Consider the following 144,179-nt stretch of genomic DNA (forward strand, 5'->3'; position numbering starts at 1 on the left):
TCATTTTTTCCTCCTGTGACACAATAATCAATACAAAATGCCATCTATGTAGTTGCTCCAACTACAGCTCAGGAGAAGGCTTCTGGCCTAGAGAAACAGAACTAGGAAACAACTGAAACAACTGTGGGAATTGGACATTTCAGCTTCTGTACTGCCATATTTTGAAAAGATTTAACAGTTAATTTGTCACTAATTTTGGTAAGATTTATGTTAAAAGTCCATACAATTCTTTGAAATACGTGTTCCTCTGCTAGCAGGTTCATTACTAAATAATGGGATAAATAACTTTAAATGCTCTGATAATGGAGCCTCCTACAAAATATTAATATTTAAGTTTCACCTCAGCAGAACTTTCCATAAAAGATTGGACTCATCAATTTTTAAGTTTGGTAACACTATAATCACATACTAACATCACCATCTGCACATAATATTAGCTGTAGAACTTCACACCATAAATCTTACATTTTCTTCATAAATTGCTTAATCCCACATCTGGCCTTCCATTTATTCTGTAAAGTAGATAATGATTTTTAGAATCTTGGCTAAATGTTCATATAAAAGCTCTGTCCCAACTCCAGGTGTGGCCCTAGAACCTATTTAAATTTTCTAGTTAGATATTCAAAGGAGCAAATGTATCAGACCACAGGTATGCTAAAGTGCACGCTTCAGTCTGCCAGCAACTGGGGAATCTGCTTGTCTCTTACGCAGTGCAGATCAATGTGCACTTCAAATATCCTTAAGTTCAAGGAAAGCAAGATGTGAAATAAGCTTCTAGTGATCAGAACAGGTCCAGCTTGTTTAGGGAAACACTGCAAATCCTTAGAAACGCACATTATGTTTCTTTTGTTTATCTCTTTGAATGGATTTGGAATATCCTACGTACATATGTCTCTATAGAGAGAAAATGAAAAGGGTGAAGAGGGGGGTGGTGGTGTACTGCTGTAGGTTAACACTATGGAGGTAAAAGGATCTTAGAGTTCTTTTCATGCTGCCCTGCCTTCCTACAGGTTTTAGTACTAATAGCAACTTGAAGCACTTTTTTACTTTTTAAAATTTAGTTCAAAACAACCAGGTTAGGTGACGTGTATTTCTAACAGAAAGGCAGGTGCAAGGGGACTACATGAGAACTGTCTGTGCTCTTGCTTGTGCTTCCTCAGCTTTATTTGTGTGAACACTCACCTATCTCCAGCTGTGCTAATTACTGAATTTTAACTGTTTTTGATGGATCAGTACAAAATAGCTACAGCACCATAATGTGCTGCCTTCTCACTTCTGAGTGCCAGTGCTGTGGTCTGCAGGCTGAGCAGCTCTCTGAGCCCCAGAAACTACATTTGTGACACTCAGCCTTGGAACTGGATGCTGTGCTAAAAAGGAGCATTATTATTATTTATTATTATTATCCTATTTTCCCTATTATTATCATCATCATTTCCCATAATGCAACACAACTTCTAAATGCCTTCAGTTGCCTTAAAACTGCATGACTTTTAAGAGTATGTGTTAATCCTAAAGTCATTCAGAAGTACCTCACTTCTGCATTCATTACTGGTGAGATATCTAAGAGATACTTGTACAATGTAAAATAATAAAATGGTGTCAATGATGACACAGTTTCACTCTTTAGCAAGTAAATTTGGCATAAATATAAAGAAAGCAGAATTAAGGGATATTACAAGCCTGTGGGGACAGCTAAGGGTCACATAGTTAACGCTGGAAATAAACACACGGTTCTATTTTTGTGAAAAGGAATGTCAGTCTTATCTGAATAATCTTGCCATAAAGCACTTAAAATAAAACAAACACAAAAGTAAAGTAACCTGAACCTCACAACAAAACAAACTGCTCTCAACTGCTTTCCTTCGTAGATCTAATGTAGCATGTTTATAAATAAGTTCTGTATTCTTTCGATCTTTTTCTGATTCTGTTTTGGACATATCTGCTTTATAAATGCTGAAAACCAAATCTTTTTCCTTGTTGTTACAGAGTTTATTACATGGAAAATAAAATGTTTCTCCTTTTCTTCCAACTTTTGCGTTGGCCAGAAAAAGATACTAATGATGCTGTCCCCTCAAGATGTGGGTGTGATGCCGCACTCAGGGAAGGGAGCACTTCAGGCACTCAGGTTTTTCTATACATTCCTAACAAAGCCAGGACAACTCTGTGGTGGAGCTTGCAGGGGCAGAACAGTTCAAGACAGGAGTTACACAGCCCCATCCTTTTAAAATACTTTTACGAAGAAATTACTAGAGGAGCTTTTCTAAAAGCACCGTTCCCTTTACGTTGCACGTTGAACTGGTTATTTCTGTGGGAAAAGCGGCACACCTGCGCCTGCATGGGGCTGTGCTAAAGGCTCTGCTCTGCGCCATGCGAGGTGCCCCCTTCGGCTCATTAACGCTTCACGCAGACAAGCACTCGCAGGGAAATCTTCAGGAATTGCATCTTCTCTCGCGTTCTCAACTCCCTGCCCGGCTCTACATCTTTTCTGTGGTTACAAGGGATTTTTTCGTCGCTGGGTTTCCTTGGTGTATGTTTAATAATGGTCACGCCGAGCAACCAAATAACAATCTGATGGAGGTTTACATTTTTTCAATGCACTTCAGTTTCCTAAAAGAGATTTTCAAGCATCAGGCTCTTCAGTTCAAACCCTTGAAAATGATGCAAGTCGAGAGAAATTCAGCTCGAAACCAGCAGCCCACACTCCGCCATCTCCCCCCGCTCACGAGGGCCGCCCGGCAGCCATGGGTAGCTGTGTCTGGGTGAGGGGGTGTCCCGGTTCGGCGGGGTTTTGGCAGGTTCCCGGCGGAGCCCCCGCGCTCGGTGCTCGGTGCCCGCGGCCGGGGCGCGGCCCGGCCCCGCCGCCGCCAGGGGGCGCCCGAGCGCGCCTCCCCCGGGGGGCGAGCGGGGCCGAGCGGGGCCGAGCCTCCCGCGCCGCCCCCCGCCCGCGCACGGCGGCGGCCGGACCGCACCTCTCCGCCCCGCTCCGCACCTCTCCCTCCGTCCCGCACCGCCGCCGCACCTCTCCGCCCCGCTCCGCACCTCTCCCTCCGTCCCGCACCGCCGCCGCACCTCTCCGCCCCGCTCCGCACCTCTCCCTCCGTCCCGCACCGCCGCCGCACCTCTCCGCCCCGCTCCGCACCGCACGGCCGCCGCACAACTGCGCTCCGCTCCGCTGCGCCAGCGAGAGCCGGCTGCGGAGGCGGCGAGGATGCTCCCCCTCAGCCGCGGGCGGCCCCGCCGCTGGCAGCACCCGCTGCTCCTCCTGTCAGCGCTGCTCTGGGCGCCGGCGCTGGTGGCTTTCAACCTGGACGAGGAGAAGCTGACGGTGTACAGCGGGCCCCCGGGCAGCTACTTCGGGTACTCGGTGGACTTCTACATCCCCGACCCCAGCACGTGAGTGCCGCCGCCGGGGGTGGCGGGGCCGGGCCGCCCGGGCGGGGAGCGCTGCGGGAAGGCGGCGGGCGAAGGGCGGCGGGGCGACAGCGCCCGCCTGTCCCCATCGCCCGCTGACCTCCCGCTGTGCTCCGCAGGGTCAGCGTCCTGGTGGGAGCTCCCAAAGCCAACACCACGCAGCCGGACATCGTGGAAGGAGGCGCGGTGTATTACTGCGCCTGGCCCGCCGCCCCGTGCAGGCAGATCCCCTTCGACAGCACCAGTAAGTGCGGGACGGCGAGTGTCGCGCCGCCGTGCCCGGGACCCCCGCGGCTCCTCCGCCGTCCCTGCGCTTGGGTCGCTTGGATCCCAGCATCTGCGCTCCGATAGAAATCCCGCTCCTGGGAGTCTGAATGCATGTGTTCTTGCAGGGAAGGGTTTAATGAAGAGAAATAACAGGATTGTCGCCTCCAGAATCAGTAGTTCATCTTAATAACTGCCTTTTTCTCCTTCTTTAGTGAAAGGTATTTGTGGCAGATTCCTGCTTTTGAAAATGATTTTGCATGTTCAGAAGGCAAAGCCCCAAAAGCCTTGTCTCACACTTCTCTGATCCATGGATTTCTAGTCTTTGCTGGCATTTTCAACGAGGGAATTTCTGTCTCTTCTGATGGATGAAGTGCCTCGGGTGGCATGCTTAGTTAATTCTATTCAGAAAGCAAGAATTTTGTTTCAGAATACTGAAGCTAGATGCAAACCGATTTAGGCACAATGTGGATAGATTGTATCCACTTCTAAAATCCCAAGACAGATGTTTCTTATTTAATTAGAGTGAACACACGTTTTAAACAATTCAAGCTGTTTATGTTTTCTGTTGTCTCTTCATAGGTCTTGAAAATAATTTAAACCTAGTGTTTGCAGGGACTTTAAAACCAATTCCTTTATTTAGGCAGACTTTGACAGTTTGACCATTAAGCAAAAGTTACTGTTCTTTGGGTTATATATTTCATCTTAATATTTGTGGTTTATTGAAATGAGAACAAAATACAATTCTTTTGGTTTTCTTTTTTCTGAAAGCAGAAGTTAAATTAGAAGAGTTCACTTAACTGTAGCAAATAAGCAGTGAAGTTCTTCACTGCTCCCAACTCCAGCCACCCACATCTTATTGCTGTGTTAGTGTCTGGGAATGCTGATCAGGATGACTGTCCCATCTTGCTGAGCATTCTTCAAAACTGAGTAAGTGATAGCTCATGTGTGTATATATGGCTACTGGGGCAGGTAAAATTATATACAGCATCTGGTTATAAATGGAAATATATATAGACAGTATGTACATTAATTGTAATATGTCCTGAGTGTACATATGTAAAATAAAACCAGGAAACAGAGGAAATATTCATGTATTTCCCATCTTATCATTAGTTAGTTCATGTAACAGAAGTGGAATGTATTATCTATACAAAATAATTTCAAGTTTGAATAGAAAATTTACCGACCAAAGGAAAATTCCATCACATTTTTTGAAGAGTAGTTTTGAAAAATTTATAAAAAATTAATGATGAAACCTAGAAGGACATCTGACTTTCTTGTGGGAAACTTGGGATAACTCCATAGTCTTCACAGAGATGTCCTTTTGAAGGTACTATGGAATAAAGGCATAAACAAACTGAGGAGTAAGAGTATCAATAAGGCTTTGGACTGTAAACAACTGTTCAGTTTGGAATCTCCAAGGAGCAGTTCATTCAGTCTTCCAGAGATGGTTGTGCTCTCTAGACAGCATCCTGACTTTTAGGCAGCTGCAGTTAAGCCAGAGGGCGACGGTGGTGTAGGCAGAGATGCACTGTCCTTATGGAGGGATGGCAGCACAGGCAGGTTTAGCAGTGCTGTCCCTGTCTATTTCCAGTCCCGAGGGCAGTAAAGGTGGCATTTTGCAAAACTCAGCCATGTCCTGTAGACAAGGACCCTGGGAAGGTTTGCTTGTACCACACCCTGTTCTTCACTGCCAGCAACAGAAAGGCCATCTCCAACATTCTTTAGACAACTCCTCTTGCTGATTTCTGGATGTATATTGCATGCCATTTTTTCTCTCCCAAACCCATTATTTACATAACCAAGTTTTTCTTCTTTTCCACTATTCTCCCAAGCAGAGTAGTCCACATGAGCTCTGTCCTAGGTGAAACTATTTCAAATAGTCTGTCACACAAAGTTCCTTTTGAAGCCTTTAGCTGTTGTTCCTGCTGGGACTTAGATAGTACTTGGTAAATAAGTGGGGTATTTTCAGTTCATGGCTCCTGAACAGGCATCTTGTACTCATTATGACTTTTACAACATCACTCATAAATGTTGCTATTTCAATTTTTAATATTTATTTTAATAAACAGAAACAAGTCAGTCTGGGTTGTCAAAGATCATACAAAAAGTTGTTGATGATACTGGTTACTGAACTGGGAGCTTTTTCTTCTTCTTCCAGTGCCTTTACCACAAGATTATTCTTTCTTCCAAATCAAAAATACTCAAAAGTTGTTAGAAGACTAGAATTTCAGTTGTAGCAACTTTAATATTAAAGATTAATGCTTCATGCCTTGTAGGAGATCTTTAAAAGTCTTGTGAAGCTTTGAGAATGTTTTCTGAAACAAAACAGAAGAACTACAGAGGCAGCTTCAGAGCTGAAAGTTTTCATTTTGATGCATTTTTTATACAAAGCTTCCATTTTTCAATTCTTTCTTCTTGACTCTAACTAAATAATATCTGTTTCAATTAGATTAGCAAAGCATAATAAAAGAAACAAAACTACTGAGTAATTGAGAGCGTTCTTAATAAAGTTCAGAAGTAAAAAGTGAGTGGAACTCAAAAGAACTGGAAAGAAAGGCAGTGTGAACCAACAAGTGAATACAGAATTTGCTAAATCAGCATTTTTCAGCCTCAAAAGTTCAGTGGGGAGGACTTCTAAATTCTACAGAATTTGTTAAAGTCAAGCAGACTCACATATACTATATCCAACATTCAATATGAAATTACTTCATGTCACAGAAACTAATATTTTCACTATTGTGTAAAAATTCAAGAGATTGACAAATCCAAGAGGTTGAAAGACAGTGGCTTAAATTACATATGAGGATGAGGGCTCATGTCTACTGCTTCTGAGGACTGGATGCCCAAATGAAGCTCAGGTATGTTGCATTCAAGGCAAGTTGTGTTTTGCCCTTGAGGAGGGAACATGCAGTATGTGCTCTTGGATGATGTTTGGGCTTTTACTGCCACAAAAAAGTATCTTATGTGGACATCTAACTGGTAAGACTCATATGTAACTACACAGATTACTTCTGTTTCCACAAAAACAGTACAGCTAATTTCAAGTGAGATTCCTTTGTTTGCAAATGTTTTTGTGTTATTTGTATTAATACTATTACTGTCTTGGTCCTACCAAATGAAAACAGTGAGGACACTGACTAGTATTCTGTGATGGCTTAAAGTCAAGATTCTGCACATTTTCTGATATCATAGTGTAGAGTTACTTTGTAGTAATTTATAGTTATCATGTGTTTTACAGTCATTGAGGTGTTTAATGAATGGCCTTGTTAACTAAAAAGGAACAAAATCTCTCTCCACCAACATTTAAGGCTTGTTAAGAGGTAATGATGAACATGAACAGGCTCATGAGTGAGGAGAGAGAAGCAAGAAAAAAGTAATCTATTGAATTTCTAAACTGTTTATTGCCTTAGACAGAGGGGGCATTTATTCAGGAAGTGATATGAGGGAACCAAGTAAGTGGCAGATGTCTAAGTTAACAACTTAGTCTTGCTTAGGTTAATTTTATGATGTTCAGTGTTGAGATAGGATGATTTTTGGTTCTGTAAAGGCTCTTTGGCTGAAGGGATTTGCTTGTTTATTTAGTTATGTGAGTAATATATTTTTATTTTTTAAAATAACTAAAGTATTATTTTTAAAAATGTCATTCTATATCCTGAGCCATAGAGTCCCAAAGGGAGAACATGAGTGCCAGGCCTAATTGAATCTGGCCTCCTGACACTGGAGGGACACAACTGCAGTGTTGCCCAGTAGAGCAGGAATATGACACTGCAAGGGATGCACCCAGTCACTGGCAAGGTGCAGGTAACCTCCCTCTTACCACACAGACTGTAGCACTCAGCACTACACTTTATTTTTTGGATCACATAAGCTTTAAATGACAAAAGAACAGTGTTTATAGTTTATGAAGCCCCCTTACTCTTTTTTATTTTTCCTCAGAGGCTAAGATCAGGAGAGAGAGTAGACACTGTATTCCCAGGGAAAAATACAAAAAAACTTTAAAAAATTCATGACTGCTGTTGAGTGCCCCGTTCAACCTGTCAAACACAGACTGGGCTTCCTACTACTATCAATGATACTCAAAAACAAGACTACTGCTGAAATCATCTCTGTGGCACTGTGCATGTGTTAGAATGCCCAAGATGGTCTGAGTGCTATGGGCAGCTGCATAACCTGTGTTACTATGGAAATGTATGTGGGCTAAACTACCCTGCTGAGAAGATGGCTTAATCAGAGTTAAAAGAGATGCAGGAATATCTGCAGCCCATTCCTAAAAGCCACATCACCTAACTGAAATTGCTCTAGAGGAAGTTGTCCCCAATGGTTACTAATTTCTCAGACCACCTATCTCTGTTTTTCATGGTAACTAACCCAGAGATTTCTAAAGCAGTGAGGTTATTTACTTGCAATAATTAATCCTGTTGATGAAATAGCATTCCTGACAAGCAACAGAGTGGCAAAGGAGGGAAGGAGGATGAAATTTTGTCATGTAGGATTTGAGCTGACCCATCCATAAGCAAGTCATGTAACCAGACATTCCCATATGGGTTGGCCAGTGATATGGCCTGCAGCCAAGAAGGGGCTTTCTCAGGAACTCTGTGTTTCCTGCTGTTGATACAGCACTGACTCTGCAGTACTGTGTTTGCACTTCTTTAAAGCCCCCTAAATCTGTGTGCCAGGGTCAAGATGTGGGAAGAAGCTCAAAGCACTGCTCCTGAGAGCACAATGGGGGCTTTAACCTGCTCCATTGCAGCAGGGAGCTGAGATAAAGTATAATGGAAGAGCTTTTAGTATCCCCTTACTCCAGGAAATACAGATTGAAGGGCAGCGACTCTTCTCCCTTGTTTCCCTGCTTTGTGAAGTTGTCCGGTTGCATTGCAGTGTAAGGCTGTGATACCCTGAAACCCAATGAGAGGACAGGGAAACAAGCGTTGGCATCATATTAAAGGCTTGTGGTCTGTCTTTCCTCTCTTACCTACACAAAGCTAACTTCTTTCCAGTTTCTTCTGTATGAAATGGGTTTACAATGACTATTTTTGCCTTAACACTGAAGTAGAATTACCAAGTCCTTGTTTCAGCTTTGTGCTCTTCCATTTAGCTGCCAGGAGAGGTAGCAGGAGAGCAATATCAAGAAAATTTTCTCCTCTCTTGATTAACTAGGCAACCTCTGAACCATTCAAAGTATCTTGCAGACAGAAGCAGGCTTAAATAACCCCTAAAGTGTGTTATTGCATTTGAAATCTGGTAAAAAGCTAATAGTTCAGATTTGGGAAACTCATTATTAAGGTCAATTTTAGTTGTAATACTTAATAGGCCACATCAAGTTCCTCTATTTTAAATTAGGTCACAAAGGCAGAATTTCAGATACTACTTCTCTTAAATTTCCAGAACACACTGGCGTATTTTCTTTGCTATCAGTTAACTCTACCAGTTTTACTAAAATAGGTTATATTTTTCTAAACTAGTGGGAAAAAATCTGACCAGCCTCTGAAGAGGAGCCAGGAGGGGGGATGTAAATCAGGTCTGACCAAGTGTGCAGTTGATAAAAAACATGAGCTAATCTGGCCAGCAGTTGAGCTGATTGTAACAGAACCCAGGTACTATATAAGGAGAAGATGTATTGTGGGACTTGAGAGCTTTAGTTACATGAAAAAATCGTTAGCTGTGGAGATAGTAAGATTCTGGGGAAAACTTAGAAGTCTGTTATAAAACAGAATTTGCATCTCAAGAGAAATTGCTGAAAGAGAACTTTTAAATGTTGACACATTTTAGTCCTCTATGCCAGTAAGACCTTATCCGGAATGTCATGGTTCATTGGTAGCATTCTGATTTATAATAGACCCTCATCAGTTTCTTTTGTGAGTCTCAGCCCCATCTAAAGAAAGGAAAAAATACTCTTAGCTATGTTAGTTCAAGCCCTGAGGTCTTAATTTGTTTTTGATCAGATTGTATTTGGGGAAAAAATCCTACTGGGTTTGATGATTTGTTTTTTTCTTTTGATTCATGTAATGTCCAAGTAAAGCTCTCTAGATATGATCTATTAAATTAAAATGACTCATATGAATAGCAGCTAAGTTGCAGTAAAAACCAGATATAAAATAGATGGTTGCAGAAACAGATAAATCTAAATATAGAAGCAACTCTTCTCATCATGACAGCATTTTGCATGTCCTTACTATTTCTCAACACTTCAGAGTCCCTTTTTCCCCCCAGCATTAATTGAAAGCAATTGTTTGGCTTAGTTCCCGAGATCATAGCTGGTGTTTAGCTTTGCATTTGAATTCAGTCTCTCTGGTGAGGGTCTAATGTCAATGAGACTGTGAAAGTTACTGAGTTACCTTTGCTTTGAAACAGGTGGTATCATTGAACTCTTATGGTAGTGATATGGTGGTAGGATTGTCAAGATTCTCGTTTCCCTCACTTCTAGAATATGTGAGCAAGTATGCCAGGACCCTTCACTCTCCTCTTCTGCAAGCCAGAGCACTGATGATGAAGCAGAGCTGCTTTCAGAGTTAACTGAGGTTGCTCAGAGCCTTTTGTAGCCAACTTCTGAAGCCATCCCAGAGAGGGAGAGCCACTGTCTCTCTGGGAAATCTCTTATAGTGCTTAAGATTTATTCAGAAATTCCCTTGCTGCAACTTGTGTCTTGTTGCCCCTTTTCCTTTTGCTGCCTACCTCAAATGGGAGTTTGGCACTGTCTTCTCTCTACCTATTGAACACTGGATGAAGCACAAATTGATCATCCTTTGCTTTCTCTTCTTTAGGCCAAACACCTGCAAGTAGTGATGTCTCAAAACAGTACACAACATTCCAAATGTTGTCTTGATGTCAGGGATATTCACTTTCATTTACCTATATAAATTTATGGAAATATTTGTTTGTTTTATATGTTTGTATTCACATTTTGTACAAATAGGGATAGATTTAGATAACTGTTCACCTCTACTCCGTGTATATATAATTATGTGCAAATATATGAAATCCATGTGTTGTATTTTACCTATATTTTTTATGTGATGGATGTGCATAGATACACACAGAGATATATCAAAATAAGTATTTGAACGGGATTTGCCATCATGGATATAGGCACAAATCTGAGAGCAGAGTGTAGCTGAACCTGCTGCAGATGCCTGGTTAATGGACATCTGTGTTTATCCAAGACATACAAGCAAATAGACCCATTTAAACATAATAATTTACACATAATACTTTGTAAAATTCCAGAATGGTGAAAATGTATGTGAAAGAGTTGCAGGTATATTACATAAACAGATATTTTGCTTTGACTAGAAGCAATGTTTTCCTGTGTTTTAAGTTTGATTAAAATATTTTTACAGAATCACAGAATCATTTAGGTTGGGAAAGACCTCTAAGATCATTTGAATGATCACCACCTCGATTTGCTTATTTCATTTGAGTATTTTTAAATTGTAAAAGATGCTGCATTTTTTACTTACAGTTTTCAAAAGCTGGATGAATCACACTAAGTAACCATTAATGTTTCCCCATACATGTCTTACACAGTTATTAATTAGTATTAAATATTGGTAAGGGAAATGTTTGATTCATGTCCGTTAAGCTGTTTATGATGTGCTGACTTAGTGACTGAGAGGAGACTAATTCCTGTAGAAAGCACCAAATTTACTCTAATGTGTGTAAATGTATTTTGTATAAAGTATTTGTAAAAAGTATTTTCATTGACACTTGCTCTAGATTCAGGCTTGAATTCCTACAAGTGAATTTGTGCATTTGCTCGTAACATGTGTTTGCTTCTTGCTGTCCGAACTCAAATTTTTGTATTTGTCCAACTACTGTTTTGGCAATGTAAGAGGTTTTTTGGGTTTTTTTTTTTCCCAATTGGTAGCCCTGAGGTACCTCAACTAAAAAACTGGGTGAAGGAATGCTGGTTTTAATAATCATGTTTGTGTATCTCCAGAGCTGCTTCTGAAGCTGTATTGTAGGACAGTACCATTTATAGGAGGCATGGCTCCTGCAGTAGAAAATAAGGTGTTTTGGGTTTGCTGAAATTCAATTTAGAGATGTCCTCATATCTATATTTACATTTATAAATCTCTCTGCTCTTTGCATACTCCTGATTGTCTGGGCCTTAGTTTGCAATACAGTCTTAGACAGTATCATTATCAGTGACTCCAGAACTGCATCTCAAGCCAAATTTGCAAGTCATCCAGACTGTTGGCCATCTGGAACAGCTCCTGGGCTGGCTCTGAAGCAATCCAGCTGGTACTCAGGCACTCCTTGGACCTCTCTGTGGACAGGCTGAGGCGTTGTGTGCCCAGCCCAGCTGCTGCCTTGTACTCTTGTTATCCTTGCAATAGTGTCACATACCATGATACAAGATAGCCTGGACTCCTTCCTAAAAGGGGCCAGACATTCTCTTCCAGAAGAGAAGATGATATGTGAATGCAACCTGAATTCCCACCAAGTTTTTGTTCTGTGCAAAAATATAGCTGTGGGTAAGGTACAGACTTAGCCTGTGGGCCTCAGATGCCCATAAATAGCATAAGGGGAGATATTTTCCTGCCATATAATGGTGTTTTCAGGATGCAGACATGCTACTCTTTGTAATGCTTAGATAATGCTGTTATGAGGAATATACAGATTTTTTTTTAAACTGGATTGGGATTTATCTGGGTCTTTGTCTGATTCTAAGATGGTTCTCAATGGATATTTACAGCTGGGTAAAAAAATTATATATATACACTTTCGATACTTTTAGGCCATGATTCTTCTGACCTTCTGAAAGTTTTGCTTCAGGAGGAAACGAACTGGTTTAGATCATGTCCTGAGATGTAAGTGGGTGATAGCTCAGAAGTAGACAACTGCAGCAGGGCACAGTAATGACAGCTTGTGTGTATTCAGACAAGTTAGTTGTGTATATTGCTTTATTTTGCTAAAGTTAAATGGAAAGCAGTAGATGTTTTATAGCATTCTGAAATACTGATTAGTTGTTACATACAAAAAACTAAACTCTATTTTAAGACAAAACCTCAGAAACTGGGAATATGACTCCATAGGTGTAGCAACGATGCTGAACAAAAATTATTTATCTGTTGTATTTTTCAAATTATTTTCTAATGAAAACCCCATGCCACATGATCAAGGATTCCTACTACACCATATGCCACCAAATGCGGTGGAATTGTGCATGTGTGTATGTACAGTTGCAGATTTACTGGTAAATTCAGCTGTGGTTTGATAAATCCTCCAAGAGGTTGTCTGAGTTTTAAAATTTCACTTCTTTTCAACTGTTGGTGTACTTTGCCAAAAGACAAGTATGTTGTTTTGATTGAAAATGTAAGCTCCTTTTAAGTTAGAATACTGGCCATGAGTATCCTCAGAGCTAGGCTAGCATTGGCTGCTGTAAGCTGGCTATGGCTGATTTTCAAGCTTCAAAAACTTTGTTTCTATCAAGATACCATCTGTGGACATTGATCATATTCAGATCTGTTGGAGCATTAAAAAAAAGAAAAAAACCCAACCATTTAAAGTCTGAAAGGGTCTGACTTCACTGGAAAAAATAATCAGAAGTAGTGTTGCCAACAGCTAGGTAGGAGCTGGCAGCGCCTACCATGCAGTGTGTCAAATACACTGTCTCTCCCATCCACACAAGTTTAGGCCTAACTCCAAAAAAATGTATTTTTAAAACTAATTTTTTGAGTAATTTTAAATTATACTTCCTGAATTTTTAAAGAGCTAAATATTCCTGAAATTTATCTCTCTAAGCATAAACTTCTACGGTGGCTGCTGTAATTGGTGCATCACAGAAGCAAGTACTTTTATGAAGGAAGTTGTTTCCATAGAGACTTTCAGACTTCAAAAGATTCATTCTAGTTCATCTTTCCTTCATGTTTATTAGGAAAAAATACAGAGATAGAGAAACTTGTTCTCCAAGTGTGATGCATTTTTTCTTTCTAATTCAGTTTATAATATTTATGTGGTTACCATAAGCTGAATCAGTGGTGAGCTAACATCCTAGAAAACATTCAGGTATCTCCTGTATTCCTGCTGGGCAAATCCCAAGGAGTGTTGACTTTTTAAAATGTTGTGAAAAAATGAAATGGCTGTATTTTTTTCTCAGTTATTTAAAAATGCATGTAAATCCTTAGAATATGGTCTGACACTACTTTTTTTTTTAACATCCAAGGTATACAGTATGTGGTTTTATTTTCACTTAGAGTGACTAAAAAGAATTGATTCTTCTGAAATCCCTTCTGATAGGAACCAGAAACAAACATAAGGGAATGCAGATACAAGGGGGTAGGAGTAATGCCCTGCTTATGTATAAATTGAAAAGTTCATTAGGAATGACTGGTAAGGGAAGAGCACAGCTCATGAACATATGGGAAATCAGTTTACTTCAGAGAACTGAGGGTGAAGAGAAGGGATGTCTGCTTTTTATTAAAACCTGAAATGCATTATAATTGGCTTGAATCTTTGCCCAGATGGCTTCTCTTATGCTGACATCTGCAAGAGTGTATATAAAGGAACATTAGGAAGCTGTCTCTTGTGACAGTGTGTACACATGTAATTCTGTTAAAAACTAAGTCCTTTGCTATCTGTAGTGTTGGTCTTTGAATAAGCATGCTGAGAAATGTCATTTGTTTGACAAAATCTAATTATAGAACATGCTTTTTACATGGAAAGTTTCTACCACATCTGAGAAAACTTTTTAGGGTTTTTCACTTATTTTTGTTGACTCTTATTCATTCTTCATCACAAATTACAACTAAACTTTTTTCTTTTATTCTCTTTTTTTGTTTGTTGGTTGGTTGGTTTTTTTATGGCAGGGCAAAACATTTCTTATTCCAGTCCTGTGTATTTTTTTCGAAAGTTTAAGTGTTATTATTTTGAATTTTCATGTGGGAATTTAAGGTGATTTTGCTGACTAGTGAAAAGGTTAACTGATAATAAGTCAATTTCCTGTTGAATGGGTTGGATGATGACAAGTGCATACAATGTAATATATTCTTTAATCTGTTCTCTTATGTTAAAAATAAACTGTCAACATAGTGCTTCTTTCTTTGTCAGACAACAGGAAAATTAAAGTCAATGGCACCAGGGAACCTATTGAATTTAAGACAAATCAGTGGTTTGGGGCAACAGTCAAAGCTCATAAAGAAAAAGTTGTGGTAAGTCTTATGCATTTTATATTCATTTGGATATAATGTTTATTTGTCTCAAATGTGTATGTTTAATAGCTTTCTATGTGTACATTATGGAAATAACTGATTAGAAAACAGCAGAATGTCATATTGTTGTGGAAGTGAATGATATTTTTTAACAGATAATAGACATATTTCAGAGCTACACAGGAACTGATAGCTGTATGCTATAATGTGTTTGGTATGATGAAGATATATTTGGAATGTTAAACATTGAATGTAATGAAATTGCATGTATTTGAATGTAATGAAATGTTTTGAAAGCCAAGAAAACCTGTTGATGCTCAGTTAGGAAAACACCTCTTTTGTCACATTTGCATTGTTTTGAACAGCTATGTCATAGTCTTGGTGAAATAACTGCAAAAAAAACCTAATAAAAATCAGCTGATAAACAAACTCCCAAATCAAGATGGCTATCAAAATGCAGTATCTGTTTTCCAGTTTGACTGAACATTTTACCTGTATTGATAGAGGCCCAGCAGTGGGCAGATATTTTTAATGCCTAGTAAGTGCTGGTGATGCTGCTTATACACAACAATTTATATTTCCAATAGCATTAAGGTTTACATTAAAAACAACACTGAAGTAATTGTGATAGGAATAATTGGTTTGGTCATTAGCTTTGCTAGTTTTTACAATTGCTAAACAAAAAGTTACCTTGGGATTGATTAAAGCTTCCAATTACTACTTTGAAAGTAGTCATAAGGGAGGAAGTATTGAAAGAAAATGCTTTTCCTTATATTGTATCCCTTGTGGTTAACCTACAGAAGGATTTTGAAATGAAACAGGTAATGAGTAGAACATCAAAGTATTTGGTTACAGAGCTAAGTAAACATAAAAATTATAAAAAAATCCAAAAATAGATGAACATTTTTCATTTTCTGTACTCTACTAAACAATTCACAAATTGAAATAAAATACTTCTTTACCATCATTTCTGAAATGTAAATCAAGTGAGTAGAAAAACTCATCTCCAACAGATGTGCTGTGTCTGTACTGACCAAACTTCATTTATTTGGGGTAACTCTGGAAAGTTAAAAGCTGGAAAGTTTTGTCTGTTAAGCTTTGTAGGCTAAGAGAAAAAGGAAATGTCATCAAACTGTTAGGAGCTTGTTTTTTAAGCTACAGATTTAATAGTAAACTGCATGAAGTCAGTATTTATGATTATATTGTTCTTGTTTCAATCCATTTGACTTAATGTCAAATGGACCTAAAATCACCCTCACAGGACTCATACTATCTTCAAAAAAGACACTGCTTCTCTCTTCACAAGTTGTGTATCTTTTATCTTTGTTGTGTTTGTAATACCATGGAAGATTAAATATCTAGGCAAAACTTCCTTAGCAAAAAACAATACGCTCAGACTGAATGCCTTATAGCTGTATCCTGTCTATGAAGATTTTAACCAGGGGGTTATAAAGAGGCAGACACTCTGATGATTGTGATTGGCCATATGACAACCCTCTGACAAACCTCCTGCTAAGAGGAGTCAGTTCTGCTGCTCTGCCCATTATCTTAGGACATATCAGGACAGAACTGGGATTGCCTTCAGCCACATATATATGAGCAGTAATAGAGCACACATATTACTTGTGAAGCAGACTTAAAAGGGTATTTGTAATGTGGCTTAAATGTGACTTGTAGTCCCTGACAGATTTCACCTGCCAAGGACTATAAGTGAAACATCAATGTGCTTTTCAGGTTATAATGAAATTATATGAAGCAGTGGTCCTGCGTTTTCTTCAATCAGTATCTTGTGATCATTGCTGTATGAACGATACAACACAAGAGAGAATCCTGGTACACAGCCTATTAAAAACTGTATTTTCCAGATGTGAGAGTATGTGACAGACAGTATGTGTGTTTTCTGTTTTGTGTGCCTGTTTTTATAGGCTTGTGCTCCTTTGTATCATTGGAGAACCCTAAAAGACAGTCCTGAGAAGGACCCTGTTGGCACCTGCTATGTAGCAATTCAGAACTTCAGTGCCTATGCTGAATATTCACCTTGTCGCAACAGTAAGTATTAGTATGAACAGTCTGTGTTGGAGGAATTGATTTTGCACTCAGTGTTTTCATTCTTTCAGTCTTCACACCATCAGGTCTTGGTTGAATGATGGTTACTATATGGTGTTATTGCACTGAATGAGGACATAAAGAAAAAGTAGCATTAAACTATGTGCCTAAAATTGGATGCTTAGTTGTATAATTAATTGAAAGAGGAGAAACTAAGTAAATTAAGTGTGTGCGGTTATAGTAATGAACTATAATTGGTTCAATTTTTGTGGCTTTAAAACACAGCAAACAGATCTAGATAAGAACCAGACAGCATATTAAACCAATTATTCATACTTATGCTGAGTACAAATGTCTCATCACAAGGTCACAATTTGAAGCTCAGACCCTGCATAGAAACACACAAGCCTGTATCATCACTCATGCTAATATCATCCACAAGAGCTCACTTGTAAAGAACTTTCAGCATGGAAGAAAGCCATGCACATTAGCACTGCTGTTCCACACTCTTCTCCATGCTGTTCTGAGGACATGGTAGCCATCTCTGGGCCTTGATTCTAGAGGAATAGGGATAAACCCCATGCATATTTGAAACCAGGTTCAGCTACCTAGAAGACTCAGAAAATACCACACATTAGGTTATTCTCAGTCATTCATCTGGTTCAGCATTCTATGCCTATTGCAGTAAGGCTTTAAACAGTGTTCTGTTGTGTCTTCCTTTTAAAGTCTTATCCTTGTCTCTGCATGCACAGGTACAGAAAGAAGCTGAATCTGAAAGAAGGGGTGACCTTAAGATCTGGTTTATATATTTACTGATGTCTCACTGGGGCTTCAACAAAAGCTTATGTCATTTGAAGAGAGAGTTCAAGTGGCCATTCTTACTCTCAGTTTTGCAATCCTGCAGTCTTCTGGCACTAGCACACACAGAATTGCCATAAGATGCATGCCAACACATTTTGCACAATTATATAAGAATTTGGAGAATAAAAATAAAAGTAGTCAGAAGCACAAAAGTTGTTTTTCTGTGTATCCATTCTGACCCTTACACTGCATCCAGGTTTTTTGAGAGCACCTTCGTAAATCTTTATTTTTGTATTTATGACAGATCAGACTCTGATGGGCATACCACAATATTGTTGAATTTTTTTCTTTTTTATCTCCAGCTAAATTAAAACTGAATCCCTGATACTTGTTTCAGGGTCTTTTCGTGGCAGTGGGAGGAGAGAGTCCCAAGTAGCAGGTCCTATTTTTTAAAATCTTCTCAAGAGACTGCATGATCAGGGTCTCATAGAAGGTCTTGATTTGCTCTGCCTCTTCCAAAACAAAAAAACCCATATTTTCACATATGTTGTCAGTACTGCATTTCATAGAGTTACAGCTCTAGGTATATCTGTGTTATCTTCCACATGCACTGTAAAATCAATAAAAAACTTCTATCTTCATAATTGCAGGCAATGCAGATCCTGAAGGACAAGGCTTTTGTCAAGCAGGTTTCAGCTTAGATTTTTATAAGGTGAGATTCTGATTCTGAAGTATTCTGACTAAACATTATTGTGCTATATCTGCAGGGTTCAAGTGCTGTCTCAGTGATCATGAGTTTATCTCCATGCTGTTGGAAATGGAAAGTTTTGTGAAGTTATTGCAAATTCTTTCCTCCTTTTCAAGCTTCAAACTTTCTTGTTTCATTAATTAAAATAAATACCCAATCAACACCTGTTTATCTCTTTGAAGCATTCCTGTCTGTCTCAGTCTATTTTAACAGATAATTAGGCAGAAACTTCTATGTGCTTTTCAGTCTGTCCCACTTAAAATACTTTACTTGACTTTCAGGAAGCAATGGGGCAGGCACCAACTAGTTTTAAAAAGTTAAAATAGCCTATATCAGAATGCTTTAGGTGGCAGACTAGTCATTGAGTAAAAGCATTCTCATGTGAGAGTGAGAGTACTTAAGTGAAAGATCTAGATTTTCTCTAAGTGCCAAGAGGGTCCAGAAATTATATTCTGGGAGAAAGGATAAACTTAGCATGATTGTTGTTTTCTGGGCCATTATTACAGCACCAGGGCCTGATAATGGCAATTGTCAGTGTTTTGGGCATTCTGCAGCTGCATTGCATAATTCTCTATAAAATATCACTGTCATTTCATGTGAGCAGCCTCTTTTCTGTTAACTTTGTTTTGTTACAAATAAGCAGCAATTTCTGAAATGTTATGTTAATGGTAAAATAAATGGCTTACATTCAAGTGCAGATGCATAGAGTGATTTTAACTTTTTTTAAATTGTGGATTTTCCTACACACCCATGCACCTACATCCTTTCCTTGAACATGACTGTTCTCCTTTATCATTATTCTGGTATTATTTTGGTAATTTAAATTGCTTTTTTTCCCATGCATACTTAATTTTGCTGTGTTCTTTTGTTGTGTAATTTTATTTAATTCTGCTTTTTGTAGAATGGAGACCTGATAGTAGGCGGGCCCGGTAGTTTTTATTGGCAAGGTATGTTCATCTGGCTGGTTAACTGGATCTAAGAAGTGAAGCAGAAAGCATTGTTGTACTAGATTTCCACTGTTTTGTCATTTTGAGATAACTCTCTGATCTTATTTTCAACAAATGTAAATCAAAAGAATTGCTTAACAAGCAACTGAGCCTAAAAATAAGCTATTAAAACCCAGGATGTAGGTTGAATAGGAAGTTAAACAAATGTAAATAACTATGTTTATGTTGGCATTTTAGTATATTTGTCATTTAATTAATAAGTTGAATTTTACCCTAGAAATAGTGCAGGTTTAAAAATTGCTAATATTTGTAGAGAAAATGTACTACTTTAAAAAAATTTCTTACTATTAATTCTTAAAACAACCTTTTATAGCTGTCTACATGTATTTTTAGTTTATTTGTGACATCACTGTGGGTTCCAAGATGTAGTTTCTCGTGTAGTTAAACCCTGAAGTTGTTTCTGTAAAGGATTAGAAGGTTACTTTTGTTTTAACCTGTTCTTATATGAATGATGTAGCTGATTCCCAGCCTCTGCCTACCTGCTTGCCCACTGTCAGCCTCTTTGATGTGTGTTTTTGCTTTTTTTTAAAGAAGATCTAATGATTGTAGGGAATTCATAGCTTTGCATTCTCCATTTAGAAATTGCTTTCATTGGTCTATTACATTTGTACAGTGCAGTGACTTTAGTTTGAATTAGTACATTAAAATGGGTCTGGAGGTGTTTTTGTAATGCTTCAATAGAGATTCAGTGCCTTGTTTTATTGATTTAAAACTTCCAAGGTAATAATGAAGACAGTTTGAGAGAATTAACTACTCTTTGCATCTGTGCTCTATTAGTGTCTTCTTTGCTCTGTTCTGGTGTTCTGCTAGCCCTGTTTTATAGAATCTGGCCCTCCTTTAGGACCCTTTCATTTATGAAGCTGTTTGAATCCAGGTCAGGTCATCACTGCAAGTGTTGCGGACATCATTGCAAATTATTCCTTCAAGGATATTCTGAGGAAACTGGCACGAGAGAAGCAAACAGGAGTGGCACCACCCTCATATGATGACAATTACATGGGTAAGCTGAGTTCTGTATGAGTTAGCAATATGTTCTAAAAGGATGAGTCTTACATAAATAGGGAAACAAGCCCTACATTACTATTGTCCCAATTGTGAGAGGATTTGGATATGTTTTGCCTTAAGCACAACAGCAAATCAATAGTTTTTAATAATCAGCAAGATTATTAACATTCTTAAAATTATGCACAGCAACAGGGTTTGAAGGTTGAGATCTTAAATGCCTTGTTAGGGTTCTTACTATTTGATCTTAAATAATCAAGCAGAAATACAAAATTTTCCCATTTATGTTTTTTTTTTCATTGCAAGATGATTGATTGAACTTAATGTAATTAAAGACAATTTCAGCTTTTATTAGATAAATTCAAATTCAGTTCTGTGGTATTTTGTACAGTTCTGCATAAATGCCCAGTTTATTCTCAACAATATTTAAAAGATACAATTGAAGTAAGTAATAACAAAAGTAAATTTGAAGATGCTCTGTAATTAATAGAAAAAATGCTCCTTTTCTAGTTTTTATTTGTACTGATCTCTAAAAATGTTCTCGATACTCACATGTCTCTGCATGTAAGGCAGATTTCTCTTCACACATTTATAGAAAAGATTCAGAGGAAATTGAAGGTGTGTCCTTGCACAGTTGCCCATAGGTTGGAGATTAAAGTCCCTGATACAATCCAAGTGTCTTTGTTTACTGTGACAGTAGTAACTATCTCGCAGGTTTACTAAAACTCCAGGAGGTACTTTACTGCATCTTTGGAAATCAGTTTTCCATATAAAGGTCAGCCAGGACACTCACACATTGCAGTACAATAATGAAGACCTGAATTATGTCAATAGCTATTAGGAGTTTTTTCAGATGAATTAGTAAATATTATTGATTTAGAAGCTCATTTTTTGAGAAAAGGGATCAATTTCTTATATATTCAGATCTACCACTAATTTAGTCACAGTAGTGTGATACACAGTTTTCCTGTTCTTCACACAGTTTAAAAAAAATATTAGAAAACTTGCCTCTGGCAGATCCATTGAACAGTCAAATCTGATGGTGTTTGCATTTTTTTTTTAAAGAAATTGTTTATCCGGTTGGTGCTTTTTTAAAATTTATCTTTAAACAGGATACTCAGTGGCTGCTGGGGAATTTACTGGGGATTCTGAACAAGGTAAGCACCTATGTACTTGAATGAAAACCATATGGCCATGCGCTTACTAAATTCCTTGTTTTGGACCTCTACACAGGAACATACCTATTATACATTTGAAACACTGATGAGACTTAAGCTATCTGTACTCAGTATTCTCAGAGACAATTATTTCCTTAGACATTATAACAGAACAGAATTAAAGTAACACAAAAATTTGAATTCCGTGAGGGGTGACTCTCTGAGGGGATGAGCAACTGTGTAGTCCAGATTCACAAAGCCAACAGGGGCACAGTACATTTCTACAAGTAAACCCAGTGCTCCAAAACTGCTGCTGCTTAATCCCTCTGAAGTTAAAGTTGACTGTCCTGCATTATGAAGGATTCAAAAAATAAATAAAAAACCACACAGTTTTGAGCCAAACACTATAATGTGTAAAAAGAGTGTACTTCCCTGGTAGTGGAGGGCTACATTTTTGGCTGCTTTTTTAATGCATACTCAAAGTTTTATAGTGGATGATTTTTGAATCAGTGCATCATGTGAATGACTGGCACAAAAATATTGCATAGTTGGCTGACTAAAGTTTTATCCTGTGTCATGTTCAGGCCTTCCTTAGTACTTCTATTTCCCCTTGAGCAAACACATTCAATCAGAGTGGAGTATATGATCTCAGTGAGGAACAGAGGAAGGCTACATCAGTACAAGCAGGTGGCTGAAGTGCTCTGTTACCTGAAGTTCCTGCTTGCTGTCTTCTGATGTGAATATCCTAATGAGGGAAGGTTTAGACCACAAGACTGCAGGCTGGGACTTAGCTTTTTCCTTCTTTTTTTACTCATTTTTTCTGCTGGTAGTTTAATATCTCACCATTTAGCATAATTACTCCTAGAAGGCAGCTGGGTCTAATGTTTAATATTTTTATTCAGTGGATCCCTTCAATGCCACTCACAAAAATTTCCTTGTAATGCTTTTAGATAGACTTTGCAGAATTTGTCAAGCACTTACATGGCATCAAGCAAAATAATGGATGAGATAAACTCTTGGTAGGCAAAAAGAAATTAAGTTTTTGTAAGGACAGTTCTATTTAGCTTCTGTGCTGCAGTATATGATGCCATAACTAATTCTCATTCCATCAATACACAGCTGTCAGGTAGCAAGCTAAATTGTAGGAAGAACCTAATTATACTGTGCCATGCTAATCAATGCTAGACAGAAAGAGATTCAATGGATGGGTATATTCAAAAGTCAGAGTGTAATGTTTTGTGCAAGTAAATAAACTGAATGAATGCTATAGTCTTATGAAATAATGGCTTGAAGTGATTTAGAGGTCTTTCTGATACAGATCACAAATTAAAATCCTAAGGGATTTGACATATATATCAAGGAAGTTTTAAGTGGTGTGAGATACATGTTGCGTGCACAACGCAGATTGCAAAACCCATTCACTGGTGATCATTTATCCTTTCAGAGCTGGTTGCTGGAGTCCCAAGGGGAGCACAGAACTTTGGCTATGTATGTACTGGACCTTAATTTTATAATTTTTATAATGAGAACACAATGAAGCTATTTGTAAGGTTAAATGTTACATTTTCTTTTCTGTCTCTTGCATACAAAACTTTCAAATCAGAGAAAACTGCCACTGACTTTCACCCTCAGGCTTATCTGGCTGGGTTGAAATGCCTTTACTGGTTTGAGTTTTGAGTGGTAAGCGTTTAGTCCCTTCTGAAGTCTGTTCTCAACAGACAAGCACAATTACAATTACATGCTCTGAGTCTGGCTAGTATCCCTATACCCACCCAGTGTTATCAGACCTAAGCTCACCCATAGGTTAGCGTATTTTTGTGCAATGCTGTGTCCACAGTGCAGAGGAGTCAGAGTTCAGATTATACATAACCAGTGTTTACTTTCAGTGCTGTAAGTGCAAACACTGTAATCCAGGTGTAGAGTCATGATACACAGTTAGAAGTGAAGGGAGAAAACAAAATACAATATATTGTGGATACAGCTTCTGATTTGTAGGAAAAATATTCCACAAGTAACATGACTGGGAAAAGAGATCACACCATAGACATATTCTCTAGTTTTGTGGACCCCAAGTTCTTTGTGTCTCTGGGACTTGCTTTTAAATTTTTTTTAGTAAAAAGGTGTGCATATATATATTTATATATCTATGTATACTTCTTTGAGTTCATGTTTTCATGCTTAGTCACTGATTAGTTGATAGTCTGTGATTTGATATTGTTCAGTGTTCAGCAAGAAAGGAAAATACTTTTCCCTATTTCTGTCATGGGGAACCTAAGGGTTCATGAAATTTTAACTATTTGTTCAAGACCATACAGGAAAAACTGTGGTGAGAAAGTAAAAGAACTGTATTTTCATGGTCACTTGAACCATCTTTCAGTGTGTCAAATTCATTTGCAGTGATGTCATGCTGTAGCATCTTCATGTATGCTTGAAACTTTCCTTATTCTTCTGTTGCCAGGTCTCAATTATTAATTCTTCTGACTTGACCTTTATCCAGAACTTCACTGGTGAGCAGGTAATGTCAAGCAACTATGTGATGAAATATTGTATCTCTAGAGCATCTAGTTTCCTTAATATATTTCAAGAATATATGAAATATATATAAATTTTTTTTTGTTATAATGGCCATAAAAACAAAGAGGAATTATTAGTAATAAACTTTACATTTTATATTGAATATGAAAGTCTGTTGTTTTTTATTTTCAGATGGCGTCCTATTTTGGGTACACAGTTGCAGTATCTGATGTTAACAATGATGGGTAGGTTACAAAATATATTCAGCTCCAATGAACATTAATAGAAGCAATTTATTTATTTATAAATGTAGGTTTTCAGGTACTTCATACCTCAAAATGCTCTCTTGGCTTGTCTGCTTCTCTAATTTTAATTGTTCACATAGACTTATCTTTGTGTGGTCCCAGTGGCATGAGTATTTGCAGGCATAGTTTGGGTGAGTTTATCTTCCCGAATATTTATTCAAAGCAGTGTGTCAGAGGAGTGAAGAGTCCTAGGAAACAGACCCAGGTAGAAAAACAGTGAATAAACAGCATTAGCTACCACAGGGAAGAGATAGGTGAAAGTCAGAAGTTCACTCTCCCATTCTCACATACAGAAAAATCTCATCTATAGCTTCACGTCTCAATTTTAAAAGCCTCCTAATGTCATCAGCTCTTCTTTCCTCATTCCAGCACCTGCTGGTTGGTCACCCATTTTTATCATCCTGAGGACCAGCAAGTATCTGTGTCCCATTGTTGTTATGGCAGACACTGTGTGTGTCAGAAGGGATAATGATGCTCCACTCCCAGGGTTGTGATACTTGGGGATCATATCCCAAAGATACTTGAGGGTTTCAGGTTCTATTGAACAAAACCCTTGTTAAATTTTAAGTTGTGCAAAATCTGATGAAATATTTTAGAAGAAGTGGACTTTAGTAAGAGAACATTTATAGTAGTTATCTAGCAAGGAGATAAAGATCCCTGAAACTCAGAGGCTTGGAAGTCTGCACAAGGATGAACCAGGACAATATTTAGAGATGTACTGTATTCTTGCTTATGCAAAATGTGTCAGGTGTTTCTGCATCATATTTTTTTTCTTGTGATAATTTCTCATTAGGTACTTAAACATAGTGCATAAAATAATTTTTCTGGGCTAAGTCACTGTTTCTCATCAGTGAGTAGCAATCCTTTAAAGACTGAGTTTTACAAGAGAATAGTAACAAGGTGGTAAAGTGTTATTGCAGTTGCAAAACAAAACAACAACAGAACAGAAGCTTCAGCAGTTTCCATGGTGGCTTCATAATACTAAAATCTTTCCAAGTTTCTGAGATTAAATTTTGTCATAACATCACAGCTTTTGAAAATTTCTGGTTTTATAATATACAGAATCAGATTTAATTTAGTCCTACTGATGCATTACAAATGTGAAAGGGTGGAGAAACATTAATCTAAGGTGCAATAGACACTCAATAGATTTCCAGGGAACTTATTATTTAACTTCTCATTGAACCAAACAATTTCCTGTGCAGGTTATTTCCTGTTAACTGTAGAGTTACTTGGCAGGTCTCATACTTTTTGTGTACCTCTAAAACCACAGTTTATGTCAATAATATAATCAAACTGCTGTTGAGGCCTGTGTGGTCTCCCAGTCTATATCTTAAAAGAAATCTAAAGACTCTTCCTGAGATCCAAACATCCCACAGTAAACAAAACACAAAAAGCTCTACTTGATAAACATGTCTGATTAGATATGTAGTCTGTCTTTGCTGGTTTACACATATAATCAATAGAAATATTTATCTGAAAGGAAGAGTAAAAGAGGAAAAAAAGCAAAAGGGAAATTAACACTTCAAATTCACTTAGCCATTTTATTCAGTTAAAAATAAAGAGGTAGTGGTGGTTTATCAGTATGAGAAACCTGATTAAGTTTTTGCTGAAAAAAATAATACAAGATTATTAGGAATGGTGCTTTTATGTAATAAGACTCATGATATGGCTCGAAGATTAGGCTCATCTTAGGAAAAAAAGCTCTGTAGACCTGGCCCAGAATTTGGGTGTTCCAAAGTGACTCATGCAGTTTTTATCTGCATTATATCAGGACTGTAGGCAGAGCAGAGAAATTGAGGGTACTGTTTGAGCTACCCTTGAGTTGCCTATTGCTAATAATGAGAAATCCACAAAGAAACTTAACAAATCAAGTTTTGCCATCAACTTACAGGCTACATTCCTAGTAGAGAGAGAAAAAAAGAACACTTTCAATTTAGGTTGAATCAGTCCAATAAAAACAGTGAAATAAACTGTTTACTGGTTTTTTTTATTTGGCCTATATCAAAGCTTTCTGTAGTCATACTTTGACCTCTTGACATTTCCCATATTTCTGCTTTTTATTACTCTGCAGGATACAAAAGAATGGCACACAGTCTCAGCAGGTGTTCAGCTTTGTGCTTTTTAAAGATTTTTTTTTAATCAGAAGGGACATAATACTGACTGGTTACTTTTCTGTGTTGGTGCAAAAATTAATATGTATTTATGTTAACTCTGGCATCTTAGTGCAATAATGACATCTAATGAACCAGTTCAAAATACCACTGCACACTGAACTGCATTTCATGGTTTAATATTACTGTCCAGGGGCTTTTGCTTTTATTTGTTCATATGGCTTTTTAAAGGTAATCACATCAAACTGAATTTGACCCAGAACTCTCAATTTTGTAAATACAAACTCCTAGAATTTAAAAGGCCAATTGAAATATCCTTTCACCAACAAAAATGCATAATACTAATCACATAGGCACTTAGAACCCAGCAAGTACACACACCCCCACGCCCCTGTGACCCCTCATTATCTAAATAATTAAATTGTAGAAGCTGGGAGGCAGAACTGAGTATAAAGTATGGCAAGCAGCAATTGTTTGCTTATTTTACCCACTTGAAGAGGAACCAGAAGAAAGTAAAAGAGTGTCAGAGAGAGTTGGGTAACTGACAAATCCTTGCTTTCTAGTACACTGCTCTGACAGCACAAAAAACCCAAAATCTCATCCCAAACCTCTAAAATTGCCTCAGGGAGGGTATCCCCTTGTAGAGGACTTGCTGAAGCAGTGTGCTTTGATCTACAGAGCTCAGCTCTGAAGAGAGAAACGAGAAAGGGGAAAAATTAGGAGGGTGAGGAAAGGAACACCTTGGTGGGGCAGTATATATGAAGACCTGGAGGGAAGGCAAACCAAGTGCTGTGGGTGGGTGGCTCTGCTGCCCATAACCATTTGAGAAATGGGACAGTGTATTAGATGACTGCCTTCTTTCCACCTGTCCCTCAGTACATCAGAAGATGAGCTATCTTAGCTAGCAGATTCTGGTCCCTTCTCCCTGGACTGTTCATGCAGTCATTGCCATTTATTTAAGCAAAGTTGAAATTTTACGAGAAAAATAACCCAGCACTGTGAACTTCTAGCTGGGATGTTGTCCTCACATCACCTGGTGAATCTTGTGTTCTGGGTTAGGCTTCTGCTTAGAGAGTTTTAGTACACAGTAGTCTATCTCTCTCTTTTCACCTTTTTAGGCACTCTTGTTATTGCTCTAATGGACCAGGGCTTTGAAGGTATCTGGGTATCTATTTATTTTATATCAATGTACTGAGAGCTTTCTGACTCTCAGTGATTTGGTTCCTTATCATCTCTAAAAAAGTCTTCCTTTAGACTTATAATCGCTCCCTTGTAAAATATTCAAGGGATCCAAGCTCATCTTTTATTTCATGGTTTCTATAGCACTTAACTCTCTGAGGTCCCAATGTATTGGGAAAATCTGGACTGTGAGGTACTAAAACAGTAATTGATGTTAGTGCTGCTGTGTAATGCTTTCACTACATGGCATATGTTAAATAACTTATATTTAAAAGAGCATTCATGATTTGTTTTTGTTGTTGCTATTGTTTCATTGCAACCATTTCATCTGACATTCTGTCCCAACCACAAATATCTGCCATTAGTAGAGGAAGAATTTTAATGCTTAGTGCAAAAGGAAAATCCCACCTTTGATAGCAAGTCAGCATCTGCTTCCCTTCTTTTTTAATTATTTATGCCATAGGGTAAAATCTAACGTAAAAAAATAGGACAGCTGTACCAAAGTGACCTGACATTTGAAAGTACACTTTCCTTTATGGAAACATACTATAAAATTTAGTAGAAAAATAACATTCCCAGAAGTATTTTGTCACAACTTATGGAATATATAAGTTCTACAATGTATTTTTTTCTATATGAAATATTTTGTGCTAAATTCTACAGTGTGTATCTTAGAATCATAGTGTACATCAGTGTTGAAATAGTAGCTGAGCTACTGCTGATTCATATAGATTTTTCTTCCTATCAGGATTTGGAAAAACAATGTAGAGCAACTTTACTGTTTGGTTTGCTTATAGGTAAAGCCTCATATTGGAAATAGGATGAATTGAAAATAGAAAGTTTGAAAAAAATGTTTGTATTAGAGAAAAAGAATATGTTTTCCAAATTAAATATTCTGGGACCAAGTAGTCCTAGTTATTTGCAGTAACAGATTTCCTTAATACAGATGATCAATGTCCACTGAATATAATGCAAATTATTTTACTTTATGGCCTTGAGCAACCTTCAGCAGTTAATCTGATACTATCATTTCATATCTCAGAATAATTCATTAAGAATATTTCTGATTTTTATGAGTCTGTCAATCACACTTGTTTTTATTCTTCCCAGATCACAAAAGAATCTTTTTATTCCCTCTAAATAAATGTTGGTAACATGTTTTGAAACACAACTCTTTAGAACAACAGCATGCAAAATATGCTTTGATTGGTCTATGTTTTTTTACTGATTCTTCTTGAAGTAGCATAATGGACAGGAAGACTTTTCCTTCTAAGCATCTTATTTTTATGATTTGATTATGTCCTTTCTCTTTAATACTCAGTACAGAAAATTATACAAGCACTGCAACTACTTGTGCACCTAGTATTGAACAGAAATGTTTTCAGAAATAGAGCTTTGCATTTCCCAGTTTCTCTTTGAAGAAATGATGAGTCATTCTCTATTAATTGATCTACTTCTGTTTCATTATGTTACTCAAAAATCTGTTGTAAAGTGGCAGGGTTTTTTCTTTTGATCACTTACTGCTGCATAAGTTGCAAAAACTAGATTTTATACTACAATTGGTCTCTTGCTGGCACTGTTAGAACAGATCTACAGAATTTGTTCTAGTGATACAGATTCACTCAAGATTCTTGACTTCAGCATCATCAATTGCAAAGTGTAAGTTTTCAGTGTCTTTTGTGGGCATGAATTGAAGTAAAAGAAATTTCAGTTAAACCTATAAAGAAACATTTTGGCTTGATGGTATCATCAGACAGTGGTAGTTGTTGTCCAGAGAGGTTGTGGAGTTTCCATCCATGGAGATATTCAAAACTGGACTAAGTATAGCTGTGGACAGTCTTCCCTAACTGACCATGCTTTGACCAAGTGTTTGGACTAGGACTCCAGAAGTCCCTACTTAACTCAATTAGTCTGACTGTATGATAATTATCAGCTTCCTGTTTAGCAAATTTATAAACTGTATTGTTTATACTCAGTTTCTCAGTGACACTGTGGTTTTTTTTGTTCCAGTTTAGATGATATCCTAGTCGGTGCCCCTCTTTTTATGGAGCGAGAATTTGAGAGCAAGCCTAAAGAAGTTGGGCAAGTTTATCTGTACCTGCAAGAAAGTGCATTCCTCTTCAAAGATGCACAAATTCTGACAGGCACTGAAGTGTTTGGTAGATTTGGCAGTGCAATCACACACCTTGGAGACCTCAATCAAGATGGATATAATGGTAATTTGTGTGTAATCTAGTATATCTCTAACTCTGGAATTGCAAATGCCTAAGCAGCTAATACCATGTCTATGCTGTGCTAGAAAAGGCTTTTTAACATGTATGAAATTAATGAGAATTTATGCTAATGAAACTGTTCTTGAGACCCAAATCATGAAAAGCTGACTGATAAGAGGGCAGTCATATTGACTACAGTGTGATTTTTTACTAAATATTAGTATGTTAATTTGAGTAAAAATACCTTTTGTTTTATAACTATAATTTACATTCAATTACTTGGTTAAGATGTTTCTTTCTTTTGAAAGCTTCCAAGAACTTGAGAGTTCTTCTCTCCTCAAATGCTTGGAAGAGTTTGATAATCTAATGAGACTCAGTACATGGAGCATTTTGTCAACAATGAAAGAATTTGACAAGTACAGAAATACTATTTTGGAGTCAGCCTTCCACTGGTACTTAAGAACTTAAAAAAACAGGTGCATAATGGATTCTTTCTCAAATGCTCATAGCACTTGAGCATGCACACAATATAATGTTCATGTAAATTAACTGGCAGCCTACATTCAGGCAAACAGAACAACTAAACTAACTGCTTGATTGCCTGAGAAAGCTGGGATGCTTTGAACACCTAGAGTTAGCCTCCTAGACATGGTCAGTAGCATCTTGGTTTTCCCTGCATGCATTTCCTTACTTCTTATTTCCAGGATGTTAGGGATCTTCAAAGCAGTTCTCTCTGCATCTAAAAGACAAAGAAGTTCTTCCTGGAAGAACTGTTTTGCACAGTAGCCTTTAGAATAGTTGTCCCACTAAAGAAAAATTAATGAACTTTGCTCGTCCTTACTTGAAAGGCTGTTTTTCATAATGCTCTAGCCACTAGATTCTAGGGCAATGTCCTCATTGTGTGGCTGCTGTGTAAGGATCATTCATGGAGTCATAGAATTGCTCTGGAGTTCAGAGTGCACAAAATATGAATACCAACATGTGGATAGAAGCCATTGGATTGTGATTGCTGACAGTACCCTCACTGGCTTGTCCTGGAATCCCACCATGGAGTTCAGCACAGCTGAACCTCATGGTAGAGAATTCCTGATTTCTACCTGTGAGCAACAGCAGATACCCTCAGCTAAGCTGGGCAGGCAGTGTTGGTCTCTCTTCTCTCCAGAATTTAGTTGAGGTAGGCAGAAGACATTTCTGCTTTTATCTGTCACTGTATAAAGACTAAGAAGTCTTCTGCTTCATAACTGAATATGCCAGTCATAGAGCTTTGGTGCACTTCTGCCTTTAGATTGAAGCTGCAGAGTCCAGTTGCTCAATTTAAGTTTAATAAAGAAGTCCAGCATCAGCTCTTAGATCAGAACCCAAAAATGAGAGCCATAGATACAAGTCCTCTATTGTTTCCTGTTGCCTAGCTCAGCTAGCACAGCTGTTAGATCTCAGTCTAGACAATATTGTCTCCACATCCCATGCACAGAAACTAAGAGGAGCACTGGGAGTTCTGCTTCTTGGATATGGCACCTCACTTTTAAGGATTGAACTGTTTAATTCCATAGTGCCTAAGACCTCCTATGAAATTCCTGACTCAGTACTATTCCTATTTTTTCAATAAAATGATGAATTGGTATAGATGAAAACATGATATTCCATTGTTCTCTTTTGCATTCTAAAGCACTGGGTGCTTGAGGGGGTGACTTTTTTGCCTATGTAGGATATGTTACCTGAAAAAGAAAATTAGTTTTATCTAACAGCTGCTGCTTATTAACTAGATGATAAATTATATCAAAGAAAATTTGTGCCTGTTTAAAAATATGAAAGTAGAAGCAGACATTCATTAGATCTTGGTTTATTAAAGGTGATTAACTGTCCTGGAAATATGCAGAGAAATTCAATGTGGACTGGCTATTTAGTATAATTAAATAACATCTTCATAGAATTGTTTTCTAAGCTTTTGTCATGAAAGTTTGACACAGAAGAGCCACTGCTAATGTTTTGTATATTTACCTTTAAACTAGAATACATATAGAAGTACAGAATGTTGAAGTACTTGCATGTTTGTAGCAGACGCAATTTGTGTCTATTTTCCTGCAGGGAGTTAATTTTTAATTGTGTCCATTCTTTTTATCCTTTTTTTTTTTTTTTTTTTTCACTGCAGACATTGCTATTGGTGCACCATTTGCAGGAGAAGACAGAAGAGGGAAAGTGCTCATTTACAATGGATACAGTAATGGGTTAAACCCTAACCCTTCCCAGGTTCTCAATGGAGCCTGGGCCTCACAGTCCATGCCTTCGGGATTTGGCTTCACTCTGAGAGGAGACTCAGATGTAGACAAGAATGATTACCCAGGTAAGATTTTTGCATTAGAAAGGGAATTTCATACTTTCATTCTCTGGTAAATGCATCATGCCTAAACTGCTCCTTTTGGAAGGCAGAGGTCAGAGTAAAGGATAGACATTTCTGGACAGTTCTAGTTTGCTTTCCTGAGAGTTAAAAACAGACTAAACAAATACTCCCTTTCCTGTCAAAAGACATGATCAGAAAGTCAAGAAAGGGTTTAAATAGTTGTATTAACATAAAACATGTGAAGTTTACAATGAAAAGCTTAACCCTTTTCCTCCACTTCCAAAAATTGAATGGTCTCAGCTTATTGAACTTGTAAGGTCTCCTTCATCCTGGCATTCTTTCTTAATTAAAAACATGTTGGATTGTAGAAGAAGGGATTGATTTGGTTGTGTTTCTAAGTTGTTTTTTTGCTGACCGAAGAGACACTGAGCTATATATAGTTAATGGCTTTGATTGCATTACAAAAAAGCAGAGAGAATGCAAATTGCTTAAAGCAGCTATTTTATTTGGGCCTTTCTATCCCTTTTATGTTTTCATTTTGCTATATGGACTATTCCTTTTTAGGTTAGCTTTGATTCTTATAATGAGTTTACTTGATTTACATTTATCAAGTTTGTAACATTAATTAAGTTTTTCAGGAAAGTATTTGTTTTTTAAAGAAATTTTCTCTACCATCTAAGTAGTCTGAATGTAAGTGTGCTTGTATTTATTCTCACTCATCTGGAAGCAAATCTGTTCTGGTTCTTTTCATTACAATTCAGAAGCCTTAGTAGGGGTGTATAGTAAAATATCATATTTTCTTACTGTGAAAGGTTCATCCACAGTAAAATCCTAACATCCATGCTTCTCTGACTTACTATGAAATTGCTCTTGTTAGCCTGGGTTATTTCAAGGCTGGAGTTCTTATTGTTTCAAAAGTGATAATTGTAATTTTTCAATGGGACAAAAATAGGATCTTTTACCTTTTTGTGATGGATTGTAAAAGTCTTGAAAGAGGTATCTTTCCAAAAGCAGAAGGCAATTTCTGGGAAGGGGTGTTTACAATAGAAATTACAGTTTTACAAACAGAAAAGCTGACTGCAGAGTAATAAAGTGAGGCTATCATGAGACTAAAGTAAGAAGATCTTTAACATTTGAGAGAAGAAAGGGCTTTTAAACACTGTTCTGACTTTTTGTTTGCATATTGTTGATGTTGCTATTAATGGTCTTTCATTGTCCATGACTAATGAGGTTCTCTTGGACAACAGAGCTCTTTATTAAAGTTTCAGCATTTAAACATTTCCTAAAGCACCCACAAGGCCCCCCAGCAAAACCAAAGGAAACAGGATATTGCATTCCTGACATTTCTAAGATGGAAAAGATAGAGGGAAGGGAGAGATTCTTTGACTCAAATAGAGAAGAAAGAAGAGTAGAAGTCTCACTGCTGTATTATCATACTTTATGTGGAGCATCTTTTAAGCTAATTTGTGAAAGTTTGGGTGATGAGTTTCGATCTTCCTAAACGTGCACTGAGGAATTGTACAATAATTGTGAGTTCTCTGTTTGTCACTGTGGCCCCCACTAAGCATCCTACTTGCAGAATTTCACACTGTGTAATTCACTCACTATGTGTTAGATCATTTGGTTTAATTACAGGAATTACCTAATTAAAAAATAAAAACTAACAAAAGAAGTGCCACCCTGCATTTACTGTAACTAGCTTTTCCCTTGGATGAGCATTCCACTGATGAAAATCTCTCAGAAAATGAGAAGAAAAACCCCTTACCATTAGTCAAACACTTCATCCTTAATTCATGAAGATTTGGAGCACCAAAACAGAGCTGTAAAAATAGTGCAAACATGGCACAATGCTAGCACAAAAATAGAGTGCCTTCCTATGGGAAAAGGGGGGAAAAAAGAAAGGAAATAATATAGGGAAATGCAAGCCTAGGACAAACACTCTGGGCAATGAAGTAAGTAATCCTTCTCGTGTCAGAGAGCTTTTCTTCTTCACCTCCTGACGGAAACGCTGAAGGGCAGCCCTTGTTAAAGGAGGAAATAAGGTACTGAAGTTGGAAGGATTAGGAAGGAAATTTTATTTTAGAGAAATGGAGTCTTGCTGACTATAGAAGGTCTAGAAAATTAGCCTTTAATTCCATGCTTCCAAAACTACTGTTTGTGCCTGTGATTCAAAGACAGTTGTGAAAGATCAGGGGAAACATTTTAATTTAAGCTTTCTAGTGTGTATATTCTATAAGCGACCATTTTATAAAAAGAAAAATGCAATAAAATCAGCTTATTCTGACTTAACACTCTCAGAAGTTCTCGACTGGAAGATGAGAGACAGCTGTAATGTCTGGCTGCAGCTATAAACATATATTTCCACTGTCTAAGGTGAGATTTTCCAAGCATGTAACTCTACCATGGCTTTAATTCAATTGTTCAAGACTGACCTGTATAACCAGCTGTTCTTGTATAATTTACTCAAGCACTTGTGCCTGACGTTGATCATGTGAGGCCATGGTAGGAAATGGGAGTCTGAGGCATGGGAGTTACTCTGTTACTCTGCCATTTCATTTCTAATGCCCTGTATAGCATTTTCAGAGCTTTTAGAGGTTCAGGCCTCCTTTAAATCAGACCATAAGGTAATGTCTTTGGAGCAGGTCACTGATCCAGAGGGCAGAAGATACCACCTGTTCATATGGCTTCATATCACAGACTACTGAGCTTCATCCTGATCCCAGCAACAAGTGCTCTGATTACATGTTGGGTGATACAGTTCCTAAAGTGTGAGGGTGAATCTCGGTCATATTTTTCTCCCATTGGAAAAGGTTAAATCCTCTCTTGGCTGGAAGTTCAATTCAGGCTGAGATCTCTGTATTAGCCTTCTGGAGAGGAGCAGCTGCTTGGTACAGGAAGTGCTACCTTCCTCTCTTCATCCAAATGCCAGTATAAGCTCAGGAACAGACAAGGAAATAGGGAGCACTCTAAGTTTCCATAGTATACAGAGCTCTTCAAATCCCTCAGCTTTCCTGTGGATGGACTGGTTTCTCTTTTCTCCTCTTCCTGCAACTCCTGGCCACCAAAGGGAGAGAGTCTCCCCCACCCCTTACTTTCTGGTCTCCTTTAGGAAAGGCAGAGAGAGTGCCTCTTATCCCCCATAACCCCAGCTGTAAAATAAATTTGGGAGAAAACTGATCACGAGCAGGTTGATGGTGGAGTAGCAGAGCAGACAAGGAAGAACATAATACAGTGATACTGATAGAGGTGAGAGATTTGTCTAGTACCCACAGCATGTTTCCAACAGGGCCAACAATAGATATCCTGGGAATTTTACAGTTGTTGTGATATTTCCCAGAATATTCACCCAGCATTAACCAACCAGAATATCAAGGTGGCCCTGAGCCAGAGGTGTCACATCCAAAATCAGTATCGCTCGACAGACTTCTCTTCAATGAATTTGACCAATCAGCTGTAGAACTCATGCAGACTTTTGGCACTGCAGCATTTGTCAAGGGACCCTATAGCCCAGCTGAATGTTCTGTAGAAGTAATTCTCACCATGTCCCATTCAAATTTTGAACATTCCACTGGACAGTTTCTAGTTCTTATACTGAATAGACACGAACAGTTCTGCATTCCAGTTATTTTACAGATTAAATGTACTTTCTCTATCAGCCATGTGTTTTATCAATCCTGTGGAAGGAATTCTAATATATTTAATTGTTCCTTGTGCAGTTGAGAATGGCACACCAGTTCTGCTGTATCAAATGATTGTTCAGTCTTGCCACCACTGCTGCCTTTTCTCCTCTTCTTCATACATTTTTATGTAAAGAGCAGTTAGTTTATGGCTTGTGTCTGCGTAAAGTATTGCTTCTGATAAAGATTTTACCATTGACCCGGTTTCATACTTAACCAACATTAAAAAAAGAGCTGTATCTTCTCTACTGAGAAGAAAATCAGCATTAGTACTTGAAAAAACAATAATCACAAATACTTTTCATTGCTATCAGGAATTATGTTTGTGCAAGAAAATAAAGTGAGTCAGGAACTGTGATCTGGCCTTGAGGCTACATGGCACAGCACAGCTCACTATCATCAGATGAAACCACTGGAACAGGACGGTGGTACCCAAACTCCCTTTTGTGAAAGGTCTTTGGCCCAAGCAATTTCCCAGACCTTTCCCAGCTGCTATCTGGGAGAGTACTAACTTGCACACACTAAAATCAGAGCTAATCTCTACTAACAACACAAAAATATGGACAGTACTTACACAGTGCTCAAGCTCATGTCCTGCTTTTATTGCACAAGCACAGGGTACAAACAGCTGAATAACTAACTAGTCAACATCATGTCTAAACATGGCACTTTCTCTTCAGCATGCAGACAGAACTGCTTTTCCTTCTTAACAGCTCTGTCAGTGTAATGACCATCTGTCTTCAGCTGTCCTGGCACAGATGTTGTCACTGTAACAGTAACAGACTTCTCAGCATTGTGAAAATATGGAGATTTTTTCAACAGGGGAGACTGAGTTTTGTTACTAAGTACAACCTTTGGTTTATATCTCTGCAGCTTTCCAGGGAGGGAGTTCTGTAAATTGTGTCATACTTACAGACATTCCAGATGTTACGTGCCCAGAACTGTTCCTTTATCAGCACAGACAGGGGTGATAGTATGGTAGCCTCTGCTTTGCAGGCTTGGAAGCAGTGGGAAACTTTCAACCCTGGAAGTAGCAGAGGCAGAAAACTGTGCTGATCATCCTAACAGCTGTGTCACTCATGCAGCTGCCCTCTCTGTGTTTGTGTTCATCACCTTCTGCCCCAAATGCTGGGCTCCTTCTCCCTTAGCAGGATTGCAATGCCAAGCAGTGATGATGATGGTACTTAGTGGATCAATGCTCCTTTATCTGTAGTCATATAGGAGGCAGAATCTGATTAAATTTTATAGTCAGATAAGACTAGTAAAAGGAAGCAGGTTAATTGTATCGGTCAGGTAGATGGTGCCAAGCCATGATGTGCAGCTTTTCCAGTCTTCTAATCATGACACTGGCAAACTTTGTACCATATTTACCTGAAAACACTCAGTATCTCTCCAGTACACAACATGTACCCAGTATTTGAAGGAAAAGACCAATTAATCCTCCTGAGGTACACTACACTAGTAAATGAAATATGCTGTCTTTGGTTCTGAACTGCCACTGAACACTCCTTGTGCACACTATCAAACTCACTTTTTTCCAGAACAGACTGGCTGCATACTCACTTTTGAAGTCTAATAATTGGTATGGATGAACTGCGTTAGGGCTATTTTGATGATACCACTGCAGATAGTAAATATACAGCATACAGGCATGTTCTCTGCCACTAATTTACTAACACTGATGTAATTGTAATATCTTTCAGCAGATGATCCATTTCACTGTGTTCTGACAACTCACTTCTGATGTAATAGTAAATACTGGTTTAACACCATTATTCTGGATTGACAGTCATACAAAAAAAAAAAAAAAAACGTAAATGAGGTTAAAGAAATAAAAGAGGTGAGAGGTGATAGGGTTGAAAAAATATTAAAGATGGGCTTTTCCTGTCAGTTTAAGTCCAAATACAGTGATGGCTGAAGTTCTGTGTGAGATTCTGTGCCGAGGTGAGGACATGGCAAAGCAGCATTGCACTGTGTCTGAGCCCGTCCTAGTGAGGGCTGTAACACAATTTATGCAACCATTCTCTGCAACAGCAGCTCTACAAGGTTTGTTTAAAGATATTCTGAAATACCTGCCTCAGCACAATCATCCTGCCTGTCTTCTGTGCTGGGACATCTGGGATGCATAATAATAACTTTCAAGGCAGCTTCCACTGTCCTGTAAATCTGGGGCTTTTAGGGCCCCTTGCTTCATCCTGAGCTTTATGTGTGTTATCAAGGCCTGGAGCAAGGAATGAAGCAAAAGCATGCATTTTGAATTATAGTTTATTTTATTTATAATTTTATTTGTCTTTTTCTATTAGCAGAGCTCAATTTTCATAGGAACAAAAGAAATCCATTAATCTGTTTAATGGGAAAGAAATTTGTTTCTTTTGGCTTCTGGGCATCTGTTCAAAGCTGGCCCCACTGAGTGCCTAGAGTCTGTGATTATCTAGGTGATGATGCTGCACTTCCAGCTGGTTCATCTATCTGTACAGGGCTTAGACATTTGTAGGCTGTAAGGTTTCCACCCTCACATTTCAGCATATGTTCAGTCACTTGATGGCTGATTATAGCTGAGCAAATAGTTTGTAATGAATAACTTACTCAACTCATTAAACTTACTTTCTTCTTGTGGCATATCCTCCTGAAGATTGGGATTTCTTCAAAAGTGTTTCTGAATCAGGGTGATTTAACCAGTTTCTTTTAACAGTGTGGGTAGATTATGAACAGTGCTTTAGATGAATTCACTATTCAAAGACTGTCCATTTTAGTTAATTGCTTGAATAAATTATGCACTATTGTCTCTGCTCCCTTCCTGTTTAGATGCTTGTAAGTTTTCCTTATTGACTTAAGAGTGTCATTCTGGAATCAGTGCCACTGAAGCTTCATCTTCAAGGTATCCTACTTTAACACAAACACAGCTGTTGACCTGTTCTTTTGGTTGCTCTTTATAATCAAGCCTTTGTAAGCACAGGGAAATGTATAAAGGCATGTTCATGCCTTGTTATTTTGGACTCAGTTATTATCTTAAGAATATCATAGTAGGTAATTAGTTAGAATATCACAGTAGTTAATATCAAACTACTCTAGAAAGATTTTAAGAAGTGTAATAAGAAGATAACATTTCCACTGAACTTCAGTAATCCAGTCTAATCTTAATAAAATAGGAGTATTTAACAGTATTTATCCATCTGCTGAGTACATTAACTCAAACAGCAGGAAGAAAATCCTCAAATTTCTTTCTAAGAGGCAAGGGTTCTTCAGATTAATAAATTTTTTTGAGGACAGTAGGCATTGTGCCAACAATATTACAAATCGGAATCTAGTGATGCTTAAATTATGAAGTTGGTCCAGGAGATTTGTGGAAGACAAACAAATTAAATCAATGAGAAGCTGCATCTGCTCTGGTAAGAGGAGACTACTATGTGTGTGAGTCAGAACAATGGCTTGGGTTCTGCCAGCAAATGCAGAAAAGCTGAAGTGCTTCTACCAACTAATTATTTTTTCACATGAATAATCAGTCAAAAATGCAATGACAAGCCAAGAATTGTGTACAAATATGACGATTTTATAGAAAATTATTATCTCTGTAAATTAAAGCTATGCTTTTCTAAATTTCTTCATGATATTTTATGAACTTACAGTATTGTGCCCAGTAGAATGTAAGAGTAAAGCAATTTATCCCAATAAGCAGTGTTTTATTTGAGTAATGAAGCATTAACTGTCTGTCATGGTATGACTTGGGTTTTGCCAATTTTAATATATTTAATTTCTTTTAGAGATAGGATTTAGGAGCAGAGATAAGGCAGGCTTTAAACTTAAAAGGATATAAGAAGAAATTTATTAACAACACAAAAAAGAATTCAGAATAAGCTTTCTAGGTTATTTCCTTCTCCTTCTTCCTTCATTCCACAGTTCTTAACAACAACAACATACAGAAAACACTTCAGTCAGTTATCTACTTAAATAATAATTTCAGCTCACTTTAGAGAGAAAAGTTCCTTTTTTGGTTTAGGCTTAAGGGGTGTCTTCACCTTCACAGTCTGCATCTGCCTGAACCTACAAAGCTATGAATTTCCTCTCATCTCCACAGTCCTTCCAGAGCTGTGCTATGGGTTATGTTACACACTTGGGGTACCACTTTTAAAGGCAAGCTGCTGAAAGACAAAATTCTCTTCACCTTTTTTTTCTATTAAATGTCTCTGTCCATATTTCCAGTCCTAAACCAGAGAGCCCCATTTCCTCAAAGCAAAAAGGTCTTCTTTTCAAGCACTTAAACCTCCCCAAGTATATTTCACAGTTTAAAGGAATTTTAGTGTAGTCACAGTTTCCTTATAGCCCACAGAAAAGGTTTTAATCTACTTCAGAGTGGCAGCTTTTCAGTCTCTTCCCATCTGGAAACTTAGCTTTCATTTTACGGACTTCAGTAGAGTTCCTGTTAATTCTTCTCATTTGGGGGAGCTCGGGAGATCTAGTGTCTTATCCAGGCATTAAAAGGGTTAAAGTTGCATCCAGGATGTGAAGAAGCTGGGCCAGGCTGTTGCTGGAAAAACCCTGAGCCACGTGGTAGCCAAGCAGGAGCAGAGACGAGCCAAGCCCCGCAGAGCCGGGGCTGGGCCCCGGCCAGAGGCCTCCTCACTTCCAGGGAGGCCGGAAGCCAAAAGAGGGTTAGTTAACTTTATCCATGTGATTTGTGAAAGCGAGAAAACTTTTTAATTGGTTTCCCGAGCTGTCCACTACAAAATCAGCTCTCTGACTGGTCCCTGCAGCTCACAGGGGAAGCCCCCAGAGAAAGGACAGCCCTCTTGTTCCCCAGCCCGGTGCTGCTTTCCCTCAGGCAGCTCCATCCCTCCCCACTTCCACGTGAAACCAGCACACTGTCCTCTTCAGGATTTTTTGTAATATGATTAATGATATTGTTGCACTGTGAAAGGGAATTATTCAGACAAAAGAGAAGCATTGATATTAATTAGCCTTAGGTGTTACAAACCTGTTACCAGAATGGTTTAAAAACAGAGAAGGATTAAAGTAGCTGGGAATGATTGGAAGAAATTGACTCTACTTTGAATGGTGGCTGTTTATAGTATTTAACTAAAATTCTTTACTAAAGCTGGGTATGGTGGACAGCTCTGTCTTTTATTATGGTCAAGCCTGAAGTGATGGCCATTTAAAGGCATTTTTATTCTGGACCTTTCCTATTGAGATTTGGGGTTGTAATTCACACTGAAATCCTAGAAAACAAATAGAGATATGATCATGGGCCTTTTGGCACCTGATCTGTCAAGGAAAATAAAAAGCAAAAAGGCTCATAAAGATTTTTGTAATGGAGTTTACAGTTAGGCAGTTTTCTCCCTTTTACAAAATTTCCATTAGCACCTGTACTCAGATAGAATAGAACTGTTTTCCAGTCCCTTTTTATACTATACAATGAAACTGACAGACTGCATGAAGTTATGTTTAAAGCTGTCAGCAAATCTTTGGAGTCCTCAAAGTCCCAATCTCCCATCCGTCCATCTGTCCCGTCCGTCCCCCCCCCCCCACCACTTTCCTGCTTGTGTCCTGGTAGAGCTGAGCAGGGAGGTGACTCAGCTGTCATTTCATTTTTGGGTTTCTGACAAGTGAAGTGTTTGCCAGTTACGTAGTTGTTCACTGGTTGTTTTTCTTGGCCACGTTCCATGTACCGATATGGGACACCATGTCTTGGCAATTTCTCTTGGAATTTCTGGACAGGCTCCAACCAAGTGTGGGGTGCTGAGTATGATGCATGTTCATCCCTACTCAGACTTCCTGAGGCTGCATCTTTCAGAGAGAATGGGGATGACCTTTAAAAATATGAGAGAATCAAAAAATTTTCTCGAGTTAATAAATGAATATGTCTTGTTGAGACTGGAAGAAGGACTTTGTTGAACTTCCTACTTTCTTTATTTGGTCAAAGTTTTAGTGAGCATCATGGCAAGTTTCTGCCCTTTATCACACAGTGTTTCAGGTTTGGCACATCGCATGCCAGAAAGTGCAAGTGAACTCACAAGCTTACAAAAGCCAGTGTCCCTTTCAGTGCCATCACCTTAATTTTTATAATAATTTTATCTCAGTAAATAGACATCTTGCACCAGACAGCATCTTGCAACCTTTCTCTTCTGAGCAAAGTAACGATTTGAAATAAGCATTAGGATTGTTTAACTGTTCAGTGCCCCTTAACTTCAGTTAAGTATGTCCCAAAGACACTTGTTTCAGCATTGAACTCTGTGAACTCCACCATTTGGGACTTTAATGCATCCAACCCACAAGCAGCGTTACAAATGGAAGTTTAAAATTCCTGTGAAGTTGCTCCGTGCTTGTTTTCCTAATTTTCTTGCAGTGTGGTTGTGACCCTACAGATCATTTATTCATCAAAAGCAATGAGGCAGAAGCACATGGGTGCTGCCATCAACTCTTCCTTACAGATCTTGGCTTCTATGCCGGTGATAGACAGTCTTCTCAAACAGACAACATAGGCAAAGTGATCATTTAACTAAACCAATGAGAGCCCTCATCATCCCAGAAACATGAAGTATGAGAAAAGAAGAACTGAAGAAGATTTTGTGATTCTTCTTAATCTTTTTTTTTTTTTTAATGTTTTAGTTACACATTTTAATGTGAACTTCAAAAAAAAAAACCCTTGCTGATGCAAAGGAGTAAAGGTTTTCACAGGCATTTCTTCAGGCTTTCTTTGGAAGTATTGTAAGGAGTTAAGCTGAGTTTTTTTAAACTGGCTTCTTTTGCTCTGTAATTGCTTGTGTAAAACCTTGGTTTTCAGCTAGTGACCTTTGAATCAGTGACATTGCATGCCTAGCATTAACAAGAATTAATAAAGAAAACTTCTATTTTTAGGAGGGGAAAGTTGCCAAAATCCTGATAATTTAGACAACTCATGCATTTTTTTTCATAGAAATGATTAGATTTCTTCTACGGAGCACTCAACAAATTCAAAACTTCTGCTTATGAAAGTGCTCTGATTGGATTTGTATTCAAATCTCATGCATTTGTATCACATTATTTTTTCCAATTATGGGTATAGGAGTTGTACCTCACAAAGTAATGAAGAAAGGAAAAGTGAAATTACTTCTCTGTAACAGAACAAGACAAAACAAATAAAAATCCCTGATTAATCTTCCAGTGAATGGTCTGCTTGAATATAGAATAATTTTTTCCATACACTAGATTGTAGAAGTTACTACTGACTATACATATGTGAGGGTTTTTTTGCATATTCATTCTTAATTCTACTTTTTCTTCTCAGTAGTTTGATTCATTTAAGCTCTTTGGATCAAGACTAAGAATGGCTTAGACCAGAAAACAAATGACATGCTAGGGTAAAAGTAAGAGCCTCCAAACAAGAGCAGGATGAGTGGTGGCTGTCCTTTAAGTAGTCTCAGAGATTTTGTGGTGGTGCCATCACTGAGGATCCTCATCCTATTTGCTGTATCTCCAAACCTGGCTGAAGTGGCAATGCAGAAAGACTGCTCATGAAAAACTGGTCTTTTGGTGGCTGAGGCCTATATTTGCTCCTCTAGATTCATCACTCTCGTTCTTCAAATAAGCTGGGGTCTGCCCCAGAAAACCAGGATTTAACCATTAAGCAGATGTACAAAATCCTCTTTAATATTTAAGTGGGGATGCCAAGATAGAGGAACCTTTGCATAGCAGTGCATACTGAAATTTCATTCAGTCACACTAGTGAGGCAGCTGTATCTGGCAGACTCATTCTTTTCACCTTCAGATCCTAACAGGCTACATTTCATTAAGCTTACCCAAGCTGTGTGTTTAACCTTTATTTTTTAATGAAAGAGCATATTAAGCATATTACAAAGTCATCACTTGGCCAAGACCCGAATAAGTCTTTGATATCTCTGCCTGTTTTGTTTCTTACAGCAGAATCTGAAACTTTTTGAGTTATCAAGTCTGGTATGAACCAGTACATATCCTAAGTCAAGTCTGTTGTAGAATTCACAAAGAGTGTTCAGCTGGGAAGAACAGAACAAAAACCCTTTCTGTCTTGTCTTTGACTTTTTATTTATAGCATATTACTTTTTCCTTAAGAAACAACAAACAGGAAAAAACCCCACCAACACAAAACTCACAAAAAATGCTTCAAACACAAGTGGAATAAAAAGCAACAAAATATTAAATATTTTGGAGGGTTACTATGGCTGTCACTATAAGTGAGCTTCCAGGAAAAGTTCTGTTTGTGTGTGGTGCAGCCTTCATGGTGCTTTGTCTCAATTAGTTGTTTATTTAAGAGGAAAACATCTTTGGGTTTTTGGTACTGTGGGCAAGTTGTCAATAAAAGCTACTAAAGATATGATGCACAAATGTCCCAAAAAGGAGATAAAACCACTTATTTTCTTCTGCTGTTTAAAGTGTTCCTGACTTTGAATCATATTTCTCTAAGGCAAATGAAATTAGAAAAATGTAAATGTTGTACAAAAAGAGGATCAGACCCATAAACTGTCCATGTCTGTTCCTATTAGGATATTAATTAATGGAATTCAGTAAAGGACTAGCTGTTGCCCATGTGAAGTATTTGTTTACACTTTTTGGTGAAATCCTATCTGAAAGATGGAGGAGCCCTAGAAAATACACTGCCAACCCTGGACCAAACCCATCCAAGTAATTAACATCAAAGCTTGGTATTTGCATCATGCTGATGACTTCAGGGCTTCTTAAGCAAACCAGCACTCCAACTATAGAAGCAGCAAGTCAGGGTTTGTTTACAAGCCTAAGTACTCATTTAGTTAACTTATTTAGCTCAATTTAGCTTGCCAGTCTGTACCACTGCAAGGTCTGTTGTAAGGCTCAGTCTTCTGAATTGGATGCATGTCAGTCACGTTGAATGACAGCAGTAGTGGAGTGAAAGCAGTGCCCAGATGGACTCTGGGGCTTTTGAATGAAACAAAACTCTTTCCATTTCTCCATCATGCCTGGATGGATCCAGCAAGCCAGTCTGGATCTTTCCAGAGACCAGGCAAAAAGAGGAAATATTCTGGCCTGTAGATTCCCAGACCCAGGCCAATGACCATTGACAAAGACCAGTGCAGCACTTTTGTTGTTGACTCCATCCATCAGGAAAAATGACAGCTTTAGGGGGATAGCTCCTGTAAGCCTTAGCACATATTGCTACAATGCTAGAAACATTAGAAGCTATCAAATCAGCCATCCTCTGACCTTGCATTGTATTTATTTGCACAAACATGTAATGCCTAAATTAATGAACAAATTACTTAAAACACAAAGTAGAATGAAAGGGTTATCAGGAAGGAACACCATAAAGTTTCAACATTGTGTATATGAAACTGGCAAGAAATTGTTTTGCAGCTCTTCATTTAATGGATAGTTAAATATTTGGAATAAAATGCATAGAGTTTATTGGCATTTTTTCCCCTATGACACAAGCTGGAAAGACATGAGATTGTGGTGTGGGTGACCTTGTGTTAAATAGTTTGGCAGTTACTGGTTACAACTGAAACATTAATGACACCATCTCTGACATGTGAAATATTTTCTTTCAGGTACATTTGTGAAAACTGCTTAGAAAGGAATTATCATATTTGTTTTATGTTATTGTTACTGTCATAAATAATGACATAAATCATAAATAATCTAATTTATTATTTATGATGGAAAAAATTGTGTGAGAGATTTCTGTATAGCTATTCTGAAGCTATTTTGGTTTTTCCAGATTTAATTGTGGGTGCATTTGGAGCTGGAAAAGCAGTAGTTTACAGGTATGTGGTAAATACAATGGATTTGATATTTTACAGCTTTGGTGGGAGATATTAAAATTAAAAAATGTCATATTGCTTTTTCCCTTTTGCAGTGTAAAAGATGGTCATTAGAGATGATAAATTCATCATCTTGTGAGAAACAATGGTTTTTCCCATCCTCAGAACCTGTAATTTTCAATGAAAATTTCTGTGCTTAGACTTAGCTCAAGCAGCTTCTGGAATGTTTGAGTATTTGGTTAATTTTACATAAGAAATTTCAAGAACATGGCATTGAAAATGAATTTCTTTCCTGGGGAAATAGTGCTAGTAAGAAATTTTAAAGTGACCAATCTTCAGACACTGTGTATTTTAAGACATGAACTGTTTATTGAAAATAAAGACTGCTGCTTTTAGACTCAGTTTTTAAAAATGCACAAGATTTCATTTTACAAAACAAAAAGTTGTTGCTGACTATAAAGTTTCACTAAATGCACTTTTTGATTACATGTGAAATTTAAAACTACCAAATACATAAACATTTGCATAAAATATGCTAACACTCTTCCTCCAGCCATGCTGACAGCTCATTTCATTTAAGTATTCACCATCCATTGCTACAACAATGTATTCATATTTCTGATTCCTGTCTGGCTTCTAGTTATATGTGTTTCCAACAGCACCTGACTGAGAAAAGGCACTTCCTACTTCCCAGCTGAATGTTCATGACAGCATGGGAATTTTGTGAAACAGGAATGTTAGCTCATCTCAACTAAAACTGTAGGTGCAGTGAGAAGACCTGGTTTTCCTTCTGTGCTATGAAAGAATCATGCAAATACTTTGCAATGCCATGAGTGACTGCACAGATGAAGCATTGAAGAATTAGATCCACTGTGCATTTTCAATAATAATAAAATATGTTATATTTAATTTAAGAAAATGAATAGCAGGAAGCCATTTCCTGTCCAGAATGTATCAAATATGCAACTTGTCATACTGTTGAAATGGAATTTTATTACTGAAATTTTCTAGGCAAAAATAGGTTTTCCCTGTTGCACAAAAGTGAAGAGAGTAATTTTGTTTTTTAATGTCTTGCTGAAGTAATATAAAGAAGTAATCATAAAAGCTCAAATGTGGATTCAGGAAACCTAGAAAAATGAGATTATGTAAGTTACTGTAAATAGTATTGCTGTCTTAAAAAAAAACCAAAACAGAATCTAGGCACATACTTGTTATTATTTGTCTTCTAAATTGCTTGCAGTTATAGATTATCTCATCACTTAATAACAGCTTCAGAGGAATGGTTTCCATCACCAAAACTACATATTCATGTACTCAGCACAATTTTTCTGGTTTACTAAGTCAGTTGTCTCAAGAAATGTCAGACAGAGTTTCCTTCATTATCAGCCCAAGATAGTCTACACCAGCTTCTACTTTAACTAAATCATGTTTATGTTATTAAGGATCTTAGAACAGACATAGTAAGTCTGAATGTATTGTTATTAATGGAGACAGTGCAAAATAAATCTGCAAGATGGCCAAAGGACTGCTGTAAAACCCAAAAAGGCAAACTCTGTCCCTTTGAGAAAACTCACTGTGATGAAATGTGTCTGATGTGCCTCAGTCCTGGGACACATTTATTGTTTAACCATAGGATACTGTTTTCCATGATGTGTTAAGGTGATTTTTTTTTTCTTTTCTTTTCTTTCCTTTTTTTTTTTTTTTTTTGTTTTTTTTTTTTTTTTTTTTTTTTTTTGTTTTTTTGTGTGTGTGTGTGTGTGAATCTCAGTAGCATTCTGATGGAAGAAAAAAAAAAAAAATAAACCAACTCTTCTTTTGGCTATGAGCAGCTTTTTAACACTGTGTTCTCCCAAGTAGCTCTACACCTCTGACTTCTTTGCAGCCAACTCAGTTAAGTGTTTTCTCTGCTGCAGCTTATATATTTATGTGCTCCTTCTGAACATGGTGAACCTTTTTTGTGTCCCCCAGAGCCAGACCTGTTGTGACAGTGAATGCTCATCTTATTCTGAACCCCATGATTGTGAATCCAGACAATAAAACATGTCAGCTCCCTGTCTCTCAGCTTTTAGTGGCCTGGTAAGTCCATGATTACTCAAAAAATATTCCTATCCCCTTTCCCAAATGACTTCCTGTTCCTTAATTTTATTGTAACTCTTTTGTTGAACATGTTCAAAGTTCAAAATGTTGAGACATGCTATGATCACAATAAACCTCCCCTACATCGAAATCTTGTTGGTATTTTCCAGTACTTGGCAGATTGTCTAATTGTGGTAGCTAAAAGTTGAGTCGTTGGTTACACTGAGTCTCCTTCTTCATAGGAGGATGCTCAGTGTCTCCTGCAAGCTGCAAAGTTATATACAATGTTCAGATGAATGAAACATGAAACAGCTAAAACAGACAAAACACATAAACAGTCATCTGTTTGTTGACAAAATGCAGCAGTGAAAGTGATACAGAGCTGGTGGGCCCACTGTTTTCTGTTGGAGAAAGACAGATCTTATTCCTTTGTGGAAGAGAGAAGGTGTCTGGCTGGTGATCCTGAGAGAAGTTCACAGAACACTGTGAACAGGACAATACTTCAACCATCCTTAAAAGAGAAACCCTTAACCACAGTAGCATTTAACTTAAAAAAAACCCAACCAAACAAAAAAAACTAAAACAATTTAAAAAAAAACCCAAAACAACATAAAAATCCTTGGAGCTAATTAAAACAATTTAAGATCAGTTACAAGTATAAAATGCTTGCAGGACATTTGGAGGCTATCTAATAGCACATAAAGGCACATTTACTGCACTAGAAAAAAAGTCACTTTGTAAGGCCCCAGGAACAGCTGACAAAAGAGACTATTACAAATACATAAGATACTGTTTAAAAGTGGAAATTATAACAAATGAGGAAACTGAAATCAAAGCAGAGCATAAACACGTGCAAGTTGAATATAAAATAGTAGTAAGTCTTGCCAGAGAGACTGTGAGGAACAGATTTCTAAGATGTAAAAACATTAAAGCAGGAAGTCTGCCAGGATGTGGGCTGGACAAAAACAGTATTAAGGTGCAAAGGAGGACTTCAGAAGATAACATGAATACAGAAATTTCTCACTGCTTTTAAAGAAGCTGATCAGAGGATTTCCTCACATTGGAGACATTCGTTAGAGGAGATGAGTCTTAAAAATCATCTCAAATGTAAGATTCATCTAAAGAGTATTGAGAATTATTTGATAAATATGAGCTGTAAAACATAATCATGAGGCACACTTCATTTAAGAGCCATGCAGGCTCTTAAAGAAGCTAAACTCTGGTACACTTAAACCAATAAATGTGTGGGCTCCTAAAGCATCTGGGATGGGGTTGTCAAGAGATTTTCACTCTTGCACTGTTCTTTTACACTTTAAGGGACTTCTCATATTTTTTATCTTGTTCCTCATTTCTACAGCCAGTGTAGAAAATTGCCCATCTACAGAGCAATGTAGAAGGCACTAGGTGGAATGATGCAATCCCAGAACTTTACAAAGCTTTGGCCTTTCTAGAATTTTTTATTCAATTATCTTTTGTTTAAACAGTTGTAAAAAAAAATTGAAATACAAACACTTGGCTGAAGCATGTTCATTGATCCAAATTTTGTTGTTCCACAACTCCAGATTTTACGACTTATAAAAAATGCCTGATGTCATAATGGAAAAAATTTTGGAACTGTAACAGTTAACAACAGGTGTTGAAAGAAAAAAAGGTGGCTTTTTTGCACAAGAGGAAAAACATCTCTTTAAAAATATTCTTGCTCTGAGATATTGTTTAGAAAAGGAAGGAAGAAATGCGTACTCCTTGAATATACATTTTTTTGTTTCTTTTCATTTCTCTGCTACAATAAGCCAGAAGAAGTTTGGTTCATATCAAGAGCTTTAATAGGAGAATAATTTAATTTCTGTCTGCTTTATTCTAAAATACTGTTCCCTAAAGATTTAGTTCATGTTATGAAATGACTGAAGAGCAGCTGCTCTTTTCCACACTGTAATTTTTTTCCTTAGTTGATATAAGCTTGTATTGTGCATATGAAAATAATTACTAGGGAAACTCCAACAGGCAAAGAATTCCTCAGTCCCATGGGACAGATTTCTGTATCTCTTAGCCAGCTGTGCAACTTGTATAAAACTCTACTGACTGACACTGCAAAATTAGAATGAAAGGAAACCTCCTACCAGAAAAGTTTCAGGAAGTGTGTGTGCATGAATAATGTGGATTATTGTACTTTTCCAAGTATTAGGAAAATATTATTTCGGCCATGATATAAATTGCAAAGCTGAAGCAGCAGAGGAATCATGGACAAAAAGTCATTTTTATGCACAGCTCAAAGAGAATTCTCCTGAACTTCTAGAAACATATGATTCATTCTCTGCTGTGTGTAAAATGTGGCTGTTTCTGAGTTCCCAATACTGGCCAGTCTGTAACAAATTCTGCAGCTTTGAAGGTATTAAAGAATATGGAAAAATACTTTTTTTTCCCTTAAGTGTGAAATATGCAAGTTAATATCTGTAAAAAGAGGCAATAAAATTATATATCTTCATTTTTCAAAACCTCTTTCCATATCATGTGATTCATTATGTTCAAGATTGGGTTCTAGATGTCAGGAGGTTTAATTTATCTGTGCACTGGTATTTTTATTACCATTTGAGGTCTGATTATCCATTAGCTACCTCATGTATTTGTTCTTAAATTGCATCTAAAAATTGCATCTCACTAATTTAAGGTGAATATTGTTAATTTATTTTGTAGAGGAGCAATAAGTCTGAGAAGTTAGCTGACTTACCAAAAGTTGCATAGAAATGTCCAATAATGATAAAAAGTAATTTTGTAGAATGTACTGTAGAATATATTTTGTATATATGTATTTACATATTTATATTTTTATATTTATAGACTATGCTTTTTATTTGTAAGTGCTTTTTCAGGTTTGGATTTCTGATTTGAGATGTGCCTTGTAGTCTATCCACCTTCTGTAATTCCACTAAAACCAGAAGCAGAATGCGTAAAATTTCTGGTCTTTCAAGTTCCTAGTATTAAAAAATACTTTGGAAAAAAAACATAGTTCCTTTATCTCCAAATTTCTTACTATTAAAGAAGTAATAAAATATTCATGGTCTAGTGTCAGCTAGATTCAATAAATGAGATATTTCTACATACTCTTTAAAAAAATCTGAATGCAAATTTCCTACCAAAATAATACTGCAGCCTTTCCTAGCTTCGTAGGTTAGACTGTGTTTCTACATTTGCTCTTTTCTACTGCTGGTATTTTCTTTTCTCATTGACCTAATTTGAAAGAGGATGTGATTGGTGCTCCATGGATATGGACTGTGAGATGAATTTGTGTGAGATTTTCCAAAGGCTGTTGGCCAGCCTGAGTCCGTGGGTGACACAGCAAAGTCATATGGCCAGAAGATGGATACCTGACTCCTCAGGGGCTGCTCCAAGGTGGGGTAGGCAGGTGGTGTCAATTGCTACCAACACAGCTGAGTTGCAGTGCAGGAGACCTCTGTGCCAGGTTTTAGCTTCAGTAGCCCTGGAGACATCCAAAGGACAGTCACTTGATTCATCTAGCAGCCCTAGTGCTGCTGCAGCCTGGCCATCTGATGTAGCTTAGCCATGAGATGCTTCAACATTAACACTCTGTTGGTCATGGATTAGACTTTGCCATGACCAAATCTAAAAGCAGGGCAAGATTTAGAGCATCATTCTAGAAGAGTATTGACTTGCTTTTACATGGTGTACTTCAAAAAGGAAACTATTTAAAGGTTGTTCATCAGTAGACAATAAGATCTTCTTCTCTCCTTCTGTGGAGGTTTGTGACCTTGCAGGTTGGGTATCAGCCTCACACAGAATGGAAGCCTATAATATTAAAGCTTACATTGCCTTTCTGCTAAGACATTATCCATTCCTTCTCTCCATCTGCTAACCTGGGCACTAAAGAAATTGTTAGCAATGATAAATGACATCTGGTAGGATCTGCTAGTGCCTTGCTTTTCACCTTCTGAACTAAGTTTTCTATTCTTTTTCAGCTGCTGGAGTAGCCAGACCAAAATAATTTCTTTCTGGTACTAAGTGCAGTCTAGAAAATACTATACATGGGTGACTAACTTTTCAACACTTCTGGTGATATTAGGTAATTTTATTTGGGTTAACTTTTGAAGAGACTGCTCCTATCTGTGTCAAGAGTAGTTTTGAAGAAAGTAATATTTTCAGGCTTCTTGTTCTTGTAAAAATATTTCTGTTTACCTGAAGAACATAAAACTGTTTTAAACATACTGCCTTGTTGCCCTGAGATTGTCAGTAAAAGCTAGTGTGTTCAGTATAAGGCTTTCCCTCTATTTTGTAAGTGCAAAAACTCAAATACTATTCAAAGCATAATCTCATAGTGATGGCAGACACAGAATAAATCTGATGTGGGCATCTCTTCAGAGAGGCAAGATTGATAGCACATAAAAAATTCATATGCTTTAGTATGATGCACTGTTTCTCATTTGTTTCTTACTTGCTGAAGTTTTCTTCCTTTGATAGTTATTTGTGTTGTTTGGTTGATTGATCCTACAAGCCAGCTCAGAAGCTTAGCTGTTTTATTTCTTACTGTGCCTAGGAGTCAGATCTCAAATCTCTATAAATTCTTTAGACTTCTGCCCTCTTTTGTGGTCCATCTTTCCCTCTGCTTTTCTTTTTCTTGACACTAAAACATCTCCCCAGCATTTTCTTGTTGAAGTGATGAGCAAATCTAAATTTGTCTAGGTTTCCAATTGAAATCTTTGATGTCTTTAGCACTGCTTCTGAACTAAATAATAAAATCACAAATACATGGCAGAATTCTACTAATACCATAGTCTTTTCTCTTATGTGGCCAGTGTGTGGGAGATTATCCACTCCAAATTTTTGCTTTTTAGCTCTGCCATTCCCTTTCTTATATGGTCTGCCTGGAGTGGAAGGAGCAAATCTTGACTCTTACTAGTAATATTTAAGAACATGACTTCAGTTATCAAATATGTAGGATGAATTATTCTGTTCATTGCAGTAAATAAAACATACACTGAAATTATTCTATTTAACAAGTGAAGCATTCCAAGCTGCATTTTTGAACACAACCTTTTTTCAAACATAACAGGGCAAAATTTATGTGATTCCTCCAAAGCAAGATAACTGAGTTTATTTAATACAATGGCAGCTCTTGAGTTTACATTTGAGGAAATACAATCTTATTCTCTGACTTGTGAGACTGGCCTGTGAAGTCTGATGTCTAAGTTGCATTTATGCAATTACACAGGATTTCCTCATTTTTGTTGTTTTTCCCTTGTGTATTTGGAAATAATTGGTTCTTCATATATTAATCATAATAAATTTACAGTTTCTGCATGGACTGAAAAGCCATCTGAAGGCTACCGTTTAGCAGAGATCAATGGCATTATGCCATTCTTGTTCCTCAAAAAAGAATAGCTTTTTTTTCCAAGAGAAGAATTTTTCATTAAGGTCATGAGAGTGACACATATCCCAGATGTGGCAGTTTCATTACATCTGTCAGAGGAAACAAACATGCAATTAGAATGCAATTACAGATTGGTTTAAGGGTTATGTTAGTGGTTTTGTATCCACTGTGTGGGAACATTAATATACAGTATAACAGTAGTGAGAGGAGATCAATATCCATGAATAATGCAAATATTTTTTTTATTTAACTCAAGCTGGTTTTAATTCTACAATTTGTTGTCCATATACAAACCAAGATATTTTATGAAGACATGGAAATTTTATTTAAGAATTATTGATAACCAGAGATAATTGCAAGAATCACTGAGCAATTTTGTTACATTATACAGGATTTCATTAAGAATTATAGTATGCAGAACTAAGTCTATGTGGCAGATGACAGCAGAAATCAAAAATCAAGAACCAGTGATGTAACATTGTTTTGTCACTTGTCAGGAAAGTACACTCTGTTAATTGCTTTAACAGATATAATTAATACTATTTCTCATACCATCCAGAGTAATTTGTGAAAACTTTTCAAATGCAATTCAGTTAAATATTCATAAAACTTGCCTAGATTCCTTATAAAGTGAAACTTTCATATAATTATTACTTTTTTCAGGTTTTAAAAATACTTTTTGCATAAGTAAGAAGTTCTGATTAAAAGGTATCAGCCAAGGAAACTATAAAAGGCTTCTCCTATCTTTTGCTGAGTATAACTGCAAATTTGTTGCCAGTCTTATGCAGAAATATTTCTTATGGGAAAGGACTCACCTATGGCTGAGGTGACATTTGTATAATCATAGTTGTAGTCACAGATGTGAGTATTTCTAGGCTCAAAAGAGCTTGCTACACATGCAGAACAGGCAAATTAAAAGCAATTAACTTATGATGTGTTGCTTTTTGCAGAATGCATTGCTTTAGTGTACTAGATAATGACCATGAATCACCAGTTTCTGTGTTCTTTGATTTAGGTCATGTAAGTGCCACTTTCTGCAAAACTTAAAACTAAATGTCATACAGTTTGGTTAGTCTAATGCCACAAAAATCAAACAATTTAGGTTTTATGTTTGGAATTAATTATAGCCTATTGAAACGATGAAAATCCCACAGTAGTGCCAGTGGAACACATTGATACCCTGAGTGTTTTAATTTGCTGGAAAGCAGCTTGAGCATTGACAACATGCTCTAAGATTTTTCTGGTTTGACCATGATGATACAGAAAGGATTTCTGCAGACAGGCTCTTACAAAGGTTGTTTGCTGAACTTCTGCATAAAGAATTCTGCTTTGGCAGCAATGTCAGAAGGGTCATCTCCACAGGCTCTCTCAAGAACTACTTGGACCAGAGAATCTTCTCCATACCTTTGCCAAGTAATATTCAGAGAGTTTCTTTTGTGATTATTAGTGAAGCCTAGAAGATTTCCTGACTTAATTAGGGAATATCATAGGTAGTTAGATACAATCTCAATCAACATCTTTTTAAGGAAATGAAAATAAAGCTTAAAAGATATGACTTGGGAACTGCTGATTCCCAGGTCAGTCCATTTTCTGCTAATAATGAAATACTTTTACCTTTTTTATATGTAGCTTTACTGTAAGAGTCTGCGCAGATTTTGAAGGTCAAAGCATTTCAGATGTGATAGGTAAGAAATGGTTTCTATTCCTGTGATTTACTGTGTCCTGCTCTATTTCAGATGTATTTTTTCCTACACTTGGAAAGACAAAAGGAGTGAGTTCCTCCTAAGACAAGAAAGTTCAGGTTAAAAAAAATTCTGTGTATATGTATATATATGTATATATATGTAAACAGAAACTTCTATTACTCAAAAGATTTTTGTTTCAGATTTAGTAATTTTCTAAATAAAGCCAATAATTCTTGTTGGAGAGTGTTCTGGTTTGGGAAAAACTAAACTAAAGAGACAGAAGTCTCTACACATATGATCTGTCAGTGAAATAAGAACACTTAAATTACACATCCTGCATAATTTGGATCAAAACCTAGTGGGCTTTTAAGCAGACAGGCACTTAAATCATGGATTATTTTTTTTAAGACTTGCTTAGGTTAATTAATTATAATACATAATGAATTCTTCACTATTTTCTTTCTGTTAAATCAATAATTAATTAATTTATTTGTATCCTTTAGTGCTGAAAGGTGAATTGCAATTAGATTCATTGAAACAGAAAGGAGCTGTTAAGAGGACCCTCTTCTTTGATTACCATCAGTCACATCACTACTTCTCCATTGTGATAGAAAGACAGAAACAACTCCATTGCCAGGACTTCCTTGTTTATCTCAGAGTAAGTTGTTTAAAATATTTTGGACTTTCATCATAGTTTGAGTAGTAACAGGGATTTTAAAATAATAATAAAAAAGGAGCCACTGGAAAAGGAACAATAACTTCCAAAATTACAGAAATGGGTTACAAGATAGACCTCATCTGTATGTTCAGAGCATCCTGCTACCTTGAAAAAATTCCTTATATAAATCTTTGGCTCTTCTCTTGTCAATATAAGTATTAAAAAAAGACTGATTTTGAAGAGTGTAGAATTTCTCTGTGTAAAAATACATGCTCCTATGGAAATTCTTCTCAAATACTGCATCTTCTGATACAAAAATGCAAGATTTCTGTTTTGGTATCTCTTTACTTTTTTTTTCAGTATTTACCATGCAGTAATAAACTAATCATATTAAATATCATGCCAACTCAGGTTCAAAATATTTTAAAGGAGTCTGACAAAAATGTTGGCCTAAAATTCACACGTTTTTAAAGTATTTTAAAGATACTTTTAAATTTTTTTAGGAAAACTAAAACTATGGAATTGAAGTTATAAAGGAGAAAGGGTCAACACTTGCTCACTTGCAGGTAGAGCTACCTCATGCAATTGAAGTAGATTCCATGTCTGATCCAAGAAATGCAGTGGGAGGTAAATGGAGAAGTTTTAAGCATTATGGAAGGACATATCTCAACAATAAGTGTGGTTGAATTTTACCATTGCTAATTCTTATAAATTCTTGGCTATGGTACAAACCAGCAATCTTGCCTCCACAAATCCACATATGCCCTACCTCCATTTCTAAGGAAGGGGAGCAGTAGCTGATAGGAGTTGGTTCTGTGTGTCTCTTAAACAGCTTCATCTTAGATTAATGCTTTGAAAAATTTCTGACCTCAGCCAGCTTCTTCCAGATGTGAGGCTGTGGAGACAATGTGTTCTGGGCATTCCAATTACTGCTGAGTCACTTTGCTTTCCTAATGACACCACTTGCAGCCAGAATTTGGCCAGCATCTGTCAAACAACTATGACTTTAACTTCAATAAAAACCACATCTTTACCTTCAGAAGTCTGAATCTGTTGTCATACCATACCAACAGAAATAATCATAGCAAACAATTGTTTTTTATTATGTGATTGTCACAGGATGAAACAGAATTTAGAGATAAATTATCTCCCATCAATATAAACTTCAATTATAGTTTGGATGAGTCCAGTTTTGAAGATGGTTTGACTGTGAAGCCAATACTGAACTATTACCAGAAAAACTCCCTAGCAGAGCAGGTATGAATTTTGCATGCCACATTTTCTGTATATAAACATGAAAGCATTAACAAATTGTATGTGTCATCTTCCTTAAAAGAGAGTAACACAGCCAGAAATTACACAATGGGGATTTAATTAATACAAAATTGAAGACTGAATATAAATATAGAGCCAACTGGCCTTTAATGTATTTACAAAACTTTTTCATGCTCATAGTTTTGATTGCCTTCTAGAATATGTAAGCCAGGTTAGTATGGGAAAGGGCCTGAAGAGTATATTGTTCTGACCATCTAAGTAGTCTCCAACCTCCAACTACCAAGTAAAAAGGAACTTATAGAAAGGAGAAAAAAAATAATTTACTAAGGCAGCAGTAGTGGTATTTAAGACACTTGGATTAGTAGTATTTAATGAAGTGATTTGGACTTTGAGGCATGTACTAACTGTATTGTAATTTTTTACTTTGCAATTATACAGGCTTACATTCTGGTTGACTGTGGGGAGGACAACTTATGTATTCCTGACTTGCAACTTTCTGCTATGCCGTAAGTTAAATAAAATAAATTATGCTGTACATAAGAAAGTCCAGAAACTTCCAGCTGTTGCAACAGAAAGATGTAGAACACAGTTCTATTATTTACTGTAACTAATCATTCTTACCTGATTTCCAGATTTTAATTTCTGCATCCATTTCAGCTATAAAACCAAGAAATGGAGAAATACACACTTGCAAACCACATTCATCATGTTTAATGGTTATCATAGAAAATAGAGTTTGCAGGTGTTTGTTAGGAGTGCTTCTAGTTCTCTGAAAACCAAGAGATGATGCACATTGTTGTGCATAGGAGGTTTCAAGCTTTTTATTTCAGTGTGCCAGTGACTTTGAACTTGAACACAATTCTTCTGAATTCAATATACAGTGAAGTAAATAAATCTCAAAATAAAATTTTTGAAACATGGCAGCAGTTTCTCCTATGGAGGGAGAAATATGCCAAGCAGGACAAGTGAGCAATGTCTGAGAGTCACCCGATTCTCATCTGAATCAGTCTGTAGCAGTGAAACAAAGGGGCACAGTGCCATTGCAGAATTACAGGAGAATTACAATGGACATGAGGAGAAAACTACCACCTTTATGTCCTCCAGAAAACAATGCTGATGAGACCCCTGTGGCAAGTGATTAATTGACTAAATACTATTGCTGTTTAGAAAGTAAAAAATTCTGAAATTTTATACCAATTACTTTCAAGTTTTGTGGTAGTTCATTTTGGCCATGGTGTGTTTTCTCTTGACCTCTTTTCTACCCAGGTGCTGGTATACTTTTTCACAGGATCATCGTTATAGAAAATGTTTTATTTTGTGTTCACAGAGTATTTTCCAGAACAGATGCTCTGAGAGCAAAATGTCCTTCTGCTTTATTAAAATGTAAATCCTAATAGTGTGTGTTTTAACTCCTGACAAGTAGTATGCTCTATACAGGGATACAGATCAGCTAATAATTGGAGAAGAAAACTTTGTCATGCTCATAATAAATCCAAGGAATGATGGGGAAGGAGCCTATGAAGCTGAGCTACATATAAAGATTCCACCTGAGGCAGATTACACTGGGGTTGAACGCAACAACAAGGTAAAGTAAAATCAAAATGCTAGTGATGATGAAGGAGGCAACTGAGAGCAAGGATAACCTACATAGGCTATACCAGCTGAAAGCAGCACACAAAGAAGCTCCCTTCAGGAAGGAAGATTCCATCAACTCACAGCTATCCTTGCTTGCACAGCCCAGGGTAAAGATAAGTCATGCCTCCAAAAGACTATTCTGTTCAGACTCAGCACAAGTACAGCTCCTTCCCATTAACTTATTTATAATACTACACAAATACTGTCACATTTCTTCTAGGAATAGAGGTATTCACATCATGCAGATTTTGAACCAGTAAACAATACCAGTAGCAGAAAGTAATACTGCCAAATTCTCTTAGTGCTTTCAGCCTGGGATCCCATGGTACCAACTCCTAGCCAGAGTTAATGAGCCCTGCTGATCCCCAAACACTTGGACACTGCTGTCTCCTCTCACAGGACATCAGTTTTTTACCATTATTAAGAATGTCCTAGTCTCCAATATCCTGAATAGTTGGACATTAGCTGCAGCATGAACTCGACAAAGTTGCTTTCTCTTGTTGTCAGTTCTTTTACGTTACAAATGGACCAAAAATGCAATTAAAATGAAAAATGTGCCAGTGTTCACAGGACTAATGTTGACTGAAGTCCTGCTGAGCTGTACTGAACATGCAGTGTTTTTCCTTTTTTGGGTCCTTGTTTTTTAAGAGCAAAGATGAAACACTATCCTGCAAACAAGCAGAGTGTTCATGTATTCTCTGTTGGACAGCAAGTCTGAATTGCCTCATCTGCACATATATCTCCCAGGCTGTTGCAATATGATCCTGCTTTTTTCTGTTAGTGCCTGGAATGTTCAAAAGGGCCTCAAGGGTGAGAGTGGGAGAAAGCAAGTTAATTTCCTTTCTGAAGGCAAATGTTTTTAAGGAAGTTGAAAGTAACTTACAAAGTATTTCCTTATTCTTCTTCTGTCAGTGACTTTATTAATGGGCTTTTAACCTAGTTTGAAAAAAATCACAAGAAGTAATGCTATCATCAAAGATGATAGAAATTCTCTGCAACCTCACATCTCAGAAGCATATCTTAAAGACACCAGTCTTTTCCTACTGCCTGTTCCTTTTGTTCTCTTAGCAAAGCTTGTTTTTTTGGACTGTAATCTACAAAACTAAAGTTCTCTTTAATATGCTACAAATGGTTACCTTTTTCCTTGGTTCCTCTTTAGAGATCTTTTTTGCTGATCTTTTGGAAGTTACCAAGATGTCAGAGGAGGCACTGATTCCAAAACCCAAGCGTGTATTAGCACATACAATTATTTGGAGGACCTGGAGGTGGGAGTGGACAAAAGGCTGGACATGAACTGTCAATGTGCACTCAGAGCCCAGAAAGCCAGATGTGTCCTGGTCTGCATCAGGCCTTCCAGCACCTGAAGGAAGCCTAAAAGATAGACAGAGAGACTTCTTACACTAACATGTTGTGACAGCAAAAGGGAGAATAAATTCAAACTGAAAGAAAGTAGGTTTAGATTAGATATTAAGAAAATTTCTTGGCTGTGAGGGTGGTGAGGAACAGGTTGTCCAGGGAAGCTGTGGATGCCCCATCCCTTGAAATGTTTAAGGCCTGGTTGGATGGAGCAACCTGATCTAGTGGAAGGTGTTGCTGTCCACAACAGTGAGGGTGGAACTTCAAGGTCCCTTCCAATCGAAACCATTCTATGGTTTGGACCAGAAAGAGATCATTCAGAGCTTTTTATGATTTTAGGAAAAATTTATATAGTGGCAGTACAATAGACTCAAGGAGAAAGGAAAGAATACATGGGAGATTTTGGTGTTTTGGAAGAATAAAGAGAAGTGTTGGGAAGGATTTTTAAAATTAGAATATTTTTTCTTTTGAAGACAAAATTTTAAAAACCCAGGAAACACAATCTAACTACTTAATTCTTTTCAGATCTTGGGAAAGATAAAATGCCTTTCTGACAAATCCAATTCTGAATCCTTGTAGATTTATAAAAAAAACTGCCTTCCTTGTGTCCACATTTACTTATCTCACTCCCACACCTAATTTATTTCTTATTCTTTGTTTTTCATACTTACTCCATTCACAAAGATGTCATCATATTCTTTCTGAGAAGGATCAAAACATTAGTCCTACTCTCTACATCATTTTTAGTGTCTTTCTGCATTTCAAGGACCATTTTCAAAAGATTACAAATGGCACTGAAAGTAAGCTTATTCTTTCTATTGTTTTTAGATGGTAAATGTGTATTTCTTAAAACTATGGGTTTTGCAGTATTATGGTTCCTGTAAGTAAACTAAAAGATTAACTTCTAAGTGCACTTGGAAAAAATGGATACTAAATTTCTTCTAAAATTTTCTAAATGTATATTCTTCTGTTACTAGGATGACCAAATTCTTAGAGGTCATAGTATAGATGAGTATAAGTGAGGGACTCCATTCAACTTACAGGGCTTTGAGAAAGCACAGCATATTGATCTGACAAGATAACAAAAGAAATTATCACACTGGATGCAGTAAACACTGTGGTATATGGAAAAAATGTCTCTTGGTGTGCAGGCACTTTTTGAGGCATGGACTAGAAAAGAAAATTACAGTTTTCATGTCATTTGCAGTGGAGACAGGATTTCAGTTCTTATTTTAATGTTTGTGTTGTATCCTGACAATGGGGCATCTGTGACTGCTCCTGAAATACACTTAATTTAATGCAGACCAATTTCAGCAGACAGGTAGATTTATGGTAGAGCTCATTGCAATCATGTTCTTAAAGCTCTGCCTCTAGGATTGCATTTTTCTTGGTTCCATCCATGTTTACAATCTGTGTAGCTGTTTTTCTCCAAACTGCAGAATTCCTAGTATTAAGGCAGAGATAAGATTGTCCTCAGAGCCAACAAAACAGGTAGACTGAGACCAAAATAAATGAAATGGAATCAGCTGAATAAATCACTTGCTACATTTCTGATGGAACTGAAATATCTGTAGAATCAAATAATTCAATTATGCTGTCATAATTTCAAAGTGACTATATTCATAGAGGATATTTGTGGGGCTATTCTGGATTTAGTCTGTCTAATAAGAAACACAAATTAAGTGCTTAATAGAGAAACACCTTAAATGCCTCCTGCACTGCTTTTTTTTTTTCTTTATTTCATGTTAACAATGTATTTAAATTGCACTTAGAAGCTGTTAAAGTCAATAACTTTTAACTGAACATCATTTGCCTTCTGTCTCCTCCCTTCAGCTTTATGCAATATAGTGTTTGATCTGCCTCAGTTGACATTATCATCTTATATCTGACCAGATTCTCTAGAACATTGCACACAGACTGTGGAATTTCATAGAAAATTAACAACTTTTGCAGAAATTTGGTCACATGCAAGTGGAGAGGCAAGTGAAGGTGTGTGATCTTAAAGTTTGAGGTCAAGGACATAATTTTGGAGCCTCATTGATTCCTGCAGAGGTTGACACTTCAGTCAAAAGATGAGGATAGAATGACTTTAAATAAAGTCAAGTGTGTTTTTCATCAGTTGTATTGTGGAAACACTTAGAAGGTCCAGATATGAGGTAAATGAGAAATTACCACAGCTTCACTAGTTCTATTGGCTTGGAATAACTCTTCATATGCAGTAGGTGTGAATTTACTGAAATTAGCTGCAATGAAGAAAGTACACCCACATTATATTACCTCATATTTCCAGTGGTAGATCCAGAGACAATATATAGTGCTATATGGTATATTCTTACTCTACAACAGTCACTAGCATGACTGTGTGTTTGAGCCCCCAGCCATTGCCTCAATACTGTGCACTCATCCTTTGCTCCATGACAGAGTTGCCCATATTTAGCAGCTCAATCCTGCCTTAGTAGCAAAAGCTGGGACCCACATTCTTATGGAATAATTAGTAAATCAGGCAAATACAAAGTAATAACAGATACTTGTTACACACCAAAAACATTATTTATTTTGGCAGCACTGCCTCAGCTCAGGCTGCAAACTGCAGGGTGGTGAAGATCACATCCAGAGAGATAATGCAATGGATAAGCTCTCAGTCATTTCCCCTATGCCTTTCTGAACTAAAGTATGGCACTCTTAAAATAAGAAAAAAGACCTGGAGAATTCTTGTCTTACATAGAAATTCTTAGACTAAGTACATTGTGGCTGGCTAGATGAGATGTGATTTGAGCTTGCTGCAAGCAGAGACTACTCTTCATGCATCAACCAGTAACATAGGTGTACATCAACTAGAAGATAGTATCTAATCCATCCTCTTTTCCTCAGAAAATAAAACTGGAAGGTAATGGTAAAAGAGGAAGTTTTTTACTTGCCAGCCTGTTGTGTTTAACTGCTGTGGCATCAATTAGTAATTCATCACTGCAACCACAAAAAAGAGTTTCAAGTTTGTAGACTGCCTGGAGTACTTAAAGCATCCAATCACTTTCTTGTTAAAATGCACCCTAGGAGCACACCTGTTAATTGTTGGGGTTTTAATTCTGCTCAAGACTGCCAAAAAAACATGTGTTGCTAAAGAAATGTGAATTGCTACCAATGGCTGTAGAGGGGCTTTGTGGCAAACCCTTCCATCTGGCTGAGTTACATTTGAATGCACTGATACTGACAAGAGTAGTGCACAAGTCTCAGCTCTTACTAGCTTCCTGCCTGATTTTAATTTTCCTATTTTGTACTTAATCACCTCAAAAAGGTGATCAGTGCAAAACCAAAGACAATAAATCTCATTATGGAAGGAATTCTCCCACAGTTGACCCTTTGTCACATCTTCATACTGCACAAATTAACTTTTGTGATGCTGGTCATATAAATTCTGCACCATTAATCATTTTTAGTCTAGGAACATAACCTCCAGATTGCAGAGGAACTACTACTACTGAAAAATTACTCTTATTTTCTCAGCCTTTGGGGGACAAAAAATGTGTAATAAGGGCTGATTTATTCTGTGCTGGTGTATGATACAGCATCTTAAAAGAAACTGCCAAATATCTAATATAAATGAGTATTTATTTTCAACTTTCAGACCTCAATTTTAACCCCCCTCCCTCAACAAAAGCAAAACTATAAACCCACACATCAAGATCAAACGGACAATTTTCCAGACAAGTTTGATTCCAACTGTGTTAACACCCTCTTTTCTCCCATGTGTTGCTCCCCACCTCTAATTAACCAGCTGGAGAGAGTGTAAAAATGCTTCCCTCTCAACCCCAGAGAGGCTTGGGAAGGCTGTTAGTGCCCTGGACATGCTGTGTAACAAACTTTGTTTCCTCCTAGCAAACTGTAAAAATGTCAGTGTACGATGAGGTGTGTGCTGAGGGCATGCTTCACATGGGCTCTGTTTAGGACATGCCCTGTCTTTTCTTTTAATCTCAGGAAGTTATGAGGACAGCATTTCCATGCTGGCTTTTACAGATAGGGCAAACTGGTCCAGAGATTTCCCAGATCTTTTTATATAAAGGGTATGAACTTGTTCACGCTGCTTCATCTGTGAGAATCACAAATGAGCAGAAAGGTAATGGAACTTGCTGCATCCTGCTTTTACAAAGTTATTTTACTCCTACACATATATGGAAATGCCTTCATTTACTGAGGATGTCAGAGAGGAAAACAAAAAAAATATCCCCACATTTTATTGCTTTGCCTTATTCTGTATCTTCTAGCTTGTACTGTTTTATAGCTGTTCTTCCTCTAGTAGAGTTTTTGTTTACAGATATTACTATTGAGATATATATATATATATATATATATATATATATATAAACAACAAAAACCTTTATATCTGATAATGTGAAGATCTATCTCCTTTGTTGCTAATTTATAAACACACATAACAGTTTGTTTTTATAGAAGTATTTAACATTCTAAGTATTTTACCACAGATTGGAAAACAAAGATCTAGAATTGATCCATATTCCAGTTTTGTCAATGTCAGAAATTCATTATAGAGACTCCTGGTGATGGATAACACTGTAGTTACTTTGTTGTAAGACCAAATCTTCTTGCTTAGTTTTGCTTACTCTTTGTTTCTGTGTTGAGTCATTATGGCTATAGGAATGATTCACAACAACAAAGCAATATGGTAAAACCAGACATAGAGTGATCTCATCATGATTCTTAAGGTACTGGGAAACTATCCTGTTTGTTTTTCCCTGGCATCAGTTTTCCCCATTGTCTGACAATAACCAGCTAAATGTTTTGATAGTGCACTAAGCAGGTGTGTGAAATCAAAAGAAAGGTCACAGTGAAAAAGGCATCACTTTCCCAACTGGATACATTTCACTGTGATCTCTGACCTCTGCATTGGTGTCCTTTTGTTGCAGGCACTGCGTGTTTTGAGCTGTGATTACAAGATGGAAAATGAAACTAGAATGGTGGTTTGTGATCTTGGGAACCCCATGGTGGCCGGAGCAAACGTAAGGGAAAAGCAGATGTGTTTACTGAGTTTTATCTAATTGAATTTTAAAGGAGAACAAATGGAAATTTATTCATATACCAGAGTGTATCCCAATAAGCAGCACAAAAATCAAATTATTTACCTAGACAGGAACTTGTGGTGTAATAAGAGGCAGAGCTGTGCTTCTGTAAAATTAACAATTCGTTTTTCTAAAAGACTAATTGTGCTTGAACTTGGGATATATGTGACTCATAGAAAGTGAGAGTGACTCAATTTATCACTAGCATTTCATTAGAAGTTGCACTACTATAATGAGAATTCCAATCTATAATGTGATATTTCTCCCTTTTAGTATTCCCTCTACTTAAAATATATAGATATATGTATAGTAAATGACAATTTCTTCAGCCTGATTTTCATCTTGAGAATCATCTGGCATAAGGGTTATTTTACCAGTTTATATCACAATTTATATCAAGGAAAGTGTGTTTGGAATAAACTTTTGCTTTAAAGTTATTATTTTAATTCTAAAGATTTCCCTAAGACAACCTCTCATGAATCATACTACTGATGGAATGATGGTAGCCTTGTTTTTGGACAAAAGCAGAACTATGTAATATCTGATGATGAACACTAGATAAGGATAAATACAGGTTTGGAGATTTAAAAATTCCACAATTGTCATGCTTTGTCCTTATTTCATGACAAAAGAACCCAGGAAATCCCAGACATGTTAAATCCAGGAATGTTCAGCTGTGGATGCTCTTGCAGAGGAATTTAGTGTTTCTCATAAATTCATAAGTTCTATGAATATTTAACTAAAAGAAAATAATCCAAATATTGATACCTAGATTTAAAAAAAAACCTGTCCTAATAAAAATGAAGCAGTCAACACCATAAACATATATCAGGAACAAATAACAGCTTTTAATTGAAAACTACTCCTGTTTGAATTTCATAGTGGACCTGTGGATTTGCAAAGAAGCCAAAGCAAATTTCTTTAGTATTTTCAAAGTACCTACTAAGTTAAGGTTTATCCTATGGAAGACCAATATTGCAATGTCAGCCTCTCTATGGAGGGGGCCTTTCCTGGCCTCTTTTAATCATGGAGCAGTTCATGTCTGACCCTTGGCAGAAGAACTAAATGGGTCATATCCTTGGAGGTTGGGACTAGAATAGGTTTCTTTGAATCTTAGGGGTAGCCTCAGATCAGCCATAGAACTCTAGAAAGTGAAGGAGGGCAGATGTCTTATGCAGTCATCTCCTTGCATAGTCACAGGCAGTCCCAGAGATTCTTTGGGACTACAGGGAGGTGGGAAGCATTGAAAATTGAACTCTAGGGGATGGACCTCCTGGGAAGAGGAATCTTCCTGGTGAGGATCCTTCTCCATTGAACTACTTTGAACTAGAAGTCTGAAGAGATTACTATAAACTTTTTCTGAGAAGGACATAGACAAGAAGGCCAAAAGATTTTGTAGGTTTTATTTTATTCTACTTAATGAAAATCCAAAAAAGTAAAAGTAATGGAAAACATTTCTGAGGAATGGAATTTTCATAGTGGGATGATGGGATGCAATAATGGGCCAAAGCATGAGACAAATTCCAATTCAAGGCAAATAATTTCTTGTATTGAGAAGGCAGCAATTTTACTTATCTGCTAGTAGTTTCCAGGTTAGTCTCAAGGCAGAAGGAAATTCTCAAAATACAGACTGAAGTGGACAAGAATATTGTGGGTGACTGGGATGTGGTGGGACAGGAAAGCATGAAACCCCTTGGGCTGAAAAAGAAAAGGAAGACCAAACACAAGAGATATTATCTTGTATACCAAGAAGGAAATCTTTGCAGTTTGCACATTGTCATAAGCATAAGCGATGGAAATGTCTGAGTGTAGAGGCGTTAGACTATGGACCCTCATATTCCTCCCTCTGAATCTAAAGCCCTGTTTCCACATCATCCTTCACCCAAAATGCTAGCAGTGTGAAGACTTCAGGAATGCCTTTGGTGGCCACTAAAACATTACTACTCTCACCTGTGTCTTTATGAATTTTCACAGCATAATCAATCTTTCTTTTCTTCAGAATCAGATCTAGGACTGCTGTAAGTGCCATTACCAGATACTGCTAAGAAAACTACTTCATAAAAAGAGAAATAGAAAGAAGAATAAAACTGCAGGATTCATAATGTATCCAAGGGTTTTCTACTTTATAACAAAATAATCCAGCCTTTTAAAATTGAGGCCTACTAAGGCAGAGCATTACAAAGCCAGATGGCAACATTGTTTGATGAGAGTAAATGAAATATTAAATCCTAAATTTATCTTTGAAGCCAGCTCTCCTGGAAGCTCACTAAAGGTGAAAGGACTTGTGTTTTTCAGTCCGAACATATTTGTGATGGCAAATGTACTTCCAACAACAAAATACCAGCCCTTTGTACAAATTGCATAAATCTCAAAAGGTTGCTCTGATCCATTTCCAGTTTTGCAAAACAATTCTGCTCTGGCAGGAGATCAGTTATTCTCAAAATACTCAGTCAGAAAGGGACTCTTTGTGGAAGTTGTGAGTGGGAAGGAAGGGTTAGGTCAAAATTGAACATTCCTAAAACTCTTTAACTGTTGAGTCACCTTAATGACTTGCCAGCACCCTGAAATGCTGGAATTCTTGAGCTCTTGAAGATCAGCTTCTAAGCATGAGGGTTATGTTGGGACTTTGTAATATAATCCATGGGATATTACTGCAGCAGACTACAGAATTGTCTGACACTTCACATCTTCAAAATGCATTATGTCATCTGTGTCCTCAAATTTGTTTACTGGCCACAAAAAAATACTTCACCTTTTCAGTAATATCTTTGGAGTTAAAAAAGAAAAAAAAAATGAAAGAGTAAAAAATGGAGATAAAAATAATTTGTAAAAAAACCCTCAATGCCAGAGGCCAAGAATGCAACCTAAATGTCTGATAACATCTCACTGTCAAAGATTGCTCAACATACTTGGTTATGATGCTGAAATACATCAGAAGGACAAGCTTCCTAATGACTGTTCAGTAGCATTAGCAAGTGAGAAAATTCTAGTAGAAAAATCTGGAAGTTTATAGAAATTAATAGAAATAAGTTTAGAAGACTCGAGGCTTGGAAGGTGTTGCCTTTTTCTTGGGATGTACCATATTGATTCTTCAAGAGAGCCAGGTTTTATTTTCTTATCCACTGTAAAGCACTTCAAAAAAGGCTACACCTCTATCTCCCAGCATACTCCTAAATCCTATCAAACATAATAGATTAGAACTTATTAGTAATAGCAGAAATGTCATGTATTTCAAACATACATGATGTTGCAAACATGGAAATAATGCCATTTTCCTGAAACTAACTTTGCTTAAAAATTGTTAAGTAAAAAACAAACGATTCTGATAAAATTTATGTCCTAAAATAAGGATGTTGAGTAATTGCTAAATTATAGGTTCAAACAGGTTAAACTCCTTTGGCCTCACTGGGTTTTCAGCAAGGGCATGTGAGCATCTTTGCCCATTATTAGCAGCCATGTCAAGGGTTACTTAACATTAACAAAGCCATGTGACTATACAAAGACAACATCTGCAACTTATTAGAATTGTACAGTAGGAATGGTTTTAACTATTAAATAGGAGATTAAGCCTCAGGGGTGTAATAGATCATCAATACTGTAGTTCATGTCTGCTCTGTCTGATGAAAATTTTATCTTTGGTTCATCAAATCTTTTTTCTGCTATAAGTGGAAACAAATTTATTTAGACTAGTTAGTAAAAACAGTGAAAGATATTGTGAGTTAAATATTGGGAAATGTTTGTCTAAAAGACTGAAGAAAGTCATAATATTTTTAAAGTGGAATATCAAGAGTTGCTAATATGATCTCCAGAAAGTGAGTTTAAAATTAAAAAGAGTTTACATCTCTATTCTAAGTCAGCTATTCAACTCTTGGGTAATTTAATGAGCACTGTCTTTTTATCTGAAAGATTTTGCTTCAAAAAGGAGAGATTCAACTATGTGACTATGACATTAAGATAATCAGAATTCAAAGATTTGAACTCACCCTTTATGCCATTTATTATAGTATTCCTTCAGCATGAGTCAGCTGAAAGTAGTTGAAACATGTTAGGTAAGTTTTTTTCTGATGGATTATATTGCACTACTGCAAAAAAAGAAATAAGAGAATTCAATGAAAAAAAAAAAATTGGTGGAAAAAAAGGAATTACTTAAACATATTAAATGACACACACAGAGGAAATTTGCTCATCTTCAATAATATTGAATGTAAGTTGGTGTGTCCCATCCTGTTGTTGACAAGGTTTACTTAAATATTCTAAGGAAATTATGCCAAGCAGACAACTTTTTTTTTCTTCCCCCCACCATCCAATCTAGTCAGACATTGGCAGAAATGAGGGAATGATGTCCTCATTTCCTGATGCCTTTTGATGAATTTCTCACTAAGATTGTTCCTTCACATGGAGAACATACCTGTGTGTTGCCATCTTTTTTTTAAAAATGGAAGTATAATGTGCAGTTATCCTGCAAAAACTTCAGACCAGATGGAAGGTAAAGGAGAAGTGAGAAGTTGTAGGAATTGCAAAATTCCCATTTTGAAAATTACCAGATTTAAAACATGCAGTTGAAATAATTAAAAAGAATAATTTAACGGTGCAGTAGAATTTAATCAATTTAACATTGAGGGCAGACAGCATCTCCTGTTCCTCACCTGTTACTCACTGGGGCTGTAAATAAGTCCAACAAAAGGCTTGCAGAGACCCCACCATGGGCTATTGTATATTCCTTCTCTAGTTAGCCCTTCTCTCTTCTGAATAAACTTGATCTGCTTATGCCTGCTGTTTTTGCAAAGCAAATGGAAAGTGTCAAAGGAAGGAAGCCAGGTCTGCTTAAATGCAAGGCATTACCTCCTTCAGTTTTGGGAACTGTGTGTTTTACTCTCTCCTCTGATCAGTCACTCCAAGTTGTGGCAAATTGAACTGCAAATATAACTCTGAAGCTGTATTTCTCTTAACAAAACTACAGTGGAAAAAAAATATGAAACTAAAAGTGAAGTAAAACTGCTGCTAATTTAGCCTCAGGTTCTCAGTCAGCCTACAACACCTAAAGCATGCATCACAGGTGCAGAGACAATGCAGGGACCAGGAAGCCCTGCAGACCTGGACAATGACGTGCATGGATGGAGGCAGGGATGAGAGCTGCCAGACAACTGTTATTGTCTTCTGGCTTGGCTTGGCAAAGCAAAGACTGTCTGGATGAAGAAGGGCCCACTGCTGTGTTCGTGGGAGTGTGCTTCTCTATTCCTCTGATCTTTCTTCTCTCCAGCCAAGTTTTCCATCTGGTGACATACACAGGCAGGATGGTATTTTTTGCTGAGAACAACTAGGTGATGTTTTTTCATACTAATTTTAAAAAATGACAGTATCTATTGTAAGTCTGTGAAATGCAATGTTGAACAGTACTGCTTTATTGATCTGGAGAGATCAACTGTTTCAAGTAATCTGTTGTTTTGTTTTAGTTCTCCACAGGCATTCGATTTTCTGTCCAGCATTTTGAAAACGCAGATTTCAGCATCAATTTTGAGCTGCAAATAAAAAGGTTTGATATTTTATCAAGAGAATGATTTCTTAAATTACAAAATCCTATTGATATATGAAGTTTATTATATAATAAGGTCCTTCTTGAGTATCAGTAATTATTTCAATGGCTTTCCAATGATAGCGTATGTCCGGAGGATTGTTGAGCCATGTTAGCTGTTATGAAAATCAATCTAGTCTTAATTCTTTACAATTCAGGTTAACCCATTTTGGTCACTCATCCAAGGATCTTCTACAGATTTGCCAAATTTGAACTTTATTTTCTACTTCATAATTAATAAACAGTAATCCCTTTGTAACAAAGCTGAATATGTATAAATTTATCGTGATCTGAATTAAACCAGACATGCTTCTTCTTCACAAAAATTTAGAAAATAAAAGAAGATAAAATCTGCTCAGCAGATTTACTGGCATGGAGAGAACTGTTTCAGTTTGATGCAGGTGAACCTTTGTAATTTTTCCATTAGATTCTTCCCCATTTGTGGGCCTCACATATTAATACTGTAGAATCTCTTGTTTTATACTGAGCAGTACTTCTTCCACAGGGATAAAAAAGCACAGAGTGGGCTGGGTTAGGGTAAAAGCAAAAACAAACCTGGGACATTTTCAGTAGGTGGCAGGGCTGCTGTTCCATCTGTCCTCATGCACTGGAGTTCTGTATGGGGCCCTCTCTGCCCCACACACAGAGACTTAATTGCTAATGTCTGGCCTTTAATGAGGGCCTTGATCATGTTCATTATGGTAAATAACTGAGACATTTAAAATGTTTAAGTCATGTCTCCATAATGTAACCTTTGAAAGGAAAAGACGTGCAGAAACTCAGGAAGGGCATAGCAATGCCACAGAAGTGCATTAGGCACCTGGTCAGGCCTCAGCCCTCTCCCTGGAATCTGGATGGGGATCATGCAAACCTGAACATGAGCTCCTCTGGGGAAAGACACAATATTTACCATGTAGGTTCCCTGTCTATGCCACTCTTAATTTCTTAATGCAAGCAATAGTTTGAAATGGTTGTCCAAGACTCATGTCACTACCCTTTTCATGCTGTGAAACTGGGGAGGTACAGAGCTTTTGGAGTAGTTAATTTGTCTAGATAAATAAAGTTGAATGTAGGTAACGGTCTTAAGAAAATGACAAGAATTTCCTGAGGAATAAGAATGCAGGACTCAATTTACTTTCACCTGGAGGGGCGTGCAGTACACCTAAAACCAACTGCCCCAGGGGTGGAAGCACAGTCTCCCCATCTGCCATAAACTGTTCCAAACTGCACTGTTGTCTCCTGAACTCCAGCAGATAACAACATGCTTCCTCCATGAGTGTGACTCACTAAAATGTAAAGGAAGAAAATGTGTTGGCTACAAACTGGTATGAAAATGCTGAAGAGCACAGCTATTAGAAAAAAAAAAAAAAAAAAAAAAAAAAAAAGGAAAGAGTGAAAGAGGAAAAAAGTAAAATTTCTTTCATAGGGAATATACCCTACAGTTAAAACACTGCTTTGTACATTCACATGCAGCAGGACAGTTTGTGTGTTTCTATGTTTTTAGTGAACAGGTAAAACTATCCTAAAAGAAAAGGGAAGCAGAATTCCATGAGGAAAAAAGAGGAAATTGCCTAAATGGAGGCAAGAAGACATCTGAATTTGAGTCCTTCTTTAATTTGTTCGGAAGAGTGAACTTCTGTTTGCTTCAAAACATCAAGTGGAAAATAAGTACTTTCATTTGCAAGACTGAAGTTCATTACTTATAAGAAACAAGCTTGAGGCTGAGTAGTGTCTTGAAATCTGATTCCTTTTCTGTTGTGGATGTTGCTATGCAATTACGTGCCCCTTAGAGAGAGAGATGTCTTGGCAGTCTTATTTAAACTATTTTCTTCTCTAAAAAATGCTGTAAAGCATGAACAAGGTTTGAATACCAGATAGATATGATCAAAATCTGTATTTCAACTCTATGGAAAGTAGGATGAATATGCAAATTGGAGAGCAGCTTGTTCTAACAAAGTAGTGATATAGTAATTTTTACACTTTAAACTATTTTTGTACATTTATACTCAAAACAATGGCTATAGAGGATTACATAAAAGTTCAAATAATGTTTGATGAGAATCTGCATTTGTTTACAAACAAATTAGAGCTGCTCTTAATTTTTGCAATCTGTAACCAGAAAGCCTGGATCAAAGCAGTGTTGCTCTGTACTCCTCAGGAGTCAGTCACTGGGAATGCTGACCTCCTCTGAATGTTTCCAGTTGACTGATGCTACCCAGATGTGATAACAGCAAACTGGGACAGCAATAGAAATTTAATGTTCATGGATAAAGAAAGACCACACTTGATTGAAAAAAAAAAAATCCATATTTAGTGTTGTTAATTCCATAATTAAATAAATTCTAATTCTGTAATTACTTCACTCTCATCGTGAATTTGAACCTGCAAACCTTTCTTTATGTGAATGGGCTATTATCACAGGAGTGGTCTTTTGAAGTAAGAAAAACTACCTTTATTATTAAGGATTTGAAATAAGAAAAGACAATAAGATGAGTGAGAGCCCTAGATTTTAAACACAGAGATCTGTTTTCATTTCTAAGTGGTTTTAAAACTCTAAACACTGGATGGAGGAGGGAAGAAAACAAGAAAATGACAGAAACAGCTGATCTTGGTTCTTTTTCCCCAAAGACTGTCATACAAAGTCACAAGTTTGGAGAGTAGCAAAAATAAATTTTATTCTAACAAAACCAGTGTTGTTGATTAACACTGCTTTCCTCCATTGCATGAAACAAACTTCTGTTACATAAAGATATTTTTATCTATACAAATAGCCAAATTGTACAAGAGAATTTACATTATATTCTCAGCCAAATAATTTTGTATCATCTTATTCATGATCACAGGATTCTTTAAAGGAAGCTTTAGTTGAAGATATTTTTAAATATGTGATGAGCTCAAATAATAACCGACTTACATAGCAGTGTCCTACAAGACTGAAGAGTGGCAATAGAAATCCCATTGTGTGATATGTCCAGTGGGCCTGTTTATTGAGTGATATGATAATCTAAAGTTCTGATATCTTTTATTTACATATTTTTTCCAGTTCTAACAAGATAAATCCCACCAGCAACTTAGTGAACCTCCATATCAACATCAGTGCTGTGGCTCAAGTACAGATCAGAGGGTAAGTATTCAATCATCTCAACTCATTACAATAACTACTTTTTTACAGAATCTTGATAATGATAATCCCATGTAGTGAATCTTTTGGCATATTGTAAACCCAAATGCCTTATCCACCCAGGACACATGGATCTCACCCCTGCAAGCTTTGCAGGATGGAGTTACTACAAACTTAGTGAGTGTCTGTGCAAAGACAGCAACCTAAAGAATCTCACACTGCCATAACACCAGTCAGAGCTAACATTTTTTTGGCCATTCAAATTGTGCATGGATGTTACTAATATAAAATGCCTGCTCATATGTGTAGGTCTTCTTGTGCAACCACTTGGACACTTAATGCTGAATATCAAACAGAATCTGCTGCTTTTATGGGTGGAAATGTAAAACATATTATGGCAGGGCATGTACTAATAGAGAGTAGAGTGAGGCCTTTGGAGAAAGGATGAATAAGAAATGAGTTATGATAAACTGTTCAATGACACAAAGTATACCAAAATGAAACAAGCAGAGATGATATTTTCTATCTCTGTTTTCATATATAGCTTAGTTTTTGAAATTCTAAAATGCAGTTAGGTGATAATTGCCAGTTGAATGTGTGCCAGCCCTGCACCTATATGGCCAAGAAGGGCAATGGCATCCTGGCTTGTATCAGACATAATGTGGCCAGCAGGCATTGATCAACCCTCTGTACTTGGCACTGGTGAGGCCATACCTCCAATACTGGGGTCATTTTTGCACCCCTCACTACGAGAAGGACATTGAGGTACTGGGGCTAGTCCAGCACAGAGCCACAAAGCTGGTGAAGGGCCTGGAGCAGCTGAGAGAACAATTAACTCTACAATTAACTGGAAGGAGTTGTAGTGTGCTGGGAATCAGTCTCCTCTCCCAGGCAGCGACAGGACAAGATGAAATGGCCTCTAGTGGCAGACTCCTATTCTGGCATCCTGGAGGAAGTCAAGAAGATGTCTTTAAAGCAAATAATTGCCCCAATGCTTTTTGTCTGAGATATTAGATTTCCTACATCTCCTATTAAGAAACTAGAACTCAAAAAAACCCTTTACCATTCTCAGCTCTGCAAAGGTTGAACAGGAGCTGCAAAGGCCCAGATTCACTTCCACAGTAGGGCTGTGAGGCTTGGCTGATGCAAGAGGAGTAGATGCCCCTTATGTGATGCACCTCAAGGGGCTGTCTTAGATGAAAACAAATAAAAATGCTTTTATTTATGGGGTTTTTAATTTATAAAAATATATTATTGTCATTTCTGAGACAATATGACTACCTAGTGTGGGCAATAAATCAAATAATATTACAGATCACAGTGAACATTTTTTCTCTGCTAATATTCAGTTTATCTGCACTAGTCTGGTCTAATATTCAGTCTAAATCAGAGAGATTTTTGAAGGATTTTTCATCATATTTTGTGACTGTATTCCAGGCTAAGAAGACCCTAAAACTAAGTCAGGTGTGAAAAAAAGGCTGGGACTCAAAGACTTTGTGGATATATGTTAATTATTTTGTTTCTGAAAAGGAGCACTTGAAAGACAGCATGTTTAATAAGAACAGAAGGGAGAATATATTTTCTGTAGCTAGTGGTGATCTAAGGAAATGAGTTGGACAGAAAGGGAGGTGAAAAATATAAAAGGTTTAATAAAGAAGTAGAGACTAAGGGAAAAAGAATTAAAGGTGCTATTTAATGGGCTACAGATGTGTGAGAAAGTGTTGGGAGCCAGTGGCTGCTAGGTGTTGCATGGGTGAACACCCAGGCTAAGGACTGTCTGGAGTTTTAGACTGGAACAATTAGGCTACATATACAGGAGTTCCCACTAAGGTTTGCTTCCAGTGCTGTGGATTCTATTTTTTTAGTGAAGTCTCTCCTGACTTTAATAAAAAAATATCACAAACTTTTTATTCTTTGCAGACTCTTTAGAAGCTTTGCCTTCATCATGCTTTTTCTGTGCTATAGTGTGTTCTTTTTAATGAAATGTTCTTTAACAGGTAAATAGATAGACTAAAAAATTACCACAAAATCCTCAGTTCTTATGAACTTGGTGATAAGTGCAAAAAGTTGCTTGAATTGCTGACTGCAGTTCTAAGAAATATGTTATTAAATACAGAGGAATTACTTAATTGAATGACTTCCACTTTTTCTCCTCTTAAGTATTTTATTTTTCTTATTAGCTACGGCATTCCCAACAGCTTTGTTGACAGATTTTGCCAATTATTCAGAGATGCTGAAACATGTAATTTCAAGGGAATTGCTCACTATTTCCTAGATAAAAATAAAAGAGAGACTGTGTCCACATTTGGACTGGAAAATATCTTGCATTAGTTTCTTTACTTCTCTTCTGAGAGTTGCAGAGTGGAACTGGATGCATTGTACATTTTACTGAGGAAAAGTAAGTAGTTATGAAATTGTGCACATGCATATATATGCAGATATACTTGCACAGTGGAACCATATAAATACTTCTGTGAGAAAGGAAGAAACCTTCTTCAATATCCTCTTTAAAAGAAAATTAACATAACTCCTTAGATAGTTCAATAAGCAGTTGCTTTGATAACTGAGATTTGATTATTCTGCTTGCCTTTTTTAGTCTATAAAAATGTAGCACTTTCAGTATTGTCATTGTTATCTCCCACTGCTGAAAAAGCACTAGAAGAATGAGAGATTCAGGAAGGAAGGAATTTGGATTGAGAGGATTTGGAACTGGCTGAATTTTTATTGTATATCCCCATATAAACCTTTTCTGTGGGCCATACTTTGTTTATTGTATTTTTCAGTGCTCTTGTTTCATGATAATTGTCATCTAAAAGTCTGGGAAAAATCTTTGTCTAATAAATCATTCAAATACTAAAAATATTCTTAATTAAATGCAAAATAAAATGGTGAAAAGAGTGGATTTGTTTTTCATTTGACTTAATTCTACTACTTTAAGTCAATAGCAGAAGTCCTCAAAATAGCTGTAAATTCTTTTAAAATAAATGTTCTTACATACATAATTTTATTGTCTAAATTTATACTTTGCATTTTTTTAATTCTGTGGATAAGAGGACTGCCCTGGCAGTGCAATAGAAAACACTGAGTTTTGAAACCTCATGTCTTTTTGTTTCTGTATGGTTTCTGATTTGCAGTTTTTCTGTGGTAGTTTTAGAGTCTATGTGTCTTGGCTTTTGTAACAACACACTGAAATTCCTATTCTCCAATAGCAATCAATAATTAAAATTCATGTTGGAAACAAGATGATTTGTAAAACTTAGGCTAAGTACCTAATCAGAAATTACTTTTTAAATGAATATGTTGAATTTCTTTTATTATTAGGGTTGGCTTGTGAATTTGTCCTCTGGCATACTTGTTAATACAAACTTGTTAGTACATTTTGAAGTCTGAGGAAGTATTAAGAGTTAGCAGGATAATCCAGAATACCCAAATTTCACAAAGAATTTTACTTTAGCTGGATGGTATTAAGCTGTTCTCTGGAATTTCTTGCTGCTTTAAGAAGCTTTTGAGAAGCTGTATACTGTAGAAATTTTCTTTCAGATATTTAATTTATTTTATATGACAGAAGAGCTGTAATCAAAAATGGTTTGTTTCTTCCAATAGTATTTTTTCAGCATTTACAAAACCATGCAATCTTTTCTTCAAAGGGAAATCTGCAGAAGGGCCACTGCAAAGTGATTAACATCTGTACCTAGAAGTCCATGCTATTCAAATTTTACATTCTAAAAAATAAATGATTGTTTTTTAACAGTTTTCTGATAGCAAAATTCCAGCTTTGGCAGAACCAACATTGAAATTTTATGAATTTTCTTTCAGCTAAAGACTCCATAAACCAGCAAAACTGAGTGAGAGTTGATCCTGGGAAAGAAAGGGTAATACCATTTTAGCACCAAGAGCTACATGCAGTTCTTGTAGGTGACAATATCTGTGCCAGAACTGACCTATCATGCTAAAATAAATTCTTGGCATCTGATTTCCCAACTTCTGAACACCTGAGTGAGGTTTAGTTGGCATCTGAAGGGGATCAGTACAATGAAATTCCAATTTTTATGGGAAAAAAAATGTTTGTGATTCAAATAAAAATGTTAACAGAAGATTACTTTCTTAAGGTCAGATAGAGAAGAAAAGAAAAACAAAAAAGCACTGGAAAGATGTCAAATATTAAATCACAGTTTTCTCTGTTTATGTTTTATTTATATGTTGCAAGTTGCAGCAATATTTCAGGGAATGCTTTAACTGCTACTTTGTTCACAAAGCAGTTGGAAATCCTGGAGCAGTCTTTCAAACTCTAGTCCTGAATTCTGTTTCTCAGTACACCAATTTCCATTATGACTTTATGGAAGTTGCAGTATCTCAGTTTCCCATCTGTAAGATGAGATAGGCTACTTTGCAAGGTTTTTTAAAGGCATAATAACAGATGTTATAGAAATTTACAGTCAGAACAGTTGAAGAAATATCTAAAATTGTATTATAGGGAAGAAAGATGCATAGCATTAAACAACCTATGGGCTTTAAATGGAAATAGAAAAAGACATTTATTTACTTTACTTTTGTGGATAATGTATTCAGGTAACTTATCAGTTAGAATGATATAAATGCCCAACAGATTGGATTCCTCTCTCCAAACAGAGCTACACCTTTGCCTGGAAAAGACAATCCATCCCAGGAAGTATGACACTAAATGGGCACCCTCAGTTGTTTGCAAGGATTGGGTAGTATTTTATGGAGGCATTGTAGCACTCACCTCACCTAATTCTAATTAATGTGCCCAAATAACAAGTCTTTGAGGGCTCAGTTTTTTGCAGTGGTCATCATTTTTTTTCTAAAGCTAATGCAGTCAGTCACTAGTAACAGTTACTCTTTTAATCTGTTTTGTATATTACAGAGTGTCTCACCCCCCAACAATTATTTTGCCACTTCACAACTGGGAGCCCAAAGATGAACCTACAAAAGAAGAGGAAGTTGGTCCTTTAGTGGAACACATCTATGAGGTAAAAATTATGTATGTTGCCACAGGACCTCACACTGCCCCCACTGAATTCCTGATGAACTTGGTTATTGTCTTTATCTGTAGCTAGATAAAGCCACTAATGTAAATACTCTGACTTTAGCATGAGACCCGAATTTAATCTGGGAATTCACAACCCCAATATCTGTTCATGTGAGTGAAGGAGATATTACTTTATGCTAGGAGTCTGTCTTAGATATTTAAAGGATTTATAAACATTTTGGGTGTTTGACAAGAGTTAAAAACAGTCCTTAAATGTTCTTTATAATCAATGTCAAATATCTTCTCATTAGAAACTGTGCATGCTGTGCGTTGGAAAAAGTGTTTTCTATGGCATTTAGCTAACTGAAAAAAAATGATGAAGACATACATGTAACTTTTTACCTCAGAAAATGTTCTGTTGAAAATAACTATTAATGTTTGAAGTACACATATTTTTACCTTGTATTTTGTTGTTTTTTTCCTATGGATGATTCATCAGTTAAAAGAGTTAAGCTTAGAAAAAGGGCATTGAGTAAACTACATGGAATAGAAGCCATCCTTAGAATCTGATGGGTGGCCTTTATTCTAGAGGGTAAAACAGAGAGCTTCATATATGGGTATAATTCACAAACTAGCACTCAAGAAAATATAAGCAACTGGGCTAATCAGCAGTGTAAAATTACAATTTGCATGTCATACTAAAGTGTAATGAGTACAACTGTAAAATACAAATTATTTGTGAATTTCTCATCTTAGCACATTTCTCTAAACTGAAAAATACTTAACAAATCATCCTGTCTCAAGCATTTCTGGTGTTGTGAAACTGTATTTGTGACTTCAAGTATATTAAAATAATCACAGAGATTAGTTACAGTTACTAAGGAAACCACTTACATGGTTTATATCAGCAAAGCATCAAAGAGGCCAAGCAGTCTCCCAGAAGATGTAATATCGAAAGTTCATTTAGTTGTAATTAAAGATTATCAGTCACAAAAATTCTGCAAATTAAAAAAAAGGAGGCTCCCACATCTCTAGAAACTTTGTGTAAAGGTCCATGGTGTTCAGCTTCTTTAACTCTTCATGTCCTGTGACAACACATGTCCAGACTCCTGTTGTCATCAGTTATTTTCAAACTCTAAACTGATATAAAGAAACTATTTTAATAACCTAGATTTCTAAACTTTTATTATTTCTGTCTTTGCTTGTTTTCCCCAGAAAAAATAATGTCCTTGCATATTAATTTAGGAAAACTAGTTCCTTTACTTCTTTTGAGAAATTTAGATTGACATTTAAGAATACAGTTCTTAACCAAAGATGCTAGTTTAAGTTCTGTTTATTCTTGTGCTTTGAAATGTGATTCTTCTGTATTTTGAAGTTTTGGCTACTGTTTTCAAGTACAATCTGTTAAAGTTCAGTGTTCATATTTCTATGGGGTTTCTTTGCTAGTGTGTTTTGGGTTGGGATTTTTTTAATGCTTTTTTAGATAATTTCAACTCTTTATATGTAGGAGAAAATGGGAAAGGTGATGGGTTTCTTGAAAACAGACTCAGACAGAAAAGACTGTTTTCCAGATTTGCCATTGGCTTTGTGACTAACATGGAGAGGTTCTTCTCTCCTACCTGCCACAGATTCTTCATCAATAAAGTGATATTAATAATCTATACATCCTTCCCTAAATACTTCAAGGCTGTGTTCACTAACAATTTGAAAATATTTTAGTGGGTGTTGAGGTGGTTTTTTTGGTGTTTACTGACTTGGAAAGTACTGATCATATTTCTTCAACAGCTGCACAATATAGGACCAAGTGCCATCAACAATACAGTTCTCCATGTTGGTTGGCCTGTGTCCAATAGAGAAGAATTTCTTCTTTATATTCTTCACATTCAGACACATGGACCACTGCACTGTCAAACAAGCTCTCCTATTAATGCAATGCAAATAAAGGTAAGTATTTTATTTCCATCTCTTTCTGCATTTTGATTGGGCTTTTTTGCCTACACTTCACAATGAATGGAACTTTCTTGGTAATTTTGAACAGTCCAAGATCATTTTCCTGGGTAAGAAGCAAGATATAGATAGTCTATAACATTGCTAATGTGAGTGTTGTGTTGCTCAGTATGTATTTGGTTTCTGTACTCTTTATATGAGGAGAAGGGTGGGCTCAATCTAATCCCACTGTCAATGCTACCAACAGAGATGTTAAAAAGGGCCCTGTCCCAATCCCAGCCACTGAGGAACACCACACACACGCTGGTCTCCAAGTGGACATTAAGCCATTGACTAAAATTCCTTGAGTGTGGTCACACGGCCCATTTGTTATCCCCCTCTGTCAGATACAGATCTGTCTTTCCAGCACAGAGACCAGGATGTCATCTGGGACTGTGGCAGATGCTTTGTCTAGGTGCAGAGTAGTTGATGTTACTTGTTCTTCCCTTGTCCACCAACACTGTGACCCCACCATAGAGGGTCACCAAATCTTTCAGGCAAAATTGGCCTTCAGTGAAACCATATTGGTCGTCATCAGTCACCTCATTTACCACGTGCCTTTGCATAGTTTCCAGGAAGATCTGCTCCATGAGTGGGCTGGGCACAGAAGTTAGACTGACTGGTCTGTAGTTCTGCAGATTTTCCTTTTTCACCCTTTTCAGAAATGGGGGTAATGTTTCCCCTTTTCCAGTCAGTGAGAACTTCACCAGACTGCCACAGCTTTTCAGATATAGATAATGGCTTAGCCAGTTCATCTGCCAGTTCCCTCACATCCCATGGATGCATCACATCAAGTCTCATGGACATGTGCACCTCCAGGTACTTTAGATATTCTCAAATCTGACCTCCTACAGCAGGCAGTTCTTCATTCTCCCTTCTGTGATTTGGGCAGTATGCCTGGAGCATTCTCCAGTGAAGACTGAGAAAAAAAAGTCATTGAGTACCTCAGCCTTCTCAACATCCTGGGTAACCAGGTCTCCTTCAGGAGGGAATGTATATTTTCCTTCATCTTCCTTTGAGTATCCATAGGACCTTTTCATAGTGTTTTTAACATCCCTGGCTGCATTTAATTCTCTTAGGGCTTTAGCTTTCCTAACCCGATCCCTGGCTGTTCGGACAATTTCCTGTTTTAAGATCTGTGTTTGTGATGGCAGATCCCCTCTAAAGAGCTTGGTTTGGCTCAAAGTCAGAAGATTAAGCAAAACACAGCTCCACATATTATCCCATCAAAAACAAGGTATCCAATTTATTAAGCATGACTGATTCCAGACATTTCTGGAGTAAACAACAACACTTCTCAAGTTTAAGCAGTAGCCTGTTAAACATCTTTCAAGGAGAGCTGCATTCCAAGTGTTAAAAATGCTCTACATCTTTTGCATACCAGAAGGTGTTTGATATATTTGATGAAAGGACAGACAACTTTCTAGTGATGAGGAATGTTCACAACCTAAGGAGCTACAAGACAAGTCATTAGCTTAAACAGACAGAACTACAATATATACCTTAAAAGAGTGAGGAAAAATTGATGTCTACCAAATACTGTATGGCTAGAGTTTTGTGTTTCACCCAGGAAACCAAAGAGGTGTTGGAATTCTACCCTTTTTTTAGTTTCTTTAGAGAAATGAAAAGCAAATGAGTGATAGGGAACAAAAGATTGAAAATGTCTGTCCATTTTATACCCAAAGCACAGTAAAATTGGAGACAGGGAATTTTTTCTACATATCTTTTCTACCTAATTTTCACCTCTTTTTCAAAAGTGGTGAGGAGGAAGAAGCTTAGGTGCTACTTTTGTACTTGCAAGCTTAACTTCTCAAACTCACAGATAAGATCAGGTTGCAAGTATGTGAAAAGGAGTTCAGTGTCCTCCCACCTTAGCCACTGTGTTCTGTTTAAGGTTGAATTAAGAAGCTGGGTAGAATACTGCCACAGTACTTACTGACATTTTCAGGCAATGTATATATTCTTTTATTTATTTTTTTAGGTTTTTCTTCCTTTATCTGTTCAATAATGATTGCATCTGTTACATAAAAAGGACTAAATTCTTGTAAAGCTTGTGAGAAATTTCCTGTAATAATGGTCCATCTGTTGTGGCAGAATATAGCTTTAGATGCACAGTCATTATGGCAAGAAATTAAATACCCTTTCCTTATTTGAGTTTTTCAAAGCATTGAAGATCATGCATGCACAAATCAGGTTTCAAATATGTAATGCTTATCTATTGCTTCAGATGGCAAGAGGACACAGAGACAGGCTTCTTCAAGTTTCATATAAACAAGATGCTTAGCTCAAATTTCCAAATAAGGCTAAGGACATTAAATGCCTGACTTCTCTTGGATATCTGAGCCTACCTCTCTTAGGGCACTGAGGCATTTCCCCTTTGAAATTACTCAGATTGTTCTGTTTCAATCAAAGCAGTATATTGCTCTTCCCTGCTGAATTTCTTGTCTTGTAAAAACATTTTCTTTGAGCTGTTATTGTCTACTCCACAAAAATAAGTCATACCTGTGCACACATGGGAAGACTTGTTTAGGGACTTTTCTGTAACTTATCTTTCCATGTAGGCAGTGAGGAATGTGAAAGGATAATAAAATTATGAATCTTGAAAAAGGTGTAAAAAGTAGCAAAAGTACTTATCAAAGATACAGAAGGAATTCCGATGCCGAAGAACTCAGAACGCAGCACACTAGAACACATCAATCTAGCAAAGAGGTGATTATGCACAAATATGATCTTCAAAATGAGTAGTGGCAGGAAGAGTGTGGGTGTGGATTGACTGTTCTCTGCCTCTTCCTGCACAGGAACTAGAACATCTAATAAAGTCTGAAGAGCCAGATTCAAAACAAGCAAAAGGAAGTGATGGTTCATGTGGCAGGTCTCAGGTGTCTGAAACTTGTGGCCAAAGGGAAGTAGTCAGGGTTAAAAGTTTACATGATTCTAAGACGAAAGTAAACAAATTCCCAAAAGAGAAGTCCGGTGAAGATTAGTAAATGAACAAAAACTTCATACAGATAAGGAAGTCCCTGATCTGAAAACATTCGGAAGCTGAAAGTTATTAGAAGCTTGCCCCATTTTTACCTCCTCTTCCTAAAGTCAGCTGTGATGAGAAAATGGCTCAGTTAGATTGCCTTCTAGCTTGAGACAGTATTCCTGATGAATTGCTTTTTTCTTCCAGACTGATGGCAAAAAGCATTTTTATGAAACCTGTACCTATAAATAGCACTGTGGTGCAATATAGACACACGTGGCAGATTCTCAATAGCTGAGCACTGCAGTACCACGAGTGAGACATTTGTCAGGGAAACAGTGAAATAACAGCAAAAATCCACCACATATATAAAGTACATCCATGACTGGCAGGAGCTACCCCTTCCAGAGGCACTGTCTCCTCGTGCTGCAAAACTGTTATTGCTGTGTTAATGCTGTAGGGCTTGGTCTTGGGACAAATACCATCCAATGCAGTGCTCTTGAATGGTCACTAACTGCTCTTGTACAATTTTGTGTCTAATCTAGTAATATGGATAGAATGGAATGGAATAGAATAGAATAGAATAGAATAGAATAGAATAGAATAGAATAGAATAGAATAGAATAGAATAGAATAGAATAGAATAGAATAGAATAGAATAGAATAGAAGTAACATAAAATAATGTGTATAATCTTTGTGTAAAAAAGTCATCTTCCAGAGCATTTCTGATGGAGTTATACAATGCAGCAAAGGCTATTGACTGGCTAGAATATAAGAAAAGTGAAATGGAGTTTTGAAATAAGAAGTGGGGAACTGGAGAGGTCTGGAAACCTGCTCAAAGTAAAAATGCTTAGGAGAAGAAAGCAGTACAGTTATCCATGGGGAAGAAGCTGAAACAGTCCACTGTAGTTAAAGGGAGGGAGTGATCCTCTAAGATAAAGTATAGTGTGCTAAATGTGTGGCACATAAAATTGCTGCAGAGACAGTTGAGCAATTCCATGTGACCAGCTCAAGAAGGATAAAATAATATCTTTAACCTGGACATCTAGGCCACTGGAGAAATTCTGCTTTCAAATGGTTGCTGGAGACATGTGTTTTCTCTTAACCTCAGAGGGCTGTTTTTGGACATTTGCTGTAACAATTCACTACTAAGATGACACTCTAGGAGCTATGAAGAAAGAAAACTGTAAATATGAAAATCCTCTAGTATTCAAATGAATACTATATATGGATATCTATATGTAGATATATATCCATTGTGATCATATACTGAGAGCGTCTTTGCAGGCATATGACCATATTGTGGGTTTTTTAAAATTAATAAAGAAGTCTATATGATGGTGAATGAATTCTGGAATGAGAGTTTACATGTTGCCACATTGAGAGGGAAAGATTTACTAGCCACTTAGGGGTTCTCTTATTGCAAATAGACAATGCTAACCTCATGACGCAACAGAAAAAAGGAAAAAAGAAGATTTTTTTTTTTTCATGGGTTTTCAGCTGTTGATTATAGTATCTTTCACTTTGTAGGATGCTTCTGACTGAGATCTCAGACAACGTCAAATGTTTATTTTCTGTTTATAGCTTTATAATTTTAATCAGATAAATGACACAAATCTAGTACTACACAGCATTAGTGTATGGAAGGTTTTGTGTGTTTATAGGTATTCTCTTTCCTTTAGTGCTACAATATTAATTACAATTGCAAACATTTTCTTTAGGAATTTAAGATACTTTGTGTTCAGAGGTTAAAGGAACTGATAAGAAGGATCTGATGTAGTGCTTTATAATCTGATGTCTTTAAGGAATAGCTTTGGCTATGTTTGAGTTCCTACTGAGAGCTTACTGTAAACTTACATGTATATTTTATTGTGATTTTACGTGATTGGATTGTCATGAATTAAAATTTATCTTTCCTTCTGTAGAAGTTGGCTCCAGGAGTTATTTGAGGCTTCATAAAAGAAGCCATAAATACCCTGTATAGAAATTCAAGACAAACTGCCAACAAAAAGTAGTTTTTAATTGGAGAATAAAAATCTGCAAATATAAAGCTGAAGAGAATGCATTTTCATGTGAGATTAAAAATGAAGACACTGTTGCATGATACAAAGTTGTGCTGTTACCAAAACAAATCTGTAACACATTTGTTATATGATCAAAAATTGTGTTGTTTGAGGTCAGACTTCCTTTTTTTTTCCTAAAATTGGTAAAATCATTATATTTCAGTAGGCAGATTCTGATCTGAACTAATGACTAAACTACTGTGCAACAACTCTGAATTTATCTTGTTATATTTATCAGAATTTGCCCCTGAGAGTCTGACAAATTAAGTTAAGCAACAAAATTGGCACCATTAAAAAGTAGAGAAAAATGTTGTCTACTTTAATCCCTATAACTGGGCAATATTTTGCTGTGCCATTACTCATCATGCTCCTAGTTGAAGACAATGTATTCTCATAATAGTGCTGTTTAATTGTAAAAACAGTGTTAATCCAAAATGCAAGACCTCTGAGACAGGAACAAATCTGTTAGAATCATTCTATGTGTATGTCATTACCATTCCCATTTCTCTCTTTGCAGTTTGCTGTTCCACAAGACACTCCTGAACTTGCTGCTTTTTTATATAATTCCACAATTTCTCATTACATCAGGAGAAGGGATGTTGCCGTGGCAGAACCCTACAGGAAAAACTCTGCAAAAATATTGGTGAGCTATCTAAGAGCAATATACTGGGACTGTGCAGGGAAAGGTGAGACCATCTACAGTACCACAGGCAAGGCAAATGAGACAGGTCACTGTATTTTCCACAATCCAGACAATGCTGGAGCAATAGCAATGCTGTGTCTCCTAGTAAAATAGTTCTGATTAGACAGATTATACCTGAGTATTTGGAGGTGGCTGTATTTTCAGAAGGTTTTTTCCACTCTTGCATTCAAAGTGCCATCCTTAGCATACTTCAGCACTGTAGGTGTCAGCTGCCCTTGCCTAAAGGCAATGTGCAAACTCAGTGACCTTGAGATCAGTCAAGGGATTCACAGTCAGTACATTCCATCTATTTTTATGAATATTGGGCAGAGTTTCTTTCATGCTGTCCAGTTTCTTATTAAGCTGTTTACTGCAAACTCATGCTTGAATTCCTTGACCTCTAGAGTATTGAAGCAAAGAACATCACTTAAGTCTTCTGTTGTAATCGAATAATTATTGCTTCTGGAAGTTAATGTGGCAATTTTTATAACTGGAAGAAGATAGAATCTGAGAGTAATGAAAACTGTAACATTATTAAGAACAAAATCACAGATTAACCCACTTGAAACAATAATCACTGTTGATTCCTGTGCCATTCTTTCATCAACCCAATACCCTGGGCAAGAATCTGATTCCAGTGGGTCTGAAAGAAAAAATGTCAGGACTTTCAGAGACATGTCAGTCAATATCACAGAATACTTACTCCATTCTTCAGTAATATCTGAATTTTCAGTCATCTTTCTAAGTGACTAGGCTCATAGGCTGTCAACATAAAAATCACTGCAGAAACTGGAAGTGGTTAACAAAGTTCTGAAGTATGTACTGTGTCTGCAACTTAAAATATGAAGCAGAGAATTTTCATCTGCTTGATGTAGATGGATCAAACATGTTTAGTGGGATACTCAGTAGTATGAAATTGGCACTTTGATGAGCAGTCTTCTAATAAAATATGCTTTTGATCAGCACAAATTAGGATAGGATTGGGTGCAGTGCTTACCACTGGATATATAGCAAGACTTTTCCAGGGTGAGCAAAGAAAAGCAGTGTCATTAGTTAGAAGATGTCTCAATTCTGGGTGCCTTCTGCATTAGTTACTGCTGATGCTTTTTTTTTTTTAATTTGACATACTGGAACAATACATGGAAAATGAATGATTGGCCAAAGATAATTCTTTGTTAAAAAATAGTAATTTTTAAAAGAAATGTTAAGTTGCTTTCATTTTCATCAAAACATTTCCACAGAGAGACAAAATGTTCTGAGAACCTCTTACTCTATTTATACTGTTGGTTAAACATTTGGTTTCTTTTCCATTAATTCTAATGTTACATTGTTCTGAAAATCACTACAGGCTAAATGCATTACTAAGAAAAACAGAAGTATGTGTTTAGGTCCTAAAATGTCAGCCAAAAGTAGACTTTTTGCATACTAATGATTTATTTTGCTAATGTGTGTTTTTGGCCACTATGATTAATGAAAACAAGTCTTCTCCTTCCTGCAAAATAAATAAATCTGTTTGGAGGATGTTTAAAGCCAAATAAACAGATACTTTAAAATATTCATTTAGAAAAACGTTTATAGTTGCAAGTTCCAGGGTTTACAGTTTCATTTTCAGGCAGATATAGAAAGCAGGAATTAAGCATGCAGCTTCTGCTTATCCTCCAGTAAGACAGAGATTTGTGGGGAAAGCTGTCTATAAAGATACAGGATTCCTTAAGGGTGTTCTCATATCTGTGACATGCATCATCATCTCATTTCCTGAAGATTGGGTATTGGTAGTGCATTCTCACTCTCACGAGGGAGTATACTTACTTCTGAAAACTTAACTTTGCTTTTGAGGTCACAAGGCTGCCTGTCATGGGAGGGATTCTCTGCTTTGTTATAAAAATAGGAATCAATTAAAACCTCAGCCTTCCCCTGAGTCAAACAAACCTTTAGATAAAACCCATTTGTATATACAATTTTTTAATTTTTTTCCACAAACATTTAATCATTTTTTATGAGGTTTCCTTTTTATGCCCTAAACAAACACATAATTTCTGTGGTTACCCCATGAGACTCTGCTCGTTCCCTTCATTGGCTTCCAGTCAGCTTTAAACCTTTAGTGTGACATTATTCTGGCAGACTTTAGGAGTGTACAGTTTTGAGTTGCAGTGCTTGGCTTTTGCCTTCAACCTTGTATATGAGCCAGAATCACTGCTCATCAGGAATGTTTCACAGACAATAAGTTTCAAGCAAAGCAACTAATGAATCTCAGCAAATGTTCTGGCTGCTATGATGTAAATATCAGTGGGAAAACCAGGAGAGTTAGAAAAGGGGAAAAAATTAGGGATATAAATAAACACTTAATGCACAGAGAATAGGAAAAAATGTGTTGAAAACATGAAGTGATTGATGGGTGAGGAAAAAGCACATGCTTCAAAGGATTGGTAAATGTCTGGACATTTTAAGAGTTCTTCAGAGCAGGAACTGTTGAAAATTATTACTTTTATTTTCCTTACTATAGGTAGGTATTTGTATTCATTTGCAATTCAAAGGGAATCTGTTCCTTGGTTTAGAGTTATCACAACGACTCATGAGGTATCTCATGTATATTAGATGAAATTACTGATTTCAGACTATTTAGCTCTTTAAGGAAAAATTGATTTGTTTTTGCTTATTTGTAGCATTTGAAATTTTTTTTTTTTCAAAGCATAAGTATGACTTCCCTTTATTTTTCGCTCAGAACTGTACAAATGTGAAGTGTGTCCTAATTTCGTGCACTGTGGGACAGCTGGAAAGAGGAAAGAGTGCTGCACTAAAAATCAGGTCCCGGCTCTGGGCACAAACATTCCTGGAGGTAATGCACACAAACATCTCTTTCTATACACATATAAAAATATATTTTAGTTCACCAGATATTTAAAAATAAAAATTATTAAATTAAATGGGGAAAATGTTAATACTTTTTCTTATGATTTTCTTTGAAAATAACATCTCACTGGTTCTTGTCCAGGTTGTTTGGATGCTGCTTACTTTTCTTTTTTTTTTTTGCTATCATTCCTTCTCAAATTTATGTCCTGAGTCCTACTTGAAGATTCCAGGATTAAATACCTTTCCTAGTTTTGTTTCTGCTTTCCTGGACTGGCCCAAATCTTCTGCATTTATAATCTTTTTCCCAATGGAAGGTTTTTCTTGGAGACAAACAGCATATCATATACACTATGTCCAGCTTAAAAGTTCATTGTTATTCATTCCCTATTAATCTAGGGAAGATTAATATGCATCAAGCTTACATGATACATGACACTCATGTAGTGGCAATCTGTCTTACTACTAAAAGAAGGGACAGTGTAGACAATGGACAAAGTTAAACTTCTCTTTGCAAATTCTTGCATTTTCAACTTCTGCTCTCAGGATTATATTCACACTGCATAAATGGACCTGTTGGAGTGAGTGCAGAGGAGGGCCACAAAGATGACTGGTATCATAAAACACTTCTGTGAGGAAAGACTGAGAGAGCTGGGGCTGTTCAGCATGGATAAGAGAAGCCTAGAGGAAGAGCTTATAGCACCTTCTAGTACCTAAAGGGGTCATCTGAGAAAGATGTGGGAACAAATCTTTTAACAGGGCATGTTGTGATCAGACAAGGGGTAATGGTTTTCAACTACAAAGAATCTATTTAGATTAGATGCAAAAAAGAAGTTTTCCACAATGGGGGAGGTGAAATGCTGGAACAGGTTGCCCAGAGAAGTGGCATATGCCCCATCCCTGGAAACATTCAAGGTCAGATTGGACAGGGCTCTGAGCAGCCTGGACTAATTGAAGATGTCTGGGCTTATGGCAGATGACTTTTAAAGTTCCCTTCAACCCAAATTATTCTATGATTTTGTAAGGCAGAGGGATTTTACTGTGAGCTGTTACCTTACAGCTGGCCATGTGTCTGTATTTATATGTGTAGTTGTCATACCTTTAACACTGGAAAATACACTGAGAAATTTGTAATTCTATTTGCTGTTACTGAGAAATACCTTCATCTTCTATCTTGATCAAGCTGACATTATCAGCTTCTTTCTCAAAGAATTTAGAATTCCCCAGTCTTTCTATCTGGCAAGCAAGAACCTTCCTCTGTTCCTTGTAGCTGTGGGAGAAGAATTCTTTATATGCAGGGTACCTCTTACCCTAGCAAGAAAAGAACTGAGGATCTTCAGTTTACAGCTTTAAATTAAGCTCACACCTTTTAAGTTAATTTCTCCCTTTTCTCAATTATGAAAGTAGATAAAAGAAATCCATCCTCTCTTGCTTTCCTGGAGAAATGAGAGCAGAAAGGATAATATTTCCAGAAAGTTGAATGCCAGCTCAGTAGCTAACCACCTTTGCTCAAAATCCATAATGGGTGCAAACTTTTAAGAGGTCATTGGTCTCTCTTGGTTTAGAGGACTATAGCAGTGGTTGTCTGAAAGGATGACTTGAAAGATTTTTCTACCTATCTGTCAGGATGCCAGGTCACATTCTGTGTTCTCCAAAAGCTGTTATAAGACCACTATGACTAAAGAGCACTTAAGTTCTGTCCTCACTATCTGGCCTTGCTTGAAGAAAAGATTTTCTCCATTAACACAAATAAAACGCTTTTAAAAGGAAGCATATTTAACAAATGTTGGATATCTTTAGATACTCTAGACTGAATGTACTGCCTTTAGGTTTGCTGAGTGAGTCATCTGCTAGTGCAAAAAAAAGGCAAGGTCTGGTTCAAACTTTAACCTGGAAGCATGACAGCTTAGATGTCTCTGTTCTTTCAAATCTGGGAATTTAGATGGACATGGTCTGGTGGAAGCTTTTGCAGAGGACAGAAAATACCAGTATGTAAGCATCTCTACAGCTATAAAAAACATATTTATTGAGAAATAGAATGGGAATTTGATTCCAGTTTTTACCAATTTCATTAAGAGACTGGACAAGGTCACACAGGCTGGTTCCTGTTAAGTTCAGGTAAGAACTTCACTGCACTGTTCTCTGTTCCTAGCACACAAAGGCAGGCAGAAAGGCAGAGATATTATCATTGACTGGAAGAATGTGTGACAATTTTGAACTGCAGTAGGCAAGCAATAACACAGAGGATCTTAATCATTTTTCTTCACCAAGAAAAAGATAAAGCTCCCTAGAGAACTCCCTCTCTAACTTACAGAACTCCCTTAAAGTTCCCTTAGGAAGCTGAGCCTGATGTATTCCAGATCCAGTCAAGTCTTTCTCCTCATCATTCTGCTGGTGAAATATAATTAACTCTGTAAGGGCTAAAAAGAAGGTCTTGTCAAAAAATCCTGTGTGCAGATCCCTAGATGAAATTTCCAGGCTATTTACAGCTATTTCAGCAGAAATTAGCTTCATTGGGCTTTTCCTAAGTATAGTTTACTATATATCAAGAAATATCTGTAAGAGATTAAAGTTAAACAAAATTAATGAGAAAGAGTTTCTCTGAGTTTGTGGCCTTGACAGAAGATGTGTAACAATTGAAATAAACTAACTACAGAAGGCACAAAATCTCTTTTATGGTGACTCTTAATAAAAACAGAATCTTTTTCTGGGGTGTAACCTTAGTTAGCCTGACTTAGGTTCAGAACAAGTACAACTGCATGAGATTCAGTGGCACATTTAATGCAAGAGCAATGGAATTCATTTTATGTAATTTTAGTAATCTGAAAGTTACATGCCAAAGCTGGTTGCTAACTCTGTAGACAGGGGCAAGACAGAAACATATCTTCAGAGGATAAAACATCTTCTCTCTAATCTGGATGAGGAGAAGGGTCAAAGCTGGACCTTGGGACATGGGTGTGTGCAAACACACCAGGCAATTCCAGTGCTGCAGTCCCTTTTGCTCCTTCTTGCTCCTTAATAAATCCTGGTTGCTTTGCTTACACCTTCCTTCCCTTGGTGAGCTCTGTGCAGAATGAAATGTTACCCCAGCTTGTGGCCAGGAACAAGGGTGAGCCATCCTGTAGATTCACTGGGTGGAAAGACCTCATGGGAAACACTCCTACCAGAACATCTTCTGCTTACTCCACTGGCTTTAAATACCCTTGCTATCTAACAAGACTTTTTATGGCTGTGATTTTACCTTTTCCCTGTAAACATTTTAATGTCCTTTAAATAGTCACTTGCTAGTCTTGTTAAGAATCAGAAAAACTCCTCACAAAGCAACAGAATTTTTTCCTAAGTAGAAAAAGGTAGTTCCCAGAGAACTGTTGCATCCCCCCATTTATGTCTAATTAGCTGCCAGAATAACATGATCCCTACTTCATATGCAAAGCTGGAGACAGTAGGTAGTGTCCTAGGGCTTGGTTGTCTTCCTTCCACTCATCTCAAAACGGTTCCTTTTTTCACAGCCCCTTTTAAAATTACCAGTTATACAACCATCACCATAAAAGACTGTAGAACATAATTAGTTTCCTTAAAAGGGCGTAATCTGCTCTTAGTAAGTCTGCAATGTTGTTAACTAGGCTGAAATCTGCAGATTCAAACTGAGGATTAAAATGCAGTTAAATTAATCAGGATGACATGATTGTGAACCAAGAACTGTTCAAGGGCCAGACTGAACCCCACTGTCATGAAATTTAGGGTAAAAGTCTCTAGAGAAGCATTGCAACCTCTTTTACATATTCAGTTAATGTAAAAGTTTTCATATGCCAAAGAAACCAGAATAATGGTGACATATAACATTCCTCAACTGTGTTATAATCTAAATTAAGACATGATGGTTTGCAGAAGAAATCATTTGTGCTCATTAAAGCTGAGAACACAGTGTTATGTATTTTCTTCTTATAGATATGCTAATGAAAACCTGAGAAGGATTTTGTTGGAAGTGATTGATTTATGCTAGGATGAAATAATTAATGTTTTTCATTGAAGTTATATGGGTCAACATGTGTATTTTGTTGCCACAAAAGACCTGTCATGTATTGAGTGACTCCTTCCTCTTCCACTTAGTTTAACTGACAACAGCTGACCCTTTTGTCTCTTGACAGTTGTAACCTGTCACCTTAAAACCCAAACTCCCATAACAAATAACAGTTAAATGACGTGCAGTAATTAGACATGTTTGAATAAATAAAGCAGCTCACATTTCCCAACCAGCCAACAAAGATAGAGACAGACATTGCGCAAAGGCCAAGAAGAATCACATGCTTTTTTGGATTAACTTCAAAGTCTAGCTGTAAATATGAACCCTCTAGTAAAGCTGACTTTTGGATTTAGACTTGCTGATCAGGCAAATAATAGCCTGATTTGTTCAAAACAGAAACAACCATGCACGGTTTGTTACGTTGTGTTGTGATGGGGCTCCATTATGTCCCCATTTATATAATCATATTTCTGAGTCATCTCAGGGAGACCCAAAGGGATCTGCCCCAGTATGCTTTGAATGGATGGCTACTTTTTAATTAAGACTCATTAATTGTCTTGTAAAACATCTGTTTTGAAAATGCATTTCTACATGATGAACCTGCATAATCTGTCTGAGGTGTGACAACCTTCAGGCTCCAAGCTCTTCGGAGCTTATAACATTATGGGATAAAGAACTCAGTGCATTCTGAGCTACTATTTCATCCTGTACTGAAAATTTCTCATAATGATACAAATCTTCTGGGAGAGCTAGGGGAGGCAGTAATGTCAAAAAAACACAGAGGGTGTGTGAGGTCCCCAAGAAGTTTGAAGTTTATTGTATTTTCTTTTAATTTTACTGAATATAATTGTATTGTTTCTCCCTTGACTTTTTGACAGTTCCAGATATGTGAATTTGGCACTCCTGATTGCATTTACTTTAATAGTTAGAAGGGGGAAAAATCTTGTTGTAATCAGAGAAAGTTGAAAAGCAAGAGAAGTACCACTGCATTTGGGTGCTCTCTTGGTACCCAAAGTCATAATTTCAATGTTTCTGAATGTGCACTGGTCCTGTTTCTTTTTAGATGCCTAAAAATGGAAATACATGCTTAACTTATTAACGGTGATGTGTCCTGCACTGCTCATATCTTAACTGCCTGACTCCAGACTAGTATCTAAAACCTGAAACTAAATACCTAGGACTTTAAGAGGACCTGGTTTATTCCATATTAATTGCCAAAAGCAAGAGTTAGCAGTCCAATGATTAGAGAATTCAGGACTGAAAGGCAAAAATTCAATTCATGCTCAGCTTGAGAGGCCTCACATTCCTGCTTTATAAAATGATGGTGTTCCCTTCTGCTGAAGCTGCACCAAGGCTATAAAAAGAAATTGAGAGGTCTGGAAGGGTATAGAAAATGAAGAAGACCATAATGTAATACCTTGTTGGTTTGGACCATCAACTACAAGTTCTCCCTGTCCTGGCATCCACCTTTGCCTTCTTTGCCTGGAACCTGGAGTGGTCACCACTGTTGGAGTGCATGTTCTAATGAGAAATTTTCCAGAGAATCTCTGCATTTTATTACTGGTGAACTCAGAGTTTCTTTGGTGTGGTAGAAGTTCTCTAGGCCAGGTAATGCTTTTGTGGCAAGGATTCAATTCAGCTACACAAAGGCCATTAGAGGAAGAGGCCATTGAGGTACACAAAGGAAGAATGCAGATAGCCTGTGCAGTGGGGCCACACAGACTGCAGCACAGGTGTGCTGGCAGAGGCTTGGAGCTCAGAACAGAGGTGAACTGGTGGAAGTGATACAAGATACTGAGAGATCCTCTTGCATAAAGTCATTTATTTGTTCCCTTCCTATCATCTTTACTATGGGAGTAATTATTTGATCTGTAAGTGAAATAGGATCTCAAGGAACAAATTATTTCTATCCTCACCATGCTCCAGCACAGAACCTCTTTCAGTGTCCAGTGGAAAACATCTCAGTCAAGGGAAGATTGCTCAGTATTTTCAAAGAATAATGCTGCAGCCAACCTAAATGCCCTGTGTGTGGATGGAGGTGGGGAAACAGAAAAATTAGTGAGAGAGACATCTTGTGCCCTCATTCATTGCCATATACAAGCCATATGTGGAAGTTCAAGTAGATTATTTTAATTCAGACTTTGAATTAAAAGCCAAAAATTTGATGCACTGCCCTTCAAGGCACATATAATAACAAAAGGAGGAAGTAATCAACAAAATTTTCAGTTGCATCAAAAAACTGTTGTTATTTGAAAAAACAAAATAAGTAAAACCCAAAGCTTTGGTTGTGGCCAAAAATACTGTACTGGATTTGATTGTTTACGTGGAATGAAGACTAGGAAGAAAGAGACATTTGCATGTGGCTGAACTAACTGGAGGTCTTTTGGGTGTGGGCTACTTTTTTTTTCATTCATTTTTATTTAAAATATTTTCAGTGTTAACAAAAGCAGAACATGAGACTCTTCCTAGACGTGCTACAGTATAGGTAATATTAGGTACATGAAGAAATAAACATCTTAGATTGATAACCATTATAATCAGTATATTGAAGTCTTCTGGAACCACAACAAAATTGCTGCCTCTATTATAACTTAAAATAGGCTGTTAAAATTAATGTAAAAAATACAATATGTGAAGTGTAAGAATATAATGATAAAGAGAAGGATGTGTCGATTTTCAGAGTATTGTCTTTGGTCACAACTTTATTTGGGTGGACATATCCTCTTTCTACAAATAGCAGAAATACTTTTTGACCATTTGTATAGAGTCACACGTACATTTTTAAACAAATTATTAAGAAGAAGTAGTTTTACGGGCTCTACTCTCAGCATTTATGTACTCTATTGGCAGCAGTTCAGGTTTTGGGAGGCATTGGTCAAAGAAAGAAAGCTAATGAATTCCCAAAGCATGTATTTAAAAGGTATTGCTTACCCTCCTGTCTTTAAAGTGTGCCAAACTCCAGCAGACACAAAGGGAAACAAATTTTGATCAAGCAGTGCCAATATTGTTGTAACAACACTGAACTCCATGTGCAAAAGTCATAAGTTCTTGGGGTGAAAATACCACCACAGCATGCAGCTTGCTATAGGGGAAATACGTGCATTTCAGCTAGGGAGACTTCACTGGGCTACATCTAAGCAGAAAGTAAAGGATTTCCAAGAGCCTGAACTATTCTTCATAGAGGCAATGGAAGAGAGTCATTCTGGGGACTCTATCCAGAATCTGAACTCTTCAAATGCAGAACAGCAGTCTGTGCCAGTCTTTAAGCTGCTAAAGATTTTGTTCCTCCTACCCTCAGTCTCGCTCCCTGGGATCTAGATTTGTCCTGTGTTTCAAAATGCTTTCTGACCAGGATGCCCAAATGCCTTAGAGAAGCTTTGGGGTGTCAGCAGGTCTATGTTTGAGCTTCCTGCAGAAAGCACCAGCATTCCACTGGAGCCTGGAGAGCTGTCTATCAAATTATCAAAGATTTTCCATCACTTCTCACATTATTTTGGTCTCAATTGTACATAGGAAAACACTGCATAGGAATTGTACATAGGAAAACACTGCACTGAATATTTATTTGGAACACTTTCCTTCATTTCTGGCTGCTTTTTTGTCTTGCAAGTTTTAAAGAAAACAAAGGATTCAATTCAAGAATCTATTTGTAAAACAAAAGCACATAGAGGGAGAGAAGCTTTAATAAATATATCATCAGGATCCATCACCCAGGCAACACAGGGGATGTCCATGTTTGCCTGCTTCCCAGAATATTGCAAACTACTGTCTCAGCAAAGAGCACAAGATCAGGTTCTGCTTGTTCTAAGACAAGGGGAACCACAAAAGGCCAGTGTCGTTAGGGCTGGGCTCCCTACTGTTGGTCATTAAGCACTGACACAAATACCAGATTCTTCTCCTTCCTCTGAGCCATGACTAAGTCCTCAGCTTGAATTTCAAACCACAAGTCCTGCAGCTTCCAGTAAATACTGAATATTTAAACACATGCTATTTTAAAAGAATTATATGGTAAAGAAATGCTGTTTCTTACAACTGGCTTGAGAATTATAGAAAAGGCTGTAAGAAAGATAGCTGTTTGTATCCTAAAGGTGTTAGTACAAGTAAGAATTTTGCTTGCAACCAATGTTGACCACAGTCATTGTTTTCAAATCCTTTGCCACAAACACATAATTCTGTAAATGGAGGAAAATACTCTCTAGTCTTTTATAGTCTCCATTCCTGTATTCCATCATTTCCAGGAGCCTAATCATGGGTTGAGGCGAGTTGATAGCTGTGGTCACAACCCAATCTTATTAAACCTAGCCAAGCATTAATCCACAGGAAGTAACCTCCTCTGATGTTCTTGTTGCTGGTATAAGCTGAAAATTAAATAAGCCATGTATAGTAGGTGAAAGGCTTTCTTTTTCCATTAGTGCTGTGTTTCCTTTATAGGAGGCTTCAAGAGAGTTAATGCCTATACTGTACCTTAGCTAATCCAGCTGAATGTCTAATGTCTACTTCTTCAAGAATGCTCTCTCCATTACAGATTATGTTTATAAATCATATAATCATATCCAGAATCCTGCTTAATACAAATTGCCTAGATTGAAAATGTAAGGTTTTTTTCAGGCTTTTTTTCTGAATGCACAGCCACAGAAATGTGCTGAGATTTTGTGCAAGGAGGAATCTAGTACTGAAGAATAAAATATGAAGAATGTCTTGAGTCTGGAAATAGACAATAATTAATGTGATAAGGAAAAGTTATTTTTCTGAAAATCACTTCATAGATGATCAGTGTCATGAAAGTGTATAAAACTACTTATTTATAAAGTCTTATTTTTTCATTTTAGACACTACTGATAGAAATAGATAGATATTGATAATTCCTTTTCATTTGATGGTCTCTGTGTTAAGCAGCTGATTTGACTATCCCTGTGTAGTTGCTTGAGACAGATTTTTTAGTATTGCTCTTTCCTAAGTATAAGGAGAGGTTTTCTGATAATAACAATTCAGCTGCTCTCAATATTTTAAAATAACAAAATTATGGCATAGCCAAATGAGTTCCAGAAGGCAATAAATGTGCTGGCTTTTTATCATCCTCACATATTTGCAAAGAAAATTAGTTTTTTAAAAGGAGACTGAATGGACAAGAACAACCAGAACTTCAAATACCCTGGAGCTCAGGAGAACACCCTTTACAGGGATCTGTTTGGAAGAAGTCCATAGGAGATGATCCTGGAAAGAAGAGAAGTCCAGAAGGACTACTGATTCTCCAGGATCGTCATCCTTTAAGGTTGAAAACTGTCCATCCTGACAAATGGAATTTTACCATCTTAGTACAACTCAGACATACAAAGATGTGATAGGTTAAAGGTTGAACGCAATCATCTTGGAGGTCTTTTCCAATCTTTACAAAAATGTGATTCTTTGAAACATAAAAGAGGTGGAAGCAGAGACAGTTGACCCAGTGCAGGGGTTGGATAAAGAATGTAGATAATGTCTGAGAAGGCAGGGAGAGTTGGGGAAGTAGAAGCCCACCAGCACCTGAGCCTAGCAAGGGACTTAAAGGGCATTAAGGAGGCTTCTATAAGTATATCAGCAGCCAAAAAAAGACTAAGGAAAATATGGGTTTTCTGCTGAATGGGACATAGAAAAGGCTGAATTACCCAATGCCTCCATCACTTTTGTCTTTACTTGGAAAATCTGCATACAGTAATCCAAAGTCTCTTCAAGCAGAGAGGAAACTTGCAACTATCAACATTTATCTTCAGTGAAGAGATATCAGGATAGGGGAGCATTTAAACAAATTGAACATACAAAAATCCAAGGAATTTGATGGAATACCCACACAAGTCCTGAGGGAGGAGCAATGAGAATGTGAGACCTTTCTCAATTATCTTTGAGAGTTCATGGTGACTGGGGAGAGTTCCTGAAAACTGCAAGAAAGCAAATGGTATTCAGAGAACTATAGGTCAGTCAAACTTATTTCAACCCTTCAGAAGAGAACGTGATAGAAAAAAAACTGTGGAAGCCATTTGCAAACATCTCAAGGACAGGAAAGTGATTGGAAGCTGTCAGCATGGAATTATAAAAATGATATTATGCTTAACAAGCTGATAGCCTGGTAATTTGCAGATGGTATGAAGTGGAAGGAGCGGTTAATATACCAGTTATTTGTATCGCCCTTCAGAAGAACCTCAACAGGCTGAAGAAGGGAATCAACAGGAATTTCATAAAGTGGGACAAAGGGAAGTTCAAAGTGCTGTACCACAAGAGGAAAAATCCTATGCACCAGTACATAGGATTATTCCAACCAACCAACTGGAAGGCAGTGTTCTAGCAAAGATCTTGGAGGCCTGTGGGATGCAAAGTTGAACATGAGCCCACTGTGTGTGCCCTTGCTGGAAAGAAAGTCAACAACCTCTTGGGCTGCATTAGGAAGAGCGTTGCCAGCAGGCCAAAGGAATTGATTCTTCCTCTGTACTCAGCATCAATGAAATAGATCTGGAGTTCAGTCCTGGGATACCTGAGAAAAGTGAATTATGGACATACTGGAGCAAGTCCAGCTTAAAGCCACAGTGATGGTTAAGGGCTTGGAACATTCAGTATACCAGGAGAGGCTGAGAGAGATGGGAATGTTCAGTCTGGAGAAGAGAAAGCTCAGGAGGGATCTCATCAGCACGTGTAAACATCTGATTGAGGGAGTAAACATACTGCAGGGTCTTCTCAATATCAAGAAACAGGGAAGAGGCACAAATTGAAATACAGGAAATTCCATTGAAACATAAAAAGCTCCCCTTTTTTTACTTGGACAGTAGTAAAAAACTGGAATAGGTTGCTTCTTGAGATTGTGAAGTTACCTTGAGATATTCAAACCCTAACTGGACGTGGTCCTGAGCATACTGCTCTAGTTGATTCTATTGTGCCTGTGCTTGAAGCAAACAAATTCCAAATATGCTCTTCAACCACAGCAGTTCTGTGAAAACTTTGGTTTGGGTCATGGTCATTCAAATGTATCCAAGTTGGCTTCCAGGATTATATTATGCTTATTTCAAGTGATTTTCACAAACAAACCTTTCTCCATAGGTGAAGAAAAGCAATGGTAGCCCAAATTGTCAAGGGGTCTTCTTACCTCAGTCGCTCAACAAAACAACTGAATGAGGAAAAGCTGTTCTTTGGGAGGGTTTATGCCTTTGATGCAACAGGAAACTACAAGTCGAAACTGAGGAAAAGATGTTGAACAATCACTCAGGAAATAGATCTTGTCAATGGAGGAGAACTCCTAAATGTGTGAGAAATGGAAGGAGAAGGTTTTGCAGAAGGGGATTTAGGAAGTAACAACGATGTTCCGAATATGCTAGACTGAAAGAAGCTGGTGAAAAAAGGAATGACTGCTTTACTTTATAAGACTCTGCCTTTCAGCCAAATATTGTGTTGAAATCTTATCATGTTTCATAAAGGATTAAGACAGGTAGCAAAACCAGGATGACGATAATGATAATATAATAACAATAATAATAATAATAATAATAATAATAATAGTAATAATAATAATAATAATAATAATAATATAGAAAAATAATATAACAGTTATAACTCCTAGCCCTCTGGATTTCATTGTCCATATTGGCACCTAACAATCTAATGCTTCTCAGAGAATATTGAAGCACTTTAAAAGGAGATCCATATCACTAACCCAGATTTATATGGGAAGGGATGCAACAAGACCAGTTGTATGTAGCGTCATGCAGAAAATCAATTGCACATCTTGTCTGCACATCTTTGGGTTTATTGAAAAGCTTAAAGACAGCTATATAAACATTTTACTAGGTGGCCAGTTAAAAAATGGCTGCTGTACATTCCTATCACATTGACACAATTTAGTAAAGAAGCAAGGTGAGTAAGATTATTGAGCTCTACTGCAATAGGAAATCAGTCACATTCTAAGTGTAGTTTTGTCTAGATGACTGCCTTGGCAGAGGAGTTGGACAAGCTGATCTCCAGAGGGCCCTTCCAACCCAAACTATTCCATGATTCTGTGTAAATGAAGTTCAAAGATGGTTGTTCCTCCTGTTTTTTGGTGGGAAGGCACAGCCATTTCTTTGATGTTATCAGAAAGTTTCACCAACCAGGTCTCAGCATAGGCTTGTAAATGCTCTCAATATACTCGAGTTGGTTGTTGAGCTTGGTCAGCAGAGGTGAGGGTTTAAAACATACACAGCCCATAAACTCCACCCATGCTTTTCACTCACCTGTTTCAGAAAGAAATATGAAAAACAACTGTATGTATATTTCTGCATATCTAACCCTTTTTCCCTTTTGAACATGTGGCCTCTGTATTTATTGCAGCTTTATGCTGTATTTAGCTCATGGACACATACAGGTCCTCAATATTCCTGCACTCTTCACCTAAAGAAACCATCTTTGACTTATGAAATGAGTGCTCTGGAGATTTTTTTGTCTGCTTATCTTTCATAATGCTTTCAAGTATAAACATGGGTTTTAATAATTTCATTTTTTCTATCATTTCAGAGAAAGAATGAACTCTATAGTCTTTCTTCCAATGTTTCCTTTGAAGTTAAGAGCATGCCATATAAAGTGCAACCAGCAAAGCTCCCTGAGGGAAGCATAGCAGTAAGTAACTGAAAATTATATCTTTGTGTGAAGCACATGTATTTGGTCACTCTGATCACAGCTGTGAAGGTTCTTATAGATGAAAATATTGAGATTGGTCTTTCCTGTGTTTCTAGTGTAAATTCCTGAAGTAATACCTAAAGGAAATAACTTCATTGCTTTCTGTGGAAGTTGGTGATATATGATTCTAACTATATTTTAAAATAATTTCTTGCTGAACTAATGTGCAGACTGTTTTATTGCAGTTAGGATGGATTTTTCACCCAAAAGAAAACAGAACTGTGAAAGCAAGCGTCTAGTTACTTTGTTTGGGGTAAAAAAAAATCTGGAGGAAATTTTTATGCAAAATCCAGAATCATATTTCTGTCAGATTTAGAGATCTCACTCTTCTCCCAGTCAGCAGTTTTCTCACACAAGGTTGTGTATTGTCTACAGCAAATTCTCTCTTATCTATATTAAGCTTCTTTGATACTCTGATTTTCAGGAAGGTCTGTCTGCCTTTCTAGGACTTCCACCACACAGCACATCAAGTGAAAGATACAAATTTACTTGGTAATCCTTACAGAATTGACAGACAGATGCTAAAATATTTGCCTTGTTTGCAGACCAAGATTTGTATGGCTCTGGAGTATTATATGAAAAATTAATTTTGGAGGCATAAGTTTAATTTTTTCCTGGTGCTGAAGGATTTGGTCTGGAGAGTACTTTAAAGTAATTTGCTTCTTATGGTGTCTAATACCATGGTTAAAATTCATTCTGTTTTGTCATTACTGATAGAAATAAGTAAAATATGAGGGCAAAAATTGATTCTAGTAGAAGAGTAATCTGAAATTGTAAGGCTTAATGTTTTCATTGTTGTAAAGATTCATCAGTTACAGTTCTTCTTTTAAAAGAGAAGGTTCAGTTCAAACTTTGCCAAGTTGAACTGTGGTGGAAATACATATCAGTCTGTTGAGATGTAGTAGTAGGGACAGAATACTTTCTTAGGAAACCAACAGAATAATACACTTAAGAGCTTACTTTGAGTGTATTTTAGAGGATACAGGCTATAAAGTTTTGTTTTGTAGATGCATGGATTGAATGGTTGATTGATACTTGCTCTAGGAAGATACAAGGTAAAATCTTGGTTCTGTGTGCACAGTGACTCCAACCTCCATCATCAATAGAACCATGATTTCACTAGAGACGACTGGTGCTTAGTGCAGTATTCATCCAGAAGGGTTCAAAGGCACCAAGCTGACAGATACACTCAGGCTCTTTTTATTTTCTTGCAGCATGTGTTCCATACCAGAAACACATGTGCAGAGTTCTGTTGATAGTGGGGCCTTCATCTGGACTGGAGTGCTTTACCCCAGGTGATAGCCTGCTGTTCTCAACAAGTGTCAGATGATCTACCAAATCATCAGATAAGCATTTCATTCTCTTACTCCAGCCAATATAATGCTTGTTATTTGCAGCAGATGATTTACAGCAAAATGCCTGTAATAGCAACTGTAAAATGTTGAAAAATGATAACACTTTTATGTAGTTTCATATCTGGACATGGCAGTGGATGCTTGCCAGCTCTACAGCCTGATGTGTTATATGCACCAGTTCTTTGATGTTCCACTTGCAAGAAGAAATATTTCCTTGAAGTTGGGCAAAGCTTAATATTTTTGCTCCTTCTGAAAAAGATCACTAGTTGTGTTTTGAAAGCTTCCAAAGATTCATTTCAAGGTTTATTGTTTTCCTTCAGACAATGAAAGGGTGGAAGAAAGATTTAAATATTTTAAAATCAATTTTCTGAAGTATATATCTAGCTAGCACTTTAAAGTTTATATAAAGAAGATAATATATTTTAAAGAATAGAGCATATGTCCATCATTTAATTTATATAGTGCTGGATTCCAATTATGCAGGCTGATATTGACTTTTAGTTTTAATGGCATGAATGATCCCATACACATCAGTAACCTACAGAGTCATGTAGTCCTATTTGTAGCTCTGAGAACTTTATCATCATGGAATATAGGTCTTGGACACATGCGTCTTGAAGACTGAGTAAGAAAATCTGGATCTTTTATACTAAAACATTAGAATGAAAGTGCATCAAACAGAAAATTAGCATGGAACTTAAACTGGAATCCCCACTGAAAACCCCCATACTAGGGGTAATGAAGTTAAGACTATCTGACAGCATCTGTGCTAAGACCAGTGTGGATTTTATTTCCAATAGCAAACAAAGGCTCTCTCCATAACTCTTGGGTTGACTTCACCCTCATCTCAGTGCCTGAGGCAGATTGCATTCTTTGGCACTCTTTGCACACAAAAGGTGTGAGATGTTCAGCAGTGTCAGAAGTCAGATGGCTCCTCTCAAGTCTGTAAGATGTGCTTTTCACCCACCTGACAGAGAAGCAAGCATTGTTTACAGTGTTCAGCATAAAGTCTTGTCCTGAACAGAGAGGAAAGCCAACATGTCCCAGTCTGGGGTTCCTCTTCTGCCCTGAGATCACCCCAGAGTGACATGAAGGTGGTTTAAAACCTGGTTTTCCCCGAAGCTGCCGAAGAGAGACTGCCAGAGACAGTTTTCTCTTTTTCCAAGGACAGTTTATTGTTTCTTATCTCTGGGACACTTTGCCTGGCCAGCAGCGGTCTGCTCAGCTTGGCATCCATGGTGGAATTTTTTTGGTTAAGGCAGGGCTTATCTTATATAGTTAGTACTACGTATTACATGTTTACAAAATTTTACTAATACAATACAATTTTATTAAATGGTCTAGCCCTGACTCCAACCAATTCAAGAGGCCAATGTGTCACCCAACATGGATGACATGGAGAAGAAGGAGGAAAAGGTGTCCACCCCCCAAATTCTCCATCTTGGCCATGTGTCCCTTATCATAAACATTCAAGAAAACTTATTTATCTACGTTCTAACATTCTAATTTACACTCTACTCATCATTATTTTTTGTGTCTCTTCTCTCAATGTGGGCAGGTTCTCCCAAGGAGCCAAATCCAGCCCCTGCAGCTCCTGGGCAGCACTCAGGGGTCTCTGAGGGGTCTGCCAGGGGGGTTTTTGCACCCCCAAAGGAGCCAGGGAAAAACCCTGGACTCCCACACCAACACACCTGTAAAGTACAGTGTCAACATGCAACACTTGTGTAAAAATTCCACTTCATATTGGCCACCTTAGATGGAAACATTCCCTGGCTCTGGTCCTGCAGTACTAAACCTACCGCATGGAGAAGAACAGAAGTCCAAGCTGAAAATACAAACTTGTTTTAAATCAAAATCACATGTAAAACTGTTGTGGACAGCATGGGGCAAAGAAGCGACAGTCCTCTGTAAAAATAGTGAAACAAAGCAGACAAAGCTGAAGGAATGTTTTGTTTCTGTCTTCCCCTCCAGCTTCTGCCTCAACTCTGTGGGTGTTCAGGACTTGCAGTGTCAAACTGTTCACGAGGAATTGCATTAGGAGCCTTGCAAGTCTTTGTGTAGAGTATAAAGGGTGGCAGCCCGGGGCAGTGTATCCTACTGGTAATGCACACGGGCAGGAGTGAGACTGATGCCTACATATAATGCCCTGCTCAGGAAATAAATTCAAGTACTTAGCACAACCATCCTCTTGCCTTTAAAACCTAAGACAAAGAAGGATTCATGGGAAAAGGGTGTGGGTGTGACAGGATGGTTTCAAGATTTTAGCAGGCAAATATTTCATTAACACTGGCTGCACTCAGGCTAAAAGAGAAGAGAAATGTGCCAGCTTTGCAGCAGTGTTCTGCTTAATACAGGATGGACTTAATTTCTGCTGTCTGTTTTGCTCATTGCTAATAATCTAAGGATTATGAACATGATGCCCTGCTCTTCTATAAAATTACAGTTTCTTGTTTATGTTTCAACATTTGTCAAGCTCCAGTTGAGCTACTGAAATTAAACCACAAGTTGCACTTGATTGTCTGTTAAGGCAGAATGACAGGAGGAGGAAAGGAGAAATTATTCTGAACACAGGCACCTCAAGCAAGGCTGGGTGCTGCTACACCACTCATAATTGTTTAACATCCTTAGGAAGATCCACACATCCTTGTCTAGATTCTTGCTGATAGGTGCTCTGTAGATATCAGAAGAACTAGCTTGTCTTACTCTTTTCATAGCCTAAGAGGAAAGTAAACACAGCACACAAATACAGCAAACATCTAGAAGTGGCACATAAAAGAAGGCATGGAAAAACAGTGTGTACTTGTAGTTGCATCACTGTCAGCTTTTACTGTCAGCTTTATCTAAAACCTAATGAAATCTACCATCCCTAATGAAATAGTCTGTTTCCACTGATTTCAGGAGGATCTCAAACATGCTTTGAAGTCTGGATTGACCCTAGCTAATTTTGAACAGTGAACTGGCACACATGAAAAGTCTAGTTGTTGCTCTACTCCTGTGCAGTCATATGCTGCCCTGTGAGCTATTCAGACCTAAACACCACACAGCAGCTTACTTCACCCCTGTCTCAGAGCACCTGTTGTGCTGAAGTAGTTATCTTAGATTGGGTTAAAGTGGACTTGGTGCCCAAGGACCAGATGTAGTTCAATCAAATACTATCTGAAGAAATCTGTAAACCAAAATTTCTTCCTACTCCAAGAAATTCTTGCCCACTCAGATAATTCCACATTCAGGGTGTACAATTTCAGTAGACTATTGTCATGGTTTAGGAATGGTACTCCCCAACTTAGTTCTCTCATTGTAACTCTCCAAACCTGCTTTCTTGCTTCCTTGCTTTTCCCCTCCCTCTTACCGTGCAACAGGATGGAAATAAGAATTGAGGGTACAAAAGGTAAAGATCACAAGATAAGAACTATTTGCAGGAAACAGCAGTGAGGTAAGAAAATTACCCATAACAGCAACAATACTAATGACAGAGGGTACAAGAAAGAAAAGGTTGACAGGGAAGCTCCCTAACAATAGACAATACCCCACAACCCCTCTGCCTCCTCTGACTGGGAGGAACTTTGGAAGAGACTCCCTTCCCCTGCCTCAGCAATATTGTGATCTGTTATAGAGTAACCTCCAGGTCCTGGCCATGCTCCCTCCAGGCTACTCCAAAAAGTAACCCTTTCCTGGCTAGACTCAGGATGACCATCCATCTATCAAGCCATCTATACGTAGCCAACAGCTTGTCAGAATCTTTTTGTTCTGTTTTACTGATATTCTACAATCCACCTTAAAGCAGCAATACTGGTTCCCATTTCCTCTTGTATTTATCTCAGTCATATTATGCCACCTAGGAATTTGGCTGAAGCTATCAGTACCAGAAAGGGCAAAATAAAGTCTTTGCATGTAATGGGTCTTCCCTGTGGTTTGGTCTTGCTGTAAAATGGAGTCAGTAGTTTCATTAAACTTGAGACAACAGAAAGCACTGCTTGCCTTTTATTTTTTTCTGCTGTTTTACAAATATTTTTAAAGATGGCTTTGGAAGTAGTCTTTCACATTAGTGCTCCAGATTCACAGCAACATGCTCAGGCACGTGATAATGTTACAAGCAGGAAACTAGTGAAGCTCAAATCTTAGATGGTTAAGATACACAATCTGTATATTGACATTGTCAGGTCCTTCCCAAACAATAAATTTGTAACTTCCTGTATATAGTGCACATTGTGAATGAGTGGGGGTTTTTTAAATCAGTCCATTTTTGCTGTCTTGGGGCCCATGAATTTTCATCAGCACTTCCCAAGTCTTGTGCTGTATGTGATCAGGCTTGCTTCAGGGCAGCATTCATAATTTTCAAGCAGTAGAATGGAGATGATTTCTTCCTTGGACAGCTAAGCTCATTGTTTTCTGCAGTCTTCAAGCAGCCCCTTGTAACTGCACCCTTTCTGTTTTCCCTGGTCAATTATCCTCTTACTTGAATTCATCTTTTTCCTTAATTGGCTTTTCTTGGGAAGAATCTCTGCAGACAGTTCAGATGACCCTTCTCTCATTTTATCTGCCCTCACATTTTAATGCCACTCTGAGACACAAGCAGAGCCATTCAAGAACATTTTATCCTTACTGAATGAGCTCTGCTGTAGCTGAATCTAATGATGCAGAGAGCCTATGAAATTTTGCAGTGGTGAAGAAGCAACCCAAAGAGGAGGCTGGCAAAGGGTGTGGTATTCCTGCCATGGCATGGTTGATCAGACCATCAGGATATCTGTAGGGACATAAGGGTGTCATTTCATGGGTTGTTTTATTAATTCTGTTTGCCTTAAAATAATTTTTCTTGCTCTAATTAGCTCTCATATTTATTCTTTGTAGATGATAACTTTTTAAAACATTTTAGACTTATAACTGTTTAGAGCTGCTCCAAAGATGTATATTAGCTGTGTTTGTTAGATCAACAATGGTATGGCCAGCACTGCAAGTACTTAATTTTTATTATTTAGCCAATATTAAAGTGCAAACATTAGGGCTAGGCAGTGTCTTGGAATTTTTTGTGTAATCCTCAGTGTAAGCTTTGGTAGAAAGCAAGTGGTGTCCTGCATAGAAAATTTTTCCCTACATTTTGTTTCCTGGTGAGGGATACTATAAAAAATACGTGCATCAATTGAGGTCACCAAACTGCCATCTCTGTATCTGCTGTGTCAGACTAGGAAGCAGCTGGCTGCACAGATGAAGTAAGTGAAAAGGACTATTCAAAAGTGTCTTCCAGTTAAGCCTGACAGTAGCTGGAAGACAGATCTACTGGTGCTTTCAGATTGAGAAATCTGTGGAAGAATGCTGATCACAAGAAAAAGTGAGGGGAAAGGACAGGATGTTGCAGAAAGGATTAAATGTTTTAATTCTAGCATCTTCAAGGAGAGAAGTGAAAGGCACGGGAATTGAAGCAGTTTTGAGCTAAACTACAGAGTTGTGTCCATTCTTAAAACTTAGGCTGCTGCTCCTTCAATGAACAAATTAGAAATTAGTATTCTGTTAAATTTCAATCACTATGGTAGTAGAGGAAAAAAAAAATCATAGAAAATTTACAATGAGCACAGCTCAGGGACTGGACAATAGTCAAGAAACTTATTAAAAAGAGTAGATTTCCTAGCTCTACCTTGAGTACAGAAGAGGAATATCATTTGAGGGTTTGTGTCATCAGTTTCTTTGCAAACTGATTTCATCATGTCGTAAAGCAAATAACTTCCATCTGCCACATACTTATCCTGTTTAGGGAGACTAGGAGTAGATGAGAGATGTCCAAGAGAAAACCCTAGAGTGAAATCACGTCCTAGGCTAAAAACAAAGAGAAAAGTTTGAGAAAATAAACTGAGACTGAGGGGATATAATTGTGTCGGAAGAGCTAAGGAAACCCCAGACTCATTGCTTCCCCCTTGGGAGTAGCAGGGACAGAACAAATATTCAGTGAGACTGATGAGGAGCCTTCCAAGCAGAGCCTGAAAGCATATAATAAATTTTGTACAAGGTATGGAAACGAGAGTAAGGAGGAGAGTATGGATGCCCCCAAAAGGAGAAATAAAAAAGTGTTATTACTACTTTTTCCAAACAAAGGTCTGAAGAGAGAAGTTTGCCAAGTCAATTAAAACCTTTGATACTTGACGTTAACAAGTGCTGCTCTGTAGAGCCTCAGACAATGAGAGAGCGAGTTTCACGCTTGTTTCCTGTTTAGGTAACAGTCTGTATGCTTGGCTTCTTTAAAAGAAGATAACATCATACTGTGCATTAGGCTTTATTACAAGGACAATACGTGCTGCTTGAGTTTCATTTTTGGACTGCTTAGCTGAAATGCAAATCATTGGGAAAAATGTATACTGGTATGTCAGCAGAAATTAAAATAAGAAAAATGTAGCTGGTATCTACTGTGGTTTGAATTAAGAGTTTGGGCCAAAGTCAACCATTGTTTGGGAGTAATTCAATGCAGTTTTTCAGTGTACTGGCCTAAGCTGTACCAGCATGAGAGCAGAACTTTGCTCCTTGAATGTTTGTGAAGCATCTGCACAAAAGGGCGTTTTTTTTGCCACTCTGTATCATGGGAAAATTATTTGTACATCTGATGTGACAAGACTTTTCTGTATGTGCAAATTGTATTTCTAGTAATTATAAATAACAAGTGGAAAGGAAATTACAATAAATGAAGGCAACATGAGAAAATTTCGGCTAATATATATTTGTAATCTGCAAAATGCTCTTGAAGTCAATGCTTCTAACCTCTGTATTCTACTGTCAGACTTGCTTTACTTGCTTCTTTTTTGTTCATTAAATGTGTTCCTTTCATTGCAGATCAGAACATCTGTCATTTGGTCCACCCCAAATGTCTCCTTTGAGATCCCTCTATGGGTTATAATACTAGCCATACTTCTTGGACTACTAGTACTAGCTCTGCTGACCCTAGCTTTATGGAAGGTATGTTCAATTATTTCTGTTACTGTTGCCTTAAAAAATCCCTGAAAATACTGAAAGATTCTAACAGATAAAAAGAGAGGCTAGAATTTTGTGATCCTTAACAGTTAGGAGAAAAAGCAACAGTACACGTGTCTTTTTTGTTTTGGCATTTCTGACATACTAGTGTCATTGACCTTTATGCAGGGAACTTGTTTTCAAAGTCCTTCTTTATTACTGAAGCCTGGTTACAAATGGGCATACAGAGTTTGGCTCTGTTTCCCAAGACCTATGATCCTCCATTTCAGGATGTTTAGGTTCAAAAAGAAGTTACTCCAACTTTGTTTTCTCTGAATAATTCAGGAATTTCCAGTTTTTGTCATCAAGGAACAATACTCCCAGTTCTGACAATTAATTTTTAGAAGATTTCATTTTATATTAATATATCATATATTTTGTTTTTTAAAGTTTTCTATTTATGTGTTGGTTGTTACACTTCACAAGTTTCAAGACAAATTACTGGAAAGTGCTATATTACAGGGAGCCAGTGTAGCTTCCATCCATTCTCTCAATTACATTAAAAATAAGATCGAACTAATTCCTTGCATTAGGATATGGTTCATCTGTCTTTAGCTGCCTTAAGGTGGTGGTTAGGTGTACAACCTATGCTAACTTCCCAACATCACCTGGATAGGTAGCAGCAGCAAAAAGTTATGTCTAAACATTCAAGGAGGAAAGAAATTATCTTTTGGTGGTACCTGAACCACTTGTGTACTTTCAGCTTTTCAACTAAAAGAGAGACTTTTAGGCAGTTAAGTAAGGTGGGAGAAATCTCTTTAGTGATCTTTAGACTAGTTCACAGCACTGTCCTGTGGGCATTTCCCAACACTTATTCCACTGCTCTTATTGTTACTGCTTGTCAGTCCAAACCTGTTTTCTGAATGAGAGCATTGCTGAACTGAAAGGAGCAGATTTCTCATTAGCATCGGTCCATACCAGCATTCAGGTCAACTTTACATCTCCTGCAAAGACATCTTTCATATAATTTGGATTTTTAAATCCGTGCTTTGAAACCCAATGCCTTGCATCTAAAACTTTCATAGGGAATGATCTGGATAGAAATAAAACGTCTTCACAGTCTCTCAACCATTGTGCCAAACATTTCGGATTGCCTGAGTGAAGAATAAAACTGCAGCTGAGTCTTCCTGTGGTTGTCTTACCATGACATCTTTGTTTCTGTTGATTGTTTTGTGCAGTGTGGATTCTTTGACAGAGCTAGACCTCCTCAAGATGACATGGCTGACAGGCAACAGCTGACAAATAACAAGACTACTGATGCATAAAGGAAGAGAGTGACAGCTCAACTCAGAAACCTGCCTGAGAGACTAGAAACACATGGAGGATTAAATGAAAGATTCCTTCTAACCAGTCTTCCTTTGTGCCTGCAAGTGACATGGTGTCAATCTGATCTATGCAATGTTCTGAGAACATGCCACGTGATGGCCATCCTTGCCAAAGAAAGCAACTTACCACTGCCTTACAAACATATTCACCACTGAACAGAAATTTTATCCCATATTCCAGTCTACGTTTCAGCAGATGCTTCTGAGCACATGTGGTATACTGAGATGCTTCCAGAACAAGCCCAAATCTCTCAAGGAGAGAATGCCTTCATTGCTGTATTGTCTAGAAGATGAAGCAGGACAAACCTTCTGAATGCTACTGTATCATGCAGAGTACCTTTGAGACCTCCCTAAGAACTTCTATGAAATTATGGCTCAGGGAGACAGGCAATATATCAGTACTGTGAAAGTACTTCTGAAACACAAAGGTAGTCTATAAAAACTTTATAGATGGGGCACAATTATTTATTTTTCCACCTTTTTGGAATAAGTATCTGATATAATCATCATCATAGTTTTTGAGAGAAGAAAGGAAAAAATAATAGAAACCACATACTTATTTTGCATGTAAATAGAAGAGTAAGCGTATTGTACACCCAGAACACAACTTCCTTGGCTATGAGGTGTTTTACAAAGCAGATTTATGGAACACTTTACAAGATGAGACATATGTGAAGCAAGTACATGTTGTATCTCTTTCAGCCCAGAGTTGGCAGTATCACACCCAGATAACTAAATCCATGTACAGTATAGAGCAGGGATGAGTTGCCCTGTCCTTGCTTTGCTGATGGTTGGCAGCTGTACACTGACATAGGATACAGTAATTTTGAAAACACTGTTTTAAATTATCACAACCACACTGGTAATATTGAAAAGGCTTGGGGAGTTTGGGGCTGGGGCAAATTTTCGTAGCCTTTGCCCTCTTACTTTGTTGAAATTGCTTCTTAAAATGGAACAGCTACTGCCTTAATTTTTCACCTAAAGAAATCTTTGCCTTTTTCATTTTTCAATCTACAAGCTGGCAGCATCTTAAAAGTAATGCTTTTGGCAAAGTTTAGGTCTTCATAAAATTATTTTTTAAGTAAAGTCTTGCAGGAAAGGGTGACAGGATTTGTATTTGAGCAGAAAAATAGGATACCAGCCAGCTAAGCATGAACAAAAAGAAAGAGATTATGAGGTAAAGAGTAAAAAAATACTTAGGGTTGTTTTTTTTCTGGGTTTAGGATTCCAAAGAAGGGATGTTTCATTCTTTCCCGTCTATCTGCAAATGGTCTTTGTCTCAGCAGGGGCTCTAAGCCCTGATCTGTGCAAACTTTTATGTGAGAGCTTGAGCCTTTCAGTGCTGCCTATGAGTGTGAAATTAGCAATATTGTGTAAACTTCAGGAGGGATTGTTCATTTTATGAAACATACACAACACTTGCCTTCTCCTGACATCCTTTTCCTTCCAATCCATCTCAGCTTCTCAACTGATAAATGGCCTCATCCATCCTGCCACATTTTGGCTCCTTTTAAACAACTGCCCTTCTGCTTCCTAATACTTCATCGTATGAGTAATCATGAGACATTGTCAGTCCTGCCAGTCTAACACAAGATTTTACAGTTTTATCATTTCTTGTATGCAGACTGACCTGGGAAATCCAAGCAGGAGCTGTGTTACGTCTTCATATCTAAAATTTGCAAGACCTTTGTGGAGTTTTTAGCTCATCAGATGCAGTGTGCCCATAGGGCTTACAGAGAGAAGGAGATATGTACCTCTGAACACAGAGGTGAAACATCTGTGTGCTTCACACAAGCAAGCACCTCTGTTTCCTAGGGATGGGGATGCCTGACAACTTCCCAGTATCCCAGAAAACCATTAACAGTCTCCTTCCCCCAGATGGTTTTGAGCTGATCCCTTGTAGATTAGAGACATCAGCTAATAAATATCACCACAAAGCAAGCCTGTCCCACATCTGCACACCTCTGTATCCCATGCATTCCAGGCAAAATCATCCTTCCATGAAGAAAAAAAGTGAGCTTCCAGCTTTTGTAAATATTTAATTGTTGTGTGTAGCAGCTTCAGAAATAATATCAGCAGCTCATTGTAATCATGTCATCTGCACAACTCTGATGAAATAGCACCATAAGGAGATACTGAACATAGGACTTCTGTATGTGCAATACTTTATATTACTTATATACCTGAAGCATGTTTACACTGGCATTTGTGGTTGTTTTTTAAACTTTTTGAATATACTGATAACAATTACAATAAAAAAAAAAAGGAATGGGGGGGAAAAAGAAAACAAACACAGTGCTGTTCAGTATTTCTTGCAATGTGTTTTCAATCCTACATTGCTCTGAGGATGGGACTAGGTGACCTAATAGGTTCTTTGCAGTTGTAACTTCTACAGTTCACTTTTGAGCAATTACTCTCCATTTTAATGATGGGCAAAACATGTTAGGATACTAAATTTAAACAAAAAAAGAACTTCAGTGACTGTTGGGCCTGGCTGGAATCCATTGGCTGCAGCTGTTTAATGTCACTGGAAACCAAATTAGAGGCACATGATCTGACAAACAGTTACTTTGAGCAATACTTTGTTTTATATTTCTACATCCTTGTAGATTAAACTTCCCCCATGGAAATGTCTGGAGTTGTGTGTTGTCAAGGACTGTGGTCTATTCCCAGCATTTGTGGATAGTTTTGGCTGCAAATTGCAAACAGCTTTGTGAAGATTTCTGGGTTTCAGTGCTTGCCAAGAGTGTTTATTCCCTGGGGAGATTGCATCCTGGATGTGGACGCTAGCAGGCAGTTGACATAATCTTTCCCCCCAGTACTGTGCTGCATGATAACCTCTGCCACATCCCTACACGACTGAACTTTTGTTGTAGTGATGTCAGCTTTTAATGACTTAGTAAATGCAGCTTTCTGTAGAAGTAATTCAGCCCTATGCTTCCCAATGTATGTAGTGAACTGCTAATTGCAGAGAACATGGGAGGAGTCCAGAGAACAGGGAAAACAGAAGATTACTTTAAAAATTAGTCTATTAAAACTCTTTATTTCTATGACCACAGCAGTCTGGTAAATAGAGAGACATTCATCTTCCACTTCACATGCTTCTTGCTGAATTTGAGAAAGGCTGTCCAGTTATTTTATTCATGCAGCAGACTGTATCATATTTTCTGTTTCATGAAAATTTCAGAATTTGCATAACAGGGATCAGCATATTTGAATATATATTTTCCCTTACTGACTAAATCTTTAAGATATTTAGCAAATGCAATTTTAATTTTTCCACAGGTTAATTTTTTCTTGTCACCATTCTGAAACTCTTTTTGAGTTTTTCCTGTTTCTCACAGCTTTTACAGGTTTCCCACATTAGACAGCTCTTGAAAACAATACAGTGAACTTTCCATCCATTAGCATGAAGGATCTTCTGATAGGCATAGCTGACATTAACTAAAAAACTTTATGGTAACCAACAAAACACCTAGAGATATGCAGGGGAAAGAAAGCCCCAGCCAGCCATGGCCTATGGTACGCCATTGCAGCAAACCTTTTTTTAATGAAATACCATCTGATACACTGCCTTTAGGAATTGTTTATGAGTGAGTGTTTTATTTATGATTGTTGGCAAAGATCCATATTAAAATGTAGTGTAATGGCAGTGCCTCTTAACAATAAAAAGTCATGAATTCAGCTCGTGCAGGCACCATCATGTGACACAGCAGGAATGCTTTTAATATTGAAGGACCGTTCTTGTTTTGCCTGTGTGTTGTATTGGAGAGGCACTTAGCTATCCAAGATGCTACCCTACTGTACACAGTGACTTTTAGAAGAGAAGAATGGAAGTAATTGTTCAGCTTGCTTTTCAGATGGTTTCATTTGTTTTCAACATGTTATTCTGCTTCACCAATGCACTACATTTCATTTGGTTGTATATTTTCTTTGTTTCAGTGAGGGTTTGTAAAGCAGACTTCAGGAACTCTTTCCAAAACTGGACTGCATCAGACAGTATTACTTTTCCAGAAGGCACTCAGGATACCAGTGGCAGAGAGAATTCAGGATGCTGTGTGAAATGGTCAGTGCATTGCAGGGGCTAGCTTACTGCTCAGGAGTTTATCCAAGGTCATATTCAGAGTCATATTAACAAAACATCAACCTTAGATTCTCCATTTCTCTTGTCAAGGAGGGCCAGGGTGTGCCCTGTTTATCATTGCTGCAAAAGCCAAACAACAATAATTCTCACAGAAAAGCTGGGGGGAGGAGGGCATATTTTAAACTTACATAAGACAAATGTATAGCAACCAAACCAAGTGTATGTCAAGACTACAAACACCATTTCCCTTGTGATGTTCTCCTGGTCATGAAGGTTAAAATTTTCCCAGCTAAAGCACACTGCCCATTTATTATAGACCTGCAGCACCAGAAAATAATCTGAAGATGCAAAATGTTTCAAAAATATTTCCATAGATTGCATATTCTTTGTAGAAATTTTAGATTATTTATTTATAAGATAGCTCTTGGTTCTTCAGATAGCCTTACTGATTTTTGTGTTGGTCTTTAATATTTTAATAGTATTTGAGAAAAGATAAGTCAGTACAGTAAGACCAGAAAAAGAATACAGATTTAAACTAATAATGAAGTCTCACAGGTATATATCTGGGTTTAATTTTTTTCCATTTTAGGCTTGGAAGAGGTGTCAGGAGATAGATCAGATGGGGAGTGTTCTAGCTTTGGTGTAACAAATGCCAAGTGTTGTAACTCCCATGCCAACTAATGTGAAAACCAAAAACTTTTGTTTTAAATAACCAAGTCTAACATCTCCTCCTATGTGCCCTGCATATGAGAATGGGTACAGCATGGGTAACTGACACCACTAAATTAGGAGCAGGAGACATTGACAATTTTACTCAGTACACCAAGAAGAAAGTTTCTTGTGGAGAACAAAGAATAAATTTTCTCACTGCCTATAATTAGGAAAGATTTATTTTTCTTGAGGAGAACATGACCCCATGGAAACCCTGCATTTCAAGCACTATGGGTATAAGAATAAACACAAGGTAGCTGCACACAAGGGACTTGCCATCAAGCAGTTAAGGAGGTGGCAGGATACTATATTAACTATAAACAACTTAGACAGGAGGAGGCAGTTCTAGAGGAGAAATGAAACCTTTAAACATATAGATGTTATCACAGATCAGAAGCAACAAAAAGGATGATTAGTAAAATGGATGGATTGGAAATATGGCTCAACTACAGGAGATGAGAATTTGTGACCCAGAATATAATGAAATTAATGATCTACTACAGTGTTGGGTTTTTTTTCACAATGGCCAACTGATTCATTGCTCATGCAAAGTTTGAGGAAGACTATTTCCCTAGATATCTGCAGCTGTGACAGGCTTCTTGTATTAACTGTGAATCTCTCCCATTTCTAAATGAAGGGCTGTATTCATTGACTTTGAGAGAAGGAAGGAGATGACAAAGACACGACACTTGAAGTTTTTCCAGCTCCTGGCTTCACTGCTGTTTCAGAGTGATTTCAGTGTCTGCTGAGGCACTGAGACATATTTCACTATAGTGGCACAGACTGTGCTGTCCAAAGGTAATAGAAAGGCTTTTCTTTCAAACCAGTAAAAACTAAATCTTTTGTGGTAAACTTTCTCTCTACGCCTGACTTACCCAAGAAACCTAAGGAGTAGGTGTTTAAGTGGGATGGTTTTATTTATCAAGTGTTGCTAAATTCACTAAGAAGCTTCTCTATACATGTCAAAAACTTTGGTCTTTAAATCCATTTTCAGTAAGTTAAACTGGAGCAATTTTTTGAAAACAGATGAATGAGGCACAACTAAGTCAGCAATGGAATTGAAAAATTAATTGATATAGTGAAGATGACAAAGTTTACTAGCTCTTTAATTCTACTTAATATAATATGGAACCAATGAAGCACTTAGACACTTTTAACAGTGATATTTGTGTTTAGTATAAGATATTCACTAGCAGGTCAGACAAAGCAGTTACTCTCCCCAGAGGAGAAAATGCTAATACCATGACAGTTTTCAGTCCTTTTGATAAATTTGCTTTGCCTCAAAGATTTCTGAAGCATGTTGCTCTGCTCTGTTGAGTGCTGCTTCGTTAATATTATTTGCTTCATTGGCTCCTCGATACTCAGCTGTTTTGGATGGCAGAGAATCAATGCCATCTCCTCTGCATCTGCTTCTTGTTCAAAATGCTGAGGATATCTCCTGCCTCATGAACATGTCTGCAGCTTTTCAGTAATTCCCATGGGATTGATGAGAATATATTCTACTTGATTTTGGGAGAAAGGGGTGTTCAGTCTCCACCCCACTTTCTAATGCCCATATATACCCAAGAAGTCAGTCCTGTGGTATGTATTACAGATTATTTCACTAAGCAACCAGCCAAGTCTTTGTTCTGTAATTTAGCAGAACAAAGTAACCCTGAACTTGGCCCCCCAGCCATTTTAAACAAAAATCTGTGTGAAACCATTTACTCACAGTAATGTCTTTAAGAGGAAATCTTGTAAAACATACTGTGGACTGTAGTGATTGTCATCACTACAGTTGTTATGTTGTGTCAAGTGTATACTGATCTTATGTAGATCTTAGCGAATTTTATTATCTCAAAAATGCTTTCTCTGGAGAGTGGGAATGAAGTGCAAAAAAAAAAAACATGGATTGTCTTTTGCAAGCTCACTCAGGATCTTCATCACATCTCCCTCATCACCACCCCAGGCCCTTCAGCTTGCTCCCAGTATACACTGGGGACATGGGAGGGAAGGGATGGCCTTGTGCTTGGCTGCTGGGCTGAGCTTGGGCAGTGGGACTGACCACAAACTTCATGCAATTTTGGGAAAGCACTTCATCCCTTGTTTCCTCATCTGCAGCTGGGCCACCAAATAACAGTGCTGGATATGTGTTGCAAATAATAACCTGCTCAGGTGGAAATCAGGACTGTCCTATTTCTCTAAGGCTGAAGCAAGCTTAAAAACCCATATCAGTGCTGAGTAACATCAGCCTCCATGGACCAACTGCTGCACGTTTAAGTGCCTGTATTGGAGAAGCATGTGACAGCTCCCTTTCTTTCCCCACAGACACATAAAACCAAATAGGATTATTTTCTAGCTGCATTATTTGTCCCATCATTCATAAGTAATAAAGTAAAACCAAGCTGATGAAAAAGTAGTAATGGATACTGTGATTTGAGCTATTTATTCATCTCAGGCTTGCAGACAAAAATGTCTGCTTATTCCATTCTCATCAGTCCAATCTATATGAAGCCATTGAACTGTCATACAAATAATAGCTTTCCAAGCTGCTGTGTAGGACAATTTAGGTGGGAAGGACTAGTAATATTAAGCACTTACCTTTTCAGCTTTGGATCTATGAACACTAAAAGGATTAAGCTTGTATTTCTTCTGAACATATATAGGAATTACATAGGAATTGTATAGGAATTACATGTCACATCTAGAGCTTCTTTAGAATTACTCTGGTGATTTTCAGCAATGAGAGAGAAATGTAGTGCCTTGTCTTTGTCCTATTGCATAGCAGGTTACTTCTTTGTTGCTGTAACACAAGAGATGCACAGCCCTGAATGGGAGTACAGATACACAAGCAATCATGAATCAGATCATTGAAGCAGATTTCAAGGAATTGAAAATGTATGTCTCTGAGCAACAGTCAAACTGGTGTGTTGACTCAAATAAGGAATGGTTACAGATTAAGTGACTGGGGCATTGAATCCCTGAGTGCCCTCTAAAAAATCAGTGCTTCCTGAAGGGGAGCAGTCAGAACCATTAGAACACTTGACAGGCTTGGCCTAGGCATGGCTTTTTGTCAAACGGAGCAGGATCCCTTAATATCAGCATCCAAAGCTGCCATAAAACCACCTTGAGTGGAAGAGGCTGGAAGTGGAGCTGTGTATTAACAATACAGTTCCTTGTTTTGATCAGCTTGTGCCACACATGTGAAGATGACACGTAAAGCTTTCTTTTAAAAAACTCTATTTTCTTCTTCATGTACTCCAATGATGTCTATGGCTTAGAAGGCTGAATAGAGTCAATCCCTTTCTATGCCCTCCTTGTCCTGAATTTTTTGCCTCACTAGGTAGCAGGCATCAGCTGACAAACACCTCAAATGCTGGTGCTCTAAGGAGGAATTAAGAATTTTTCCATGTGATCTACTGTCTTAACTGTTTCATCCAACTGTTCAGTGCATCCACCAGGACCCTTGGGGGAAGTGCAGGACTTGGGTATTGGCATGCCTTTACTATATGCTAGGCACAGAGGAAATCTGTGGCACAGAAGGCTTTCACTTCAAATATAAAATACAGAGCAGCAGATGGATGTAATAAAAGAGAACCATATAGAAACAATGACAGTATTATAAACAGCATAATAAGCAATGGTCACAGCATGCCAGGGCCATAAGCAAACTTCCTATTCTGGATTTCTAAATTGGGCATCGTAATACCTAAATAGAAGTCATCTGGCCCATCAAGGCAACCCAGGGCATCTCTCCTAGTTATTCCAGGACCTTATACAGCCAGTGGAACTGATAGCTGTGTGTTTACTCTCCAGCAAATCCCTTGAGCCCATCTGGTAACATTTGAGTCTGGTGACAAGGAGGAAACAGCAGGCATCAACTTGGGCTATTTTCCCTGCCTTCCTGAGGGCTGAGGCACTGGGTGCCACTGGGATGTACTGTCCCAAGGCCACTTTTCAGAACACTGGTGTGCAAGGTAGGGGAGATAAGCATGAAAGTGTTGTGCCCAGGAGCTCATCTCAGCCCTGTGTTACATTCTGTACTGTGGCTTTGCTGTGCTGTGGTTCACAGTAGCCCACGATGCAGAGGGACTACAGAGAGACTAGAAGGGTCTGGCTGCAGTCAACTGAGTCAAGTGATCTCCTGGAACTGAAAACTTGTGGTCTGTGCTTATAGGAGTGAGTGAATTGGATCTTCTGTATTACAAAATGCTCAAAGCATGGGCATTTAGAACCCCAAGAAGACATCTCTCTGAATGCCAGTGCTTGCTGTCCTGTGGTCCCCAAAGGTCCAGTGTCCTTTTCTACACCAGTGACACTAGTGCTGTGGGAAAGATGATGCATATGTCTCTCCCCAGACATGTCCATCATGCAGTTATGGTCCTCTCCTGAGAAGTAAAGGATTGTTGTCATCCTGACAGGTTAAATTAATTCTAGCATTAGTTTGCTGTGTTTTTTTGGCTGAGTACAGTGGCCAAGAAGGCTGTTACACATGTAGTGTCCCTTTCTCCTCTGATCCTTTCTTGAGCCTATCATTGTGTGGCACCATTTAACAGGCTCGGTGCCTTGGGCCTCCCGCAGACTTTGAGTTGTTCTGCACCAGTTGCAAAAACTCTGGCAATGAAGTGCTCATGCTGATAGACTTTTGAGTTTGTGCAATAACACATGAGGATCTACAGACAGCAGCAGTGGAAGCAGCAGTGTTAACTCTGGATACTTCTTTGGGGTGGCTGCCCCAACTAGTACGTGGTCGAAATTACTCTGTTGAACTAAGGCTCCTAAATTTCTCTTAAATCAGCCCTAGTTTTCCTAACAATCAGTCTAAATGTGATCCCTTGCCAATAAATGAACTTGAAGAAGCCTGGAATTCCAGCTATGTTGTCTGAGATCCCCAATGAATGTCTTGGAAAGTTTACAGTCTTGCCATGTTCTGCTAATCACTTAAACATTTAACTTGTCAAATGCTCAAAGGTTCATAATTTTCATGTTCAATTTCCTGAATACACTGGGAAATTTTTTTCTAACTTGACCATTCAAAATAAGCAACTGCATTTTTATGTAGGCACCTAAATTAATGCTTGGCTCTGCCATGCTTTGAACTCTGATCTCTGAAAATCAGCCACTCTAGATACCTACATATGGCTTTAGAGACCTAAGTCTTGGCAGCCAAATTCATGTTTGTGATACTCTCACATGTTTTCAATAAGAATCTAAACATAAACCAGACCAAAAAACATAAATGTGGGGGAAAGGAAAGGAAAACAATGCTCTGTAGGATATCTATGTGTTGACATAAAATATGGAATAATCCTGGTCTACTGCATCTGTGTGTGCAGAGTTTTCTTTCAAATGTGAATTATTGAATCAGTAGTTCAGCCTGTCCTTGGAAGAGAACTACTGTATCTCACACATACCAAGAGGTATCCACAGGCTCCACACAGGATCTTTTGAATTGGCATTCAGGTGCCAACCACACCTCAGCAGAAGGTCTTCATTTGCTCCCAGGTAATTTCCTGGGCCTTTTCAAAAATGAATATTGGTGTCACTGATGAGCAAAGTGTTTTGTGTTTTCTATTCTTATGCTGTTAGCATAGCTGACCTCTGCCCTAAGGCCTGGGCATCAGGCCCACTCTGCAAACTGACAACCTGAGGAGGGCTTCTGAGAAAGAAGAAAGAAGAAAAAGTGGAGAAAAAGTTCATGGTATGAGGCCACATTTGACGGTATCTAGGAGATGCCCAGGGTTGCTGGCATCAGAAATTCCTTAATCTGTTTTTAAATTTACGTTTTTTCAATGGGACTTGTTTCTAAAGGTACAAATAGGATAGACTCACTATCCTACCTGCAACCTCAGGAAAAGCTAAATATCTGCTTGAAGGTCCCTTGACAAGCTGTGCTTTATGTTTGTTCAGGGAAAATAAACCCACATTTTTTCATTCATTAATGTGACCAGAGAGAACAACAGTACAGCAGCAGAGTCAATACAATGACAAATATTTTTAGACTGCTGCAATGATTTATCCATTCAGTAGACTGAAGTTAAAAAAAAAAAACCCAAAGTTCCTGAGGTCTATGCTTTGTTATTGCAACTTTCTCTGGAGAACAGCCCAGCTGTGAACATACTTGGGCAAGTCCATCCATAGCTCCTCTGGGAGGAGACTAGAGTTTGAGGATTTCTGGTGAAAGGCAGCATACCTGAAATCAGCTCTCCAGATTTTACCACAATTCTGTTACTCACCAAAAGGTCAAAATAGTACACATGGTTGTAGTCCCCTTACCCCTGCCCTTAGTCACAGTGTGAGATAGAGTACCCAGGTGGGGGAGCTAAAAGGGTTTTACTCTTTTATCATGCCTGGACATAGGTTTAACTGCAGGGACCCTCCAGCCTTGAAAACTAAGAAGTAGTCTTCATACAAAAACTGGAAGGTTATATACCTATACCCAAAACTTAAACCAAAATCCAGAATTATCACCATACTCTTACCAGGGAAAATAGGGTGTTTTCACTGTGTACCTTTTTCCTGCTCCAGAGAACATCTACAGGGAAGCATATAGCTGCCACAGCATTGTGGCATATATTTGCTATGGTAGAATCCTCCCAGGCAGGATGTGCACAGAACCTCCAGATTTTAGTCTGGCCCAAAATTTGTAGCAGGAGCTACAGAGGCCAGAGTTCCTTGGTCAAACCATAAATTTAGGCAAAGATTTTTCTTCCTGTGTTTGCACCAGCACACAGATACTCCTCTCCCATGAAATGTTAGGAAGAAGATGAATTTCACCTAGACAGAAGCATCTGATGGGGTTTAGCTCTTCCATGGCTTTGTGACTCAGCTCACTGGCTGTTGACAAATGTTGTATGAAGCCCTCTTCATTCTTTACATTCAGTACTTCTCAGTTTGGTTTCCACCCACCAAAAATCTTTTCCATGTTTTTCTTCCTTACAAGGAAAATAAACTTGTAAAGAGGGAGAAGTGAAGGGTTACATCTGGAGAGAGTTATGGCTGTGGCTCAAAGGAACAACTGGAATGTCTGTAATGCGGAAGTTTCTTCCACAAAGCCATTTCTTTCCTCTTCTTGAGAAGTACAGATACAGGCTGCTGCTGCTCACAGAGCACATTCCAGAGAGGATGCCAACAGCATCCCTGCTGAGAGCAGGGCTGATGATTTACATCGGTGCTACCCATCTCAGGCACACTGTCAGGAGCAACTCGGCATCAGAAACTCTGCCTTGTCTTGAAAATAATTACAAAAGCCACAACCACATAGTAGTAGCAGCAAATTTTATAAGTGGCCAATTCTGGTACTTTTTGGTATGGATTTCTGACAAGCCAAGTGCTTGTAGAACCACTGAAGTCACGGGCATTGGGGATGTTTGGCAGAGGAAAAGACTCTGTGTAGGTGGTGACTCAGATCAGCAGCACTGAGTCTGTCAGCAGCCTCACAGCTTCATTCACCTGTGACAGATACTGTGTTGGAGGGTGACATCTTCCACCTTCAGGCTCAAAGCTGAATTTTGAGGAGCATGTGGAATGAAGAGACAGGAAAGGAAAATACTTTGGTGTAAATTAGTGATGGGGAAATACACATACAGAGAGTCCAACCAACTTCTCTTGCATGTCTAGGATTTCCCTCAAGGGTTGGGGTTGACCTTTTTTTGTTCCATGCAGGTGAATAGTAACTACTCCTGGTTCAAGAAAATGCAAAAGTTTGTAATTTAAATTTTTTTAAACAAGAACCTAATCTCGGATTCTAAAATTCAAGTTATATCTGCATCAGATTTTTAAAAAGAAGTTAACCACTTAAAAACAACCCCATGTCTGAAAATAAGGGTCAATGTTTGAAACATTTAATATTTACTTAAGTAAAACTTACAAATTTATTTTTAATTAATGTGTTATCTATAAAAACCATTATCTCCTAATTTTTACATGTTTTGTAAGTTTATTCGTTCATAAACAAACTAATTTTGGAATAATGACATTCAGGCAAGAGAAAAAACCAAACTATGAGGCAATAACATCTACAGTGAGAGGGGTTTTTTTCCCATTTGTAAGGCATAGGGTATTTGCAGTGTACAATTTTGTGCATACTGTTCTCGTTTTGCTTTCCTCATAAGCATGCCAGACTAAGAACAAGGTTCTGTAAGAAATGATTCTACTTGTTTTTAAAAAAGCCTTTCAGTGGAAAACAAAAGCTAGCCTTCCCCATTGTGCATCTTCCTCTTTTTTTTTTTTTTCCTGAGGCATTCTAGCTTCTCTTTGCAGTCACTTTTTCTTTCCTTTCTGAAATGTCTAATATGGAACAAAACCTGGCAAAGTGAAAATATTGATTTAAAAAAGACTATGCCATTCACGTCAGTGTTTAGCGTATTTTTTTGAAAAAATTGTGAGCAGAACAGCTACTAGTGTTCCAAACAAGCAACATCTGCAATCCATCTAGCAACACACATTCCCATGTGTGTTTGACTTGTTTCTGCACCATCTCCAGCAACTATTCCTGGTAGCTATATGTGTCACCAGAATGTATGTGGAGAAGAAGTTATGTTGGAAAATGGTGAAAAAAAACTTTGGAAAAACTTGGACAGAGACCTCTCCTTGGAGGACTACTTCTTGCTCACTCTTGAAACAAATCCAGTGGTCCCAACATGACAGTTATGGAAGCACTGGGCTGACAGTCCATCATGATGAACCCAAAGACTATACTGTGCCTTGGATTTTGACATTCTTCATGCTTGAGTGCTTATTTGGCTCTCCTGAGCATTCAATTATTCAGGAATTAATTGCACACTATGTTAAATTCAACTGAGAGATATTTTGATTTGCCAGATATTTTGTCATCATCACTCTCAAAAATTGTCTCTCAAAAAATTTCAGCAGTTGCTTCATCTTCTTTCACTTCGCCTTTGAATAGGGAGTTTGCTATCACTGTATGTCAATATCAATATTTACTGTAAAACATTAGATAACATGGGAGCAGAACTGGATACCTTTAGAAACAACTGCTCAGTGGTGAGACTCCATTGCCAATGTTCTCCTGTTTCCAAATTAAAATTTGTCACTTCTTATCTGTTTAGTTGGTAATCCACTCAATGTGAGCCACACTGATTCTGATTCCGCTGCAGCTTTCATCAAATACATTTATAATCTCATTTTTCAGATAAAGAACATTAGCCATACAGAATACACACAAAACTCACAAAACTACAGGACTTACTCCAGATTGAAATGTTTCTGACTTTAATGGTAATGCTCATCTATAAAAGACTCAGGAGCACAGAAGGGTATCCCATTGTCATCACAAAGTCAGAGCTGCTACCAAAACCTCCTTTTTTTCATACAAAAAGTGATGGGAGGTGGGAAGAAAGAGGGTGATTGTGTCTTTGTGGATATCTTGGCTCTGGCATGGGAGAACAGCAACTGTGAGCTCTTCAGCTCTTCTCAAAGTGTTCCACAGCTTTCCTAACTGGAAAGTGAAATTGGAAGCTGGAAGTTGATAAGCATTCTAGCTTAGCCCATTTCTGGCTTCCTCATATTAGAAACAAAATGTAGTGGGAGATATGATGGCCTTTGTGTGACATTTCTGTTGTACATGTGTTGTTACAACTATGTGTGCAGATCTACTGAAACTTAAAATGAGTGCAAATGTACTTAAAGTTTGGTGTTCACTCCTAAAATGGAAAGCAGCCATGGATTTATTTACCATGACAAGAAGAAAATAAATCTTGCATGCAGCATAGTTTTAAGGGGAAAAGGAGAAAGATTTGATATATAACCATGCACCAAGGATCCTGATTTGGCAGGGTTTCCATTGGTTTCCATTGCTTCCAGGTTTTTCCCTGGGAAATGTTTCTTATCAAGACAGCTATCTGGGATCTTTCTCATCTTTTCTGTTCCTTGGAGTTTTTTCTTAGAGAAAATGTTTAAAATTAGACAATAGATATAATCACAATTTTTTCTTTGCCTTTTCAGAATCAGATTTTCCCTAGGTTCTGTGCTTCCCAACACAAATTGCTGGGCATCTGAGGGAAAAATGTTTCTTTAAAAAGTGAAGTTCTTGGTTTTTCCTTTCTTTACTCCCTTGTCCAGTCATCCAGATTATTTCTTAATTGAGAACATAATTTAGCACATTTATTCCTTTCCCTCATCCAGAGGACATCTATTTTTTAAAGGAAAATCTTCATAAATAATAATTTGCTTAAATAAATGTTCTTCAGAAGCTGAATTGTTACAAAGCTTTTCTACCAGGCAGCTGTGAATGAATAGCTCCACGGAAAGGGCTCCTTTGCTGGGACATGAAGCCATGCCAGCAGCTGAGATGTTTGACTCAGGTAACTGTGGTGGGATGGTTTTCTCAGGTGTGACACATAAACACAGCCACTCACCATGGCAGTGCTACTAATCCTTGTGTGCTTCCTACCATCCTGACCCACAGTACCTCTGTGCTGGTGTGCCATGGCCAGACACAGCAGAGGGCACAGGTGGCTTCACAGTGAATGTACTGCAAGAGCTGCTGCTGCCCCTCTGCTCCCACCAACAAACATCACACCCCTGTAAATGACAAATGTGCTGAAGGGAATGAGATTCGATAAGGAATAAGAAAGGGAGGAGGTAAAAGAGAAACACACTCCCTTCTGCTGACATGTCATCACTGGAACATCTGCTTTATGTCTGAGTGTGCTAATGATCTCTCTAAACCCCACTGCAAGACAATTAGGGCTGATAAATCACAAGGGTTTTATAGGTTTTAAGATCCCAGATGCTATGGCGGAAAAAAGGAGGCAAAAAGAAAAGAATGGACACTTTATCTCACCCAAAATCTGCTGAGTGCTGACACAAAAACCATAACTTTAAAAAAGATAGTAGAATGCCATAAAACATAAAAAGGGCAAGTTTTTTCCCACTTTTGTCTGGATTCCAACTCATACAGAAGACATTCTTCATGATTCTCTTTTTTTCGTGGGGAAAAAAATTTTTAAAAGGAGCCTGGTCTTTCTAGTCTTCAGGAGTTGTGTGTATATACATGTTCTTGACTGATGAACTTTTATGCACACATGAGCTTTTTCATCCAATAAAAAGTCATTCTAAAAAATCAAACCATAAATTATAGGATGATTTCATTGCAAAGGTTAGTGGAAAGTCAGAATTGTTTGCTAATGTTTATTCTTTCCCTCTCTAGGACATAGTTGATTACAAGGCAGTATGTATCAGGGGCTTTTCCAGTTGTATTTGTACACACTGTCTCCCACACCCTCACACAGTGGTAGAAGGCAGATTACATACTGTTTATAAAATTAAAGCTGGACAAATCATCTTCAACAGATAGTCTGATTAGCCTGAGCCTCCACCTTGCTCACCAATTTTCTGGTAGTGGATCATGAGGTTTTAGATTGGTTTGCTACTGAGATTTGTCCAAGCAAGGGACAGACTGGAGGAGCTGGGTGTCAGCTGCACCATGGGGAGCTGTGGAAGCTCCATGCTTTTCAGAGACCCTGGGGGAACTGACTGAGAAATTTACAAACACTGAGCAGCAAGCTGATGCACCACAAAGAAGCCACTAATATTAAAGGTCAGTTTTCTCAAGACTAGTAAGCATTGCCTGGAGTTTGTGTCTGGAGTTTGTTAGTACAGAACCTCCTCTCCCTCCAAGAGGATTCTGAAAAAACAACTTCCAGATCATTAAAGTCTGTTGTTTAAACCAAAATAGAGGGCAGCATCCTTCAGGAAACTGGCACATAAGATGTGCTGTCCTTTAGTGGGCAACCACTTACTGTATTTCCTTCATTAAAAGACATGAATATACTCATTGATGTGATGGTAATGATGGTTTTTGTAATGAGGATGGTGATGATGCTGATGATGATAGTTGAACCAAAGAAAATTGCAGTAGATAGTTTCAGTAATTGTTAGTTCCAGTCATTAAAAGAACACTGCAATGCAGATGTCAACTGATGTTCTCCATTTGCTTTCCCTGTGCAAGACATCTCAGTGCTGGTCTTGACCTTACACCACAAAGGGCATGGCTGTCAGAGTACATAGTCCTAGAAGTTCATGGTTGCTTTGCATCCTTTTATATCTGAGTGAATTTCAGACAATCTGGGAGCTGCCCCTTCCATATGGGGGTTATTGAAAGCCTCAAACCAAATCTAATGATTTATAACTGCTGATCTCCCCTCTAAATAGAAGGAGACTGTGTCCCATGAGATGAAATCACCCTCTGCTCTTGCTGCTGCTAATGCAAACATGCAAGGGCATGCATTTGCTTTACTGTTGATAAATCCACTCAGCCAGAACTGGACATGAATTTTAATAAGATTATTTCCCATGTACTAAACACCTTGCTCTTTGCATGAAAATAAAAGAAATAGATGCCTAAGGGTCCTTCTGGCCATATACCCTCCCTGAAAGGGGATTCTAAAATGCTTCTTGTGCAGGGGCTGGGGATTAAGCATAAATGAGAGGGTTGCCAAACAAAGAAGGAAAATAGGGGATGAAGTGCAGTTCTGGAGAAATTGTTTTCCAGTAGTCATGCCTGTTGTGCCACACTGTGTAGCTGTCTTTTTCAACAGTCAGGGCATGACTGTAAATAGAAAGGAATACAGGCAAGAAGGAGCAAAAATAAGTGCTTAGGAAGGAAGCAGCTGGTAGATGGACTACTAGAAAGTATCATCTCCACAGTCGTAAGTGGAGTCGTAACATCTCCTCAGTGTTAGCTGAGAAGGAGAACTCAGAAAGCAGCTACCTTGGTGTGCCTGAAACAAAGGACTTAGAAGGCTCCTAGACATGCATTGTAACATGTAATTATGTGATTGGTGACAAGAGGTTTAACACCAATGAAGTGCTTTTTCCAATATGCATATTCTCAGAGAGAAAAGGATAAGGATGAGGATGAGGATGAGAAGCACCTGACCAGGGTACCTAGAGCCATCATTGCTAGCTCTCAGCTGGATTCCCACATACATCTGTACAGCACCAGACAGTACTCAGTTACTTCTTCAGCAAGAATCAAATCCAAGGCATTGGTATCCAGTACAAAAATCCCATCCAACTCATCTAAATGCAGACAACAGGGGGGATCCACTGGTTTATCATCTTAGTACCCTTTGACTTCAACAGTGCATAATATTCCTCTGGTTGTCTGGCTATTCCCTCAGCAATTCTTTTAAACACTTTCACAGGTTTGAGTGCAAAGACTAGTATTTTCTTATTATTTTTCCCCACAATGTTAGGACTTGCAGAACAGCCCAGTTCAAATTGACTTGGATTACTGCAAAGCATTTGATACTGTCCCATATAACATCCTTGTCTCTAAAATGGAGAGGCATAGAATTGATGGGTGGACCACTCAGTGGATAAGGAATTGGCTGGATGGTCGTACTCAGAGAGTTGCACTCAAACAGTTGCCTCATGTCTGGATGGAGACCAATGATGAGTGCTGTTTACCATATGGGACCAATATTATTTAACATTTTCACTGGGGACATGAACAGTGGTATTGAGTGCACCCACAGCAAATTTGTGGATGACACGAAGCTGACTGGTGATGGAGTTGATAATCTGACTGGAAGGAATGACATCCAGGCATAGCTTGACAGGCTTTAGATTTGGGCCCATGTGAGCCTCATGAAGGTCAGCAAGGTAAGCAGCGGGCACTCCTAAACATGAACACAGGCTAGGCAATGACTGCATTGATAGCAGCCCTGCACAGGAGATCTTAGGGGTATCCTTGGATAAAAAACTGAATATGAGCTGAATATGACTAGAAAGCAAATCATGCCCTGAGCTGCATTGATAGAAGCATGCCCAGCAGGTTGAGAGAGCTGATTCTTCCCCTCTACTCTGCTCCAGGTCCCCCAGCATAGGAAAGACATGGATTTGCTGGAATGTGTCCAGAGAAGGGCCACAAAGATGATCAGAGTGCTGGAGCACTTCTTTTATGAAGGCAGACTGAGAGGGGTTTTTAGCCAAGCTTCAGGGAGACCTTATAGTGGCCTTCCAGTATTTAAAGGGGGCCCTGAGGAAAGATGGGGACTGACTCTGGATCAAAGAGTTAAGTGATAGGTTGAGGGGGTAATGAATTTAAACTGAAAGAGGGTAGATTTTGTTTAATATTAAGAGGAAATTCTTTACTGTGAGGGTGGAACGACACTGGAACCGGTTGCCCAGAGAAGTTGTGGATGCCCCATCCCTGGATGTATTCAAGGCTATGTTGGCTGGGGCTTTAAGCAACCTGATCTAGCAGAAGGTGTCCCTGTCCATGGCACGGCAGTTAGAACTAGATGATCTTTAAGGTTCCTTCCAACCAAATTGTTCTAGGATTCCATAAAATGGTGGGCTGGGATATCTCCCAGTGTAAAGTTGTAGCTAACCACTGGAGTGTGACCCACAAATACTAACTGGATGCAAGCCTCTAGATGGACAGGGTTGCTTTTATGTGAGGTGACTGCAGATCAGTCCAGACAATTATCCCAGTTATTCTCAGCAGAGTACAAAGCAACTGGATCAAACACCACAATAATTCTCAACTCAGATACCACTACACTTAGTAAGAGAAAAGCTGCACTTCTGCTCACACTCTGCCAGTATTTTAAATAGTTGATTTGATGAAACTCTGAGCTGCATTTTCGTATCTTCATTACTCTAAAGAGATTTCAGAGAAGCAGACTATTTCTTTCAATCAGAACAAGTCTGCTGAAGTTGGCCATTAACGTGGCGTCCTAAATATCTGTTACTAAGACCCTGCTCTCCTCATAAAGAGTCAAGGAAGCATCTGGTAGAGAAGACTTGCAAGGTCACCTAGTCCATCTCCTTGACAGTGTTTGTTGTTTTGTTCTTCCCTGGTTTCCCATATCTTAATTTAAACTTGTCCTTACTTCCTTCCTTCCTATCAGCCATATGAATCTCCTTTAAAATAACTGCCTTCCTCCTCAGTATCAGACCAGATAATAGAACAAATATTTCTTGTCTTTGTCCTGTAACCTGGAATTAATATGTTTCCATTAAGAGCTCAATTGCAAGTAATTACTGTTTTCATCACTCTTCCTTCTCGCTTTTTCTGTGTACTTTGCTTCTATCAACTGTGGCCAATAGTCCCCTCTTCTTTACATGTTCACCTGTGAAATTTTTCTTGCATTTAGTTACACAACTTTTTAAAATAATCTCTTAAATTATTAGTGAATATTGGGATCTGCATCTGATATAATTTTCAAGATAATTAGCAGTGGTGGACCTTTTGGGCCAAGGTAATGTGTTTTCACTTGTTCTTAGAATCCTGCTCTTCCTTGCTTGCAGGTTCCTTAGCTTGCTGCCCCTTGAGGACAATAACATTTCCTCTTGCCCTTTCTTTCCTTGTTCCCACTGATGAACATTTAATCTACTTGTAATGCTTCCATCGTTTTTGGGGTTTTTTCACTCTTGGTTGTTGGCTGCTTAGCAGGGCTATCTTGGCATCTTCTAGAGGAGCTGACCTCAGGAGAACAAATGCTAATTACCACTAACAACAAATGACCAGCCACAATTAACTGCTCAGGTACTAACAAACCTTTTCTTTTACCTTATATGCTTAATTATGCTCATTTAAAATGTTACTGAAAAATACAGCAGTTTTTCAATAGATTTCATTATACTGTAGCACAAATATATATATGTGTATATATCTATAAAATGTAGTATCCTTTCTGGCACTAAGGATTTTCAAGCTGCTGTCACTCTGAATACTGCCCCATGCTAGAATGCCTTAGTGGCTTTTGGATTACTGTGAAACTGGCTATCATTGCAGAGTTATATTCCAATTAACTTCTTCTGCCCCAGCTTGTTTGAAAAAACATCCATGAGATTTCTAAGGGAGCAATATATTCTTCAGAGACCAGGCTTCCATCATTTTCTCTGTCAAAGAACTTTCAGATCAAAAGCTGAAACAAAGTCTGTTGACTTTATCAAGACAAAATGCTATGACTTCACTCAAATTAAATGTTCTGATAAGGCCACTTTTATATTCCCAAAACTCAACTTTGAAGAATGCTTAGTATATGGGGAAGTATGAATTCTAACTTCTCATTCCAACTGAGATGGAAGCAAATTCCAATGGTGGGTATTCTTTTCCCCCAGAACAGAACTTTGGCATTTCACCCATCTCACAGCAGATTCCCATTTAGTGTATGAATTTCCTGTCTGCTCTGCAACTTTCTCCAGAGGCTAAAACTTTCTGTTCCCCTCCTCAGCAGATCAACTGATTAAAACATTATCTGATCTTTAGTAACCCAGGGCTCTAATTTAGAAAAAACATCATTTCCCTCTGCCCTTTATTTTTGTTTGCCCAAGGGAGCATAGAAAAAGTAAATATTATCTACAGACATTTTTTTGGTTTTCAGAGGCCACATGCAAAAAATTCCCCCCTCCTTGAAGCTGCAACCCCTTTCCCTATGGCTCTCTGTGTTATCTCGTATATCCTTCCTCTTGTTATTTGTTGTGTATCTTCCAAAATAAACACAACTGCAGAACCACAGGATAACTTCAGATTGCAAGGCTTAGGATCAAAAACTACACTGGCTTTAGGCTGGAGGCAACACTGCTGCACATGGGGATTTGAGTTAAACCTCTCTAAAAGGCTGCTATTTTTTCCTTTCCTCTGTAAATACTAGAGCAATGCTCACAACAACACCTTTATGCTATTCAAGAAGCAGCAGCCACTTGGTTTCATGTTTTGATGAACAGAGGATGTTCCTGCAGTGATTTTTAGTTTAGATTTCTGCATGATAATGCATTTTCTTACCTTTGGGGAAATCTGAGAGGATTTGGGCACATGGGTGCAGGCAGACACGTTTTTATTCTGCCTGAGCTCTGAGCTGGCAGGAGAGGAGCCAGCTTCTGTGTGGAAGCTGTGACATCACAGTGGTGTGGCATGTGACAAACATAATGTGCACTGCCTCTCAGCACTTGGACTGTGTCACAGTCCCTTGTTGCTCACTGTAAGGTCTCCTGATTCCATCCATGCACAGGAAATGGACACAACTTCTTTGCAAGGTCATCAAATAAATGAGCATCATGCATTGCTGGGTTAATCATATGCCCAATGTTAAGTTAGAAAAATGAAGGACGTAATATTTTTCAATAAAAATTTTGTCTCTTCTAGGCAATTCTTTTGACTCATCTGCTCTCAAGGTTTAATCCTACTTGCTCTCCAGCCACCTATACAGTGTTCCCACAAAAAGAGAGCAAATATAGCTTGGTGTTATAATGTAAAATGTAAGCAGGAAAAAAAACTTTCCATGGCTGTAAGAAATTCAGATTTCTTTCAAGGAAGGGCTCTCCCTCTTTGATACTATGACTGTTGTGAGAGAGAGAAAAAAAATCAGAATTAAACCACCAGATCTTAATATTTCTAAAGGTTTTCTCTGATTTAGTATGTTATCATTGACAGTATAATTCATGGCAGGTAGATAATATGAACAATTTATTTTTTTCACACAGAATTTAATCTCAGTTACAGAAGGCTTGCAGTTCTCCCCTTCAGGTGACACTGTCTCCCACTAAGGTTGGGATGGCTTTAGGCAGAATGTGCCAGTCAGTGCTTTTTTGGCACAGCTGAAAGTAAGGACTGAAGAACTGCCTAAAGATTAGCAATATCAAGAATTATGTGGTCTAATTTCTACCTGTTTATGGTATTTTATGAAGTCTCAGGGGGGAAAAAAAAGATTAATTCTTTAATTTAAATCCTATGTTTAAAATAGAATACATCATCTTTGGCCACAAATCAGGCTGCCAGCTGTAAGCAGCTGCCCAGGACTGCAGGGTCTCTCAACTGACTCTCAGAGATGAATACAACCTCCAGAAAGTCAGAATTCTCTAATTCTGGACCAAGTATAGTTCTACCAGGATGGCAGCACAAATGACCCCAACTTTCATTTTATACTGTGTTTGCTCTAATCATCTCTGGAGACAGAGCTGGAAGAGGAACAGGGCCTCTGTCAGGGGCTGTAAACAGCACTTCTGAGCCACTTCACTGTCTCAAGGGTGTTTCGGATAGTGCTGTGTAATCACAGTCAAGCAGCAGAATTGAGAGGAACTGACATGATATTCAAGTATTTGTTTTCACTCTGAATAAGACAGATAAATATGCAGATTTAAAAAGAAGAAGTAAATTTAAATATTTTGAATGGTATCCTCAGGCTGCAAACAAACCAGAAGAAAGCACTCTTTATGTTTGTTTAGAGAATAGGAATAAAAAATGCAAAAAGGTTGGAGGAAGATATAAAAATGACCATGGAAAAAAAAAAGCCAGAGAAGTGTGTCCCCAACATAGGAAGGAGGTGAAACAAGTTGGAACAAATCCAGATGAGGACCATGGAGTTGGCAAGAAGACAAGCTGAGAAAGTTGGAGCTGTTCAGTCTGGACAGGAGAAGGTTGAGTGGAGACCTCATAGCAACCTTCCAGTATATGAAAAGGGACTTTTCATCAGGAACTGTAGCGATAGGACAAGGAATAATGGGTAGAAAACCTAAAGAGGGAAAAATTAGGTTAGATATTAGGGTATTATTTCAGATAGTGTTTCTGTGAGGGTGGTGAGATACTGGAATGTTTCCCAGGGAGGTTGTGAGTGTCCCATCTCTTGCAGTGTTCAAAACCATGTTGGATAAGGCCTTGAGCAAGCTGGTCTGTGAGAGGCGTCCCTGCCCATAGCAGGGAGATCGGGACTAGAAGATCTTTAAGTCCATTTCAATGCCTTAACAGTTGATCCCCCCTTTTAGCAAGGGAGTGGAATCACCACACCTGGAAGTGTTAAGGGATGTCTGGATCTGGCATCAGTACTGAGGTTTATGGGTTCCAGTGGTAGTCCCAGGTTGACACTTGGACTTGATCTTAAACATCTCTCCCAACTGTTTGTAGAACTTTATGATTCTATGAACATTCTACGGTAATTTAAAAAGTAATTTTTAAATGGACTCAATGACACCAAAGAATTTGCTTTTATCTTTAAGCCAGAACTAACAAAACGGGTGCCTGCCCTGAACCCAAGACCTGTCCTTGGTTCTCTGCAGGGTTCTGCCGGCAGAATTTTGTCACCGGGCTCGGGCTGTGCCCACTCTGGGGGTGGCCGGGCAGAGGTCTGCTCTCGGGGAGGGAAGAGCTGCCTCGCACACGGCTGTGGAAGGGGACAGGAGGGCGCCGTGCACACCTGCCCCGGTCCCGGTTCCAGCCCGGTCCCGGTTCCAGCCCGGTCCCGGTCCCGGTCCCGGTCCCAGCCCGGCCGGTCCTGCCCTGCCCTGCCCTGCCCTGCCCGCCCTGCTCTGCCCTGCCCGCCCTGCTCTGCCCTGCCCTGCCCTGCCCTGCCCTGCCCTGCCCTGCCCTGCCCTGCTCTGCCCTGCCCGCCCTGCTCTGCCCTGCCCTGCCCTGCCCTGCCCTGCTCTGCCCTGCCCTGCCCTGCCCTGCCCTGCTCTGCCCTGCCCTGCCCTGCCCCGCCCTGCTCTGCCCTGCCCTGCTCTGCCCTGCTCTGCCCTGCCTGCCCTGCTCTGCCCTGCCCTGCCCTGCCCGCCCTCAGCGCTCGGGCCGGCCCGTGGCCTGTGGCGCAGCGCCCCCCAGCGGCCGTGGGGCGCTGCCTGCCCGGCTCGGTGTGCTGAGGGCGTGAGGGCCGCGAGGAACGCTAAAAATAAAAATAATGAAAATAATAATGAAAATAATAGTGCGCAGACCCCGCAGCGCAACTAGCGCGGACCAAGGAGTCCACGTCAAATATTCGCGCTTAAATATTAGCTGTAAAGCACAGTTTGTGTTTGTCGTTATGGATAAACTGAGGGTTACTAGGAGGTTGAAAACTTAGCGTGATTCTTGTCAGGAAGAAACAGACACCTTAAAGCAAAGGCACCGGTGTGTGCTGCTGGTAGAAAACAATTTTATCTGGTAGGTTATGCCCAGTTTTGTCTCTCTTTTGCTATGGAAAATCCATGGTTTACTACAGGAATATAAAATTTGATGTACTGCAGAAAATCCAGTAATGAGACTGAAGGATGACTTCTTTTAAAATCTGTTGATCTTTGGTATGTTTTAATCTCTATAAAATAAACTTTCCCTTAATCAGTAAACCACATCATTTATCAGATGGTAGCTCTAATTATTACCCAAACTCAGTATAGGGTTGCCCAAAGGGAACCACGCAGAATAAAATGGGGAAAATTAGAAGGTGTGATGGCATCTCACCATACACCTATTGAACATTTAAAGGCTAAATTCTCCTTGTATATGTCAGGTTTTTCAGCAGCATTACCCCTGTGATTTACTTAGTGTCTGCTGGGTGCTGCACATGAGCTGCATCAATTGGTCCATTTCTTACTGCCAATCACTACTTTATTACTGCACAAATAAACATCCATAGCTGAAGTACAGTAATAAATACATTCATTGTATTTATTTAAATAAATGAAGTTATCTTTTGGTGTTTATTCCTACCTGGAAACTAAAATGATTTTTTTTTTCTACTAGAGAGGATGTTTTCAGTCTGGCTACTACAAAGAACAATATCACAGTGAGTAGAATTTCTTCTTCTTGTTGGTCATGGTTTTGAAATTAGTTCATATAATGCATACTAAATATATATATTTGTGATATATGCTCTACCTCAGGATAGATTTAAAAATAGATACAGTTTTAGAGAGTTAATTGTTATGCAACATAAATAATACTTTAAGTGGCAGTAGGCTTACTAATCACTTTTTGTATTCTCAATCCTCATTGTACATCACAGGTTGTTACAGTTATAGAACAGGCAAAAGATTTATAATAAATAAGAAAAGGTGCTACTAAATACAAAACACACTATATTTTGTGTAGAAACACAGGCTGAAGAACTCTGGGAAACCACTGAGTAAAACAAAATATAACAGATAATTTCAAAAACAAGTAAAGAATAGCCCCATTGCTTCTGACGATAAGACTCTGTCAGCTCTTCCAACATGTTCTAGAAATTGTGCAGAGAAGCCCAATGTAAAATGACAGTCATCATCAGTGGAACCATTTCACATCCACCATGTTCTTCTGAGTATAGCCATCCAAGCACAAACATTAATTTGTTTGGTTTTCCTGAAGGAATTGAAAGTAGGTGTTCCTGTTTATGTCAACAAGAGGGGGTTTTGCCCCCTTTGCATAATTGGATTATCTTACTGTTTAGGACCTGTGGCCAAGGCTGACTCAGACACTGCACACAGAGGTCCCACTCCAACATCAGTGGGAGGCTCTTGGTCACAGTAACCATTCCTCCCTCTGCACTTGGAGGCAGCTCTGAGATCACATCTGCAAATCGTTCAGATAAGTGACTTTGGTTCCACATAAAATAACATCTTACAACTGTCCAGTTCTGGAATTTGTATGTGGTTAGTGTGACAAATGTTATATGATCTTATATATATACACACACCAGACAAAGGATAGTCATAGGGTCAATGAAAAATGATAGTGAGGAATAGATCTTGGATGATAGCAAACAGAACATTTGTTGAGCAGATCATTTGTAGCTGTCTGCAGAAAGGAAAGGGAGGGTGAGAGTCTCCCATGTGTTAGAGATAACAGCAGAATTAGCTATAAAAACTCTAGATGCACTAAAATCAGAGCTTGAAGTCCAGATAATGTAAGTTTTTAGGAAAGGCACATCTGCAATCCTTTCACTGACATTTTCTAGAAGATCACAAGAGTCAAGAAGAGATTCCTGGAGATTAAGAAGTAGCAAATTTGAATCTCACTTTTTAAAGAGGGCAAAGGACAGGAAACTATAAACTAGCAAATGGAACATTGTATATAAGCCTGGACACTGCTTAAGTGATTTGGCTAAAGAACATCTGGAAAGGTTAACTCTTATTAAGGAAAGTTAGAATGGTTTATATAATTCATTAAGTTGTTTGAGGTCTTTGGAGCTACTATGGCCATTGAGTTCTTTACAGGTATAATGATTGCTGTGAAAAATACATTCATTTGTATCATAATAATGAGAGCATGGTTAGTGTGCAGCAATAGCACATACTATGGGGGTTTTGATGTTCCAGCTGAAGTTTCTGTGAAACTGCAGGAAAAGTTAAATGCTAGACAGATGCCACTGTTTTCAGAGGTAGGAAAGAGGTTGAAAACCAAAGGCTATTGGAAAACTTTTCTTTTATGGATTTTTAAAAATTCTCTTTTTAAAAGTTCATTTTTGTGAACATTTGGGAGCATTATATTAAATTATTTTTTAAATAAATACTTTATTCTTCTCTGGTATTTTTTACAGGAACAAAATGAATTCTAGTATCTTGCAGACAGAGGGAAATTTATTTCAGTGGCAAAGTCTGCTGAGATGGCAACACATCCCCATCCAACCAAGCTGAGAATTTGGGGCAGGGAGATAAATTCACAGTGAACACTCCTCTGCCCCATGCAGGCCTTCTGCAAATCCAGTTACACTTTTGGTACTGCTCTCAAGAGTGCAGGGTGAAACAGCTGCACTGGGAATAGGCATTTCTTCAACTATTCTGCTTGCTGAGGGGAGGTTTTCTTCCTAGCTTTACTATCTCGGGCAGAGGCCATGTTTCAGTGGGACTCTATTCTTACATACTTTCCCTATCTCTCCTGAGAGGTGATCTCCAGCTGTATCTTATTCAAGTGAATATTGAGTTCATGAGGGAGCTGTCCCATTCCACCATTCTGGCAGTTAGTTTTCCTTTCTCCACCAACCCCAGCCAATTGGAGACAGTGGAGGTTGTGTCTGGATGCTGCTAGGCAAAGCAAAGACCTTCAGGAGAAGCTGCTGTGTTGATGCATCACAGGTGCACACACAGTTAGCCCTAAAAAAAACTGTGTTCAAGGAGCAAAGAGCAAATAGGATTTCTGGACACTTCCCACCTTCTAGCAACCTGATTAAACAGGGCTGGCTGACACTAAAGACAGAAAACAATTCATTACCATGTGTATTGGAACCTACTGGAAAATTGCTTACTGCTCAGCATTGTCATTAACTCCACAATAGATTTTCATAATGTTTCCATTTTCTCAAGCTAAGGGCCAAATTCATCCCAGAGGTAACTTCCTTAGTGCCAATACAGCCACACTGAGAATAAATTTGGCCCCATGATTTTAGGATTTCTGTGTGCAGAGACTCCAGTCCATGTCCCTGTGCCAAACTGTTAAAAGGCCAATGTCTTGGAGTCACTTTTCAGTTCTTCCCTAACTGCTATTCAGCAAAGACTATTAAACAACACAAGCTCCCTGGACCAGGAGCTGTACAGCTGAGAATGGTTTTTCTGGTACAGCATGAGCCAGGGACAGAAGAAGGAGGCATGTAGCTGACAGGAGGATGTGCAGCCACATACTGTATTCCCCCAGGGCTAAAACATGGCTAAAGCATAGGCAGATTGTGTGACAATTCACATCAGCCACTTCAGATGTGGTTACCATAGTTGTTCTAAGGTTACAGAGATCAAATAGATCTTCCTAAAATGGGAGGATGGATTAAGACTTACAAAGCAGAATTGTCATGAAGGCAGTCAATAATATGGAGCATCAAATGTTCTCAGAACTCTCCTTGTTGATAATTTACTATAATTTTAATTGATAATTGATAATAATTGATAATTTAAATTTTAATAGCATATCTTTCAAGAATTGTATAAATAGAAGGAAACCTAATTTGTGTGCCCAGAGACTAGTGAGACTTTTTACAAGTATGGCGATGTCTCTGACACTGCATGCTAGTCTGAGTACTCCCAGGCTACCCAAGGTTTCATTCAGGTACTTGCCAAAGAAAAGTGTTATTAACTTTTTATGAAGAGTTAAATTTCTGAAGCCAGAAAGCCTGCACTCCATACAGGCCTCAGTACACTCACTACCCAGCATTCCTCCTAATGAAAGTTTGAATGGCTTCTATATAAATACCACTGATCAAGTTTGTCTATCCATAACTTAGACATGCTTTTCAACACTCTATTTTGCTTAGCTATTACCAGTGATGAGAGTAACTTTATGGTTAGTCAATGCTCACAGTGAGCAGCAAAACCAAGAAGTATTTCCTCAATTTCTTTTCTGAGGCAGTTAAATATCTCCACATAGTCTTTTAATGTCACTGTTGCACTCACAATGACATTTATTCACTTCATAGGAGTTTTGTGTGTATATCAGAACACAGAACCAAGCTCAGATTTGGATTTAATTTCATTTGAAAATATTGGTCTTTCCTTTAAAAAGGAAATTTTACTCTTTGCCAGAATTTGTACCAAAACAATATATTGTTTTTTATCTGTTGCACAAAGTGTTACATTACACTCTGCACTCCCATTTCAGTATTACTGCTCTGGGCTCTGTGTAAGTTTAAGTGCTCAAAGTTAAGCAATTGCTTAAATATTTTGTGAGGTGGGAGCCTCAGGTCTCACAGAACTGCTGCAGAGACCTATAAGGGTTGTTTCTCTTTTAAAGAAGGGTGAGTGAGTGATGCTGAGCATGTCTAGTGTCATGAAATTGCTTAGGGCTTATTTATTCTTGGACAGGAAATTTCTCTGGTTAATTTTGAAGCCTTAAAGTTAAGAAGGAAAAAACAAATACTTTGGTAAGTGAAGAAAGCACATATTTAGTTTGTGATTGAGTTTGTTTGTTTGGTTTTCTGTTCTTGCATCCAACATCTGAAGCTGGAAATGCCAAGAAGTTTGTGGAGTGGTTCAGAGGGTCACTCCTGTGCCCTGTCATGGCTGGTGACAGACCCATGGTGCTGGGAGCCCTCTCCATCAGTGGAGGTTTTCTGTAGCTGTTTAAATGCTAAATAGGTTGGTAGCTCACCTGGTCTTAGGGACCTCAGCAGCCTTAGGAGTTGTGGATATTTCCTGTGTGCCAAGGGTACTATGACCTGTTGCCACCTGCTCCAAGTCCTTTGTAGTCTTGAATTCTTAACAGACCTTTTCTGGATCTGACTATCCCTGTTCCAGCTTTGCAGCTTACTGGTTCAGGCAGGGAAAGGGACAGAGAGGGTTAAGGCACAGACAGTTCCCTCCTTAGGGGACACTCCTCCTTAGGTGTCTCTTCCCTTTGGATATAGGGCATGCATGGGATGGGTTTGTCCTGTGAAGTTTGCTTCCCCATGAGCTTTGGCAACAACACATTCCTAGGGAACAGCATGTCAATGATTACTTCTCAAGGGAGAAAATATTAATCTTTTCTCATTTACTTCCTTTTGCATTGGCAGAATGGGAACATCCCTAGGACACATCCATGGTGCTTCTTAAGAGCTTTAGCACTGGAAGGTGTCTGTATTGGCACCAGGGCTTTACCCCTGGTAAATCCTACACATTTACAGAAGACAGCACCTTAGAGGGCATTTCTGGCTCTCCCTGCATTCTGCACCAGAGGGGGTTCACGTCACATGAGTTATGTCACATTTCATCCATGATTTATATTTTTTGCCTCAATCCACTCTTTTTCCTCCTCCTGATTGTTTATTTTATTTTTTGTGGTTTTCTCAAACAGTCCTTGTTTAAATGTTAAGAGGCTGTTTTCATATTAGTGTGTTAATATTTCCAACATCTGTTTATTCTGCTGCAGAACACTCCAAATGAGCTGGCAAAAGAAGTAGCAGCATTTATAAATATAGCCATTACTTTAATTTTTAACTCGCAGTGTATTTTTATCTGACTCAAGAGATTAAAATAGAAAAAAATTCCAGGTCACACTTAATGAAATAAGTATTACTTTGTTTAACTTCATTATCAGCAAGAAAGTCTGATCTTGGCTCAGTTCAGTCTGACTTTTATATTTATCATCAGAGATTTCCAAAATTTCAGCCTACTTTTTTTCAGGTAATGACACTCTTTCCTGGCTTTCACTAAGAATGTAGTAAGATGTTTTTCCCTTTTGAACATAGGCAATTTTAATTACAGGAGGTTTTATGGAAAATATAGTTTCTTTATTATTTGGATCCAGGTTACTGATTGTAACTTCCATGAATTCTATAAAATACTTCCCTTTCCCTAAATCCTTTACCTAGTGTAGCTTCCACCTCTCAGCTCAGGCTGTTCTGGTGCAGCAAACACTCTCTACAATGATGTGTTGCCAATGCATTTCCCCACTTTTCAAAGTACACTGGATCCAGCCCTATTTTTGCAATGAAGTTCAATGAGTGAAGAACTAATCAAGCTTCTAAGTTTCTGAGTTTATAATGGAAAAAAAAAATTTCCAACGCTTATTCTAGTTCTTTTGTTAATGATGGAAAAATGTGCCAGGATACGGCAGTGAGTGTCATGTGCACTGCAACTCATTTCAGCAGTATAGATTCTCAGAGCAGTGCTTTAATAGAGAAATAGCAGGAAAAAGGAAAAAACATTCAGTTAAAAGAAGCTTGTTCATGTTATGTCAATTTTGCAATGAATTTTGCATTGTGTGTAGATTTATGCTTGTAAAAGCCCAGTGTTAGGTTATATATGAAAACTACCTTTTCAGTTGGGTCTTAGCATAAGCCATGTATCACTCAAGTGCAGAAATGTTTTCAGGTCACCTGTTGCTTTCACATTTTGATGGATTTTTTGTCCATGTGGGAGTAAAAGGGCTATTGCAATGATGGTGTCAAAAAACAGTAGAGAAGAAATTTGACAGGAACAACCTAATGTTGTTATGCTGCTGTGTGCCTCTGAATCCCTGACTGCAATAGCAGTATTCTGCTGGGCCCCAGGTTGCCACTGGCACATTCTTTCTATATCGTTCTCTTTTTCATTCTTAGTCATCAATTTTTCCATGCCTAGTAGAAAATAATAGACATGTCGTTGGCACCACATCTAGCTGTATCTTTTAAAGGACTTTGTAAATGCAAAATCACTCCTCTAATTATTGCCTTTCCCATTTGGACTTAGACCTGTTTCTCAGAAAAGGCTTTTACCAGTAATGAAACCCTCTTTTTTGCAGTTTCCCTGAAAGTTTTCTCGTATAGTCCTGACTTTCTAAGAGACCAATTATTAGTATTCTCAAAAAAGATTCTTGTGAGTGGGAGAGTGATAAGAATGCTACTAAAATCTCCAAAGGCAAGGAAAATGTGGCCCCCACTGAAAACTGTGCTATTACATAGCACCTGTAGGAGAAAAGATGGAAATTTTGGTAGTTTCCCACATGATCTCACAAAATTACAGGTTTGAAGGTAGAAGAGTACTGGATTTTATGTTAAATTTTGTCCATAGCCTATTTTTATTTGCTCTGTTTGAGCTTATTTGTCTAAGAAAGGTTTTTGTTCCCTAGACTTTTTGTAGTGATTTGTGAGAGACATTTCAGAAAGGAAAAATGAGTTGGTGGCAGTTAGACTTTTCCTTTTGTGACTATTCTATAAAAGCCACAGTACTTGGAGTGATCTTAGTTATGGCTGTTCTGATATACCTGACACAATTTTCTACTCAGTGAGTGAGATCTGACCACATCTGAGACTTCCTTAACTGCAGGTCACAAATAAAGTAGTTATTGAACTGAAACTAGAGCTGGGACTGTTCTGCAACCAGCCAGGGAAACTATAGATTCTGGTAAGCCAGCTGGGAACATTATGGGATGGAATGCCATTCCAGCTCCAACCCCATGAATTATTTTATGATGGCAGGAGGTCTGTGGGAGTGTTTATATTTGCTGCCTGACGTCCCTGTGTTTCATTTTTATTAAGTGTGATAGACAGCATGTTTTTATTTAGCAGTGCTTGCAGGACAGCTTCCCTTTAGATAAGGAATTAGTAAGCCAGAGAGCAGTGGCCATCCCCTGTGAACTGCAGGAAGGAGGTCCTGGGGGGAAAGACTCCACCATATTAATTCAAGGACTAAAATTTGTTGATGCAAGGGATAATGAGTAATTTGGAAGAAAGAGCAGGTTTCTATAGTTCATAGGTAACATATGAACAGTCAAATATTAAAAAGTTCCTGTGCCCAGACTGGTAAGTCAGTGTGAATTGTGGATCTATGTCCTACCAGCCCTCTTCTTCTTATCACACAGAATGTTTTTTACAGAAGGAAAAACCGAAGTCTGTACTGGAGCACCCAGCC

General features: G+C 37.9%; 1 protein-coding gene across 2 annotated transcripts; it reads left to right on the forward strand.

Annotated features, from left to right (window-relative positions):
- The first annotated feature begins 3,077 nt into the window (after nt 1-3,077).
- Nucleotides 3,078-114,126, forward strand: ITGA8 (integrin subunit alpha 8). Of its 2 annotated transcripts, XM_079301706.1 has the most exons (30): nt 3,084-3,393; nt 3,531-3,655; nt 14,731-14,831; nt 16,757-16,880; nt 18,329-18,390; nt 19,328-19,373; nt 20,308-20,433; nt 21,548-21,592; nt 23,037-23,080; nt 24,051-24,107; nt 24,299-24,351; nt 29,715-29,920; nt 32,067-32,258; nt 45,633-45,678; nt 47,644-47,751; nt 54,761-54,816; nt 55,320-55,474; nt 56,594-56,731; nt 57,188-57,255; nt 58,187-58,334; nt 64,660-64,752; nt 70,266-70,345; nt 73,428-73,508; nt 78,391-78,496; nt 80,281-80,439; nt 86,028-86,153; nt 88,915-89,028; nt 101,575-101,676; nt 109,905-110,027; nt 111,260-114,126. In XM_079301706.1, exons 1-30 carry the CDS (start codon nt 3,209-3,211, stop codon nt 111,344-111,346), a joined length of 3,156 nt encoding a protein of 1,051 aa, XP_079157832.1. In that variant the 5' UTR covers nt 3,084-3,208; the 3' UTR covers nt 111,347-114,126. The 2 variants fall into 2 exon arrangements, with proteins under 2 accessions (XP_079157831.1, XP_079157832.1); XM_079301705.1 differs by lacking the exon at nt 24,051-24,107 and having other exon boundaries at nt 3,078-3,393.
- The last annotated feature ends 30,053 nt before the right edge of the window (nt 114,127-144,179 follow it).

This window comes from Erithacus rubecula (assembly GCF_903797595.1).
Source record: "Erithacus rubecula genome assembly, chromosome: 3".
NCBI classification, from domain to species: Eukaryota; Metazoa; Chordata; class Aves; order Passeriformes; family Muscicapidae; genus Erithacus; species Erithacus rubecula.

What these genes read in the sequence shown, in the direction of transcription:
- ITGA8 (XM_079301706.1), top strand. Translation starts at nt 3,209, where the DNA reads ATGCTCCCCCTCAGCCGCGGGCGGCCCCGCCGCTGGCAGCACCCGCTG. An exon ending in TCAGCTTAGATTTTTATAAG is followed by an intron (nt 18,391 to 19,327) that starts GTGAGATTCTGA and finishes TGCTTTTTGTAG; the next exon opens with AATGGAGACCTGATAGTAGG. An exon ending in TCCCTGAGGGAAGCATAGCA is followed by an intron (nt 101,677 to 109,904) that starts GTAAGTAACTGA and finishes CTTTCATTGCAG; the next exon opens with ATCAGAACATCTGTCATTTG.